Source organism: Leptopilina boulardi, unplaced genomic scaffold (assembly GCF_019393585.1).
Source record: "Leptopilina boulardi isolate dan_hultmark-lab unplaced genomic scaffold, ZJU_Lbou_2.1 LbouV2_52, whole genome shotgun sequence".
In the NCBI taxonomy this organism is placed as follows: domain Eukaryota; kingdom Metazoa; phylum Arthropoda; class Insecta; order Hymenoptera; family Figitidae; genus Leptopilina; species Leptopilina boulardi.
Genome location: NW_026137997.1, coordinates 1 through 120,962, shown reverse-complemented (window position 1 = coordinate 120,962; position 120,962 = coordinate 1). Strand labels below are relative to the sequence as shown.

Below are 120,962 nucleotides of genomic sequence, written 5' to 3'. Positions count from 1 at the left end.
TCTATCATAATAAATTGTCAAAGTACCTATATTATTCTGAAATATTCTCGAAAATATATATATATATATATATATATATACAAGGGATGTCTCTTGTATTAAATAGAATATAAGAATAATATAATAAATAAAAATAAATTTATAAAAAAAAATCAAATAAATTTCTAATATCAATAAAACAGATAAATATGCGTAAATAAATAAATATGAATAGATTTGGAATAATAATAAAAAGAAATATTTTTAATCATCATGCAAATACTACATTAATTTAAGTTAAAAATTAATTATTTACACACTATTTTATAAATTCATTTTTATAAATAAAACATCATGAACTTTTTAGCGGTGATCGGTTTATTGTTTACACTGATATATTCAGTAATATATAATATATATATATATAATTGTATAAGGTATTGTGCACAATATAGTTGTCGTTGAAAGGTAGATTCATTGTGTATGTTTCGAAATTATTTTTTTTTTCTCAAACGAAACATATATGAATTTGAATAATTTCAAATTCATTGACAGGAAACTTTGGCTGTTTGGAAATATTTTTAAAAAAAACTTTGATAATCTCAGTTCAATCATTATTGTTCATAAAATTAACTAATGGCAGTCGAATAATGTAACGTCTTAAAAAACATTTATCTAGATTCCAATTGTGAATGTTTCATTCAACTCGCGTGTAAGATAAGTACAATGCAATAATTTTTTTTTCTTTTTTTTGATTTATAGTAAATTTGCTCGAGTAATTTACTATCATATCGTTAACGAAACTGAAATTAATAATTTATACCTACATTATTTTTTAAGACTATCTATATAATATATATATATATATGTCGCAGAAAGAAAGTCGCGCAATATAAGAAAACGTATAAAAAGCATGCGCTGTCTGACTATTTTCAGACTCTTTTTTTTCAATCACATATTTTAAATTAGATTATTTTGACATTTTGAAACCTACATTTAATTCTATAAATTGACTCTAATGCCGCTTTTATCATAATAGAACTGCAACTAGTATATAAATCATTTAAAAGTCTGTCAATGAGTATAATCGTTTTTTTTTTTTTCAATTTCAATATTTTTTTCCAGAAACTTAATTTTCGAAGAGTTCCGGAAACTATAGAATCAACTAGAATCTATGTTAACAAAATAAACTAGAATTTCTGATGAAAAATCTCTTGAACCATTTTTTCTTCGTGAAAACTATTTTTACAGAAATCAAAGTGAAAAAATTATTTTCAAGAATGAGATGGTTGAAGTTCAAAATATTTATGATCAAAGATTAAAAAAAAAAAAAAAAAAAAATATTCTTTGATACGAAAAATTATAAAAAATTTTTATTAAGAAATTTTCTTTTACACTTTGTTGATCAATGAACAAAAGAAATATTTTTTTTTACCAAAAAATTCATTACAAAAAATTTTTTTTTAAAAATTCTTGATCATCAACATTGTGAACTTTATACCATCGTTTTCAAGAAACGAATGAAAAAAAAATTAAAAGTTTTCGCACAAAGAAAATTGATATCAAAAGTTTTTCATCAGTTTTACTATATATATACTGATATAGGAAAAGAAATATTTTTGCTTAATCAAGAGTTTGAACGGCCCTCGACTCAACAAAAAAGGTACATCTTTGGCATAAATATACACAATATATTAAGCGATTATTGATAAAAGCTGTGAATCAGCTTTCAAAGTTTGATTTCAAAAATGAAATCAAGTTTTTTTTTCCTTTTTTTTAAATCAACACATCACAATATATGAGATCGCCTCTATCCTTGATCATTCTAATTATAATATAATTTTTGTTCTTTGAAATGCTGCTTTTTTTAGTAAAGCAAATTTTTTTTTTTTTTAATCAATTAGTAAAGGCAAAAACATTTGATTTGCAGAAAAAAAAATTATCTTCAGTTATTATAATATAAAAAATCTCTTATAGGCCTCAGTTTTGAATAAATCACAAAACCTATACACGTGTGTGAAACCTTTGCTATCGGTTGCTGGTGACTCAGATTTTTCTAACTAACTTATCGACAATACACTCATTCACATATATACCAAAAATTTAGTCAGATCATTTTTTCTATAAAAAAAAAAGAAAAACAAAAATCTTTTTCACTAGTAAATTTTTCATCACAAAAAAAAAATTATATAAATTATTGTACAAATATTGCACTATTGTCAAAAATTAAATAGATGAAGAAAATTACACGAAAAAAAATACATTCCGTTTAAATGATCTCACTAGACTTTTAGCATTACAAACAACAATCACACTCTCTCTCTCAAAAAAAAAAACATTTTGCATGCATTTTTTTTTATATGCACTAATTTTCGACTATTGAAGTTATATTTGAAAAAAAATGCCTATAACTATACATATTCTATTTGATTTCCGCTGTCTAGATTTATTTATATAAATATTAACACATCTCAAGTTTGGACTTTTATGAAAAAATGAACTGGATTTGCAAAGTTGAGTTTGATTAAAAATATTGTTTTCTTAATCATTTGGCGAATCCTAGCTACATAACGCAACACATTAACGTGTATTAATGTTAATGTCATGGCAGGTGAAATTTCTTTTTTTTTTAACTTCTATATACTCAAATTATAAAAAAAATATTAGCAAGTACTAAGTGAGCAATGATTTTTTTTCTCGAAATAGTTATTTCTAACTCGATACATTCATCGAGAGTTTAAATTTAACTTTTTTACGGAGCATATCATTTTATCTCGGTCTCGATATTATAAATTATGCTCAAAATGTTCGTAGAAAAAGTTAAAATTTGTTTTTTTTTTTTTTTGGTAGTTTTTGGAGATGAACTAAACTAAGCGGGTATGTGATTGTTTAAATTTGCGGATGGTGAACTGTGAAGTGGTGATCGTGTCTGATGAAATCTCAATAGTTCCGCAACTGTTACCGCAACTCGCACGATTCCTCGTCCGCCTTCCAAAACATCGCTGGCACAACACACCAAATTCTAAAACAGAAAATTAAAGAGAAATATTCTTTAAAAATTCCAAATTTTTTTTTTTTAAACATAATATTGAAGAATATATATAGAAAATAATTAGAGAATTCCACTCAGAGAAATTGCAAAAATAATTTTAAATTCAAAAAAAATCTTAAAATGTGTTACACTATTCTTTTTTTTAAATTTAAATAAAACGAAAATAAAATTTAATGCAAACACGGAATTCTTCTAAATATATGAATTTATTTTTAAATTATATATATGCTTACTTAGGGATGCAGCATCACAAATTCTAAAATGAAAGCATCTTATTATATGATTCTTGATTTGCATTCATATTTCATTCATGAAACTCTCTTCGATTCTCTTAATCCTTTTAACGATTTCTTCCGCATTTAAATGTTCAATTCTCTTCAATCTTCTTCATTAAAATTTAGAAAAAAAAATTCAAGATTTTTTTTCTTTTTTTTGAAACAAATTTCGAGATCTTCTAAAAGTGAAGACTTTAATACAAAAGATAAATACAATTTTTTTAAAAAAAGTATTAAAAAAGAATCATTTTGTTATGTAAAACTTAAATAAATAAATAAAAACAAAATTTAGTCCGTAAAAATTGTTTTGAAAAAATCAAAATTTATCGCGAAAAATATTTTCAAAAAAAAAACAATTTTTGTTAAAAATCATTTTATTTAAATACAAAATTAAACAAAATTTTTTTTAAAAAATTCAGAAAATTTAAAAAAAAATTGTTTGAGAAATTCGTAGCATATCCAATATTCGACAAATTAAAAAAAAAATTGTTTTAACTATAATTCACTTATTTAAAATTTAATAGTTTTAAAAAATGCCATTAGTTTTCAATATATATATTTTATAAATTCAATTTATTTCATTTTAATTGTTGTATAAATTTAATTATAATATAAAAATTACTTATTTTGCAATTTAATTATTTATAAATTCAATCAGAAGAAAACTTCAATCATTTTGAATTAATTAAAATGTTTTTTTTTTCTAATTTATTGAACATGAAAAAAAAATTAATAAAACTTTTCAAAAAAAAAAAAAATTCGACTCGTTTTTCTGTTTTTTAAAGTTTCAAAATTTTATCTTTCAATGTTTTCTTTTACACAAAATGTTCACATAAAGCTCTTTTATATAAAAAAAAGCATCAAACATATTAAAAAAAATTCTTTATTAAAAATGGCAATGTTTTTACAGTCGTCATTATCAATATTGTATATAAAGCAGTAAACAATTTTTGGAGCAATTTTAACAAAAGAAAGAGAGAACCATTTCTCTTTTATATACAGTTTCACGCACAATTTTCGACAAATATGATTTTTTATCTTTACTATTTTTTTTTTTTTTTTTTGACACGTTTCGAAATTTTTCGGAAAATGAAAATAAAATTACACTCAATTTCTTTAAAAATTCAACAAATAAAAGTTCAGTAAAATTTAATACACTATGTACTTTTTACCAACTAACATAGAAGAATATGTCAATTTGTAAAAAAAATAAAAATTATTAAAGTTTCTTTTTATTTGCTAAATTTTTAATAAAATAAAAACAAATTTAAAAAAATTAAGGCACTGAAAATAATAATAAGTAAGACTGATTTTCAATCATGAGAATATTTATCAAATCATATTTGTGAAAATAAAAAATATATATTAAAGAAAATAAATTGTGAAATATATAAGTAGAAAAAAATATTTTTGAAAAATTAACAAAATTATAACCTATTAAGTACAAATATAGAAATACCGTATGTATTAATAAGTAAAATATTATAATAACATAAATGTAAGGAGAGTGTGTCTACATCATATAATGCCAAAGTGGGCAAAATTTCATTAAATGCTTAAAAAAAAAAAAAAATAATAAACATTTAAACTAAACAATTTAAAACCAAGCACCGAGAAAAATGATAATTTACACGCGATAAAAAAGTAACATCAACAAACTACATGTATTCTATATATATTATTATAAATCATAATCTTAATAATAATACCTTTCGATTTTGTATTTTGCACTAATATTATATATACTGTTCAAATATAATGCAACGGAATGGTATTTTTTATTTCTTAAAATCTATATCGACTTTATAGATTATTTTAAATATAAAAAGAAAAAACAACTCCATTTTTTTCCACTTGGTAACGAAATTTTTTCATTTTTCTTCACCAAAATTCAAGAAGCAACGAAAAAAAAAGTCAAGAGTTAAAAAAAACGACCATTCCGCATTTCTTTAATTTTAAATATACAGTCTTACATTGCGTTTGCTTATAATATTCGTTTTGGAGGAGATGGGGATTCCACTAGACTAATACTGATTGATGTAATCACTGTTTCAAAGGTAAATGTTAAAAACTTCATTTTTAGAAGTCATTGATTATTAATAATTTTGGAATAATATTTTATAGTTTATAAGTTGTAACAAAAGTAGAGTCTTCTATAATAATAGAATAGTAAATATTTTTTTTTTTTTTTTATCAAAAATCTAGTCAAAGTATGACTATATATTATGTTTCAATTGAAGGAGAAATAGATATACATTGTATAAGAAACTTGCAAATGGAAGGATTTCGTTTCGTTTTTAAATAGAAACGATTCTGACTAGAAAAGAATACGCAATAACAAAGACTAGCATCAGAAATATTTAGCTCCAGCTATTGCAATGTAATTCCATCGAATCGGTAATTATAATGCGATTACATACATCTTTTCTTAGTGTTTTTTTTTGTGTGTGTTTTCTTTAAAAAATAAGTTCTCGTCTTTTATATATTTATATATAGCTGTAGAGTAACTCGTGCGTACATTTATATAATATATATATATATATATACTTTTATGATATATAGTTCGCTATTGTGATAAGAGGCAACGTACACTGAATTTCATCAGTTTAATATTCACTTAAAATTTTTCATTTTTACTCAAGTATAAACTTTATTTCAAAGGAATTTAAAAAAAGAATCAGATAAACAATTGAAATTATAATTTAACAATATTTTAAATTATTATTTAATTATAAGAATTGAAACGAAATAATTTATTCTTCAATAATAATTTGAAAATTAATTATTTGATATGTAAATCAATATTTCAGAATAAATTTTTCATAAAAAAAAAAAAATTTTAATTTCAGGCTCGATATTATTTTGATATAAAATATTTTTGTAACAATTGTTATTTTGTACAACGATTAAAATTCAAAATGTTATTTTGTACAATTGAAAATAACAAAGTTATTTTTTTTTAAATAAAATTAAAAATATAAGTAGAAAATAACTTTTTGAATTTTAATGGTTGTACAAAAGAAAATTATCGCCAGGTTGTACAATATAACAATTGTTACGAAAAATTTTGTGTAAAAAATAATAATGACCCAAATTTCAAGAATATTAATTATTTTTATGTAAATTTGCTTTTTAAATTTAAATTTCAAATTTTCTTTTTTAAATTTAAATTTTCTGTTAAAAAAATAATAACAGTAGGAACTAAAAAGATTTTAAAGATTAATTTTTTTTTTTGTAATTACTTTTGTTTAAAATGCCGATAATAAAGTTATAAAATAAACTTTCTTTAAAATCTTTCTAATGTTCAGTGTTATTAATTACAATCAGAAATTTGGCAATTAATTATTTCGATTGAGATACAATTTTTCTAAAAAAAATATTTTCTAATTTTTTCGTTTTCGCTATTTTATTTTTATTTTCTACCAAAGTTTCATTTGTAAATTTTCATTTTTCTATATAAAAAACCAATTTCTGAATTTTTATTTTCTTATATTTTTGGTAAAAAATATTTTAGAAATAAAAAAATTTTTGTTTAGAAAACAAATTTCAATAAAAAAAATTTTTTTTAGAAAATAATTTTTTAATAAAGTGACTCCCTAACCGAAATATCAAAATAGTTTTATCAATTGCTTCTCTAAATCTTCTTCAATTTCCTCCGGTTCATACATGAAGTTTTTTTTTTTTTTTTTTATTAAATATAGTATATGCAAATAGTTGAATTGCATTATACGCACTTAAACCATATAATATACATGAAGTAATGTGCCTGAATTTCTAAACGTTCATATAAACTAAAAATTTGTTTACTACTTTTTAACTTCAAATTTTATTGTGAAATATTCATCCAAAAAATAAATTAATAATTTATTAAATGCTTAATGTATGTTTTTTTTTATTTTTTATTTCTATAATAATTTTTAATAAATTTATAGACTAAAAAAAATATTTCCTTCATTTAAACGTTCAGAATTTGAAGCACATCACGAATAAACATTTATTCTCTGCGCATGTTTGTATGAAAAATAAAATAGCAAACAACAGGCACCATTCCTCTATTATCTATACTACAATATATGGGGATAAATATACAAAATAAAAAAATGTCCCATTTCTGTTGTATACGTATAGAATAATGAATAAAGAAAATGCTACCAAATAATTTATATAAGTAAAAAAGAGACACCCTCGATGGGAAAATGAAAAATTTGAAAAGAAATTTCATTAATGAAATATTTCTAGCACCATATTCTACATACCCAATTATTACCATTCTAAATCACAGACCTAACATGTTTTTTTTTTTTTTTTTTTTTTTCTCGCAAATCGCAGACGCGTCTTGGTCAAATCCTATTCAAAGAGGTATGATTCTACCATTAAAGGCATATCGAATTCCTGCAGAGCCTTTATAATGACTCGTGAAATTAATTTTTTTTTTTTTATAATGACTCGCGCGCTTAAAATGAGTCAAGAAACTAAAAGAATTAACAATTCGATAATATTCTCGACCAGCGAATAATACCGAATAGTAAAAATATAATTTTCATTAATTCCATTATTTCGGTAAATGTGTAAAAAAAAAAAAGAAAAAAATTATTTTTGCAAAATTCCAGATTTTTTTGTTTAAAAACGATTGGATGAAAAATAATATTAGAGTAACCCCTTGTTATTTTGAGCAATTGATTTAATTGTAATTTTTCCCTTACTTCGAGAGAGTGCTCTTGTCTGGTAGTTTCTCTTATTTTTTTGTCAACTTTTCTCATTCATACCGTACTTTTATCTTCTCCAATGATCATCTCTATTAAAATAATCCTTTTTTTTATAGAACAAGTTTTTAGAAATCTCATTTTTATTGAGTATTTTATATTCGTTTTCAACTTTTTAGTATTAATTTACAGTTTTTTTTTGTTTTTTTTCTGTTTAAAACTTTATTTACTTTTCGCAATTTAAAAGGGAAATCTTTTTATGAAAAAAAGCTTTTTTTTCTAAAATCATTTATACCAAGATAACAAAAAACTTTAATTCTATAAAAAAAAAAAAATGTTCCTCCTTATTATCTATATATTATTAAATGCCCAACAGCTGCACGGAAACAGATATCAACATAGTATCAAGCTGCCGATAATAACCCTGATATTTAAAAAATTACACTGAACAATTTTTGACTAAAAGCACCTTGTATAAAAAAAAATTCTGACGGAATATATACGAAACTTTAAGTAAAATACTTAATAATTAAAATTAAAATATTAAAAAAAAGGACAAACTTTAAATAGGTAACTTCTTTATAAATACTCGTTTTTTAAATGCTTTAAGCATATCGCCGTATTATACTGAAAAAATATTGTATATATGTCGTTTTAAAAACACCATATATTTAATAAAGCTCCATTTAGTTTTGTTCAATAAACTCATAAAACAACAACTTTTTTTTTCAAGAAACGAAAAAAAAGTAAATACTTTTAAAAATTGCATAGAATAAAAATTATTTATAATAATAAAACAAAAAATACTATGCAATAATAAATTAATTAATTAAATTAATTAATTTCTATTCATTTTCATTTTAAAGCTAAAAAATGAATTATTTCATTTTTCTATAATTATAAATTCTTATTCAAATGAATGAATAATTAGAAAATATTTGAAAAAGTAAATAAGAAAAATAAAAAATAATAATACAATCCCCTCTCATAAAATATACAAAATTAAATGGAGCCAATTGTTTAAAACAAAAAAAAAAACGAAATAAATAATGTGTTTTGAGAACTATTCGATGTTCTCATAAGTACATACATTCTTGAAGCGTTTTGATAAAAAAAAGTCCCCGCTTACAGGCATAATGCTCGAGCTTTAAAATCAGTCATTATTTATGAAAATCATGAACACGATAGAACGAAAATAAATTTAACCCAAGGGTTCTTCTAAGATTTTGGTTATTTCTATAGAACCTCATAAATAATTTAAAAAGAAAATTATTTAACGATTTTGTAAATTTTTTCCTATTTTTATTTATACGAATATTTTAAGTCCAAAAAATAAAGAACTTAGATTTTCTCATCCAGCTGATATTTTGAAAAAAAAACAATTTTCTTTTAATTTTCTTTCAATTTTGTAAAAAAAATTTTTCTTTATGATGAATGCTTTAAATTTGGTAAAAATTTCAAAATCCCTTGTACTGTTAAATAATAAATTACATTGGATGGAAATTTTGAACTTTTCACAAAAATCCATGTGAAAATTAAAATTTCAATCCGAGTAATTCAATTTTTTAAGGAACTCTGAATTTTTTTGTTAATGAATAAAGAAAATTTTCCCCAAAAAATTAAATAAAACTAAAATTTACAGAAAATCGATTTTTTCAAAAAAAAAATAGCTGGAGAACATTTTTAAAATTATCGTAAGACAATAAAAGTAAAATTTAGAAAAAAAAGAGTTGAATTTATTTCCGTTCCTTTGCAAAAAAAAAATGTAGATTTCTAAAGTATCAAAAATGCACTAGTGCTTACTAAGTGAATTGAATTTACTAATTTTACAATCTATTAATGCACTTATCAAAAAAAAAAAAAAAAAAAAAAAGGATTAATGAAATGAAACACAGCCGGTAGTTTCAAACTAGCGCATGATACGTATAGAAAATAGAAAGCCGCTACATTCATTTTTCGTTCGTTTTTTTGATTTTACTTCCTTATTTCTTTCAATTATTATTTGTAATTTTTAGCTCTATTTTTATTTTCTGCAAGCCCTTAATTTTCGTTTTTTTTTTTTCATTTCTTTTCTTTTAGTTAGGAATTGGAAAAATATAGAGAAGTGCCAAGACAGATAAGAACGTAGCAAAAAGCGTCGCGGATAAAACACGGTCCTGAATCATAGGGGATGAACCTGTGGCTGGTTTCTTGATGCCCTCTTCTTCGTGAAGAAGAAGAAGAAGAGCTGAAACTAGTCGGCCCAGAGCCTCCAGACCGTACGCGTCCATGTACCCAACGTCCATGATTGCATCCGCGTCCATTAACATCTCCTGCAACCAACAACGTTACTACTCAGTCCCAATTCTACACCATCGCATTAATTTTTTATAAATTTTTTTTTTTTGGGGTCGGCCCTTTTTCTATCAAATTTTAATTGAATTTTATGAGAATTATTGCACTGTACATAAGTAAATTTTATTTTATTTTCAACGAAAATTTAATTTCGAGTTTAAAATCAATAATTTTATTTTTTTTTTTGCAAAAATTTCAAAAAGAAATTAATTTAAATATTTAATATCACTTTAAATGAAATATTACAAAAATAATTGCAAAATTATTATATTAATTAACTAATAAAATTTGATATTTTTAAATTTTGTTATAATTATTGACAGAATTTAATTTTTAAAAAAAAAGTAAATTTGACACAATGGCACAAAGTTTGATAAAAATTTTATTTTTCCATTCGATAGAATTTAATTATTTTTTAATTTTCCATTTAGAATTTCAAATTTGTTCAATTTTTTTTTTTTTATCGAAGTTAATTTAAATAAATGAAAATAATCACAAATATTGATTTTAAACTGTCATTTAAAATTTATTGTGATTTTATATTTATTTACAAAATGTCTAGCACTAACGTAACGAGGTATAAAAAAGACAATGTTCAGTAAGAATTAGAATATCCCAAAAGAAAGCAATGAAAACACAAAAGCAATTTCTTCTAGGCGCATGCAACTAAAGCTCACTGACCAATTTACGTGATTGACCCTTTAACCACAACTAATTCTTATTCAACGAAAAAAAAAAACATATTGTGATGAATTTTACTGTCTGACATATTTTTAACAGAGAAAAATTAGTTACATTTTCTTAATTCAATGAACGGTGAATAGGGACTGACTAGTAGTTGTTGGGCCGATGTGAATGGGATTAGAAAACAGTATACATAAAAATGTAACTGTTCGGTGAATATAAATTATTTACATTTATTTATTGAAATAAACAATTTAAATTGTTTATTTTAATAGAAAATTTTTTTTAATCACTTCCCTTACAGCTTTCGAAAAAAAATATTTGATATTTAACCAGAAAATATTCTACTAATCGAGAAAACATATTAATTCTCATATATAATAAATTGAGAGGACTTACCTCATTAGATTATTAAATTTAATTTCTACAAGTGCTCTTTGTTAAATGTCATTTGATAGATAAAAAAAATGTAGAAATAATTTAAAAATTAGGAAATTAAATATAATTAAAATTAGGTGAATATGGCGAATTTCTTGTGAATTTTTTTTTTTTTTATGAGATGGATAGGATTGAAAATTAAGAAACTGAAAGCAATCAACTTATATCATTAATAATCAAAATGTTTGGACTTTTACCAAATTATTATCAAGAATATTTGAAATTAAATTAACAATTCTTTTCGTTTCAATAAAGAAATCATTTTTTAATTTAATTCTCATATTCTTATTTTCAATCATAGTCAGATTATTCAACTTTTGAATGTACTAGTTAATGAAATTCTTCATTTAATAAATTTATGAGTTAATTATATAATTATATTTACTTTAAATGACATAGATTTTATTTTATAATTAAAATTACTGGAACATAAAGATAAAAAAAAACATTTTTATAACATTTGTTCGGTGAAGTTAAACGATTAAAAATAAAAAAAAATATTTTTTCAGCGAAAAATAATAAAAATTTGTTAATACAGAAATTTTGCATAAATATTTTTAAACAAAAAATCATAATAATTTGCATAGAACATTTTTTTTTTCTAAATCGTTGATGATAAACATTGTAAATTTCACCGACGTTGAATTTTTTGTCAAAAATAAATTTATATTTTAAAATTTTACTATTATTTAAATTATTTCACTATTCATTTATTCAACAGATTTAATAAATATTTAGACAAAGTGAAATAAATATTTATTTTCCGTTGATTCCATTAAATGAGTTCATTCAAGAGTAGAAAAAAAAAAATCTCTGACATTGCTGGTTCATGCATGGTAATTGCACTTGAGCCAAAGAAAAGAGCCACGACGAGAGAGGAACAATTTTTTTTATTATTATTATTATTATTATTATTTTTATTAACTTACCTCATCAACTCCAATTTTTCTGCATGCCTCTAGGAAATTGTCCACATTTCTTCTACATCTTGCCATGGTAAGTTTAGGCTAAAAATAGATCATTAGGAAGGGTTTATAATTATTTTTGTCTCTTCATCAAAGAAGAAGGGAGTGAATTAAGTGGAAAACGGAAGTACTTACAACTGCCGGTGAAGGAACGTGAATACTAGCAACTGAGCGAGGACGAACATGATTTGCCAAATGGCAAAGAACAACACCATCAGTTAAAGCGGATGCAAGATCCTCTGGCAATGCCATTTTTAATCTCGTTTCGATATGCTGAAATTTAATAAAAAAAATTTTTTTTTTAATTCAACAAATATTTGTTTTATATTCTAAATAAATTATTTTAACTTAGAGAAGTTTGCAATTTTTATATTTTGATAATAAAAACGAGGAAAGTTAAAAAAAAATAATATATATTTTTCAAAAAGAGATAAAAAAAAATTTGTTATATTAAATGGACAAAAAAATTATTGCTAAAAAATCAAATTCACTTACATTTCTAAGTTGTTCTATCAAATCAGCTTCTTCCTTGGCACGTTCAAATTCTCTTCGCATTGTAAATGAATATTTTTCAGGTATATCGCTGTTCCATGTGACGGACCTCGTGGATTTTGGACTTCCACCATTGGAATTTGGAGTGTTGTTACCTATGTGAATAAAATAAAAATATAACTCTTCTGCCTTTTTGTCATTAAAATTAATTTAAATAATTTTGAAAATCATTTATTACCATCAACGTATCCAACAGCATTTTTTGTATGTCTTGGCACATGTCCTGGACTATAACTATTAGAAAGTATACTTGAGGAAGTCTTAATCGGCGAACTTGGCTTTTTGTAAGCTGGCTCTGATAGTTTTCCATTTTTATTATATTCGTTGTTGCTGCCATTAATAATCGGTGTATTTTGATAATTAATACGCGATGGTGTTACTTTTTGTACTGGTCGTTTATTGGCATTTTCTTCGTTGAATATTTGTTTACCAGTTAATGTTATTTCACCAGTTGAATCGGTTTCGTTGTTGCTCGTGTCATTACCCGGTGGAGTAATTTGCTCTCTAGGCCTATAGACACTAGGTCCTTCGTTGGCTCTTTGTTGCCTTAAAGCCTCTTTGTATTCTCTAAAAGAAATAAATATTTGTTTAAAAAAATTTTTTACTATTTTTATTATTACAAATATTATACTACTTAATTAACCTTTTTGTAAAGAAAATTATTATTGACAATTTTAGAATTTTTAAAAATCCAAAAGATTAATTATTTAAAATCATAAAAATAGTATTTCAAAAAAATTGTCGATGAAAAATAATAAACACTGTAGAAGTTGAATTTTAGAAAGAACTTGGAAAAAAATTAAACAAAATTTACATTGTTTACGTGTGTGTCAATTCTTTTTTTTTATTCGATACTGAAATCTACAAAGTTTATGATAAACGATTAGAAATCAAATTTCTTTTAAGACAGAAAATTATAAAAAATATTATCTAAAAAAATGTTTTTTATAAATTGTTGATTGATAAACATTACAAGAAATATATTTGAGACAAAAAAAAAATATTTCTTCCAATATTTATTAATTGGACATTTTTAATTAATTAAACATTTTTTTAAATTAAAATTTTTATAATTTTTCTGTCTTAAAACAAATTTGTTTTCTAATAATTTATCATAAACGTTGTGGACTTCAGTATCGTAATAGAAAAAAAAAATTAGTTCAAAAATAAAATATTTCATTGGAATTATAAATCATAGTTCCTTGTTTTTTTTTTTCAAAATTTAATTATTTTATTCACAAAAACCAATTCAATTATATATGAAAAACTCACCTATACGTTTGTGTGTGATTTAGTGGCCTTTTTTCGTCTCCATTTATGTGCGATACTGAATGATTTGTTGTTTGAAGTGACTGTACGGGTTGCATCGTCGCAATTGACTGTGTTTGATTCAATATCGTGCTCTCCAAGTGACTGTAAAAGAAATACAATGACATTCATGTGCGCATGCAAACAATATTTCTTATTATTTTAATTAAAGTGACACAAAAATAGAAAAATATCATTCGGGTGCATTTTTTTTTTTTTTAATTTACTTACGCAGGTGGTGTAATAGAGTTTTGATGAACATTGGAAATCATTGGCCTTCTTCCATCGCCTCCATTTTCAGAGGTACTTCTTTCTAGTCTTCGTTTCTCTAATTCATTATGAAGAATCATTGCCTAAGAAAAATAAAAATCAAATTAGAAAAGTATTTTCCCGATAAATTTGTCCACGAGCTTAATAACAAAAATTTGCAATTATTTATTTACAACATTTACATAATCTGCTGTTTGAAAATTAAAGATCATGATGTCATTGTGATGATAAATTGAAATTCTAGGTCAAGGTCATTTTATAAAGTTTGAAAGCCGGCCAGTGACAGTTAAACGTGCACTTTCAATATAATTATTACTGATTGTGAGTTCGCTTACTCAGCATTTAAGTATAGTTTAAACGTTTCAAAATTGCTTTCCTTTATTTTAGAAAATTGTTAAACATTTTCTTTATTTTATTTAGCAAAATAAAAATTATATTTTAAATTATTAAATTATCCTTCAATATTATCGGCTTAGAAAAAGGAAAAAAAAAGAATAATACCTTGCCCAGTTCATCTTCTAAAGAAGCATTTTCACCAGGCGATATTGTACTGGGTGTTGAATTTCCACTGCATATACCATTGACAGTCGTCTCATGTGGAAGAGTTATAGAAAGCGGTGAACATTCTTGTCGCCACGTTCCTCGACTCTCGACATCAATCTGTTGATTATTATTTATTCCAAATGGAATACGTGTTAACACAAAATATGGATTTGGAAGAAAAAGCAAGGATAAATTAGGACTTTTTCTACAATTAAAAAAATTTATTTACATAATTTTTAAATTGAAAATCTAGAAATAATTTAAATAATCATCAACAATTGTACCTATGATGAGGTCGTGCATCACAAAACGAATGAGAAATAATAGAAATATTGTTAGAATGAAAAAACTAACCGCACTATGAATTTCTTGCGACCAGCGCTTATCAAGACCATCACTTGTACTGTAACCACTGTCAACATTGTGTCTTCTATGTGATCTTGTGTCTAATGTTGCATGTCCTCGAGAATCAAGTGGTCCTTTTCTTAATCTACCGCCTCTGGCTCTCTCGTGTTTTTCCGCCTGTCTCTCCAGGTACTTAAAGATATGTATTCGCCCGCGAATGCACAACTGAAATAATTAATTATTTTCAAATTTGTTCAATCGTTAAAAAAAATAGATTATTATTATTTAATTTGTATTTTAATAGAAAATTATTTCATTTCACTTACCGAGGCAGGTGGTGAAGTTAAAGGGTTGTCTGATAAATTCAGCTCCACGAGACATTTCATTTTCCGCACCTCATTCGGAAGCACAGATATCCGGTTGCAACTAATGTCTAACTTCACCAGTTTCAGGTACGTAAGTTCTAAACACAAAGTATTTACTCATTTTTATCAAATTTCTTTATTATTTCTCCCTTTATTTTATTTTTTTTTCTAATCATTAATTCGTTCGCCTTACTTATTTTCTTTAGTCTTTACTAATTTTCAAATATTTAAAAATCTAAAAATTAAATAAATTTGAAGCGTTTCAAGAATTCGTTAACAAAACAATATCCAAGATTGATTTGATTTATTTATTAAATTTTGGAAATAAAATTAAAAAATTAATAACTTCTTTTTAGATATTTAAAACAATATTTTTTTGTAATAAAATTTGTACATAAAGAGGTTGCAAAAAAATTTCGTTCATTTGAACATTCAAAAAATTTGGCCCATGGTTCCTTGATGGAATAAAACAAAATTTTAAGTTTCTCAAATTTAAAATTTTAGTACAAAAAATAAATAATAAAATCAAAATATTTTTAAAAGAACAATTTAAGAAATACCATTTTATTTAAATATAAAATGAATCAAACTGTTCTGTATTACATTTTTCAAAAGTTTATTATTTCTTTACAAATTCAATGAATTTAAAAAAAAAATCATTCATAACTATTAATTGAAAAATTCATTTTTTTAAAAAATTACATTTATTTCAAAAAATTTAATTTTTTGGTAGATAATTTATTTTTTTTCCAATTCAATTATTTTCAAAAATCAATTCAATCAATTAATTGTTATGATAAAAAAATTAAATTATTATAAAATACAATTTTTTAAATTGTATTTTAATTATTTTTAAAATTCAAATTTTTTTTTGTTCAATTATTTTGTAAATCTAATTATTTTCATATTAAATTGTTACATAAATGTAATATTTGTATTTATTATGTATTACATATAAAAATAATACAATAATACAAAATAAATAAAATATATTTATATTTATTTTGATCTTTGAAAAAAATTAGAGACTCAGTTACTGTTTTGCGACATTAATATTACTTAAAATCGCGAAATCGATTTAAAATTGCTTTTAACTTAAAAAGTGTAAAACATTATTTTTGAAACAAACATGTTTTTTTTTACTTCAACCCGACATAAAAGTAGAGAATTCAAATTATAATTTTCAAATTTTTTTTAAAATTAAATTGTGGATATGTACTATTTAGTTCAAAAAATTTATAAATTTTGAAAAATTGATTTTTTTGTTTTGAAAATTTTTAATAAAATAAATTTTTTAAAGTAATTTATTATATTTTATTGTTAATAAATTAATTAATAAAGTGTGGTAATTAAAAAATGTTTATTTTTATAAGTTTGTTGAATTATCATAAAATGTAAGTTATACTAAGTTTTTCAAAAAATGTTATTTCTTAATATTATTTAGCAAATTTTTTAGTACTTTTTCAAAATTCTAATTAAAAAAATTAAAGGATTTAAAATTTGTTTCTGATAAAAAAAAATTATCGATTATTTTGAAAAACATATTATTGTGTACATTATTTGTGCTTGTCAATTATTGTCCAATACAAAAAAATTTTTTCAAAAATTCACTTTTGTTTATAAAAAAATTAAATCTAAAATTTGTCTGTTTTTTTCTTAGTCAAATTTTTGTTTTTTTCAAAAAAATGTCAACTGTTTTTTAATAATTAAAAATTATAATATACCTATAGGCAATTGCACCAAAAGATTGCTCCTAAGGTCCAGATACCTAAGTCGAGAAAGATCACCCATTCGCGAAGGCAATGTCGTGATCTCATTACATCCAGCATCCAATTCAGCTAAGCCTTGCATCCTGCCCAATTCCTCGGGCAGGGAAATCAATCGGTTATGAGCTACCAATAAAATTTGCAATGGTAATCTACAAATTTCCCTTGGTAGTGTTGTCAGTTGATTACGGCTGAAAATCACAAATAAACAAATTTTATTTTTACATAAAAATTTTGAATATAAATTTGAAATGAAAAAAATTTAATTTATTAAATCCTTAATAATAATTAAATTATTTATTGCTGTTATTATATTCAATTTAACTATACATATATTGATGGATGTTTTCAATTAATTATATGATCAATTGTTCAATTTATAAATTGTATTTTGAATATATTGTACTTAATGAATCGTAATTCACCTGAGGTCGAGGTAGTTTAATGACTGAAGTTTCACAACAGTCTCTGGTATTATTCTTATGGCATTGTGATAAAGGTGTAGCTTCTCAAGAAATGGGAATTCCGTGACTTCCTCAGGTATATCCAAAAACCGATTTTTTGAGAGATCTGCAACAAGAACAAAATCATTGTTTTAGTAACAAGAAAACAAAATCATCATTGTTAGCAAAAAAAAAAAAAATCAAAACAAAAAAAATAAAAATTTCAAACCAAAAAGAAATCTTTAAAAAAAATAGAAATAAAAAATCACAACTAGAAAAATTAAATCAAAAGAAAATCATCATTAGAACAAAAATATCAAATAAGAAAATATTAATCATAGTATTTATTCATTATTTACTTATTCTTCCATACTTTTCGGTTTTAGACGAAATTTTTTTTTTTTTTTTTTGAACGAGTTTTTACATTCTTTTACATTCCGTATTTTATCTATATTCTTTTGTTTTAAAATTTTTTTTCTAAAAACTAAATAAATTAAAAAAAATAACAAAAATGCTTTAATTAAAAAAAAAAAACAAATCAGTTCAAAGAATGAAGTGATCTTAATATAATAAAAAAAATTCTAAATTATGAAATAAAATAAATTGAAAGTCAGAATTCCAACAATTCCAAGAGGGGAAAAAGTATATTTAGTTGAATTGTGAAATTCGTTAAAAGGGTGTAAAATAAGGAACCTGTCCCTCCATATAGCTGGATGGTAAGAATCCGATATTTCGTCCATAGCAACAGCAATAGGAACGATTAGGGTGTTTCGCAAAGTTGTTTGAAGGGGGAGGGGGGTCGTCGGTGGTAAAATGGGGTGAGTTGGCCACGTGTATGCAGTCCCAACATTCTGGAATATAAGGGTGGTTTCTCCGCTGTTCCCGGTTTCGAACTCCCTGATCAATATAACGAAGGCCCTATATACTGGGAAATCGAGGATCTTATAATATACATCCTACTCATCAAAACTCAAAAAAGAAAGAAAAAAAACCCTCCTCCCGATGAAAACGACCTAGCAAAAATTTTGTTTCGTATTTCCTGCAAAGTACATCCGATCCGCACCTTGCAGAATCCTGTCTTAAGAAAACGCCCTTATTGAGCGGAAATTACCAATTGCCTACAGTAAACAGAAGATCCTCTATCTCTTTCTCTCTCTTATTTTTTCTCCCTTTAAATTCAGTGAGAAGAGAGGAAAAGCGAGAGTGTATACTTTGCCCTCGAGCTTAAATTTCACCTTCTACACAATTTACGTGACATTCTTCTTGCATGTATATATATATATATATATATATAAATTATTTGTTAAAAGTCAAAAACAAATGAAAGTTTTACATTATTTTTCTAGTAAAAATAAAAATAAAATAAAAAAATGTAATTATTATAATAAGGTTTTGTTATTTTTTTTTCGCTTAATGGCTTAATATATATTTATAGTAAATAAGTCTTGTGATAATTTATACTAATTTTGTGTTACAAACATTTTTTAAAAAAAATAATCATTGGGTCAATCCATTATATTTCGAATGAAGTCGTCGCTGACTAATTTTTAAAAATTATAATACTTTGCAGGAATGATTTTGAAGTTATCAAGATCACGAAATGAAAAGAATTTTATTAAAATTTTAATTATTTATTGCAAAATATGAATTTAAAGTTTATGAGGTGCTGAAAACTGTCAATTTTTTAGCCATTAGAAAATATGCAAAAATACGTAGAATTTACCATAAAAATAAAAAAATTTTTTTGTAATTTACTAAGAATGAATAAATTTATTATTATCAATTGATGTAATTATTTAAATATGTGAAATAATATATAAAATATGATTTTCAAGTTCGCCTGTCAAATAACCTAAATTTGCAAATTTCATCTATTAAATGTGAGAAAGAGAAGTCATTAAATTGAAAAAAACCTTACCAAATATAAAGTACCTGTGACTAACTTTTAGTTTTTCTTAGCACTTTTTTCCTTTTTTCTTCATAAATGTGAAATAAAAAGCAATAAAAATTGGCACTTTGCTTATTTTCACTATTTTCAAATGTAAATAACTTTCTTGGAGAAAACTGAAAAATTACAAAACTTGGGCAATATCTAATTGATCACTAAATACACACACTGGAAAAAAATTCGCTTTGGTCCCGAAGATACTTTTTGAGATAATTAAGTTTAAACTTTTCACAATTTTTATCAGGTTAATACATGTAGTTTTTTAAGGACGAAGTTAGGTTTTATTGGTTAAACATTTTGAACTAACTTCAATTTTATAAAAATCACATGCATTAACCTGATAAAAATTGTGAAAAATTTAAACATAATTATCTCAAAAAGTATCTTCGGGACCAAAGCGAATTTTTTTCCAGTGTGTGTAGTTAGTGATCAATTAGATATTGCCCAAGTTTTGTAATTTTTAATTTTTTTCCAAGAAAGTTATTTACATTTGAAAATAGTGAAAATAAGCAAAGTACCAATTTTTATTGCTTTTTATTTCACATTTATGAAGAAAAAAGGAAAAAAGTGCTAAGAAAAACTAAAAGTTAGTCACAGGTACTTTATATTTGGTAAGGTTTTTTTCAATTTAATGACTTCTCTTTCTCACATTTAATAGATGAAATTTGCAAATTTAGGTTATTTGACAGGCGAACTTGAAAATCATATTTTATATATTATTTCACATATTTAAGTAATTACATCAATTGATAATGATAAATTTATTCATTCTTAGTAAATTACAAAAAAAAATTTTTATTTTTATGGGAAATTCTACGTATTTTTGCATATTTTCTAATGGCTAAAAAATTGACAGTTTTCAGCACCTCATAAACTTTAAATTCATATTTTGCAATAAATAATTAAAATTTTAATAAAATTCTTTTCATTTCGTGATCTTGATAACTTCAAAATCATTCCTGCAAAGTATTATAATTTTTAAACATTAGTCAGCGACGACTTCATTCGAAATATAATGGATTGACCCCATTAAGACTTGAATTTAAAAAAAAAACATTTTTAAACTAAATAAGGACTCTTATATAAAATTAAAAATAAATAATTGTGCAAGATGAGAACAAAAGAAAATTCTTACAACAATTTTCAAAATAATTCATGAGCCAAAAGTTTTAAACGTTCAAATGAACGAAATATTTTTTTCAATCTTTAAACTATTAAAAATTATAATGTAAAATAAATCAGTAAATTAAACAATTATTAAATTAATGACTTCCGTTTAAATATTTAAAATAATATTTTGTAATAAAATTCGTACTTAAAGAAGTTGCGAAAAAAATTTCGTTCATTTGAACTTTCAAAACTTTTGGCTCATAATAATTCAAATTTAAATTCGAAAAACAATTTTTTTACCCATCAGAAACATTCAAAAATTATTTTTCAAAAAAAAAAATGTTGTACTGAATTATTCTAGTCCAACACAAAGAGGAAAATTATAACATGTACGAAAAATTAAAAAATTTCAAAATAAAATTCAATTTGAAAATTTTAAAAAACAGGTATTTTATAGTAAATAATAATATTTATAAATATTTCTGGATATAAAATATTTTTTTTGAATTTTCAAATTGAATTTTAAAAATTTAATTTTTTGTTAACATTATAATTGTTTCTTTTTGTGTTGAACTAACACAATTCAGTTTTTTGAATAATAATATTAATTTTTGAATATTTCTGAATAAAAAAATGTTTTTTGAATTTTCAAATTGAGTTTAAAAAAATTTTTAATTTTTGTAAATGTTAAAATTTTCCTTCTTTGTACTAGACTAGCACAATTCAGCCCAAAATTTATTTTTGAAAAATAATAATTTTTTACTGTTTTTGGGTTAAAAAATCGTTTTTCGATTTTTTTTTTTTATTGGGATCGGCTAAACTGCAATACGCCATCTGGTGGGGACCCATTCTCTCCCTCCATTTTCTTTCTTTGTCTCTCTTCAATTAATAGGTTAGAAAGAGTAGAAAAAACAAAATGGAGGGAGAGAATGGGTCAAAGTTACTAGATTGTTACTAGACCACCGTTCCCAATTTGTACCAAAGAATTTAAATTTTCATTATTTTGAATAATAATTTATACTCCAAAATTTTTGGAAATTGTAAAAATTTCTTTCTGTTCTCGACTTGCACAATTGTTTATTTTTAATTGAAAATTAATTTTTTACATTCCATATTTAAATTATTGTATTGTTTTTCGACATAAAATTTTTTTAAAATTATGTTCAGCTTAAAATTTTATGGTTATCAGTTCTTAGCAATTTGGTTGGCAACACTGTAAAGTACACTCATGCTCGTCAAGCAATATCGTGAGAAAACGTGGTCATTTTTGTTTATGTTCTTATACATTTTATGTTATTATATCATTTCTATATAAATTATAAATTATTTTATTGTTAAAAAATGCCATGGATTTGCAGAAGTTATTAATCTCATGGGGATTCAAGGCCTTAGTTCAAACATAACCTCAAAATTCAAGGACATAGGTCATTTGAAGCTATGTCGGACAAACATAACTTCAAATTCCCCTAAGCAAGAAACGAACATAACCTCAAAATTTAGATAAAATTTTAATAATTTTAATACTTGCAAGCTTTTAAAAAATTAATCATTAAAGTGGAAAATGGGGATTGGACATTTTTGGCCAAACAAAATTACAAGATCTTATTAATTTATAAGGCTTATAAAAACATTTTTATTATTATTATTGATAAAATATAAAAATATATTATGTAAGTTTTTGTTGCGTATTTAATTAATATCCGATAAACGATACGGGTCAATGACCTTCAGGTAATGTGCGGGGAAAAAAGCTTGTTTAAAAAACGATATAATATAGGATGAAACACAGCGGACGGTATAATCTATTGTTTTTAACGTGAAATTTACGTTGAGCGATAAAAGGCTATTGCTACCAACCCTTTGGTTGCAAGTTATAAATATAAGTGCGATGCAGAACTTCCGCAACGGTAGGCTTGCGAGTCTTTGATATAGTAGTACATACAACAACCGATAATCATCAGTTCCGAGTGAGCCCCAGACTAGACTGGAGACCTTTTCAGAAAGCTATGCCTTCAGAATAAAGGGTCGATGGCCCAGGAATCGTGGGGGTCGACGTCAAGAACCAAGGTCGAGGTCCTATAAAGGATCGATACGACGTTTTGCCCCCGACGAGAACTCATATATAGGATTCGTTTTTGTTGTTACACAAGACATTTTCCTTTCTTTATACATCTCTCAAGGAGTATGTATATATTGAAACCATTATTTCCTATATAAAACTCATTAGATCGAATGTTATCATTCCAAATTTCAATCTAATAGAAGTCTATAAATTATTATAATTTTTTTAATACATTTTTTTTAAAAGGGTGATTGAACTATAGTGATTTTGCCAAGTTTTGGCTTTTCTTCATTTGTCGAAATTTTTATTTGCACGAATTACTATTTGATAACTCCCAAAAAAAAGCCGAATTTGACCGAAATTTCAAAATGACCGAAAAAACAATCGATAGAAAGATTTAGGTGCTATTTTCAAAATTATAATCAATTTTTAAAGGTTGCGTCAAAATCTTTCTATCTGTTGTTTTTTCGGACATTTTGCAATTTCGTTCAAATGAGAATTTGTCATTTTTGAAAATTCTATTAAATGAAAATTTGGACAATTAGAGATTCGATTAAATGACAATTACAACTAATTTAAAAAATAATCATTTTTATATAACAAAATTGATTAGTCAAGTACCAACAGTCAGGTGGAAAATTGCAGTTATAATCTTGATCTGTTATTGTGTCTGATATAATAGCCCAAACCAAAACGCTTTCATGTTTTTATTCACAAGTACATCCGTTTTTACGTTAAGGTTAAGATCTTTTTAGAGTTTCTTTCTTTTTTTTTTTTTTTTGTTGGCAACCGCGAAATCCTCAGTTACAAGGTGTGTCTTCACAGAAAGTCGTGACTTTCTCGTCCACTTTGCAAAATTATGGTTTTCATACTAGCGAATTACTCAGTTCAACGCAAAAGGTGCCCTTTTTAAATCTTTGTTATTCTGAGAACAAATTTTACAAATTCACCTTTGTCTTCAAAAATTGAATTTGCTGTGTCTCATTTATTTGTAATATATTTTATAAGTAATTTTTTAAACAATAAACAAAAGAAAAAAAAAAATGCTATTCCAGGTGTTGAAAAAATCCACTTTTTAAAGACTACACTAAAGAAATGACTTAAAGTTCAAAATTTTGAAAGAATCTTAAAATTTTGAATTTTCGAAAATAAATGTATTTAAGTGGTTTTCATTGTTTCATTGTGTTTTATCATTTAATTTATTTTTCTCTAATTACGTGACTTGGCAGTTTCTTTTAAAAGAGGATAACGATCCTATATACAATAAAAACGGGATTTCTTTAATTCCGGCAGCTTATGGTGCCTCTCAGGATCTCAAAGACTAATAATTATTTAATTAATATTTTTCGGTTTGTAACAAGCTGATGATTAATTTCTTTTAAGAATACTTTTAAAAAATTGTTTTTCGTTTATTGAATTATTTTAATAAGACGTTATGGCTGCGCGCGTCGTTTCTCATTTTTCTAATCAGTGATACCAACATAATTCTGAAAAGTAAAGTTATGTTTAAACTTTTTTTTGTCCTTCTCTAACACACGTGTAGCGATGACAACATATGAGTTAGAAAAGGACAAAAAGTGTAAATTTAAAAAATGAAAAACAATTTCTAAAATTTTGAGAAGGATTATTATCAAGCACACGGATTTTCTTTTTGAACATGAAACCTGGAAAAATAAAGAAAATTTTTAACTTCATATATGGTGAAGAAATTTTAGGTTATGTTTAGTGATCTCTCTAAATCTGATTTAGCGACTATTCGCTTTGAATTAGTGACTATTCCCTTATTCTCAGCCCAGAGTATGCAGCTGGGAATAAGTGAATAATCATTCCTTGAAAATTCGCTTATTACTATAGCGAATAGTAGCTGATTGCCAACGAATAGACGCTATTTTAATCAGCCCAGAGTATGCAGCTATGAAAAAGCGAATAGTCGCTGATTCAAATTTAGAGAGATAGTTTTACCTTTTACCATGATAAAAAGTTTATAATTAGGTAAAATCAACACAGTAAAAACAAAGTCTTAAACCGTTTACACCTTAAATTAAGCCCATATATTTCGCATAAGTCTATCCTTTTTTAATTGGTCTGACTCCGTTTACACCTTAAATTCAGCCTCAAAAATAGGCTGAAATCAAGATTTCTTTTTTAGTGTGAACAGTAGTTTTTATTAAATTTTCCAAATGTAATGAAGACTTAAACATAAATGTTTCGTATTAAAAATTCATTCTTTTTATATATTTTGAAATTAAAAAATCACAAACATAACCTAAAAATTTTTTTACCATAAGATCCCTGTTTTCGTGAAGCGTAACATATATCTCAATAAATATATCATACTAATTGAGGTTTCATTATAGTTAATTAAATGGATATAAATTACAATCTATTTTATAAAATAAAGAAAGTTATTGACAAAATGCATTTATTTTCAATGTTTTAGAAATTCGGAATTTTTTTTCGATTTTTATATATAATTTCTAGAAGTGTAAGTTTAAAGTTTTTTCTTTTAAAATACACCTACTGGCATAAAAACATGTAAATAGATGGAATATCATAGACAAGTGTAAACAGAGCGTGACACGGCAAATGAAAGGTTTTTTTTTTTTTACATTACATTATATCTTTTTTTCTATTGTTCACGGGGTTATGAGAGCCCATATGTAGACTCAAGAGGGACTCTGGTAGGATCGATAACTTCCCTATGGCAAATATTGTCATATGGGAGGTGGTCTTCAGCCTCTCATATAAGGTGCTCTATGTGCACTTTTCAGTCGACTTCAACTATATACATATAACTCTACACCATATATCCCTCATGTAATTTATACTCTTCACGGCCTTGAGTTTTTAATTTTAATATATTTTTCAGTAAACATTCAAATAATTTTATAATTTACAGTCTTAAAATATAATTTCTTTTCTAATATCTGATCATAAACAAATTAAATAATAAGCAGAATGAAAAATTATTTCAATATATCTCAAACGTTTATAATACATGACGCTTCACGAGAAAAGGGACTTTACGTCGAACAAAATTTTAAGTTATGTTTATAGTGATAGTTTTATCATGATTAAAAGTTTCTTTTCAATTATAGGTAAAATTAAAATTACTTTTTTATTAAATGTTTTGAAACTAATAAAGACAAACATAAATGTTTTGTATTAAGATTTGTTCAAACATAACATAACATATATATATATATATATATATATATATATATATATATATATATATAATAGTGACAATCACAAAACAGTCTAAAGTAATATCATCAGATTATATATACTGAAAGATTTAATAAGAAGGTACTTGTTCAACCAGTTTTCTGAATGCAATGACCAACACATGTATAATTTACTTTCACTATATACAACAAGTTGATAAAATAAAGATAAAGAAAAAAAAAAAGCTAGAAAAATAAATCGCGAAGATGACATGAAAACGTTCATGACGATTTGTCCTTGAACCGCGGGTGATTGTCACGATTGCTTCCAAAGAGGTGGGAAGATGATACAGAGGGTTTAATGCTTTTATAAAGCTGTCAAGAGAGACATTGCTGGCCACTTCCGGTCCGGACATGAACGCTGGACGAGTCTTGCATGCACAAGAGTCTTATATACTGACTAAACGAAGAAAATATGTATAAACTTAAAATACTAGTATACTATATACTAATATCAAAAATTAATTCTTGTTAAAATTGCGCATTCATCCTTTAACTCGAAAGAAACGGAAGAAAATTTGTTTAATTTAAAAAAACGATTTCTATGCCTTTTTTATTTGCGTTTCAAACAAAATATTCTTTATAGTTTAAAAAAAAAGTTCATTAAATTTAAAACATCTTTTAATTTATACCTAGAGAAATATTTTGTTTGCACTCTCTAAATCTGAATTAGTAGTTTTCTACTAATAAAAGAGTGCCTATTCGTTTACCAATTGAATTAGTAACAGTTTTGACTAATTTTTAGTAAAAAAACTACTAATTGCTAGTAGAAAACTACTAATTCATGGAGTAAATCAGCTTACTAATTTTAAATAGTAAACAATACGATGAATTAGAAGTTTTCTACTAGCAATTAGTAGTTTTTTTTTTAACTAAAAATTAGTCAAAACTGTTAACAATTCAATTGGTAAACGAATACGCACTCTTTCATTAGTAGAAAACTACTAATTCAAATTTAGAGAGCATTTCTTTAAGATAAATAAAATTTATTTGAATAAATATAAATGAATATTTATTTGGCTCGGCACTCGGAAAAAATTTGTTTGAAACAAACAAATTTTGGTTTAATCAACTAAAAGTTTATTTAGCTCAATTAAATTCTTTCTTCGTTAAAAATAATTCATTAAAATAAACCCAACGTTTATTTAGATCAAATAAATATTAGTTTGATATAATCAAAAAATAATAAAATATTGTGTTAATTCAAAAAGAAAATGGTGTATATATTTGGTTCAAAAAAAAAACTTTTCACTTACAATTAGTATGAGACAAATATATCTTTTCTCTGGGTGTGTGAGTGGATTGACATATATTGAAACCTTAATTAACAGAAGAGGTATTTTTCAAATCTGTGGGTGTCATCTAAAAAGATAAGATTTACATTTTAATAAATCAGCTTGATAAAAAGTTATTAATAACCATAGTGAGATATATCTGGTTGATATCTACGATTAATATAATTTTATTGATAATAATCTGAAATATATATATATATATATATATATCTAAAATAATAAAATTTTGATTCTCTCTTATATATCTAAAATAATTAAATTGCTCGAAATATTTTAATTATATTAATTGTCCTCATTACGATAATGAATTTAGTTATATTCATTTACCTAAAACATGAAAATAATGTATAATATACATATAGGTATATGTACATGCAAATTATGCATACACTGAAAATAAATATTAAAAATATTAAGTAATTTCCTAACTCATTGTTAAATAATATATTTAAATGATTAAAGGAAGAACATTTTTTTTATCATAACAGTTTACTTTAATTACTTTCATCGTAATTTGCAAAGTTAAACACTTTTGTTGTGAATCTGTAAGGAAAGAGTTCACATGTTTGCACCCGAGCATGTCGAGAATGTCAAGGTTGATGACGGGAGCGCCGCATATAATTAGAATTCAAATCATTACTTCCATTCATTGTCAAATTTACTTTTTTTTTTTTTTTGTCAATGTTAATAAGGATCCTTATAGTGGCAAATCAAAAATATTGAAAATTGTAAATTTTTTTTCATCACAATTTGATTTAACATTTAATTTCTGTTCTATTAAAGAAAATATTTTTTCATTTTAAGACGAAGCTGAAGTACGTAACGTTTATAATAAATGATTTTTAAAGAAATAATTTTTTAAAATGAAAAATTCTATAATACTTTGCCTAAAAAAATATTTCTTGTTTTTTTTTAGACAAAAAATTATAAAAAATTTTCATTTTAAAAATTATTTCTTTAAAAATCGTTTATCATAAACGTTGCGTATTTCAGCTTCGTCATTTTAAGGACGATTTCAAATAACTTAAATATATTTTTCATCCAAAAAATAAAAAAAAAATTGAGAATGAAGATTCTATCGCAAACATATTCCTTTCATAAATATAGTACCTTGTATTATTAGTTCTGAACATTTAATAGAATTAAAAATAATTTACCACTTTCATACTATTGTTCTATTAATTGTATATCTTAAGTAATAGTTTACAATCTGTGGATAAAAATACCTATTTTACTATACATCAGCCACGTATATAAAACGATAATTTACTATATGTAGTTATCGGTAAATTAATGAGGATATCTGATGTCATCCCCTCGTATCGTGCGCTTACCAATATAAATTTATAACATCCATTTGATCGCCGATATTTAATTGATCATTAGTCAAATAGATTTTGTATAATAGCATTATGTAATGATTTTATGTAAAATAGAATATATAAATGAATATAATGACTGAAGCATAAATTAATTACATAATAATTTATTAAAATAAAGCTAATATAGAAATCAATACAATTAAATTTTAGAGATTCATTCATTTATTTTTTCTCTTTTATATCTGATATTGAATTTTTCAATTATAATTATACATTATATTATTATTATTATTAATAATATTATTGCGTTAAATAATTATAATATATGTATAATTTTAATATTTTTTGTACAATTGTTTTTTTTAAATAGCAATATAAAAAATACATACACTTTTAATGAACAACACGAAAAAAATGGTTTTAAGTTCAAAATATTCATGTGCCTGAGGTTCAAATAAAAAAAAGTTTACTTTTTTAACCTTCAAATTTTATTATAAAATATTGCTTTCTGTATTCAAAATTACATTAATAATTTATTAAATATTTTGTAGTGCTTCATGTTAATTTGCAGAAAAATTCACAAATTGTTATTTGTTTTTTTTTATATTTTGTATTATTCTAATCAGCTGTTATTGCTGCGCGCGCAGTTTCTCATATATGGCAGTCAGTGATACCAACATAATTTCAAATAGTGAGGTTATGTTTACCATATTTAGTTCAGGCATCATGTTGGTATCACTAACTCTCCTATCAGAAACGTCGTGCTTAAATATAATAACTGATTAAAATAAAACAACAACAAAAAAACAAAAAACAATTTCTAAAATTTTGAACAAGTTAACACGAAGCAACCAAATTTCATAGATATATAAATATAAATAAATTTTTCTCCATTTGTCAGAGATGAGAAATTAATTTTTCATCATTGATCGGTGAAGTGTTAATGAAAAAACAGTAATCTTTTTTTCTCTCCTTTCCAAGGGAATAACTATTAATCATATTTAGCCACTTAGACATGGCTCTTCAAAGAAGAACAAGAAACAAGAGTCAAAGACTAATCTAATATTCAGTAACACTTATATTGCTCGATTTGAGATGAACATAAACATGATTTGATGATGGGAGATCGAACAAAGTGGGACATTGTTAATGTGACTCGATGATAGCATAATAACCGCTTTTGTTGTTTAAACGCGTATATTATACAAATGTGGGAAATTTTCTATCGTAAAAAATCAAAATTTTTATAACATATATTAAAAAAATGTATTTTCATAAAAATCTTCTAAAATGTAATTATGAAACATATTATAAAAAAATCTACATTTATTCTTTCTGAAAACAAATTAAGCCAACGACTCGTTAGAGACATTTTCAACTTTTTTCCTCTAAGTTTTCTTTTTGCCTTAAGTTGACTTTTGCTATATGCATTTTGCTCTCGGCATGCCTCTTGGTACCATCACTGTTAACCCATCTGGCAAGCAAAAGGAACTTGAAGCATATACCTCTTGACCTAAAAGCTTTCAAAAAATTTTCACGCTTTTCATCCGCTTTTTAACCTAACACTTTTATAGATAATCAATTTAATAATTATAACGAAATCATGAGCGGCTCATAATTAATAAAAAATCTACTGTAGTAGCTTAAAGTGTTTATAACAAATTGATATAATAAATGAGGTTTATAATAGTCGACATTCGCATATGAAGGTCGAATCTGACCTACAATTGTACCCGCCGCTTTGGATAGTTGTTAAGGGTGTTCTTTGTTCGAAACCACAAACCGTATAACCACTATACAACTGCACAAAGTTCGCGATGTCTGCCTTAGGTAACTTTGCACGACCAACGAATTATGTATATTGGATGAGTGAAGAAAAGGGCTCTGAAAAATTGCATAGCGCCTCTCTCTCTCTCCCTCTTTGTATATAGAGACGATTCGCATAAAAAGAAACCAGCATCAAAAACATAATATATGCCTCCATATATACCCTGTTATTCACGTACTCGAAATGGAAAAAAAAGAAAAAGAATCTATTTCAAAATTTCCCATCACCTTTGCCCCTTATTTAATACTATTGCTGAGGAAAAAAAATACAATTTCATCAATACTTCATCTTCTATAAAATATTAATTTAAACCTTTGAGAGTTTATTATTAAGAAAAATATTTGCACTCGGTTGAAATATTTCGCAGCGGTACTTTGAAAATCAAACTTCCGTGTTTTTAAGAAACACCACAGAATTATCTTGTAGCTAATTTTTGATTGGTTGATTTTCAACTCTAAATTAATCTACTAAACAGAGTGGTTAATTTTGGATTAACTAAACTGGCAGTTAAATGCGGACTATTCTGTTTAGTAAAATGTAAGGTAGTATTTATGTCTGTCAAAAAAAAATTTAACATCCGAAACGAAATGTACAAACCTAATTGGTTATTCACAATTTGCCTGATTGTGGAGAACCAATCAGGTTTGTACATTTCGTAACGGACAATCAGGCAAATTGTGGATAACCAATTAGGTTTTTACATTTTGTTTCAGACGGTAAATTTTTGTCTTGTGATAGTATGGTATAAAGTTTATCTGACTATGCTATTTAGTAGAATAATTGCAGAGAACGAAAGTTCCAATAATTCTTTATTCCAAAAACCAAAAGATCCAATAATTCTTTTCTTCAAATACCAAAAGTTCTAAAAAATTTTTAAAATTTAAAATCGATAGAATCGCATTAACTCTTCTCTCCGTGTTGTAGGTATATACTTTTTACTCTAGAAATAGTAAAATTTACTATGTCCGGAATAATTTTTACTATTTGAGGAGTAAATTTTACTATTTCTAGAGTAAAAATTGTCAGAAATGCGCAGAAACTGCGGACAGTTCTGGTTTTACTTTTAAAGTAGTAAAAGTTACTTTATTCGTTTTTTCCATTTTTTCTCCATGATTAAATAGAAATTTAAACACACAAATTGCATTTTAATCGAACACCAATAATTAAAAATTGTCACTTTTAAAACACATTTCAACAAGATGTAATTTTTTTTTCTTTCAAGACATATAAAGAAGTCCGTCTTGAAGTAGAGACTCAAGAAACATGAGTCTAAAGAAACCTTAGAGTCGTTTTCAATTGGATAAATCAAAATCTACTTATGTTAATATCTGCTTGAAAAGCGTGGTTGAATTTTATCACATAAAGAATAGTTTTTTTGCAACTGTAAAACCGCAAAGGAAACTAGTTCCGATGTTCGTGTTTCTTATAGAGATACATACAATTTTTTTTAGGCACTTGGAACAAGAATTACATGTTTCGCCTTTTTCGTTCACATGCATTTTGAACCGAGTTTATATATACAATAAACTCTAAAGCTTCCTAATTTACGAATCATAAAAGCCAAAATGGAACCTCCGCGGGTTATAATGAAAATTCTTGATATTGAGGATATGCTTGATAATTTCTCTCGTAAACTGGTGACAGCTTCACAATTGATTCAGTGAAGTTAAGCGCGGGAAATGGGTTTAGCAAGCCTTAATCAGACAGCGACCTACTAATTATCTTATATACCATGGGATGGGTTTATATCTCATCTCCGGAGAGAAGGAAAACGCTCTAAAATACATAAGTCCTATATCGTATTTTATTCGGTACTTTTATATATGCATACACAATATACATACAAACAGTGCGGTTTTGTGAAAGAATGATGAAACCTGATTCGAGATTGAAAGCGTAAAAACTTGCTTTGATCTTTTGTGAACGAACTCCTCGCATTATGTGTTTTTTTTTTTGATGCCAGACTCCCGTCTAGGCTTTGTTACAGGTGTAACTTTCCCAGAGCATTAGGAAAATCAAAGACAAAAAAAAAGGTCAAAGGCCTTTTCAGGATGAGTAAGTCTACACGTGATTGTATATTTTTAGATTGTTATATGCAAATGTTAATTATTTTGTTTTATAATCTTATTATCTTGCATTTAAACATTATTTTATTTTATCATAAACTTTTTAAAGAGGTTTGTAACCTCAAAACTTGCAGAATTTTTATTTGCACTTTTGATAAAATTCTTAAAATGTTGATTTTTCATTTGCGATCGAAATTATAAATGATTAAGAAAAAGATTTCGGCGCGAGTATTAAAATTAACCCGCATCATAGAATTTCACAAGAAAATTGTGATAGGTATAAATTTTTAAATTCACGCCAAAATCTTACTGTCGACTGTTTGTTCGGATAGTATTGCAATTTCGATCGAATGAAAATTCTATTACGTTTTTGAGAATTCTAATAATAATTCGTGCAAATAAAAATTCGAATACAAATGAAGTTTAGGTAAAATAAAAATTTTGTCATTTAAAAATTTGACTCACTTAAAATTCTGTTAAATGAGAATTGGGTTAAATTGTAATTTTTTTTTAAAAGAATAACTTAAAGAAAAACTCTATGAAATAAAATTTCTGTTAAATAAAAATTTAAGTTTATTTAATTTACATTGAGCACAAATTCGGCTAATTGTATAATTTAACAAATTTATAATGTAATTTGTTCCTAATTTTTTTTTATCAATTTATTTTTTAAGTAATAAAAAAAGTTCTAAACGCTTTATAGTTATAAAATTTTTCGCTATAAATAAAACACTTTATATTACGTGCCTGAATTAATATTAATGATTTAACAATTTTTTTTTTATAAACCCTAAAAGGTGTTTCAATGAGAGGAAGTCGTACAGTGAATGACGTCCTACCACCTGTTCAACGATTATATAGAGTCGCACACTTATCAATATCAGCCAATTCACATAGATTTATAAGTGAGTCATCCCCCTTAATGTATATACTATATATTCGTACTATTATATACTGTAGATTAAACGCACACATTCGCGGATCGAGTGGATCGTTTTAACATCTGAGCTGTTATAATAGTTATTTCTCAGCGTTATAAGTGACTCTCATATACCTAGTAATTATAATATGCTTCCGCGCACAGAGTGGATGGGAGAAAACTTTTTATACTAATTCAAACAAAAAAAATTATGCAATTTAATAAATTTTAATGTAATTTAATTTAAAGAAAAGAATATAAATTTGTTCAAGAGTCAATAAAACAAAAAACTCTTTCTTCCTTTTTATAACCATTAAAAAGCTATCAGACAACACGTTCGCTTTTCATTCGCTTGCGCGCATTGATATCGATCGTTTAGTAAGGTAAATGTACACAATTACGGCATGTTAAGGCCCTTCCTGAGAATTTTATTTTTCTTATTTTATCAAGTAACTTAAAGTTTAAGAAAACAATTGTATTGTAAAAATTAATCAATCATTTTCAATTTTTCATTTTATATATCTGTTCAAAAACTAAATTTATATTATTTTTTAACATATTTTAAATCCTTTCAATTGTATGTAATTCCGTTTTAAAAATATTGTCATGTAACTAATTCCGTTCCAACTTGTCCATAATTGCGGCATATTCCAGGTTTTCACACATACTTATATATAAAATATCAATTTGTTTGATAATAATTATTCTTATAAGAATATTAATAACATAATCTTAAAATTAGTTTAAGATTGTGTTTAAAAGGGAATTTTTTACACAGATGTCAAATAAAATAATGTTTATTCAAATGATAATTTTTGTAATATTCAGTCATTATTTTTCTTCTTTGGTTACTCGCTTTGGTCATTAACTTGTTTTGAAATAATATTATAAATCATTAAACATATATACTTTACGGTCATCAAATAATACTAGAGGATTCAGTTTTTTTAAAACATCTTGAGCATCGTAGATGAGGATATCGTCTCTATCAAGCCAGCGCCAGTTTGTCCCACTCATTTGATTAATTTTTAATTGATATTTTTTCACATTTTGCTTGAATTATTTTCGTGAAAATACCTAGTAATTCTTATAAAAAACGATACTTTTAAAAATTTGCCTCTTGAAATGATAATTAATAAGTTTAAAATTAAAGAATTGTGAACAAACTCTTTTTCCATTTTATTTAAACTTAAATACGGCGTATAGCACGGAATAATGAATGCATGTATAAAATGTTTTGAACCTAATTCCGTTCATATAATTTCTAATAAAATATTTCAAATATGGTTAATAAAATACTAGTACGCAATTACCTCATTTGTTTATTTATAATTTCATTTTTTGTTAAAAAATGTAAACACATTTAATATTCTTATTAGATTCATTAAAATAAGTATAATATAAAACAATGTAATTCCCTATTTACGTGTTTCAAACGGAATAATGTACTTCGTGTGAGAAGAGCGAACATAATTCCGTCTATTTAAAAAAGTATTTTTATATAAAGAAAACTTTTAAAAATAATTCAGCAATAGAAAATATAATTTAAATAGATCATAATTAATCAACAAATTAAAAAATAAATTAAAAAATAAACACACTTCACTTTTAATATCCTTACGAAGATCACCTTCAGTCCTAGCTGTCACTTAAAGTATTTTGTATTGCACAAAGCTCAGTCGTCGACTGACTGACAAAAACTTTTATTTTCAATACATAAACAAAATAGATGCAATTAAAACACAGAATATTGATCTAATAAATAGCAAAGTTTGTGTTGCAATTTTTCACTTGTTGAAACATTTTATCAATTTCTTATTTCAATTAGTATAAAGAAATAGCACGTAATAACGTACTAGGCCGTAATTGTGTACGTTTACCTTACTTAAGGAATTTTCCAGAGCACAAAACACGAGGACAACGATTAAAAATGCTTTGTCACAATGTCTTTTAAAAAAATTAAACGAAAATAAAAAACAGAAATTAAAAGTTAATTCTTTTTATAAATCACTACTCCTGTAAAATTACTTTAATGTATAATTATTAGGTATCTACTTGCAAAAAAAAATGTTTATAAATGTCAATGTAATTGTTTCGAATCAAAAAAATATTCACACATGAACGTTGAAAAGCTCAGAAAAATACATTTATGAACAAGTTTTTTTTCTAAAGCATCGTGCATAACTCTTTTTTAAAAATCACAAAAAATGAAAGAGAAGCGTGTCATCTTTATATTTCATGAAAAAAAAACTAAAAAAAAAATTGTACCACGTGGGCTTGTGTCACTCTTCACTTAATGTAAAAGTAGATTTCTTTTCCAGTGGAATTTTATTTCATCAAAAATATTTTCAGCACTTATGTTCCATTTTTTTATGCAATACGTAATAAAAAATAATTATACTTGTATACGTACTAATACTAAAATAATATACATATAAATGATAAAATAATATAAAAATAATAATAATAATAATAATTAATAAATATAATATCAAAATGTGTAAAAATATAACAAAAATATTAGTTTTCAGAATAAAAATATGTCAGAATAATGAACCTAGACACAAGTTTTAGTTTAAATATTTCTATAAAGAACAGGCCTTGAACGAAACGATTTCCATAAATACATACAATAAAAGAAGTCGATTTTACGAGGGGTTACTCATGAGCTTATACTTCAATGAATTACTGATTTTCAAACGATAAACTTCAACTTTTTTTTCTACAACACGAGAACCATGATCAAATTTTTTTTTTTTTTTTATTTAAAACGCCGGATATATCTTTGACATGAAAACACATGGACTTTTTATTTCATTTCCTATATTTAGATTAAATCGTCTAAATTTATTTAACATTTTTCTAAATAGTGGTACATTAAACTAGACTGGTTCTACTTTTTCATCAAGAATATATTTTTTTTTTTCTAAATTTAAGAAGAAGCTGTGAGCCTTGACTTATGATGCGAAACAGAGTTGTTTCGAGACTCTGCACGCTCAAGTTGTACAGAGTCTAGCAAACATATATACATACATACTCCACTCAACATGACTGGGGCTAATTATAACTTTACAACAACAAAAAAAAACTCACTGATACAGATGCTACTCGATATTAGTATATAAAATGATACTTTTAATATTTAAAAAAAAACGCGGTATTTCGTGTTTTCCTGTTCTAAACTCGAATAATTAATTTCCAATCCAATAAAAAGAAGTACACGTTAGAATTGAGAAAATAGAACCTCAAAAGTTCTAGGGCGACTAAAAAATTGTGTTTCTGACTTTAAAATGTGTAAATTTTCCTATCGAAGAATTTTTATTTAAATAAATTATGATTTAATAGAATTTCTATTTTAACTGAATATTTTTTTGTGTAGCAGATTTTCTAATAAATCGAATTTTCAAATAATACCATTTCCATTTAACAGAATAATTTATGTCGTTAAATCGAAATCCTATTAAGGAGGATGGAGACCTTAACATAACCTCAAAACTGAAAAATGGTTTTTAACCCTTTGAGGACCAAATTAATTCTTAAAAAAATCGCGACCCACTTGGAAAGATTCCCCGGAAAGTGCCCCCTGGAGGTTCTATCAGAATTCCGTCGGAACTTCCAACGTAATTCCGTCGGAATTCCATCGGAGTTCCGAAGAATTTGCGATGAGATTCCAATGGAATTAGGACTCTAAAAATTTTGAAAAAAATTAATCGGAATTCCGTCAGAATCCGATCGGAAATTCTTTGGAACTCCGATGGAATTACGTTGGAAGTTCCGGCGGAATTCTGATAGAACCTCCAGAGGGCACTTTCCGGGGAATCTTTCCAAGTGGGAATTTTTTGATTTTTCAATAAGTTAAGTAGTAATAAACTAATTAAGGTTTTTTGTTTCAAAACTAGAGTTTGGAATTGGAAATTTATTAGATTAAATGAAAAACATTGGTCTAATATTTAGTTTTAAAAATCAAAGAACTTATGCTTAAAATAACAAAAAAATGTTTATGTTGCCTGAAAGCAACAAATGTGCTTAAAGGATTAACTAAAACAAAAATTTTAATAAAAATTAATTTTAAAACACTGTTATTAATTTAATATTTGTTTAATTCACTGTTCTATATTTTACATTGACATTATAATTTTTAATAATGTATAGATTGAAACAAATAATTTTATTTGTTTATTTGAACGTTCAGAACTTTTGGCTCATAAAAATTCTTTGATATGAAAATTTGTCTGATTTTAAAATCTACTTTATAAAATTCTACTAAAATTCTTCTTTTCATGTTCCTCGAATTATACCTGCCAGTGACCAGATCATAAAAATTTGTCCTGACAGGGTAGCAAACAATACTTCCTATGTATCGTTTGCATAGTTAAATTAGTTTCCTATGTATTTCATCTTTTTCTAACATTAAGTATTTTTGCTAATTGCATCTTTTTTCTCTTTTCCCAAGCGACGCTTTCGACTGTGGTAACCATTTTTCAAATCAGTCTTTGGCCCTTTCTCGTCCTGAGCACAACCTCTCGCTCTGAGTACAAACTAATTTAATTTTAAGGTTTTTTTTTAAAAAATATTTTAATTAACATTCACTATAGACTTTTATTTATTATAAATTAATACCCGAACTAAAGTGGTGACGTCGATGTGATTTGTTTCTACTAAAAATAGTTTACGTATTTTCAAAAACAATAGTTACAAGCAGAGACTAAAACGTGACCTTAAAATTTTCTTTGTTTTTAAAATTACATAGTGCATTATTCTTACGTTTAATTTAATCGATTCTTTTTGCTTATAAAATGGTTAATGAGCAAAATAACCATGAAAATAATACGGATGCGATTTCGACATTTTTACACGGTACACTCGCGAGTAGACCTCAAGTCAGTCTACCATCTTTCATAATTGATGATCCAGAATTGTGGTTCGTACTAGCTGAAAGAGAATTTTTGGCAGCCAATATATTATCGGAACGCGATAAATATATACATGTGGTGAGCATACTTGATTGGCAAGTGGCAACTGAAGTGCGTGATATTATTATTAATAAGCCGCGTGAAAATCAATATACCATATTAAAAACAGAACTTATAGAAAAATTTTATAAAAAAAAGCGCATGCTATTAGAATCCCAAGATATTGGCGATAGGAAACCATCTCAATTTCTACGTCATCTTCGTGGACTTGCGGGAAGAGCTGTACCTGACACTATGCTTAAAAATGTATGGTTGAGTCGACTTCCTGACAGTATGCAGCCGATATTGGCAATTCCAGAGAGTACAGATTTAGATTCACTTGCAGATTTGGCAGATCATGTACATGATCTTATAAAATCACGGCAAGTAGTTGAGGAAAAATGCGTCGTGACTGAAAATTTGGTGCAACGGTTCACCCAGTTATTAACATCGTTGGAGAAGGAGGTGACAAAGTTGCGAGCAGAAGTGTCAAAAATCCGTGGAGGTAGTGGCTCTCAAACTCGCGGTAGATCAAAATCTCGTGGCCGCTATGCAGGCGATGGAGTATGCTGGTACCACAGGTGTTACGGATCGAACGCTACCAAATGTACGAAATCGTGCAGTTTTTAATAGCGTCAAACAGAGGTTCTCAGGTGCAAATTTTAGTTGATATACTAACGCGGATTTGCGTGTTTCTGCGATTCTTGATCCACGAACATTTTTCAAGATCGACGTATAAATTCTCCGCATCTAATGGGTCAAATATCGCAACATATTATGCTACAACTATCATGACTTAACTTCGGATTTTGGAAGAGACTTTTCGTTGCTGACGTTATATGTCAAATCATCTGCGTCAATTGGAATTTTACGAATAGCTCGTAGATGTAAAAGAAGAAAACAAATCTTAATTGTGAGTTGGGAGCGAGTTTTACTTAATAAGATAATCTAATCAGTATATGAGCCAAAAGTTTTGAACGTTCAAATAAACGAAATTTTTTTTTTGCAACTTCTTTAAGTACGAATTTTATTATAAAATTTTGTTTTAAATATCTGAAAAGAAATTATTATTTTAATAATTGTTTAATTTATTGTTTTATTTTACATTGACATCATAATTTTTAATAACTTATAGATTGAAAAAAATATTTCGTTCATATGAACGTTCAGAACTTTTTGCTCATATCAGTATTTCTTTCAAGTCACTGGATAGAAAATTTTGTTACAAATCTTATAATTAGAACTTCGAGTCAGAGACTAATCAGCCACTGATTAAAAAAACTCACTACAAATTAGTTAAAAATCACGTCGGTGAAATTCAAAAACTTTATAATATGATAAATCTGAATCTAACCTTAGAATTGACCTAGCACGACAGGTTTTTCGAGATATTCTAACCTAAAAGTGCAAAAAAAACGTTTTTTGACCATATTTGAGGTCATGTAACATCAAGAGATAATTTTTTTTCAAAATGGTTGTTATAAAGCATCTAAAAGTTTTTACCCTTTAAAATTTGAAACTAAAAAATCTTTATTTGGCTCTGAGTTGTCGTCATTTAAATTTTCTGAGTTTGGTGAATTTTTCAATAAATTCCTAAACTGAAAGTACCAGAAAATTCAAATGAATACAACTCAGAGCCAAATAAAGATTTTTTAGTTTCAAATTTTAAAGGGTAAAAACTTTTAGATGCTTTATAACAACCATTTTGAAAAAATAATTATCTCCTGATGTCACATGACCTCAAATATAGTCAAAAAACGTTTTTTTGCACTTTTAGGTTAGAATATCTCGAAAACCTGACGCGCTAGATATTTGTAATATATAATGATTACAAATGTTAATATAGCAAAATTATTTTTTATTAAAAATTATATTAATCAATATCGAACATATATGTATTTCAAAAATTTAAATTTATTATAATTCTTAATGTAATTAATTTTTTATATAAGAACTCTGCATCGAAGTCATTGAGTTAAAGTGCTTTTCAAATGCGGATAAGAATTTTTTTTTTACTTTTTTGTCGAGAGGCTTGGCAGTCGTCCCGAATCGAAGGCGAATTATTGGAAAATACTAAAAAGTGAAATTACTTTCATGTTTCGCGACTCTTTTCTCGTTTGTGATCCTCGTATAAAAATTCTATTGTCGACGAAACCTTTGTCCTTTTTATATAGATATCTAATATATAATGTCAGCCGACATAAAAAAAAAGAACATAATCTATTTAAATTATCCTTCACTCTTTTTTTTTTATTTAAGGTCATATGTATATGATTCATTATGAAAATATTCTCTTATGATTTTTCTCATAAAAAATATTTGATGGATTAGGCAAAAAAAAATTTTATGAACAAGTTTAAAACATTAAAAGAGAGGGAATTTTATAATATTTTGTAAACTTAAGTCAAATTAATACAGAAAAATCATTTTGTTAATTGTAGTACATACTTTACAATATACTGTAAATTGTAAATAATGATAATATAATGTAAAAATAAATAAATAATCATTAGCAAAACTATTTCGTAAAGATATATATGATAAATGTGCGAGAAGAAAAGTACCGCTATATACAAGTTTTGTTATGAATCCGTGATAATCGCTTAAATTATCACCTTTATATAATTTAAAGTATGTTCGTTTAGATTATATGCACAATGTAATAATTTACCGTTCAAAGAAAAATACATAATATACTATTTTTATTAAACGTCTTACATATCATAAATAATTTATTAATTTGTTTATGAATTATTATTAAATATTAATTAATAATATCACAAAGATGAATTATTAATTGTTATTATTTTATAATAAATATAATTATATTATATATTTTTAATTATTCAAATTAAAATGAAATTACGGTCTGAAATAAATTTTCCTCTGAGATGAAATATTCATTAAAATTTAAATTCAACATAGAAAATAAATACGATAATTTGCGTGTTTAAAAAAATTGGATGAACGTAATGGTGTGACTATCAGTGTTATTAATCACAGTTTTGCCTTGAGCGCATGTTACAAGCCTTCTGTTATATGTTGCGAATATTGAAATTGACAACATGAAGCATTTGGCACGACATCACCATTCTAACAATTTTCATTCACACAACTACGATCATTGCATCCTAATTAGTCGAAAGATGAAAAAAAGAGATAACGAGATTCGAGATCATCCACCTATCTATATTTTCAAAATAAATCGCGAAAACGAATTTTTTAAAATGCTTCTATAATTAAAATTGATTATTTTAAAAGTACATCTGTTCGATAGAAATTTGAAATGTTATTCGAGAGTTATTAAATTAATTAATTGTAGGTAATTTCTAGTAGTAATTATGACTATCAACTGCCTAATTAATGACATAATTTTAAAAATAATAATTGAATGTCAAAATTAGTGCCATGCTCCCTTTTCTAATTTTACTCAAGAATCATCAGATCACGTGAGAATTTTCTCGACGTTGCAAATTTAAAGCAAACTAAATTTTAAGCTTGGTGATAGAAAATTTGAAGTAGGTCAAAGCAGAGAACAAGCTGTTATATAGTAAAACATCTTGCAATCTTGAAGTTGAAGTCATTTCCGTTTGAGTGTGCTGGGTATTACCTAAATAGTATAATTTATGACAAACAACTATATATATATATATATATTCCTATAGCAGACAACACAATTCCAAGAAAAAGAAATACATTTTTTACGCATAATAGTTTATAAATATTATGCAGAAAATTCAGTATTTGAAATGATGTAAAGGTTGGAAAATAAGAATTATCATGTCGCATTTTTAATTGTTAAACCAAAAATAAAATAATATTCACAAAAAATTTGAATAACCGTAAATTAACGAAAGAGGTAGAAATGTAAGAGCAAAATCAGAAATCAAAATTACGAATAGATTAGGAAGCAAAACAATTAGAAAATTTAGTTAATTTTCATGCTTGCCGTTATATAGATCTCATAAAAGATGAATCTTGGGTATAGATATGGTGAAGGGTATATTTATTAGCGGATTTGAATGACGCCCCAGGCCTCGACACTAAAACGGATTCGAAACTCTAGAAGGTATACTTGAAACATCTTGTCAACCCCATTTCTAGATGGGGGCGAAATGTTTCGCGAAGTTGTCCTCACGTCTGACGAATCAAGTGATAAGAGTTCTTCGCGAACATTGACGCCATGGTAATAATCCATAGAATATAACGTGTGTTATGGGGTATCGACCTGTTGGCACCCCTGACTACATATATAATATATATATACAGCTGCAGTGTCTCTATCTTTAGCATTCAACACACACATCGACAATATTCTCTTTTGCAACATGGGAAATCCTTATCCATTTATACACTTATACAATCATACATTTTAACTTGTATATACATATAGTAAAAATACATTACATTCCCCTCGCAAAGAGAATATAACGTCAAACTTGACTCCTGCATCGACAACGGGATTTTGAGAGAAAGAGAGAGAGAGAGATGTCGAAAAATAAAGCAGACACAAGACTTTTTTGCATCAATATTGTTCACGTCAAATTACCAGTTGATGTTATGAGGCTGAAGTCGCAACGTTTTCAAAAACGAAAAATTAAAATAGAATTATTTTTTCATATCAATTTATCTCTAATTTTGATTTGCACAAACTTTCAAGAAATTAATACTTTTATAAAAAACCAGTTACCCCCGAATAACTTCAATTTTAACCCAAATTAATAGATATTGTCTAATTATTTTTTCGTTTTCATTTATAAAAACGTTGCGAACTTCAACATTATGTTGATGTTCAAATAACACGAGATATCAACAAATATCAATCTTTTGATATTATATTAGGGGAAGATAATACACAATTTATTTAAAAAATAAATGGAATTATTGAATAAACGCGCAGTTTAAATTCAAATTTTTCCCAAAAGTTCGACTGATAAAATTCTCGATCTTTATAGATTAAAAATATTCTCTTAGTTGCCTATGCATATATATATATATATATATATTAGCTTAAGTTAAATATAGATGAAATCTAATTTTAAAAAGACATAAAATCGAAATCATGATTCTAATGTATAAATTCATTCTGAAGTTTGTTGAAAAATGTTTTGACTCGGATAAATTTGCCTTGCCAAGAATGGTATGTCGAAACACATTGTTATATGGACACAACTGAACTGATTACATCTATCAAAACGAGTGAATGGGTGTGTAATATCTACGAACATGAATAAAATGGTTCACTAATCCGCAAAAATCACATATTCCAATTTGAATTGAGGGAAATTTACATGATAATGTAGAAGAATAGAATTTTTAAAATGATTTAATAATATATCTATTCAAGAAATCTTAACTTCATACATATATATTTCAATTTTATACAATAAACGCATGTATATATTTCACGATACTAAAGTCCATAAAACAAATTCCAAGGTAAAAATTCATTGGAATTTTTCATTCAAAAAAATATTTCTTTTAAAAATCGCGTTGATCATAAACGTTGTGAATTTCAGTATCATAACTTTGTTGTACCTATTTCTTGGTCAAAGAAATGTGTGAGGTAAACCTAAAATAAAAAGTTGATTCACCTTCAACCCCAGTTGATGTTTTAACATGACTGGATAATTGTCATGTCACTATAATCAATCCTTAACAAAGATGCAGTCACACCCAACTGATTCAGGAAGGAAATGCTGCCGATTCGCTTCGGCAAACCCGCCTACAATTGTCACAAAGTAGGAGAGAAATAAAAACCCAAAGAAAATTTGCGAAAAAATGTATTCATTTGGTTTTGAAAGAAAAGATTCCTAAAAGCGAAAATACACCAGAAATAAAGAGAACATTTGTTATTTTCATAAGAGCTATATATCTAACAGAGGTACGTCTGGTCATGTGTTTCATTATACTTTCAATTTCAATCTTTTCCAACTCTCAATTATTAAAATACAATTACCGTATATTTTTTAATACAGAAAAAAAATTCTGATTCGATTTGTAATTAATTATAATCAAATTGGACTATATTAAAAATTTGCGTTATATATTACATTGAATTGAATTGATTAAAATTTAATTAAATTGAAATGAGTTAAAATTCGAACAGATTCAAATTGGAATAAATTGAATTTTGGGTTGATTAAACTGATGGTTGATTAGAATATAAGAATTAATTTAAATTTAGATCGATTACAACTTTAATCAATAAATGCTTCAATTTAATAAACCAAAAGTTTTGAACGTTCAAATGAACAAAATATTTTTTTCAATCTATAAATTATTAGAAATTATAATGTCAATGTAAAAGAAAACAGTAAATTAAACAAATATTAAATTAATAACTTCTTTTTAGAATTTAAAACAATATTTTGAAATAAAATTCATACTTAAAGAAGATACAAAAAAAATTTTGTTCATTTGAACGTTCAAAACTTTTGGCTCATTCAATTTAAGAATACACGGAGAGAAAGAGATGGTACGGAGTACTATCTAGATAGTACCAGGTACCATGTTTGATCTTACATATACGGACAGTAACATCTTGATAGTAGTGGGTAACATAACTATACTTTTTGTAACGTCTTTGATAGTACCGAGTAACATAATAAATTAGGGTACCGGATAACATCTACTTTTAACCATCTTAAGATCATAAGTTCTTACCATCTATTTCTCTCCGTGATAGAATTTTAAAGGTACAAATGCTTTTTTTAAAAAAATTCTTTTCAAAAAAAATTTTTCTTTATTTTTGCAATGGCGAAATTGAAAGGTATAATAATATAAAAATGTGGTTGGATCGTAAACATGCGGGCATAACAAAAAGTCAACTTAACTACCATTCACTTCCTCTTACAGTAATATATAATAATTCTCGGTCAATATAACGCCAAAGAATTTCACCACCCAGTGATGAATTTTAAAATTAGTATTTTTACAACATGGCAGATTTTTACGGGAGAGATTTTCATATATATGAATGTCTGGGGGGATTTTCTGGCATCTCTAGCAAATTTCTTTGCCAACTGAATTTCTTATATAGTCTCTGTGCGTTTTCTCTCGTGTTGTGCCTATATGTATTTTCTGAATGTTATGTAAAGAGAACAAGAGAGCACTTAGCAAAAGTCTGTTTTCTGTGTGTGCGTGTGCCTCCACCCTCCTCGCCCACACCACTCCTGTTTCTGATTTCTTTCTTTCCTTTAACTATACACTTGGCCAAGAATCTTAAACTATGGTCTTTGCCTTATCCGTCAGAAGCACGTGTGTCATATATATATATACTGATAAAAAAAGAGAATGCTACGCTTTCTTACTCACTATCGTTTGTGATCACATGCACAAGTAGTTCATTGATTCGCAAGGCATTCTCTCTCGAAATTGTAATATATATAAATGGTCCAAAAAAAAAATGTTCTTAATTTTTCCAAGTCTTACCCGCTTAATTTCTTTTACATGGTAAAAAAAAGAAATTTCCTAATTTTTTCAGATTTTTTAAACAATTTCTAGAGGTCGCTATTGTCGCACAAAGTACAGAAATCCATTATTTTCTAAAGAACCTCCATGAAGTTAGCGTTGAAAATTGTTTTAAGCAGAACCAAAAATTTCAAATTATTTCTTTTTTAAGATTTTCAATCAAAATAATGCCTTGGGAAATATTTTTCTAGGTATTATGTGGACCCAAAACCTTTTTAAATCTGATTTGATATTATTAGTTCAGTGAAAAATAAATTTTAACTGATTAGCGTTGACGCCAACTTCATAGAGGTTCTAAAGAACATATATTTAATTCGATATTTGGTATTAAAAGCATTTCAGCATTGCGTAAAATAATGTTTCAAGAACTACTCTTTCAGATTCTGCAAAAAAAAATTGAAATACCTTTAAGGAAAAAAAAGATATTGTTACTTTCGGACAAAAAAAATGATATTTTTTAAACATTGTCCATCGTAAATGATTTTTTTAATGATTTTACAGTATCAGGATATGTATGAACACTTTCAATATCGCTTCCGCAAGTTCTGAGCTACATAGAGTGTATTTACCAATTTCAAAATTCATCATGGCGGTCAAGAGTCTAAAAATGTTGTTTAATGTCGAATATTATGGAATTTAATATTACATTCTATCACATATTGATGAACGAAGCTGAAGTACGCAACGTTTATGATAAACGATTTTTAAAGAAATAATTTTTAAAATAAAAATTTTTATAATTTTTTGCCTAAAAAATATTTTTTTATAATTTGTTGATTAATGAAAACTACAAGAAATATTTTTTATAGAATTTTTCATTTAAAAAATTATTGCTTTAAAAATCGTTTATCATAAACGTTGCGTATTTCAGCTTCGTTATTAATGAAAATGCTTAATGTTCGGGATTTGAGATTATTTACTGTAAACCTCACAACACAATAACTAAATTCAAAATGGCAGATCTAATATAACCAAAAGTATAAAAAAAGTACGTAGAAATTAAAATGGCGTTACTAACTTCTTGCAATTGGGAGTTCTTATTGATAGCTTCAGCAAAATGTGTCGAAGTTTCTCCCTTGATGATCATACATATATACTGACCTATGGGGTTCCTTAACTGAGTTAAGTCCCCTTCAAAAAGCCTTCATATAAGACAAAAAGGGCGAGTGTACTCGTTTGAACTTCAGATTATTGGAGAAAGGGGGGAGAAAAGACTTTGACATTTTCTGAAGAATATTTGTTGGCACGATACTTTCACTTCGAATCACTGACAGAATCTTAAATGCAAGCATTTCCTCTATACACAGAATGTATTTCCTATATAGTGTCTATTAGGTGAATTTTAACAAATATGCCCTATTCTTTTGTTCTCACACAGAAAATGTTTTCTAAAAAATAACCAACATTATTATAGATGCAAGAAACGTGAGATAAGTTGATCTTGTTTCAGCAAATGAAGATAATTGTACATATATATTCTAAGAAGAATCATCAAGTATGAGATTCTATAGTTACATCCGGAGTCTAGTTCTTAATTATATATCTCTCTTATAATATATTGCAAGTTGATCTGTAACAAGAAAATCATGAAACCGCGAAATTCCACTCTGTTACGTGTTCATAGACTCGATTACTTTACCATGCATGACAATATCATATCGTATTAAGTGGATTCGTTTGATAAACCGCTTGCAAGAGAACGTTAAGTTAATCAGTACTGACGACAGTGACCGAGTTTTCATTGACTCATATAAATTCTCTGCATATAAGCGGAGAAAAAAAGAGATTAGGGTTAAATGAAATTTACCGGGGTTAAACGCTTGTTTTTTTTTTCTTTCTTCACTTCCATGTAAGATTTTTTTTTCCATCCCATTTTCAATTATTTTGAACTTGAAGAAAATTAAAAAAAAAATAATGGCTTATATATCTTTTTGAATTAATTTTCTCAAATGGAGATTTATTTCAATATAAATGTTACTCTCACAACGTGAAAGTGTATATAATGAGAAATTCATTGCAATTCCTAAAGATTGATGCTAAATAAGAAATAATTTCAGAAGTGTGCTCAGAATGGAACATATTCTCTGTGCGCACCTGCGAATCATTAAGCGTGAGAAATATTCACAAGTGTATTAATTACATATAATTATAAGGAAGAAGATGCTTACTCTTATCATATCTACACCTCATTGCCCGACTTAATATAAAGATTTATATATATAGTTTTAACTGTAAAAATAAACATAACCTATTATTACAGATTCAAAATAGAAATTATATAACGATGCTGAAGTACGCAAAGTTTATGATAAACGATTTTTAAAGTCATTTTTTAAAATGGAAAATTCTATAATTTTTTGCCTAAAAAATATTTTTTTTATAATTTGTTAATTAATGAAAACTAAAAGAAATATTTTTTAGTCAAAAAATTATAGAATTTTCCATTTTAAAAAATTATTATTTTAAAAATCGTTTATCATAAACGTTGCGTACTTACTTCAGCATCCTAATTATATAATTGCCGCACTCTTTTTTTTTATAAAGGATGCTGAATTTTTGATTTTCGAACTATTTACATAAATAATTAGTAGGTTGTTAAGAAATCTTATATATTGTTGAAAAAAAGAATAAAATTTTTATCGAATAATCGAATGTCAAACAAAGCTATCGCAGAGCTGAATGAAATAAAAACACAGGATGTGTCGAAGATAACAAACTTTACTCTATGAATATATAGTTAATCATTTTTAGGGAAATTATTTTCTTAAACAATTTAAATGTAAATTAATTTACAAATGGTAATTATTGAATAATTTAATTTCTATTTTAATATGTAGCTTTCATAAAAATATTGATTTTTTTCAAGGTATTTCTAAAAGTAGAAATAAATGCAATATATAGCAAATAAAGACAAATTATTGACGTAACACATATATTCAACACACCATTATGCTTTTATCTTTCCAGAAACACCATATATGCACTTCTTGTCAATATTTACAAAACCCTGGATAAAAATTGTTTTTTTTTACCTACATCGTATGAATTCAATATTGTTACGAGCATAAAAAATATTTTTCAAATACTTGTAATTTTAAAATAAGTAATACAAATCATAAAAATTTTTAAATAGAAAAAAAATTTGCATGATTATCCCATAAAAATCATTAGTTAAAATTTTCATTTTTAACAATTTTCTTAGATATAATTATTTTTTTGACGAATTTTTATTTTTCAAATTAACATTTGACAGAATTTCTTTTTAAGGGCAGGTCAAAGTCAAACCAATTTTTACATAGAGCCTCAATGGGAAAATCGCATCGACTTTGACCTGCCCTTAAACAAATCTTTATTTAACATAATTCTTATGTATCGAATTTTTATTGTACGCAGAATTCTTAAAACACCGAATTTTTATTTGTCTGAAATTTCAAATGGCCGAACAAACAATCGACAGAAAAATTTTGGCGCGATGTTTAAAATTCACCAATCACGATTTTCTTGACAACTTTTGATTGGTGAATTTTAAAAATCGCGCTGAAATTTTTCTGTCGATTGTTTGTTCGGCCATTTGAAATTTTAGACAAATAAAAATTCGGCGTTTTAAGAATTCTGTATACAATAAAAATTCGATACATAAGAATTATGTTAAGTAAACATTTGTTTAATAAGAAATTTTGTCAATTATGTTAATTCGAAAAATAAAAATTCGTCTAAAAAATAATTATATCAAATAAAATTCTTTAAAATGAAAATTTTAACTAATGATTTTTATGGGATAATCATGAGCCTCTTTTCAATCTATAAATTATTAAAAATTATGATGTCAATGTAAAATAAAACAGTAAATTAAACAATTATTAAATTAAATGACTTCTTTTTAGATATTTAAAACATGATGCTGAAGTTACCAACGTTGATTTGACAAATCAACGAACGAATTTTTCGTTTTCAGATTAGTTTAAAAGCCAAGAACCAATTTTTTTAAATTGAAACTTCTAAAAACACTAAAAATCCTCAAACAAGGCGGGGAAATATTCGATCTTAGAAAAAAAAATTCTTATCTCGTCTATTCAACGTTGGTAACTTCAGTGTCATTTTAAAAAACAGAAAAATTGCTTCCAAGTCGGGGAAAGCAGTGATTTTTACTTTTTTCTCACAGATTTTTCTTGTTTTGATTATTTTTTTTTAATTTATTTACATGTATTTACGGGCAGTGCCCGTAATAATTATTTATTTCAATGCTAGAAGCCTTTTTAAAAAAAAAAAAATTTGCTTCCAAGTTGGGGAAATATAGAAATTATTTTGAAATTTCAGGATTTTCGGAAAACTAGGAATTTTCCTGTTTTTTAAAATGCTTCTAGCATTGAAACAAATAATTATCAAACGAGAAAAATTGCTTCCGGGTAGAGGAAATATCAAAATTATTTGAAATTTCAAAATTTTTTTTTTTTTTTTGTAAATAACTAACAAAAATGTCTAAATAAAAGAAAATACTTCCTACAAAATATTTTCCCTTCACTCTCAAAAAAAAAAAAAAAAAAAAATGTTATAAAATTGCAACGTTATTTTTAATGTAACTTTCACATGAGTTTGTGGTCACGCATTTTACGACTTTTTTTGCAAGGTGCGTTTTGAGCACTCAGTTAAATGTATATCGAAACTCCACCAGAATAAAGAGCCTTTATTTTCGGTTGGGTTGGGAGTTATGATTTTAAGACTTAAAAAAAATGTATATACTTTTTTCTTAAATGCTCCCTCCCTGAAAAGTTCACAACGTTCATGTACGAGTAAAATATTCATCTTTAAATCAAATATTTCCACATACATTATTTTTTACAACTAAAAATTTTAAAAAAATAGCTATTATTTAAATTACACTCAACTAAATAATATAATTTATTTATTGTTAATAACATATGTTTAAGCATTTATAAACTCTTATTTTGATTTTCTCTTTTTATTAAATGTTCCAACAATAACTTCTAATCAGCATAGTTTTAAATGAAAGACATATATAAAATGATTTGTTTGAAAAAAGAAAGAATGAAAAATTCTTATCAAGTAAAATGATTAAAACACGCAACATTGTTTTCATTTATTATTATTATTATTATTTCGACATACTGTAATTTTAAGTGCTATGGATATATATGCAATTAATGTGACAAATAAAAAAATCAGATTTTATAGGGAGGATTAAATAACATTGTTTACAAACTTAAAAATTTTTCCCGCGGTGTTTCTATAAGAATACGCGAATTATAATTTTCTATGAAAAAAATACTTGTTATTTAATTTTAAAAGTTCAAACAATAAAGTAACAAAAAAAAAAAAGACAAAAGAAATTATGTATTTTTCATTTCCTTTTTGTTAAAATTGTTAAAATGATAATGAGTTCCATCATTTTGACTCTATATGGGCGTGTTTAATGCTCTCTAACGTCTTTGTATATTAAACAGTCTGGAAATACTCACGGTTTATAGTAACAGGTAAAAAAAAGTCAAATCTCAGATTCAACCGATAAGAATGGGTATAAAAAAGACCTTGAATCTCCCGTAAAAAAATATACTACCTAAAAAAAAAACAGAACAAAAACTCACCTGCGATGACGGTGTCTTGAAGATCATATTTGGAAGCGCCGGTTTTGCCAATTTTCGGAAAATCCTTTAGTTTGCGACCGCTCAATTTCAATTCACCACTGAGATGAGCTTCCTCCAGGATTCTCTCTAAACTCCTGGTTAGTTGTTTTTGAATGTGGCAACTCATATTTGTCGTGACCATCGCCATATTACATTTTTCAACAAGCACCAAAAAAATGAGACACGCGAGACCACCGCGAAAACTTTTGCCACCCCAACACAGAGCTCTTTTACGGACGAAGAACCCTCATTTTGCGATAAAAGCGCCAGCGCACTATACTGTCTTTTGCATCATGACTGATGCTACTTGCACGACTCTCACAGAATTATTGTACACATATACACACACAATACAAAAAAAAAACTATACTTACACAGTACCTGACAGTACTGTAGACAAATGTGCACTGCTGTTGTGTTGTGCTTCGACGCCTCACGCTCGCCATCTGTAAGCATAAACTAAAACCTCTCTAGTTCAAATTTCAGCCGTACGTTGTGGCGCGAAAATTCAAAATGAATAATTTAAAAAAAATAATATTTCTCATTTATTTACGTAGCATTTTAATTTAAATGATTTATTAATAAGTAAACAATAAAAATCATTAATAAATAAATAAAATCAACTAAATAAATAATTAAAAACTAATACATAAGAACAATTATTATTGTTAAATAATAATAATTATATAAAATTAATATTTGGTGAGGTAATGAGAAATATATTTAAGAATTATTTTTCTTTAATTAAAATCTATAACAAAGTATACAATTATTTACAAATTCGCTTTAAATTATTATTCGAATACCATTAATTGAATGAAACTACAATAGAAGTATCATTTGTATCAGCAGTTTTCATTATTTCTATCACATTCATTCAAAATTTAATTTATTATAGTATTAATTTTGAATTAAATATTTATAATTTAAATTTCTTATAAATAAGAATTTGATGAAAACTCAGTCATATTTATTACTATTATTATAAAAAATATTATAATTCGTTAATATCTTACATTAATTTTTTTTCTTTTGCTGTTGGGGATTTATTAATTCTTGATATTCTCTAATGAGTCGTTCTTGTACTTCAGGCAAACATGGTGTATATCGCGAATATTCCATAGAGAATTCTCCTTTACCTTGTGTCATTGATCGCAATTCACCAGCGAATCCAAACATTTCATTTAGTGGAACTTCTGTCGTCATTGTGAACCAATCTTCGCTTCCATCACTTCCCAATATAATACCCTTCTTTTTATTAATCATACCCATAATGGTTCCCTATAAATGAATAAAATAATGTTTTTAAATAAAAAATGAAATGAAAAAGAAAACTTTTATTTAATTTTATATTTGAATTTAATAAAAGTTTCTTTAAAAATTAAATAAATAAAAAAAAGTAATTCAGGATCGAATAATTAACTCAGATCGATTGTAAAAAAAAAAGTCGCATTTATATTATAATCAAAAGTCGATTAATTCTTAATTAATTATTAAATCACATAATTGAATTTAATTTTCAAATATTGAATTTAATAATAGAAAATATTTTCAATTATTCATTCAAATAACTGAAATTATCTCCAAATAGTCAATAAAATAATTCAAATTATCTTAAAATAATATTATTATCTGAAATCAATTTTTAAAATTTTCAGTTTTAAATAAGTTTATATAGAAAAAGTTCTCTAAAGTTTTAGAATATTATTTAGTCTAATATTTAAATGAATTTTTAAGTTAGAATAATTCTCAATATCTTAACTTAAAAAAATTTTTTTTAAAGACAAACTCAAATTTTTGTTCTTAATTATATTGATTGTGATTTTCACTGTTAATTATAAGGAATTAATAATTAATTAATTTCCTGATTTTCAGTCAGAATAAACAAAATGATAATGTAAAAAAATATTTTTCTATCATAAAAGTAAATTCAAAAAGAAATAATTTATCTAACCTGAAATTCATCTGGACATGTAATTTCCACTAACATAATTGGTTCTAAAATCGTCCAAACTCCGTTTTGAAATACGTCTTTCACAGCACCTTGACCAGCATGAAAGAAGGCTATTTCAGATGAATCAACACAATGACTTGCACCGTCCTGAAGTCGAAATTTCACACCAGCTACTTTATTACCACTGAGAACACCTTTCTCGCAGACATGTAAAAATCCTCTCTTTACACCAGGTACAAAAGGTTTTGGTACATTCGTACCAACGGTCTCATCACGAAACTCGAGAACTGTATTTTTATTTGGTGGAAGAGGCTAAAATAAAAATCAAAACGAAATTTATAAAGAATTAAAATCCTATACACTGTTAATAAAAGAAATCGAATAATAATAAAGAAAAATATTACCTCCATAACACCAATAACTCGACCAAATTGTCCAGCTCCTCCTGATTGTTTTTTATGTAAATAATCAAATTCACAAGGTGACACTAATGTCTCACGGAATGCAACTTTTGGTTTACCCAAATTTACCGGACAATTATATTCACGTTCCATTCGCTGTGCGTATATCTCTAAATGCAATTCACCCATTCCGGATATTAAACTTTCCTGAAAAAAAATATCTATATTATTTTCCACATTCATTTCTTCCTATAATTAATTTCATTTCAATTAACTTAAATATTTAACAAAATTAATTTTAACAAATTTAAACCGAATGTCCATTAAAAATTGTGATCAAAATCATTAATTAAAATTAAAGCAACTTAATTTACTTACTTTATTGTCATCATCGTAATTAAAACGTAATGTTGGATCTTCTTTGGTGAATCTAGCAACAGCTTTAGCGAAATTGTCGCGATCTTTCGAATGTTTCGGTTGAATAGACATTGAAATTACAGCCTCGGGTACATAAATTGATTCCATGGAAAGTTGCAATTTAGAATTATTAACAAATGTGTCTCCTGAAGCACAATCAACTCCAAACAGAGCAAAAATATCGCCAGCGTAAACTTCACTTACATCCTCCATTTGATTTGAATGAAGACGAACCAATCGCACTATACGAACCTATATAAATAATTATTAAAAGATTTTTAAAACATTTAATATTTACAAAATAGATTATATTAAACATTAATTTCATTTAAGGCTGTAAATTGGTAAAAATTTCTTTCTAAACTATTTATCTCCATCTATTAAATTAGTTACCTTTTTATTTGTTCTTGTATTAATAATACTGTCTCCTTTCCGTAACATTCCTTGATAACATCGAAAGTATGTCAATTGACCAAACTTGCCAAGTTCTAATTTAAAAGCCAATGCAACAAAAGGTTGTGCATTACTTCGAGTTGGATCCATTAAAACCTTTTTAAGCTCTTGTCTAATATACAATTAAAATTATTAATATATATTGTGTTGAATTTCAATAATCAGGCCTCGAAACGTTTTCGACATTAAATATTACGTACATTATACGTACCAAAAAAAAAATAAAAAATTAATGACCAATTTACATACCAAAATTTTTAGATTTTATTAATATAAATTTTTGATTTTAAATCTATAAATGAAATAATATACTTAAAAGTCCTAAAAGAGTGAAAATTATAAATCATTAATTAATTAATATTTATTTTATATATTTAATTATATTATTTAAAATATAAAAGAAAAAATTAAGTTTTCAATAATTTTTAAAAACTTATTTTTGAGTTAGATGTTTTTTTCAAAAATTTGTATGAGTTTAAATCTTGAGAATTTTTCTGAATAAACTTTTTTTTTAAATTATTTTATTCAACAATTTTCTATAAATTTTCCTTTTAGGTAACTTTTTTTAAAAAATTACTTTATAAATTTTTTTATTATTACTTTCTATACTATTATTATATTTAGAATATTTCAGAATTTAAAAACAATTTTCAGATTTAAAAAAAAAATATCAAGTTTATTATCAACTTTTTTCTTAAAAGATTTTCGAATTTGATTTATAGAAATTATTGCATTTAGAATTTTAGTAAATTTTTAAAGATTTGAATTCATAAATATTTTAAAAATTATATTCAACATATTTGGTCTTTTAATTAAAATTACATACTTTTCATAATTTTTGTCAAAATTATGGACTTTTACGTACTAATTAAAAAATTATGTACTTTTTCTTAATTTATTTACTTGGTTCGAGGCCTGAATAATTATTTAATTTACTTACCCTTCAATTTCTTTATTTGCAAAATTTTCAACTTCACCAGGATTTGGTAAATAATCAAGTGCAGCATCCAAAAGTGGCTGTACTCCTTTATTCTTTAACGCTGTACCAACTAAAACGGGTACAAATGTTCTTTTCATACAAGTCCGTCGAATTGCATCCATTATATCCTTTTCTGTTATTGCCATTTCATTAATAAACATATCGCCTAATGTTTCGTCAACATTAGTTAAGTGTTCAATTAATTCCTGTCTTCTATCGACGACTTCTATTTAAGTGAAACAATATTTTTAACATTAATTCATTAAATCATATAGCTGCTGAAAATTCAATATACAAAAATAAAATTGTATAATAAAAATCAGTGTGGCCACTAAAATTCATATTTTTTTAATCAATCATAAATCAGATAAAAAAAATTAAGACAATTCAACAAAAATTTCAATGTAAAAGAATAACAAAATGCGAATTTTTAAGAAAATTCAAGACGAATTCACATTTTTTTTCAAGGTGTAACTAAATTCACGTCGTTTTTCCAGTTTTCAAAATTTCAAGATTCGATAGTCATCGTGAAAATTTTTTTCCAAAAAATAAAAATTCTACACTTGCCTGCTCTCATATTTTGTGGAATCTCATCTTGTCTAACTGTTTCGCCATAAGATCCATCGAAGTAAAGTGCTTTTTGATGAACCAAATCAATAATACCTTGAGTTTCACTTTCCTTTCCTATCGGTAATTGTATAAAAGCTGCATTATGTTTCATTTTTGTTCTCATTTGTTCGAGAACTCTATACGCATTTCCACCCATTCGATCTAATTTATTGATAAATGCTAAAAATGGAACGTCATATCGTTTTAATTGACGATTGACGGTTAATGTTTGTGATTGTACACCACCAACGGCGCAAAGAACAAGAATTGCACCATCTAAAACACGTAAAGCTCTTTCCACTTCAACAGTGAAATCAACATGTCCTGGAGTGTCGATTATATTAATATTATGATTTTTCCAAATTGTATAAGTTGCCGCCGATTGAATGGTTATTCCTCGTTGTCTTTCCAACTCCATACTGTCCATTACAGCTCCAACATTATCTTTACCACGTACCTAAAAGATATATAATTAAATTAAAATAGAACCAAATTCAAAAAAAAAATCGTCTTTTTATTCTATTATGGAAATTTTCTAGATTTAAAATATTCACCTCGTGCATTTGAGAAATTCTTCCCGTGTAAAATAAGATTCTTTCTGTTAGTGTTGTTTTGCCGGAATCAATGTGCGCTGATATACCAATATTTCGTATTTTATCTATTGGTTTGTGCTCGGCGAATTTTTCATGTGATGCCATGTAACGGATATTATTCTAAAAATAAAGTAAAAATGAAATTCTCTTGTATCATTAATTATATTTAATAAATTACGTCAGTAAAGTTTACAATGTTTATGATTAACAATTTAGAAGAAAAACATTTCTTTTTTTTTTGAATTTTTGAAATTCTTCTTGATTAACATTTTCCGGGTTGACACAATAATTTTATTTTATTTTTCCCTGATTTTCAGTTACAATTAAAAATTTTTTTTCTGGCTCTAATGAAAATAATAAAATAATAATTGAATTTAAATTCAAATTATTCAAAATTCAATTAATTTTGAATTCAAATTTTTTAGAATAATTAAATTTTCTTTAATTTTGATTTGAAATTTTGGAAAATAATTAAATTTCAATTAAAATTTTGGATAATAATTCATTTTTAGTTGATTTTTTATTGAAAATTTTAATAATTAATTTTGAATTGAAATTTTAGAAAATAATTAAATTTTATTTGATTTTAAATTTAGAAAATAATTGAATTTTCTTTGATTTTGAATTGAAATTTTGGGAAATAATTGAATTTTAATTGAAATTTTGAATAATAATTTAATTTAAGTACATTTTTTATTGAAAATTTGGATAATTAATTTTGAATAGAAATTTTAGAAAATAATTGAAGAATTTTAAAAGATTTTGAATTAAAAATTTGGAAAGTAATTGAATTTTCTTTGATTTTGAATTAAAATTTTGGGAAATAATTGAATTTTAGTTGATTTTGGAATTGAAATTTTGGAATATAATTGAATTTTTGTTAATTTTCAATAGATAAATATGGAAAATATTTGAATTTTAGTTGATTTTAAATTAAAATTTCGGATAATAATTGAATTTTATGTGATTTTAAATTGAAAATTTGGAAAATAATTGGATTTTAAAAGATTTTGAATTAAAAATTTGGAAAATAATTGAATTGTCTTGGATTTTGAATTGAAATTTTGGAAAATAATTAAATTTCAATTACAATTTTAAATAATAATTCAATTTTAGTTGATTTTTGATAATTAATTTTGAAATGAAATTTTAGAAAATAATTTTATTTTATTTGAATTTAAATTGAAAATTTGGAAAATAAGTGAATTTTAGTTGATTTTGAATGGAAATTTTGGGTAATAATTGAATTTCATTTGATTTTAAATTGAAAATTTGGAAAATAATTGAATTTTAAAAGACTTTGAATTTAAAATTTAATAATTTAATAATTAATAATCTGAGGCCTATAAACATATAATTTTTATTTTTATCATTTAATATGGAATAATATTCTAATAAATTTAAATAATTATTGATAATATTAATTTTTAATTTTTCTATAACAAATAATGAAATACTCAATTTGGCGCGCTTGCGCGCGTTTAATATTGCTAGTTTTTTATAATTTGTTCATTAATGAAAACTACAAGAAATATTTTTCGGCAAAAAATTATAAAATTTTTCTATTTAAAATATTATTTCTTTAAAAATCGTTTATAATAAACGTTGCGTACTTCATCTTCGTATTATTTTCCGCGTGAAAAATATTTTTTTTTCATTTTAATCGTTGATCATAAACGTTGTCAACTTCACCAACTTTTTATTTCACATCGGTGGAAAATTAAATTTTTCTTTCAGAGAGAAAAATGTTTTAAAATATCAAAAAAAGAAAAAAAAAAAAAAAAACCACTAATATTTTAGCAAAAGAAACGGTTTGTGTAAATGAGAACAAAAAATTGGTATTTATAAACAATAATAACAGTTATTTTATGGATATAATGTAACAATATTATAAATTACTAACAATTAAAATAATAATAGTAATAATTAATCAGAAAAATTAATAATTAGTAAAATTTATTTTAAAAAAATAGAAAAATAAAAAAAAATATAAAGAAAAGTATATAAAATAATGGAGCTGAGAAAGTAAATTTTGAAGTATGTTTAAAAACATGAGATAAATATGAAATATTTTATAAATGAGAAAAAATAATTAAAATTCAAAATTATAAATAATCATATTAAAACAGAGATAAATTATTTTATTATTCATTATTTGATAAATGAATTAAAATAGAACTAAAGCACATAACCTATAAAATTTTCATACCTGCAAAACACGTGGATGCAATTTTGACAATCTTCTAGGATTTACATAATGTCGAATAGCAGTTATAAATGTCATGATGGTGATTTTGAATTAATTAATAAACTATTTATTTCAGATTTAAATAAATAAATTAATTCTCTCGCTGACATACGCCATGCAACAAAAGCAGAATACAAAATTTAAGCCCTCTAGTGGTTCACTATTGAAATAGAAAATTCAACCAATTTCAAAACATTTTTAAATTCTAAATAATTTTCGAAGTAACTCTAAAAATTAAATAAATCTCGATTAAAAAATTTTAAATAAAAGTAAAATTAATAAATTTAAAAATTACAATACATAATTCTATTTTTTTTTTTTTATTATACAAGACATTTTCATTACTTTCAATTGATTTATTATTATTATTCTTGCTACAAAACAACTTTTATCAAAATTAAAAAATCAAAGTTAAATATTTAATTATGTCCCATACGAGAAAAATTACATGCACTTTACATTAATATATATATATAAATATTTATATTTGCAAAGAAATCAATTCATTATTCGAAACAAGAACGAGAAAAAAGAAATTATTGTGCAAAAGTCACAAATAAAATTATTATGCTTTGAGAAACAAATTTGAATTAATATTTGCCCATTGCAATTTAAATACAATCAAAATTCACGAGTTATTTAATCATGGATACTCATAAATAATAATTGATTATTTGTTATTGTTGTTGTTGTTATAGCGTATACAATTTTTATGCGACTCGCTGAATTAAATGAATTCCACTATCTGTATGAACGGCTTGAGAAAGTTCACCAACTTTAAGAGCAAATGCAGCTTGTTCAAATGGTTTTTGCATTGCACCTCGTCCAAAAGGTCCAAGGTCACCTCCTCGTTTCGCTGAACTACAATCACTGTATTGTGATGCAAGTTCAGAAAATTTTACTTTTCCAGATACAAGTTGCTCTCTATAAGCTGAAAGATAAATATATATATATATATATATGGGCGATTCCACGTGAGATTTACATATGACATTTTAAATTCGGTAAATATATTTTTTGTCGATCTTTATAGAAAAAAAAGGTTTATGTATTTTTTTATAAGTGCTCAAATTTTCGAATTATGAATTTTTTAAAAATTATAAAAAATACGTAAACCTTTTTTTTCTATAAAGATCGAAAAAAAATATATTTACAGAATTTAAAATGTCACGTGGAATCGCTCATATATATATAAATTTTTTTTCAATACATGAGTGAAAATAAGTGTATTTATAGTAAATCGATCATGCATCGTAAATAAAGTTTAATATAAAAAACCAAACAAACAAAAAAAACAATAAGATATAAAAACGAGAATAAAAAGTATAATTATAGAAAAAATAAATTTAGAAATAATTACAGTTGATTAGTTCCAAAGCTTCTGCTTTAGACCTGGTGATTTTTTCTTCTCTCCATGACGATGGTCTTCGAGAACCTGAGTGTTTTACAAGAAGGTGAAAACATTGAACTTCATCAGGGCCACTGTCGGTACCATTTCCAGATTGTTCTGTCGGTTTATCAGGTCTATCCCATTGACTTTCTTTTGTATGTGTATTTAAATAATAATGTTGTCCTGATACACAAAATAATTACATTATTAAGAAACGCATTTTACAGAATTAAACGATAAAATTAAAAATGATTAACAACATAAAAAATTTATTTTCATTATCACCAAATGATTGTTCATATATTATTATTTACATTAATAGATATGAAAGCGTCAAAAATAAACAGCTTCAAAATGAATTTTATTATTTGACATATCAATGTGACAGAAAATTTTATTTTAAAGGTTAAATTAAATGTGCAAAATAAACAAAATGATATTTGAAACTAATGGATTATCTACTATCACTATCAATAGTAGTTTAAAAGAAAAATTCTAATTATTATATATGGAAAATATAACACACCGGTAGATCTACTGAGTCGTTTCTCCCATCCGGCAGGTAGCTCTTCGTCAGACATTGTTAATAAAATTGGATTTTAAATAAAAAGAGAAAGTTAAAATTAATCACTTAAGTTATAAAAAATATGTAACAAACAATTTCACGTCTTTTGAATATTATCAAAATTGTACACCCATATACAAGGCAGCTGTAAGTAACCTACTATTTGACCATAGACTACATACTTGTAATATAGATAACCAATACTATAGGCAATTGGTTCATACTCACATTGGTGGCGCAACATTTATAGTCGCCATCTTGGTTAAAATGGAAATACAAAAATTGATTCAAACACGTTCAAACGTGCAAAGTGTCCAGGAAATATCAACTCCAAGTGTTTCTGATCAAGTGTTTAATAATTCTTTCCAATTTTCTCATACTGTTTTCATCTACGAGTTTATTTATTTAGAAATAAATAAAATCATGACTTCAGAAGAATTAGGACCTAAAAAATGGCTTCGTTGTAACAATTGTTATATTCTGATGCAAGATTGCAAAGCTCCATTCTTGCTTTCGTATTGCAGTCACATTTTTTGCCCTAAATGCGTTAAAAAAGGTATTTATTTATTTATTTACAATTTAAAGATATAAGAAATTCTTTTTTTTTTAAATTTTATCTGCCTAAATTTCAGTAACGTTCAAATAAACAAAAAATTTTTTACTACTTTTTTATTTTTTTTTTTTACTTTTTTAATTATATTTTGATAATAAATTTTTATTTATTGTTATTTAGTTACCAAAAAATGTCCACAATGTAATGCACAAAATCTTCGTACAATGCCATTAGTGGAACCTTTGAGACCTGAAGTAAAGCATTGCTTTGAATCAGTTGAAAATCTTCATGACAAATTTTCACAAGCTATTACTTTTCAAACTCAACAATTATCGATAAATAATAAACGTTTTTCTGCTGTTGTAAGTATATTTATTCTATATTTATACTCTAAAAAATGATTTATTTTATAGAATTTACGTTATTTTTCTAATTTTTTTTGGTTTCTATTTATATTTGTAATAGGATAAAAAATATTTTCGCGCAAAAGTGGAATATCAACAAAGTTGTAATGATTTTAAAAATTCGCAAAAAAGAATTCAAGAACTCGAAAGTGAATTAAAATTAATGCAGAAAAAATTATATGAATTTGAAGAGGCTCATATAAAAATGCACCATATGCTGAATCCCTCTGAGATATTTACACCACAATCTTTAAATTCAAGTGTAGATAGTAATTTAAGGTAAATAATTTTTTTTCAAAAAAAAAAAAAAAAAAACAAAAAAAAAAACAAAACAAATGCACTATAGAAAAATTTTAGGCCTCGGATTATACGACTTTTTTATTTTATTAATTTTAATAATTTTAATGAAATTCTTCACAAATTCAATTATCATAAACTATTTTTCAATTAAAATTTTTATAAAATTTAATAATTGTTTATAATTTTAAAAAAATTAGCAAGTAAAATCACTAAAAATTTTAAATTAAAAATCACTTGAAATTTAATTATTTGCAAAAATTTCAATTATTTTTAATGATTAATATTCATCGAAAATTCAATTATCTGAAAGCATTTTTCAATTAAAAAAACTTTTGGAATTTAATTTTTGTATGTGATTTCTAATAAATTCTTCATCAACAGAAATCACTAAAAATTTCTCTTATTATAATTATTGTCTGAAATTTAACATATAATCTTTTGAAATTCAATTATTTTCAAAAATTTTCATTTAAAAGTTTCTAAAATTTTCAATTTAAAATTTTTTTGAAATTTAATAATACTTAAAAAGTTTTCAAATTATTGTATTTTTGTCTGAAATTTCTAATAAATTTTTTTTTAGTGAAATCATAAAAAAAAAATTTTAATTAAAAATCACTTAAAGTTCAATTAATTTCAGAAATCGAAATTGTAAATTTTTAAAAATTCAATTACTTTTAAATAATGTTATCTAAAATTATTTGATAAATTATTTTTAGTTCTGTAAAATTTAATTATTGTCTGAAAATTAACAAAATCTTTTGAAATTCAATTATTTCTAAAAAATTACAACTTTAACTCTTTCAAAATTATTATTATTATTTAAAAAAAAATTTTATTTAAAAATCTGTAAAACTTGATTAAGTATTGCGTGAAATTTTTTTGACCATCAAAACTATGACAAAATTTTTAATTTAAATAAATTGCTTAAATCAGACTTGAAAATTATAAAAATGGAACTTTAAGAATGTTTTTTAGAAATTTGTCCTACTTAAATAAAATTTTAAAAATTTGCCTCACAATTAGTGCGATTCTGAAATATTCGAAATAAATTTTCTTGATAATATTTTTATAGAATTATTCTCATTACAGAATAAATAAAATGAATTTAATATATCTAATAACATTATTTATTTAAAATAAAATATTAATTAAGCAATTAAATTTTGTTAAAATTAAAAAAAAATCGACTTCTTCGACTTTTTTTGGAATATAAATTGACTAAAACGACATTTTTTGTGTCTTAAAGTCGATCCGAGGCCTGAAATTTTTAACAATAATTTATCAGTTTAAAATAAATTCAATAAAAATAATAAATATCCTTTTTTCAGTTTTCCGAATCATAGTGGCAGTGATGTTCAGTCTTTTGCTAAAAACAAATCTTTTCAAAATACAATATTAACGCCTTTAACGCCAGCGAAACTTAAACAAATGGATTTGATGAACTCGAAATTTCGCATTCCATCAAGGACAAAAGTTCCTCGTTCTGTCGTTAGTTCTTCGAAAAATTCTTGTGACTCTTCACTAAAAACACCTTTCACAGATTTTTCTCCATTTATTAATCGCCGAATATAAAACCACAATTTGGTGAATATTTGAAGAAGCTAAGAGTTAAGATTGTTTTGTTTTTTTTTTTTTTTGTTAAAGTTTCAGTTAATTTAATTATTAATTATTTAAATTGATTTTAAGTTTATTTAATTAATAATATTCATTAAACATTGAATTAATTGTTTAAATATAATTAATAGTTAATCTCATTCTGTAGTTCAAGTTTCATTTTTTAAGAACAAAACTTTTATGGGAAATTTTTCTTGACAAATGTTTAATTAACATTTATATTTTATTTCAATGTAAAAAATTAATTTTTATTAATTCTATTTTCATTTTGTTTTAATTTAAACGGAGAAAATATCGAGGGATATATATTTTGTATTTTATGTTCATTTTTCACAAAATAAATACCAAAAATGTGACTATACCGTGTATTATAATCAAATTAAGTGAAGACACTAAATCTCTCGACTAAAGACTGACTATATTGTATAAAAATTTAATGAAATAAATGTAAAAAAAATATGTCAATATTTTTTACATGAGAAAAAAGTTACAGATGTACATCTTGTACGTATATAGAATTTGAAGAATTGTTTTTTTTATTATCGAATAATAAAAAGAAATTAATTAATTATAAAAGTAGTTTGGAATTATTTGGAATTTGGAGTTTTTGAAATTATTAAGTTTACCTTTCATTTTGTCAAAGTTGAAAATTGGATATTTAATTGTTAAAGAACTATAAATGATTAAAGAAATATAAAGTGTATAATAAATTAATATTATATGAAAATATAGAAAAATTACAAAAAAATATCCTAGCTTTTTTTACAATTTTCTAAAAGAAAAAATAATTGACATTACTCGGAATCTCAAAATTAATCTGAGTGTAATTACAATGTCTGAGTTCTTAAATTAAAATTTTTCTGATCCCTTAGAACAATATTTTTATGTATATATATATAAATATCTTCAAATTACGAATGACAATTGCAGTTTAGTGATGACATCATCATTTACTTAATTTCCCCTTGCGCATTTTAATTTATCTTTTGTAACATCTACGTACATCCCTTTAAATGAATAAAGTTTTGTGCTTTGTTTTCTCAGTTTTTATACATGCCTTACAGCATCGCCATTGAACTGATCTCGAAAAGTTATATGTTTGTTGCAATATTTAATAAATAAAAATAAAAATGATTTCTTATAAAAATTCATGGTGCTCTACAATTTTTTTCTTAATCACCTTCAATCATTTTAAATATAGGGGTGAGTTAAATGAAAACAGTGATTTTATATACAAATTTTTTTTCATCAATTCCTTTAGTTTCTAATAGATTTTTTTTTTATAAGGAAATTGTATTTTATTAAAAAATTTTCTTTTTCGCGTTTCCTCAACACAACAAAATTAATGAATTGAAATTTATTTTTCATATAAATAAAATTCCTTTATAGAAATAGAATTTGAAAATTGATTTAATTTACCCAAGTTTATTTAAAGTGAAATGAAAAAAGAATCTCAAATCCTATATGATTCTCTGCGCGAGTGCGTGGAAGGCGCAAACTCATCTTCAAACATTAAACTTGAAGCATCCCCGTCAGTTGTAGCTCAGAAATTGTAACGTTCACTTTATATTTGTGAAAAAGTATACATTTAGATTTAAAATAACAGCTTCTTTCAATTTTTTTTTTTTTTTTTTTTTAAGTAAAATTTCAAATATTATAAATATTTTAAAATAAGAGATTTTAATATTGAAGAATAATTTTTCTTTCTCCATTAATTGTGATGCTAGTGGGAATTTTAATAAAAAAAAAATCTTTATATTGTGCAAAAAAAATGTAAAATTGTGATATTTTCTAAGAATACAATGATCTATATTTATTTGTTACTTCTTGTTCGTGGTAAGTTCAATAATAATGAAATTAAAAAAATTAAATATCAAATTTTTGGAAATTTTTATTTTAAGATTTTTTAAATTATTATTTTACTTAAATAGAATGAGATTATTCTTCAAGAATATATTAGTCATAATAATCTTACCCTCGTCTTTCCCTTTTTGGCAAAATTACAATTTTACCATTGCCAAACATTCATATATGAGATTATCAGCCTTCTGATATTGTGTCGTATACTTTTTATTTTATTCAAGTATATAGAATTCCGGATATAACATTAGGGGAAAAAAAGAAATTTTTTTTCGATGTTTCCCAAAAGTCAAGAAATAAAATTAAATATAATTAAATAAAATACACAACTATGTATTAAAAAATTATATTTTTTGTTTTGAGAAGATTCATTTTTTGTGTGAAAACAATTTTTTGATGTAATGAAAAATTTTTTTTTTTAATAAAAAAAAATTTAATTAAATCAAAAAAATTTTTATTTGAAATAAAATTATATAAAATAAAAAAAATGTTATTTAACAATTAATAAATTTTTTTTTAATATTTGACTCTTTATAAGAAGGGATTTTATTTTCTAATAGGTGCAATAGGTTTAAAAGATTTAAAACTCACGGTACCAGCGACAGTTCGATCGGGAGATGCCGTTTGGTTAACTTGTGATTATGATCTTCAGGGAAAATTACTTTATACAGTAAAATGGTACTTGAACGATGCTGAATTTTATCGATATTCACCAAAACGAAATCCTCCTGGACTTGCATTAGCTGTGAAGGATATAAAAGTCAACGTAAGTGAAAATAAGGAAATATTTTTAATTTTGCATCTATAATATTTTAAAGAAAATTTATTTTTAATAAAATAAGAAAATACTTCATATTTAAATATAAATTATATATAAACTTTACTAAAGTAAAGTAAAAATAAAAGTTATTATACATACTATTTTGTTGATGAATTATGTAAAATTTGCAGCTTAACAGATCCAACATGAATGATGTTATGTTACTTGACGTTTCAAGAAATCAAACTGGAATGTATAAATGTGAAGCAACCGAAGAACTTCCGACGCTTGAAACTCGAACGCAACAATCCTTCATGATGGTAATTGGTGTGTAAATTTTTCCACTATTTTCGTTTGATAATTTAGAGTGTCTTAAAAAATAAATTTTTTCGACTAAAAATTGAAAAAACAAAAAATGATGTAATATAATTCACTGTTTGTTATCTTCAAATTATTGACATTATAAGTTTTCATTTAAATTATTTTCCACTATTATTTTGTACAGTGTATTTTGTAATTAACAGAAGTTCCAGAACATGACCCGTCAATATTGGTTCAGAGAGATCGTTTGTCAGTCGGAGGGACACTTCGAGCTAATTGCTCATCGGGTTCTTCTCTTCCAGCTCCCATAATTACATGGACCATCAATGGAGAATCCGTAAGTATCAACTTATCAAAATTAATTATCAATTTTATTATTTATTAATTTATCAATTTTTCAATTAATTAAAAATGTTCTTTCAGCTTGATAATAATAAAATGGAGTTTCGAATAAATTTTCGTAATATTCCAATGTATGGTGAAAAATTTATGACTCGATCGAGTCTTGAGATGAAGATCATTCCCAGATTATTTCAAGACAATAAAATTCGTTTACGTTGTTTTGCCAATATTCATCCTGTTTATCAAGCAACGGCCGAATTTGAAATCATTGAAGATATTCCATTCATTGCGTCCATAATTGAAAATACTTCACCTCATAGTTATCGTAAGTAAAAATAAATTACAAAAGCAATCACAATTTTTTCACTGTTAAGAAGGCTTGAATTAAAAAGAGAATTAAAATTATTCCATATTACATTTTTCCCGAAGGAAATTAAAAAAAAAAGAAATTTTTTTTGTTTTATTTCTATTCTATATAAGTGAAATTAAAAAAATCGGTATTTATAGTTTTTCTTCAATTTCACTTGAAAAAAAAAGATTTTTTTTTCTTCTACTGTTTAAGATTTATAAATGAAATATTTTCAGCATATTAATCATGTACACATAAATTCTTTCTTTTCATTCTCCTCTTTGATATAGAAACAAATGAGTGCACCCGAAACAATTTATCTGACTGTCTGAATTTGGCGACGACAGTTTTTTTAATACTCGTTGTAGCATCAGTTACAAATATGAGATAGTTTTTAATGGATTTCTGGAACATTACTCTAATTACTCTATTTGTTAAACTGCGTACGAGGTAAACAGATTTTTTTCTTATAAACAGTAAATAGCATGAACAAAATATTATACAAATTACTTTTATGTTAATATTTTTTTGATGTAAATTATTTTTTTTAAATGTCCATTTTTCATAAATATCGCTATAAAAAAATGTTCTGTAAGAATAAGTCCAATTTTTTTTCACATATTTGTATTATGGAATTTTGTTAATTATAATATTGTAAATAAATGAATATTTTGCAAAAAAAAACGATATAATTTAATGAAAACTCTTTTTGAGAATTTTTTCCTTTAATTCTGAGTAAAACGAAATCCTAAATAAAAGAAAAAAAAGATCTTAAATTTGTAAGTGTAATTGTAATTTGTAATTTTTTTTGTTTTACAATTAATTTCTATTGACCCATATAATAAAATAACAATAAATTAATAAATTCGTTTAAACTTTTTTCTATAATAGAATCCATTTTAAGATTTTTTGTACAATATAAAGTTGAGAACGATATAAAACTCCAAAGCGGGTCAGCATTTAAAATTAATGCGATTTATTCAGGTTACGCTTCAAAAAGTTTCTTGAGATTAACTAGACTTACAAATTTTGTCTACGATATTACTAATTATGAAAGTAAAATTGAATTTCTTTTTGTAGAAAAAAAAGTGTACTCGACTTTAAATAATTATTTCAATTAAAATCCAAGAAAATACCTAAGCAAAATTGTATTCGTGTATTAAAAAATTTATTTTTCTCTTTATTTTAAGTTGAAAAACAAAATGTAATAAAAAAAATTCATCGAAATGTTTTTTTGTTTTAAATTATAATCCTAAAACAAATTATTTTTTACAATTAATATAAGAATTAAAAGAATTAAATATATTGTTGCATCATGATAATTTGTTAAAGTTGAAATTTATACTTCTCATTCCATTAGGAAAGAAATAACATCGTTTGAATTTATGGAATAAAAAGCACTTATGTCCTGAACAAAATTGCGTTTTCAATTTCACAAAGTGCTTTAGTAGAAAGACTATCAATTATCCAAGAAAAAATAAATACAGATCAATAAAAAAAAGAATCGTAAAAATATGTCAAATTTTACAACATTAAACGATTAAAATTATTAAAATTTTTTTTTTTTAAATATTCTTCTCATATTTTTTCTGAAAATAACAGAATGAGTTCAACTCAAATGAAAGAATCTTTTGTTAATGAAACATTTGATCTTCTACCACTTCCATTTATTGAAAAACTAAAGGCAGAGGAAATTGATAAAATTTCTTTAACAAACAATGAAAATCAAAAGAAATGGGAAAATTTTATAAATAGACTTCCAGACTCTCAAAATGAAATTATTCCTAGGGCACTTGACAAGTAAATCTAAACGTAACAAATAAATAATACAAAACACAAACAAAATATACAAAAATTTATCAAAAAAAAAAAAATTTTAAATAACCAATAGATACTGGCGATGGAAAACGTATAAAAAATATATACCAGAGGAACGAACTAATTTTCGAAAAACAATGTCAATTGGTCCAAAAATAGATCAATTTGGTCGCTTACCTATACCTGAAGATTTAAATAAATTTCGAATTTCTCGAGTAACTAATCAGAAATCAAAAAAAAATTGGAGCATATCTTAAAAAAGGAGATGGTCTTCAAAAGTTTAAAAAAGTAAATAAAAGAAAATATTAATAGTTTCAGAAATAAAATTTCTTCAAATCATGAATATAATAAATGATTATTTTTTTGGACAAAAAAAGCAAACATAATAAATTTTCTTTCGTTACTGTTTATATATATATACATTGTCAGTACAAAAAAAAATTATCCAAAACACTCCATCGAGTTATAAAATTCTACAAAATAGTAAATCAAAATATTGTCGACAATTTTCGTTTGTCAACTAATAACAAAGTCATCAACACTGACCATCAACATTCTTCTTAAAAAAAAAAACACTTTCTCCTTAGAGTATTTTTACAATATTTTCCAAAATAATAAAAATCTTTCTTCTAAGTATCACTGATTAAAAGTTAATTAGTAACAAAATAATTTTACTTACACTTTGTTTTTAATATAGGAGATCAAAGGCACCGTTTGATGTACTCAATTCTCTAAATACCGTGTTCATTATCCAAATTTATAATTTGAATAAATTCTGCGGAACATATCGCGACAATTAATCTTGACATTTAATTTCGCACAAAGTAAAAAGACGCCAGATAATTTTCTATGAAGGCTGTAAATTTCTTCTGGCGGTGGACAAAGACGGTGATTAACTATTGTGGGAACAAGCTTTTGTATTCTGTAAAATTCAATGTAAATTCATTCATTTTTGTAATATTTCAAAACTTTAATCTATAAATGTTTTAATTTTCATATTATTAAAAAAAAAAAAAATTATTACTATTCCAAAGATTTCCCCTTTTAGGAGCCAACAGATTTTTATATATATATATATTTTACTCACCTTTTAGTTACTTCTTGACCTCCAAAATCAAAATATTCATGCTCTTTGTCAAAAACTTGGCCAAGAATCATCACAGCATCTACGTGAGCTTCTTCCATAATCTATTTGAAATATAAGAATATAGTTTTCTTTCCTCTATTTTTGTAATTATTTTAAAAATATTTTAATCTTTATTTAAAAAAAAAAAAGATTTATTATTAAAAATAAATTATAAAAAGATTTATTTTTTAATAAATCAAATGGAAATATTTTAACGAACGTGTATATTGAACGATAAAAAATAATTATAATTAATTTTGTCAAATAAAAACAATACCTTCGATTCATATCCCGTCAAAAATCCCATTTCACGAGAAAGATTTAAAACTTTTTGTCTATCTCCTTCACTTGCTCCATTAATTACTTCTATGTATTTATCCATAAATGGTTTCTCATAACTTCTACATGCTCCAAAATCAAGAAGAATCAACTGGAAAAATATTGAAGTTTTTTTTTTTTTTTTAAATTTTAGGAAAGACTCGATAATTTAAAATTATAATTATTGTTAAATTAAAACAATTGAAATATTTTATTAAACTCTCTTGAAAATGAAAATTAATTAACGTACTTGTTTTGTTTCTGTATTGTAAAAGAAATTTGACCAATTTGGATCAGTTTGCATATATCGAAATACAAAAAGTTCTTTTAAACAAAGTTCCATAATTAATCTACAAATATGTTTTCGTGTTTCTTCATCCATTTCTGCGCATTTATCAACTGGAATTCCGTCTATTAATTCACTTGTAAAAATTTGCTTTGTACTAAGTTCATCTAAAAATAATTTTAAAAAAACTATGAAAATAATAATAATAAATAATAATAGAAAAAAGTCTTTAAAATCTTTCAATATATATAATAATTGTAAAAAATTAACATTTGAAATTCATTTTAAATATGAAAAAAAAATTATTTAATTATATAGAATTATAAAAATTAGTGAAAAAAAAATTATTATTATTATTAATTAATAATTAATTTTGTTTTATTTATAAAACATTTTTTTTTGTTTTGTTTGGAAGTGTGAATTACTTAAAATTTACAATTCCAAACACCAGTTTTCAGTTAAAAAATTTTAATTATTTTTTTTTCTAAAAAACTTGTTTGATAGTTAAAAATTGTGCTATTTGAGAAAATATTTGGTTTCGAGAGGGTTAAGTAGGGCAATAAAAAAAATAATTACCTATAACAGCAGGAACATAATATTCAGAATAAGGTTCTACAAATTTTTTATATTTCCTTGCACATTCAGCTTCTCGAATATAATCAACTTCCCAGGCAAGTTCTCGTTTTGCTACTTCCACTATATTGTCTATGAACATACCTTGAGGAAACATATTCCATACCTGAAATGGAAATAACAATATAAATATCAAAAAATATGTGATAATTTTTTTAAAATCATTATTAAAAAAATAAAATTTATTTTCTGAATATTTACCTTCATTACACCAACTAAATTTTCAATGTCACTTGAAATTCCCAGTGCGACTCCAGGATATTGAATTTTTATAGCCACTGGTTGATTATTCAACAGAGTTGCATGATGAACTTGACCTTAAAATTATTTTTAAAAAATAAATTTCTTTTTATAATTTTTTTGGTTTTCTTCATATATAAATATCTAAATTTCAATTCATTTAGTAATTAAATGATTAATTATATCTCATTAAAAATTATTAATTAAAATAGTTAATTAAATAAATAGTAAATAAATACATAATTTTAAAGTTGAGAAACAAAAAATTAACAAACCAATTGAGGCAGCGGCAAAAGGTTTATCCTCAAATGTGGACAATTTACTTCTCCAGTCAGGGCCCAATTCACTGGACAATACTTTCTGAAAATTTAAATTCAATTTTTAAAAATAAAATTTTAATTGATACCTAACATTATTTTTATAAAATTTTAAAAATATTTTGATAAATAAAATCTTTTTTTTCTCACTTTCTGTTTCAAGTTCCTAGAGTTATTTTTTATAATTCTCAAAACGGACACGTTCAAATTTTTTGGACTTTATTAATTTTTTTTTTACTTTTTGTTTTCTAACAGCTAATACTTTCAATAAAAATGTAATTTAGTATTTTTTTTCCGATTTTTAACTCTATATTTCTGACAAAAATTCATAAAACTTTAAATTCAATAAATAAATAAAAATAATATAACAAATAAATTTGTTTCGTGTACAAAATCCTAAGTTTCTGTTCAGATTAAGACATAAAATTGTATTTTACCTCCACTTGCCATTTAGGCATAAAATCAGCACTTTGCCTTACGCGTTCAAAAGCCTTTTGCAATTCTGGACTAATGATAGTATTATCCTGGATACTAAGAATTTGTCCAATTTTCAAGGCGGCACCTAAAATAATAATAAAAAAAAATAAATAAATAAATAAAACTAAACAGATATGAAGAAAATTAAAAATAACAAATATATAAAGATTAAATTAAGAAATAAATAGATAGATTGAAAACTTAATAATTAATTTAAACAAGTTAGTCAATGTAATTTTACCTCTAACTTTGCATAATGTTGATACAATTCTTTCAGCATTTGCTTTAGTTAGAAACATAGTATCGAGAGTATCTCCAATACTTTGGTCCTTAATTTTTAATGTTCTCCGTGTATATTCGGCTAAAGTTCCAACTCCAAGACCCACACCAAGAGTGCCAAAACTCACCATTCTTTGTAATCGTGTTGATGGAACTTTTCGTTCTTTGGAAGTTGCCGAAAGCTTATAAATTAAGGTAAATTATTTATTTCATAAAACTTTTTTTTTTTTTTAAGAAACAAAAAACAAATTATTTTACTCACAGTTTGCTTAGGTTTTATTGATGGTTTAATTTTTGGCTTTATTGTATTATTTTCATTAGTATCAAAAATTTTCTGTGGATTTGTTGTTTTTTGTTCATCTTTCATCATTTGATTATCATTACTAATTTTCTTTTTTTGTTCATTTGTTACATTATCATTAGGATTTAGCTGTTGAATTTTCTTCTCATGTTCAAGTTCTAGTTTTCTTAAAATTTTTTTCTCTTTATCCGAGAGTTCAATATTTGGTATTTCATTATTTAAATTTGATATTTTCTCTATTTTCTCCTTGACACTTGAATATTTTTTCGGCTCTTTTAAAGCATCACTCTCTTTTTCATTTGATTTAGTAAAATTTTTAACATTTTCTTCGACTTTATTTTTATCAAGAGGTACTTCCCTTGGATCTTTGGCAGGATCAAAGAATTCTAATTTCTTGCCTGTGAAATTTGATTCATATTTCATTGTTCCACCTAGAGCCTCTGTACTTTTTATTTTTGAATATTGAACAAAACCTTTTTCAACCACGAGAATACGTTCTAGAAGTTCTTTAGTTTCCTTGGCGATTGATTCCTTAAAATAAAATTTTATTTAAAAAAAAAATTAACGTATTTTAAAAGAGATAAACAAAATTTTGTTTTTAAAAAAATAAAAGATATAAAAAACAATTAAGAATAATTAAAGAAAGATTTATAATTTAATATTAAAAAAAAAAACATTTTTTTTTATGATGATTCTAAACATTTTTACTAAAATTTATTGAAACTTACTGGAACCTTACTTGGATCAATTTTACTTAATTTCTGTTTTAAATTCTTGACATTTTCTTCAGCTGCTGATACGACACTGGAATTTTTGAGCGAATGTTTTACACATTTTTCTTGTTGTTTTAAAATTGCATCAACCACCAATTTGGCACCACGAATTGTACCAATTATATCGGAAGTCAAACGACTAGACATGACTAAAATTAAAAATAATATATTATTAAATAAATAAAAAAAAAAAACTTGAAAAATTATTTTTTATATATAGTAATCTTTGATATATATTTTTTTAATGAGCTAATTTTAATGTAATAATTATTAATGAAGTTTGATTATTGTAAATGTTGACCAATAATTAAAGTTACTATGCATTTGAATAACAATTGACACTCAACTAAAACAAAAATCAAAAATTTTAAACTATTATTGTGGAAAGTACAATGAGAGACAAATGTATTTGATGATGATGATTTTAATTTTACTTACCTGTTGTTTTTTTATAAAGTAAACTTTTTACAAATATAATTAAATTACAAAAACGCAAATCATTCAAATAAAATGAATAATTTTGCGTCTTAAAATTTTGAAATACTTGACAAAATTTGAATATAACACACACTAAATGCCCTTGAAATTACGTAAATGAGGTTATGTATAGATTTATAGAACACCGGGTTCGAAAAAATAATAATACGAAGAGAGATGGACACTTTTTCCCCAAAACCATGGTCGTGTATAAACAGGTTCGAAATCTCTGCAATGCCGTCAATACGGAGAATCGTGGTGAAGCCCGTCGATAGGTGGCTACGTGTCGAAAAGTCTATTCTATATTTCTATCTTCTTCTTCTCGTGTCAAGGGTGTTACATTTACTTACCAATCCCTGCTGTACATTTCCAGGTTGCCGGTTTCACCACTAATTATGTCTTTGACGCAAACAAAAATTGATATATTGAACATTATTAGTATTACACATTTATATTATATTTATATGATTGACGTTTTTCTCACATTTTGATGGTACGTAAAAATTGAACATTTTTATCTATTTTACAATTGAATTTTGTGTTGTAATACTTTTTCGGAAATTTATTTTGGCGAATGCGTCCAGCATGTGTCTCGGCCAATAGAAAATATTAAAACAACAATATTTTTTCTTTTTTCTTGATTTGTACAATTTATTTATTGAAACAATTTAGTTATCTGTTATAATTTCGCATATAGCGAAATTTGTTGGTTATGGCAGTCCTGTGTCAACAATTATCAGACGGTATTTTGCCACATTATTTATGGAATTATACCTATTTGTTTTTTGTATTTTTCACTTAATTTGTTCAATTAATGAAAAATTTAATCGTGTGTTGTACTCTTCGGATTTTTTTTTGATTTGTTTGTTTATACGTAAATGTAATTTATTTGTTCATTTTTATAAATTTTATTTTCTCAGGTATATTTGTTTTCATTTTATATATTTTCTAACGATCTGTTTATTTTCATTCTTCTTATTTGTCATATTTTTTATAATATATTATTAATTATATTATATATATATTATATTATAAATTTGAAACCTGAAAGACTTATAAAAATCGGACAAGTGCAAATTATACTTGCACTGAAATCGAGGGTTCTGTACACGAAGCGAACTTATTTGGTATTAAAAAAAATGTTTAAAAAATATAAGTTTGGGATGTCAAATAATGTAAATGATACGAAGAGAAACAATTTTCTTAAATTTTTTTACAAAATTGTTCCTTTTTGTATCACTTATATTATCTGACATACCAAACTTATATTTTTTAAACATTCTTTTTTATACCAAATAAGTTCGCTTCGTGTACGTAATCCTCAATTTAATTTTATGAAATTTTATTTTCAATTTAAATAAACATTTTCTTTTTAAAAAATGTGTAAAGAATATCGAATAAAAAAAAGAAGAATAGGAGGAAGAAAAAAAATTACAAAAAAATTAAATAGATCAGAGAAACGAATAAAAAAAATTATGGAAGAAGTCTACTTTTTTTCAAAAAATTTTCTTTTTCGAAAAAAAAATTAATTAAAACAACTTTTTATTATTATTTTTAAATTATTTCTATAATCTGGTCATAAAAATACGTAAAAATGAATAAATTTGAAGACCTTTAGATAAAATTTTCTTCGTTATTGGAAGAAAATTCATGATTTTTTCTAAAATTATCAATTTTTTCTTTGACAGAACCAGATCCATTAACTTTAATCGTCCTCGCTCGAGAACACGTGATATAACCAAACTTTTGATACTGAAAAAGATTTTTCCATGAAAATTAGTGAAAATAATTCCTATTTTATTTCTTGACTAGAATTATCTAAAAGACAATTTTTGTCTCTCTTTCTGAGACGAAAACACAGTAGAAAAACCACCAAAGAACCCGTGACACGACCACTTTTTTTTTTGACAATGATTTTTCTTTGAAATTTACAGAAAACAAATTTTGGTCGTGTCACAGGCTATCTGGTGGTTTTTCTACTGTGTTTTTCACCTGAGAATGGGAGACAAAAATTGTCATTTAGTTAATTCTAGTCAAGGAAGAAGGTTGGAATTTTTTTCTGTAGTTTTCAAGGAAAAATCTTTGTTAAAATAAAAAGTTAAGTACATTAAAAAAATTGTATTAATTTTTTTTTTTTAACAATTTCAGATTTTGGATTATACGACCTTTTTGACTTGTGAAATTCAATTATTTTTATTAATTTTAATATTTCTTTCAAAAATTTAATTATTTAAAAAAGTTTCAAATAAAAACTCCAAAATTGAATTGTTGGCAGAAAATAAATATAAAAAAAAACTACAACAGATAAAATTTACAGAAAATTTATTTTCAATTTCAAATCTTCTGAAAATTTTTTTGACCATTAAAACTAAAATTTTAAATTCAAATAAATTGCTTATATCAGACTTCAAAAAAAAATTTTAAATGTAGAAAATTTGTCTTAGTTTGATTTTAAAATGTTCGAAATAAATTTTCTTGATAATATTCTTAGAGAATTATTATTATTAAAATTTAAGTAAAATGAAGAAATCGATTTTTTCACCTTTTTAGGGTTCCGTACTCGGTTCGGAACCCTATTAATATCGGTTTTTTTGAAATCGTGTACCCCCCCCCCTAGCGGCCACATAAATTTATCTGGAGGGCTGAAAATTAGTACACATATGTATTTTCGCGTGTAGATTACAGGAAAATTATAGCGAACTTGATTGGAATTGATTAACATAGCGTTGTCAAGGAAAAACCATGAATTTTTACGAAAAATGCCTAAAAATGACTATGTACCCCCCCCCTAGCGGCCACATCTTTTGACATAAAGAGCTCAAATTTGACACACTTACGTATTTTTACGTGAAAATTACAGGAAAATTATAGCGAACTTGATTCGGATCAATTTACATAGCGTTGTCAAGGAAAAATCAAAAATTTCGAAAAAAATAATTTATTCTCCCTAGCGCACACAATATTCAACCCAGACAGATCATATTTAGTATACAAATGTATTTTTACGGGAAAAATACAGGGGAAAAAAAGCGGTCACGATTAGAGTTGATGATTAACTTTTTATCAAGTTTTTCAAGAAAAAATGACAATTTTAGGAAAAAAATGTATTTTTCCACCAAAAACGAACAAAATTTTATTTAAAGGAAATTAAATTTATATATTTTAACGTATTTTTACGTGTAGATTACAAAAAAAATATAGCGAGCATGATTGGAGTTGATTATCATAGCGTTGTCAAGGAAAAACCATGAATTTTTACGAAAAATACCTAAAAATGAGTATGTACCCCCCCCTAGCGGCCACATCTTTTGACATAAAGAGCTCAAATTTGACACACTTACGTATTTTTACGTGAAAATTACAGGAAAATTATAGCGAACTTGATTCGGATTAATTTACATAGCGTTGTCAAGGAAAAATAAAAAATTTCGAAAAAAATGATTTATTCTCCCTAGCGCACACAATATTCAATCCAGACTGTTCATACTTGCTGTAAAACTCAATTTTTGCGTGAAAAATACAGGGAAAAAATGTAAGCGCGATTGGAGTTGATGATCAATTTTTATCAAATTTTTGAAGAAAAATGATAAATTTCAGAAAAAAATGTATTTTTCCGCAAAAAACGAAAAAAGTTTTTCTACAGTGATTCAAATTTATATATTTTGACGTATTTTTACGTGTAGATTACAAAAAAAATATAGCGAGGATGATTGGAGTTGATTTTTCTGGAATTAATAAACAAATTTTATTTTTTAGATGACTTTCGATTTTTCCTTGACAAGCAGCTACTAGCCTTATATCAATATCTTAAGTTTTATCTCTTTTTGACTTAGAAAGATAAAATTTAATATTCAATATATTTTTAAAATGTAAATACAATAAAAATATTGCGAGTTGAAATAAAATTATGTTTCTTATATTTTTTTAGTAAAATATTTTTTAAAAAATAAAATCGGACAAGTGCGAGTTACACTCGCACTGAAATCGAGGGTTCCGTACTCGAAGCGAACTTATTTGGTATAAAAACAAATGTTTAAAAAATATGTGTTGTATGACAACTAATATAAGTGATACGAAGAGGAACAATTTTCTTGAATTTTACAAAATTGTTCCTTTTTGTATCACTTATATTAGTTGTCATACAACACATATTTTTTAAACATTTGTTTTTATACCAAATAAGTTCGCTTCGAGTACGGAACCCTCGATTTCAGTGCGAGTGTAACTCGCACTTGTCCGATTTTATTTGAAATGTAAATCGACTAAAATGATTATTTTTTTTTGCATCCTAAAGTCGATCCGAGGCCTGCAATTTTACAATAAATTTGAAGGGTAGAATGACAAAAGGGGTCAAGCGCCAATTTATCGAAAATGAGGTTTTTGCATAAAAAAATCAAGAAAATTCATTTACACATTTCTGTAAAAGGATTTTCTTTTTTATTGCGTATTTAAATCAGTTTTTAATAAAAATTAAATTAATAAAATAGCTTCAAATTTACTTTATTGGAACCTGATTGAAAAACAAAAGAAAGTGGTGTTCAATTTTGATCAAAAATATTATTTTTTGAGGTTTTATTTTAATATTTTATTTTAATTTAATTTTAATTTTATTTTAATTAATAAAATTAATAATAATAATAATATAAGTATTTTCAATTTTAAACAATTTTAAAATCATTTTGTTATTAATTTTTAAATATTTTTATGATTATACTAAGTGAACAATTGAATTTAAAGATAAAAGTATTGCTTAATTCCAAAGCAAGCAATTAATTCGTAATTTTCTTGAAAACAAACAATTTTTTAAAGGAATTTTTTTTTCTATTCATTTCGTCGATTCCATAGAAAGAAACTAATTTTCCAGTTTTTCTTTAAACTGTATATTTTTTTTATAATTAATGCTTAAAGAAAATGTGCGCAGTTGATATAACCTCAAGGAACCACAGTTTTTTTTAATTTTATCGTTAATATGTAGGTTTATTTCAACAAATTGTTGTTCATTTATTAAAACATACTAATATATCGAAACTGTTTTCTCAGTTTTTTTTAAATGACCTGCAAAATTTTTAAAAATGTTTTTTTTACTTCCTGTAAAAACAGTGAATTGGCGCTTGACCCCTTTTGTCATTCTACCCTTCATTTATCAAAAATACAAAATTGTTGATTGACAAATTTACAAATAAAAAAAATCGGACAAGTGCGAGTTACACTCGCACTGAAATCGAGGGTTCCGTACTCGAAGCGAACTTATTTGGTATAAAAACAAATGTTTAAAAAATATGTGTTGTATGACAACTAATATAAGTGATACAAAAAGGAACAATTTTGTAAAATTCAAGAAAATTGTTCCTCTTCGTATCACTTATATTAGTTGTCATACAACACATATTTTTTAAACATTTGTTTTTATACCAAATAAGTTCGCTTCGAGTACGGAACCCTCGAATTCAGTGCGAGTGTAACTCGCACTTGTCCGATTTTATTTTTTAAAAAATATTTTACTAAAAAAATATAAGAAACATAATTTTATTTCAACTCGCAATATTTTTATTGTATTTACATTTTAAAAATATATTGAATATTAAATTTTATCTTTCTAAGTCAAAAAGAGATAAAACTTAAGATATTGATATAAGGCTAGTAGCTGCTTGTCAAGGAAAAATCGAAAGTTATCTAAAAAATAAAATTTGTTTATTAATTCCAGAAAAATCAACTCCAATCATCCTGGCTATATTTTTTTTGTAATCTACAAGTAAAAATACGTCAAAATATATAAATTTGAATCACTGTAGAAAAACTTTTTTCGTTTTTTGCAGAATAATACATTTTTTTCTGAAATTTATCATTTTTCTTCAAAAATTTGATAAAAATTTATCATCAACTCCAATCGCGCTTACATTTTTTCCCTGTATTTTTCACGCAAAAATTGAGTTTTACAGCAAGTATGAACAGTCTGGATTGAATATTGTGTGCGCTAGGGAGAATAAATCATTTTTTTCGAAATTTTTGATTTTTCCTTGACAACGCTATGTAAATTAATCCGAATCAAGTTCGCTATAATTTTCCTGTAATTTTCACGTAAAAATACGTAAGTGTGTCAAATTTGAGCTCTTTATGTCAAAAGATTGAACAATTCGGATTATCCGAGTTTTCGTCTTATCCGAGGTAGGTCCGGTCCACATTAGTTCGGATAACCGGAGTCCTACTGTATTTAGTTCAAAAATTATTTCTTAAAATATCAACTCTGTAGAGCAATTTTGAAACACGGAAAGAAAATAATAATTTCAAATTTTGTGAAAGTATTTAAAATTTTATAAAATTATTTTCAAATCCTGGAAAATATGCTAAAAAGCATAATTTTCATATAAAAAATTCTAAAGTTTAGAAAAATTTTTATAAACCCAATAATACAGAATTTAATGAAATATAGTATTATTTACTAATGAATAAAATATATTTTACACATTTTTAAAAATAATTTATTTATTGCATTTCTATTATTAAAAGGTCATACATAACGCATAACGCGTAACGCTTTTCCGTGATAATGAAATAATTAATAATAATAATAATAATAATTATTATTATTATTATTATTCTGAAATTTGTGATTGTGATAGTTGGTGACAATATTAAATTATTACTAATAATTGCAATTAATTACAATAATTAACTAATGATAGATTTTTTTATAAATTTTGAGCCCTTTTAATTTGCATTTTAATAGAAAATTGGAATTTTTATTAAAATAGAAAGTAGAAAAATAGAAAATAAATTAGGTAACGTTACTTAAAATTTGAAAAAATTGGGGCATTAATTAGGACAAATGGAAATTTCTGATTACAAATAATTTGTAAGAAGGTTTTCATTGACCTGATAATTTCCTTTAAACTTAGTCATTTATAAACCAATTATTTTTTTAAATATTTATTTTAAAAATTATATCTTTAAATCTCAACTCTGTTGAGCAATTTTGAAACACGGAAAGAAAATAATTATTTCAAATGTATAAGTGTTTAAAATTTTATAAAATTATTTTCAAGTCCTGGAAAATTTGCTAAAAAGCATTATTTTCATGTAAAAAATTCCAAAGATATAAAAATATAAGTACTTTAGAAATTTTGTTTCTAAAAAAACTCATTTTCATTAAGTAGTAGAATTTTTTCCTTTTTATAATAGTATATTTATGTAAAATTATTTTTTCCATTTTGGAAGATAAGTAAAAATAAAATTTTTTTAAAATACTAATTTTTGTCCAATATGCACGATAAACGCTACATTCCATGCTTTGAATAGCGGACAGAAAGTAAAATTGTTCTGCCCGCTGTTATTTAGAACATATTCGCAATAAATTATTAATATTATTTTTAAATTTATTTAAGGTTATGTATTATTATTATTATTTGTTATTATTGACAAAATTCTCTCATTTTAAAGTTTAAAGTATTTTTTGCAAATTAATTTCTTTCGTATTAGTGTATAGAACGAATGACTAGCTCCATCTTACATCTTCAACAACAACTGTCGGATAAGAATGATTCGATTTCGATTCACATGCAACTTCTCATTTATCAGTGAATGCAGTGTTCAGTATACTTGTACATTCGCTTCTTTTATTTTCTAATTAATATTTCATTATCTTCAAATATTCATTACTTCTTAATCTTTAGAGATATGTTTTGTTTTAGCATCTTGTTTATCGTGCAATTAGATAAAAATACATCGCGTGTGTAATACGAGTGAAATTGACACCATCGGTTCCATCGTGCGGCAAACTGCACGCGTTCAGAAATTGCCAACTTTTCATGTTTGTCACACAGTAGTATATTATTTTAATTTATTTATTTCATTTATTTAATAAATTGTTTTAAATTCGATTATAATCATCATATTAATATCATAATTTATTTTGCATCTTTGTTTGTGCCACATTATCTACTTTTTTAACAGACACCGTGATTGTTAGGTCACGTGACAGCCGCAATATTATTTTTTCCAATCATTTTCCTCGTAAAATACCTAATGGATTGAACTGGAATTTTGTGAAAAAGTTAAAATTATTATAAGAAATGGCAGTGATATGCGAAAGTGTTGATAATTTTTAGAAAATTTGAGTTTAGGTTAAATGTCATTGATCGGATTTTCCAATAATTTAATGAGCCAAAAGTTTTGAACGTTCAAATGAACAAAATTTTTTTTGTATCTTCTTTAAGTACGAATTTTATTACAAAATATTGTTTTAAATATCTAAAAAGAAGTTATTAATTTAATATTTGTTTAATTTACTGTTTTCTTTTACATTGACATTATAATTTCTAATAATTTATAGATTGAAAAAAATATTTTGTTCATTTGAACGTTCAAAACTTTTGATTTATATAATTTACAATTATTTTCACAAATATCAACTTTTTTGCATCTCACTGAAGTTTCTTATTATATTTTAGACGTCTCCACAAAAATTTCCACTCAATTTATTCAGTATTTTACGAGAAAAAGTGCGGTCGAAAAAATTAACATCACAGTGCGATCACTCGACCTAACAATCACATCATTTTGTTAATAAATATCAAATAACATTAATTTTGTAGACTTTTATATTTTCTGGCTTTTCGCAATGGTGCTGCTTATATGAGTGATGTGATTTTGTGAATAATTTCCGTTTCTACATTGGAAATAAGTTACATAAATTTTTATAAAATAAGACACATATTTTTTTTTCTTACATGATAAATATGCATGTGTTTAAAAAAATAGTAATAATAAAAATTTATGTATTCGGTGATAAATAATTGAAATTTTTTTTAATTTCTCACAAAATATTTGATTTTACATAATCAATAACACAGGCACACAAAAAAAAAAAAAGTCAGGTCCCAAAAAGCACAACCCCATATTCCTATGTTTTTGGGGTCGCTGAAACCGAATATGACCATGAAAAATTTTTTTGCCGACCCATTTTCCCGCAACCACCCCCTTGCACCTACTCACGGGGGTTGGAGTTTCAAATTAAAAAAAAAGTCAAGTTCGGTGTCTAATCCTACGTTTTTTGGGGCGCTGAAACCGAAAAACGCCACCAAAAACAAATTCTTTACCCCCTTAACCCCCTACAACCCTCTGGGAGGGGGTTAAAATTTTAAATTTCACAAAAAGTCAAGTTCGGTGTCTAATCCTACGTTTCTTGGGGCGCTGAAATCAAAAAACACCACCAAAAACAAATTCTTTACCCCCTTAACCCGCTAGAACCCCTGGGAGGGGGTTGGAATATTATTTTTCACGGCGCTAAGTGTAGAAAAATAAATTTCCTTAAGACTTTGTAGGTGCGTATTTGTGTAATCATAGGTAACTTTCTAGAAAACTTTATTTTTGGTGATGTTTTTCGGTTTCAGCGACCCAAAAAACATAGGATTAGACACCGTACTCGACTTTTCGTGAAAAATGAAATTCCAACCCCCTCCCAGGGGTTCTAGCGCGTTAAGGGGGTAAAGAATTTGTTTTTGGTGGTGTTTTTTGATTTCAGCGCCCCAAGAAACGTAGGATTAGACACCGAACTTGACTTTTTGTGAAATTTAAAATTTTAACCCCCTCCCAGAGGGTTGTAGGGGGTTAAGGGGTAAAGAATTTGTTTTTGGTGGCGTTTTTTGATTTCAGCGCCCCAAAAAACGTAGGATTAGACACCGAACTTGACTTTTTGTGAAATTTAAAATTTTAACCCCCTCCCAGAGGGTTGTAGGGGGTTAAGGGGGTAAAGAATTTGTTTTTGGTGGCGTTTTTCGGTTTCAGCGCCCCAAAAAACGTAGGATTAGACACCGAACTTGACTTTTTTTTTAATTTGAAACTCCAACCCCCGTGAGTAGGTGCAAGGGGGTGGTTGCGGGAAAATGGGTCGGCAAAAAAATTTTTCATGGTCATATTCGGTTTCAGCGACCCCAAAAACATAGGAATATGGGGTTGTGCTTTTTGGGACCTGACTTTTTTTTTTTTTTGTGTGCCTGTGTAATCAATAGGGAATTACGGTATTTTCTGCAATTGATTATACAACATTTTTATAAAAAAGTTGAATCTTATATTTATAACGTTTCAGAAATTCGGCTTCAAATCTTGTCATGTCTGCAACAAAATAATTATAATAATTATATAATAATAATAATAAAATAATAAAAAAATAAATATTTCAATTATAGGTGAAAAGTAATTACGCTTTTATGAACATTTTATTTGTTTATTTATTAATAATAATAATTAAAATAAATGCTTTAATATCAGGGTAGCCACAAATCAAGGAAAAGTAAGAGTAAAAATCATTTTTGTCAGGGGAATTTGGGAAATTGAAAAAATTTACAAAAAAGTCAATTATGTACTTCCTGTAAAAAGTTTCAACAATTTTTTCCTTTATAAGGGATTATAGTTTATTACCGATTCCCTTTTTTCACATATTTAAAATTTTGTTATCTGTTTTACCTATTTTCATAATTTATTACCAGTGTCGCGTGACGCCTTTGACCAAAAGCTGATTACGAATTCGGTGTTAGTTTTTTAAAATTCAAAATGGCGGATCCAGTATGTTTCAAGCAAATCTGTATGATTTTTGAAATCTTCATTTTTCTTGACACTCAAAGTGTCAAAGGGTTAACTCAAAGGGTTAATTTAGAGAACACAATTATAGAAATTTCTTTTTTATAAATTATTCAATTGACCTAATCTTGAATTTATCAAAAATTTTCTTTTTCCTTTGATTCAAAAATTATTAAGGTCAAATTTCAAAAAATTAAAATTGATCGAAGTATTTATTGACTAAAAATATACAACTTTTAATCAATTTAAGTTTAAATTCTTTCTAATTTTTATCAACTATTGATTTAATCAATCCATCGGGATCTCTGGTGATTTTTCTACATTAAATTCATTAAAGATAATGAAATTCTTCACAAATTCAATTATCTTAAACTATTTTTCAATAAAAATTTTTATGAAATTCAACAATTTAAAAAAAAACTTTTTAAAATCAATTAAAATTACCAAAAATTTTCAATTCAAAATCACTTGAAATTCAATTATTTTCAAAACATTTAAATGTAAAACCTTCTAAAATTTTCCATCTAAAACTTTTTGAAATTTAATAAATTCAATTATGACTCTTGCGAAATTTAATTATTTTTAATGATTTTTATAATATTTTACGAAAATTCAGTTATAGTCAACCATCCCAGTAATGCCGGTCAACGCGGAAAGGGGCAATGTTTTTCCAAGCTAGCTGGACAAACTAGAGAAGCGACTTTACTGAGAGAGGCTTCACTCGGATGGTTGACTGTATCTTAAGGGTATGCGCCGCTATGTTTGTTTTCAGTTTCGTTTAAAAATTTCACTTTTTAACAGGGACTGACACGGAAACGAAACAAACGCCAAATCAATTTTGTGTAGTGTCGTGTTCAATCACAAACACATTTAATAATTTATAATGTTTTCGTGTCGTGACCGGACACTTTTAATTTAATGAAATGTTTTCGTGTCCGGACACGATACTTTTTAAATGTTTTTGTGTCCGGACACGACACTTTTAAAATAATTAAATGTTTTCGTGTTCTAACTAGGCACTTTTGAAAAAATTAAATGTTTTCGTGTCTGGACACGATACTTTTAAAATAATTAAATGTTTTCGTGTCCGGACACGACACTTATAAAATAATTAAATGTCGTGTTCTGACACGAAACGTTACTCGACAAGAAAATGTGCCGTGTTCGGACACGAAAACATTTCATTATTTCAAAATTGTCGGGTCCGGACACGAAGCATTATTCGATGAGAAAACGTGTCGTGTCCTATAACACGAAACGATAATCAATGTAGAAATGTGTCGTATCAGAACACAACACACTAGTCAATGGGGAAATATTTCGTAAATGTGTTGTGTACAGAACAGAAACGGAAACGACACGAATGATTCGGGCAAGTCCCTGCTTTTTAACAATTGAACTCAAAATTGTATATTTTTCAGAGAACAGCGAAATTCCTTGAACCCTAATCTATCATCCTTTAAAATGTTAAAAAAAAATATTTTCTCATTTTAGCGTAAGGTGTATACTAAAAAAACACATCTTCCCATAATAATTCACGTGGGAGGTTCCCACATACTCTTAAACTACTTTTCAATTTAAAATTTTATGCAATTCAATAATTGTTCAAAATTAAAAAAAATCACCAAATAAAATTTTGGCTGTAATTTTTACTAACTTCATCAGTAACAGAAATCACAAAAAAATTGCAATTAACAATCTCTTGAAGTTCAAATATTTACAAAAATCTGAATTGTATAAATTTTTGAAAATTAAATTTCTTTTAAAAAATGTTGTCTAAAATTATTTAATAAACTATTTTCAATTCTGTAAAATTTAATTATTGTCTTTAACAAATTCTTTTAAAATTCAATTATTTCTAAAAATTTCAACTGTAATCAAAATTCAATTATTTGTAATAATTTTAATATTTCTTTAAAAATTCAATTATCTAAATAAGTTTCAAATAAAAATTACAAATAAAAACATGTAGTAACAACGTTACGTCAACCAATAAATAAACATCTTAACTGTAAAAGGCTTCTAAACATTATTAACAAATTAACAAAAACTACAGCAGTTTAAATTTGCAGAAAATTTATTTTAAATTTCAAATCTTCTGCAAAATTCTTGTGGCCATTAAAACTAAAAATTATGCCAAAATTTTAAATTCAAATAAATTGCTTAAATCAGACATCAAAAACAAGTTGTAAATTCAGATGTTCATTACATGAACATTTTGCTTCCTCTTTACGATCAGAAAAAAAATTTGCTTCCTCGTGGAGAAAGCATTTTATTGCCAAAATGTGAATTTTTGATTTTTTAACTTTCATTAATTCTTTAAATTTACCTTAAATGTATACTTTATATATATATTATATATATATATATATATATATATCGATCGATTCGTCTTGACGTAAGGAAAACGATTTTATTATATATAACCTTAAATTTTTCTATTTAAAAATTTTTTCGATTAAAAAAAAAAATTTGGAAAAAAGACGATAAAATTTTGTTTTTAGGTATTTTTCAAAATCCTTCGGTCAGATTTAAGATATTAATATGATAAATGAGCCTACCAAATTTTATCTAAATCCATTAAAACCTGTTAAAGTTATCTTCTAAATAAAAAAGGGATCCACACACACACATACATACATCCGGACAATTGATCAGGATCTCATATAACATGTTTCTATACAGAAAAAAATTTGTTTCCGCCACTTTGAAAAGTTTTATAAATGAAAGGACTACAAAGCTTCCTCCACGAGGAAGCAAAATTGTAAGGATTATTTACGATAACTGGAAAACAAAATTAATTTGTTAGGATTTTCAAATCACTGAATTTCATTATATATAATGTACTTTAAGTGAAATTTTTATTTAATAGAAAAAAGTAATTATTATTTTTATATTAATTTATATTAATTATTTGATATATTTATTTTCAGTTGGCGCAACGTGATTTTGGTATAGCTCAAAACATCCTTCTATATTTTATGTGTATAATAAACGTGAAATTTTTGATGCAACGAGAGCGGAAATTATTAAAAGTATCGAAGGTCTGGTAATTGCTAAGAATTTGTTAATGTGGATGGAAAATTTCAATAGTCTTTGATTGAGTCAAATTTTAGATATGTATTATTCTAATCGAGGAATTTTATTCAATAGAAATATAAAAGCCTGCGAGAGAGGACGAAATTTTATTCATATTGCAACTGAAACTATCATAGAAGAGGAGGTAATTTAACTAATTAATTTAATTATTACTATTCTCAGAGAAGCTGTGAAAAATGTACTTTTAGTTTGTACAAATAGATTTCCATGATAACTAGAAGAAAATATTCCTGCTTTCTTGTTTTCTTAGATATAACTTGTACTCCATTTTTGTCTGCCTTTCTTAGGTGAAAAATCGGTAGAAATACCCTTAGAGAAGCAGTGAAAAATGTACTTTTAGTTTGTACAAATAGATTTCCATGATAACTAGAAGAAAATATTTTTGCTTTCTTGTTTTTTTTATATTTAACTTGTACACCATTTTTGTCTGCCTTTCTGAGCTGAAAACCCGTTAGAAATACCCTCAGAGAAGCGGTGAAAAATGTACTTTTAGTTTGTACAAACATATTTCCATGATAACTAGAACAAAAATTTTCCTGCTTTCTTGTTTTTATGGATATAACTTGTACTCCATTTTTGTCTGCTTTGCTGAGGTGAAATATCGGTAGAAATACCCACAGAGAAGAAGAGAAAAATGTACTTTTAGATTGAACAAACATATTTCCGTGATAACTAGAAAAAAATATTCTTGCTTTCTTGTTCTCTTAGATATAACTTTCACACCAATTTTGTCTCTCTTTCTGAGGTGAAAACCCGGTAGAAACACCCTTAGAGAAGCAGCGGAAAATGTACTTTTAGTTTGTACAAACATATTTCCTTCATAACTAAAAAAAAATAAACCTGCTTTCTTGTTTTCTTAGATATAACTTGTACACCATTTTTGTCTGCCTTTCTGAGGTGAAAACCCGGTAGAAATACCCTCAGAGAAGCAGTGAAAAATGTACTTTTAGTTTGTACAAAAATATTTCCATGATAACTAGAAGAAAATATACCTGCTTTCTTGTTTTCTTACATATAACTTGTACACCATTTTTGTCTGCCTTTCTGAGGTGAAAACCCGGTTGAAATACCCTCAGAGAAGCAGTGAAAAATGTACTTTTAGTTTGTACAAATAGATTTCCATGATAACTAGAAGAAAATATTCCTGCTTTCTTGTTTTCTTAGATATAACTTGTACACCATTTTTGTCTGCCATTCTGAGGTGAAAACCTGATAGAAATACCCTCAGAGAAGCAGTGAAAAATGTACTTTTAGTTTGTACAAATAGATTTCCATGATAACTAGAAGAAATTATTCCTGCTTTCTTGTTTTTTTAGATATAACTTTTATACCACTTTTGTCTGCCTTTCTGTTGAGAAAACCCGGTAGAAATACCCTCAGAGAAGCAGTGAAAAATGTACTTTTAGTTTGTACAAATAGATTTCCATGATAACTAGAACAAAAATTTTCCTGCTTTCTTGTTTTCATGGATATAACTTGTACTCCATTTTTGTCTGCCTTTCTGAGGTGATATATCGGTAGAAATACCCTCAGAGAAGCATTTAAAAATAGACTTTTAGTTTGTACAAACATATTTCCGTGATAACTAGAAAAAAATATTCCTGCTTTTTTGTTCTCTTAGTTATAACTTGAACACAATTTTTGTCTGCCTTTCTGAGGTGAAAACCCGGTAGAAATACTCTCAGAGAACCAGTGAAAAATATGCATTTAGTTTGTACAAACATATTTTCTTGATAACTAGAAAAAAATATTTCTTCTTTCTTGTTCTCTTAGATATAACTTTCACACCATTTTTGTCTGCGTTTCTGAGGTGAAAACCCGGTAGAAATACCCTCAGAGAAGCAGTGAAAAATGTACTTTTAGTTTGTACAAACATATTTCCATGATAACTAGAAGAAAATATTCTTGCTTTCTTATTCTCTTAGATATAACTTTCACACCAATTTTGTCTCTCTTTCTGAGGTGAAAACCCGGTAGAAACACCCTTAGAGAAGCAGCGGAAAATGTACTTTTAGTTTGTACAAACATATTTCCTTCATAACTAAAAAAAAATAAACCTGCTTTCTTGTTTGCTTAGATATAACTTGTACACCATTTTTGTCTGCCTTTCTGAGGTGAAAACCCGGTAGAAATACCCTCAGAGAAGCAGTGAAAAATGTACTTTTAGTTTGTACAAACATTTCAATGATAACTAGAAGAAAATATACCTGCTTTCTTGTTTTCTTACATATAACTTGTACACCATTTTTGTCTGCCTTTCTGAGGTGAAAACCCGGTTGAAATACCCTCAGAGAAGCAGTGAAAAATGTACTTTTAGTTTGTACAAATAGATTTCCATGATAACTAGAAGAAAATATTCCTGCTTTCTTGTTTTCTTAGATATAACTTGTACACCATTTTTGTCTGCCATTCTGAGGTGAAAACCTGGTAGAAATACTCTCAGAGAAGCAGTGAAAAATGTACTTTTAGTTTGTACAAATAGATTTCCATGATAACTAGAAGAAATTATTCCTGCTTTCTTGTTTTTTTAGATATAACTTTTATACCACTTTTGTCTGCCTTTCTGTTGAGAAAACCCGGTAGAAATACCCTCAGAGAAGCAGTGAAAAATGTACTTTTAGTTTGTACAAATAGATTTCCATGATAACTAGAACAAAAATTTTCCTTCTTTCTTGTTTTCATGGATATAACTTGTACTCCATTTTTGTCTGCCTTTCTGAGGTGATATATCGGTAGAAATACCCTCAGAGAAGCAGTGAAAAATAGACTTTTAGTTTGTACAAACATATTTCCGTGATAACTAGAAAAAAATATTCCTGCTTTTTTGTTCTCTTAGATATAACTTGAACACAATTTTTGTCTGCCTTTCTGAGGTGAAAACCCGGTAGAAATACTCTCAGAGAACCAGTGAAAAATATGCATTTAGTTTGTACAAACATATTTTCTTGATAACTAGAAGAAAATATTCTTGCTTTCTTGTTCTCTTAGATATAACTTTCACACCAATTTTGTCTCTCTTTCTGAGGTGAAAACCCGGTAGAAACACCCTTAGAGAAGCAGCGGAAAATGTACTTTTAGTTTGTACAAACATATTTCCTTCATAACTAAAAAAAATAAACCTGCTTTCTTGTTTTCTTAGATATAACTTGTACACCATTTTTGTCTGCCTTTCTGAGGTGAAAACCCGGTAGAAATACCCTCAGAGAAGCAGTGAAAAATTTACTTTTAGTTTGTACAAACATATTTCCATGATAACTAGAAGAAAATATACCTGCTTTCTTGTTTTCTTACATATAACTTGTACACCATTTTTGTCTGCCTTTCTGAGGTGAAAACCCGGTAGAAATACCCTCAGAGAAGCAGTGAAAAATGTACTTTTAGTTTGTACAAATAGATTTCCATGATAACTAGAAGAAAATATTCCTGCTTTCTTGTTTTCTTAGATATAACTTGTACACCATTTTTGTCTGCCATTTTGAGGTGAAAACCTGGTAGAAATACCCTCAGAGAAGCAGTGAAAAATGTACTTTTAGTTTGTACAAATAGATTTCCATGATAACTAGAAGAAATTATTCCTGCTTTCTTGTTTTTTTAGATATAACTTTTATACCACTTTTGTCTGCCTTTCTGTTGTGAAAACCTGGTAGAAATACCCTCAGAGAAGCAGTGAAAAATGTACTTTTAGTTTGTACAAATAGATTTCCATGATAACTAGAACAAAAATTTTCCTGCTTTCTTGTTTTCATGGATATAACTTGTACTCCATTTTTGTCTGCCTTTCTGAGGTGATATATCGGTAGAAATACCCTCAGAGAAGCAGTGAAAAATAGACTTTTAGTTTGTACAAATAGATTTCCATGATAACTAGAAGAAAATATGCCTACTTTCTTGTTTTTTTAGATATAACTTGTACACCATTTTTGTCTGCCTTTCTGAGGTGAAAACCCGTTAGAAATACCCTCAGAGAAGCAGTGAAAAATGTACTTGTAGTTTGTACAAATAGATTTCCATGATAACTAGAAGAAAATATTCCTGCTTTCTTAGATATAACTTGTACACCATTTTTGTCTGCCATTCTGAGGTGAAAACCTGGTAGAAATACCCTCAGAGAAGCAGTGAAAAATGTACTTTTAGTTTGTACAAATAGATTTCCATGAAAACTAGAAGAAATTATTCCTGCTTTCTTGTTTTTTTAGATATAACTTTTATACCACTTTTGTCTGCCTTTCTGTTGTGAAAACCCGGTAGAAATATTCTCAGAGAAGCTGTGAAAAATGTACTTTTAGTTTGTACAAACATATTTCAATGATAACTAGAAGAAAATATACCTGCTTTCTTGTTTTCTTACATATAACTTGTACACCATTTTTGTCTGCCTTTCTGAGGTGAAAACCCGGTAGAAATACCCTCAGAGAAGCAGTGAAAAATGTACTTTTAGTTTGTACAAATAGATTTCCATGATAACTAGAAGAAAATATTCCTGCTTTCTTGTTTTCTTAGATATAACTTGTACACCATTTTTGTCTGCCATTCTGAGGTGAAAACCTGGTAGAAATACCCTCAGAGAAGCAGTGAAAAATGTACTTTTAGTTTGTACAAATAGATTTCCATGATAACTAGAAGAAATTATTCCTGCTTTCTTGTTTTTTTAGATATAACTTTTATACCACTTTTGTCTGCCTTTCTGTTGTGAAAACCCGGTAGAAATACCCTCAGAGAAGCAGTGAAAAATGTACTGTTAGTTTGTACAAATAGATTTCCATGATAACTAGAACAAAAATTTTCCTGCTTTCTTGTTTTCATGGATATAACTTGTACACCATTTTTGTCTGCCTTTCTGAGGTGAAAACCCGGTAGAAATACCCTCAGAGAAGCAGTGAAAAATGTACTTTTAGTTTGTACAAAAATATTTCCATGATAACTAGAAGAAAATATTCCTGCTTTCTTGTTTTCTTAGATATAACTTGTACACCATTTTTGTCTGCCTTTCTGAGGTGAAAACCCGTTAGAAATACCCTCAAAGAAGCAGTGAAAAATGTACTTTTAGTTTGTACAAACATATTTCCATGATAACTGGAAGAAAATATTCCTGCTTTCTTGTTTTCTTAGATATAACTTGTACACCATTTTTGTCTGCCATTCTGAGGTGAAATCCTGGTAGAAATACCCTCAGAGAAGCAGTGAAAAATGTACTTTTAGTTTGTACAAACATATTTCCATGATAACTAGAAGAAAATATTCCTGCTTTCTTGTTTTCTTAGATATAACTTGTACACCATTTTTGTCTGCCTATCTGAGGTGAAAGCCCGTTAGAAATAACCTCAGAGAAGCAAAGAAAAATGTACTTTTATTTTGTACAAACATATTTTCATGATAACTAGAAGAAAATATTCTTGCTTTCTTGTTCTCTTAGATATAACTTTCACACCATTTTTGTCTGCGTTTCTGAGGTGAAAACCTGGTAGAAATACCCTCAGAGAAGCAGTGAAAAATGTTCTTTTAGTTTGTACAAATATATTTCCATGATAACTAGAACAAAAATTTTCCTGCTTTCTTGTTTTCATTGATATAACTTGTACTCCATTTTAGTCTGCCTTTCTGAGGTGAAAACCCGTTAGAAATACCCTCAGAGAACCAGTGAAAAATGTACTTTTAGTTTGTACAAACATATTTCTATGATAACTAGAAGAAAATATTCCTGCTTTCTTGTTTTCTTAGATATAACTTGTACACCATTTTTGTCTGCCTTTCTGTTGTGAAAACCCGGTAGAAATATTCTCAGAGAAGCTGTGAAAAATGTACTTTTAGTTTGTACAAATAGATTTCCATGATAACTAGAACAAAAATTTTCCTGCTTTCTTGTTTTCATAGATATAACTTGTACTCCATTTTAGTCTGCCTTTCTGAGGTGAAAACCTGTTAGAAATACCCTCAGAGAACCAGTGAAAAATATGCATTTAGTTTGTACAAACATATTTTCTTGATAACTAGAAAAAAATATTTCTTCTTTCTTGTTCTCTTAGATATAACTTTCACACCATTTTTGTCTGCGTTTCTGAGGTGAAAACCCGGTAGAAATACCCTCAGAGAAGCAGTGAAAAATGTACTTTTAGTTTGTACAAACATATTTCCATGATAACTAGAAGAAAATATTCTTGCTTTCTTGTTCTTTTAGATATAACTTTCACACCAATTTTGTCTCTCTTTCTGAGGTGAAAACCCGGTAGAAACACCCTTAGAGAAGCAGCGGAAAATGTACTTTTAGTTTGTACAAACATATTTCCTTCATAACTAAAAAAAAATAAACCTGCTTTCTTGTTTTCTTAGATATAACTTGTACACCATTTTTGTCTGCCTTTCTGAGGTGAAAACCCGGTAGAAATACCCTCAGAGAAGCAGTGAAAAATTTACTTTTAGTTTGTACAAACATATTTCCATGATAACTAGAAGAAAATATACCTGCTTTCTTGTTTTCTTACATATAACTTGTACACCATTTTTGTCTGCCTTTCTGAGGTGAAAACCCGGTAGAAATACCCTCAGAGAAGCAGTGAAAAATGTACTTTTAGTTTGTACAAATAGATTTCCATGATAACTAGAAGAAAATATTCCTGCTTTCTTGTTTTCTTAGATATAACTTGTACACCATTTTTGTCTGCCATTCTGAGGTGAAAACCTGGTAGAAATACCCTCAGAGAAGCAGTGAAAAATATACTTTTAGTTTGTACAAATAGATTTCCATGATAACTAGAAGAAATTATTCCTGCTTTCTTGTTTTTTTAGATATTACTTTTATACCACTTTTGTCTGCCTTTCTGTTGTGAAAACCCGGTAGAAATACCCTCAGAGAAGCAGTGAAAAATGTACTTTTAGTTTGTACAAATAGATTTCCATGATAACTAGAACAAAAATTTTCCTGCTTTCTTGTTTTCATGGATATAACTTGTACTCCATTTTTGTCTGCCTTTCTGAGGTGATATATCGGTAGAAATACCCTCAGAGAAGCAGTGAAAAATAGACTTTTAGTTTGTACAAATAGATTTCCATGATAACTAGAAGAAAATATGCCTACTTTCTTGTTTTTTTAGATATAACTTGTACACCATTTTTGTCTGCCTTTCTGAGGTGAAAACCCGTTAGAAATACCCTCAGAGAAGCAGTGAAAAATGTACTTTTAGTTTGTACAAATAGATTTCCATGATAACTAGAAGAAAATATTCCTGCTTTCTTGTTTTCTTAGATATAACTTGTACACCATTTTTGTCTGCCATTCTGAGGTGAAAACCTGGTAGAAATACCCTCAGAGAAGCAGTGAAAAATGTACTTTTAGTTTGTACAAATAGATTTCCATGATAACTAGAAGAAATTATTCCTGCTTTCTTGTTTTTTTAGATATAACTTTTATACCAGTTTTGTCTGCCTTTCTGTTGTGAAAACCCGGTAGAAATACCCTCAGAGAAGCAGTGAAAAATGTACTTTTAGTTTGTACAAACATATTTCCATGATAACTAGAAGAAAATATTCCTGCTTTCTTGTTTTCTTAGATATAACTTGTACACCATTTTTGTCTGCCATTCTGAGGTGAAAACCTGGTAGAAATACCCTCAGAGAAGCAGTGAAAAATGTACTTTTAGTTTGTACAAATAGATTTCCATGATAACTAGAAGAAATTATTCCTGCTTTCTTGTTCTCTTAGATATAACTTTCACACCATTTTTGTCTGCGTTTCTGAGGTGAAAACCTGGTAGAAATACCCTCAGAGAAGCAGTGAAAAATGTTCTTTTAGTTTGTACAAATATATTTCCATGATAACTAGAAGAAAATATTCCTGCTTTCTTGTTTTCTTAGATATAACTTGTACACCATTTTTGTCTGCCTTTCTGAGGTGAAAACCCGTTAGAAATACCCTCAAAGAAGCAGTGAAAAATGTACTTTTAGTTTGTACAAACATATTTCCATGATAACTGGAAGAAAATATTCCTGCTTTCTTGTTTTCTTAGATATAACTTGTACACCATTTTTGTCTGCCATTCTGAGGTGAAATCCTGGTAGAAATACCCTCAGAGAAGCAGTGAAAAATGTACTTTTAGTTTGTACAAACATATTTCCATGATAACTAGAAGAAAATATTCCTGCTTTCTTGTTTTCTTAGATATAACTTGTACACCATTTTTGTCTGCCTATCTGAGGTGATAGCCCGTTAGAAATAACCTCAGAGAAGCAAAGAAAAATGTACTTTTATTTTGTACAAACATATTTCCATGATAACTAGAAGAAAATATTCTTGCTTTCTTGTTCTCTTAGATATAACTTTCACACCATTTTTGTCTGCGTTTCTGAGGTGAAAACCTGGTAGAAATACCCTCAGAGAAGCAGTGAAAAATGTTCTTTTAGTTTGTACAAATATATTTCCATGATAACTAGAACAAAAATTTTCCTGCTTTCTTGTTTTCATTGATATAACTTGTACTCCATTTTAGTCTGCCTTTCTGAGGTGAAAACCCGTTAGAAATACCCTCAGAGAAGCAGTGAAAAATGTACTTTTAGTTTGTAAAAATAGATTTCCATAATAACTAGAAGAAAATATTCCTGCTTTCTTGTTTTCTTAGATATAACTTGTACACCATTTTTGTCTGCCTTTCAGAGGTGAAAACCCGTTAGAAATACCCTCAGAGAAGCAGTGAAAAATGTACTTTTAGTTTGTACAAACATATTTCCATGATAACTAGAAGAAAATATTCTTGCTTTCTTGTTCTCTTAAATATAACTTTCACACCATTTTTGTCTGCGTTTCTGAGGTGATAACCCGGTAGAAATACCCTCAGAGAACCAGTGAAAAATGTACTTTTAGTTTGTACAAACATATTTCTATGATAACTAGAAGAAAATATTCCTGCTTTCTTGTTTTCTTAGATATAACTTGTACACCATTTTTGTCTGCCTTTCTGTTGTGAAAACCCGGTAGAAATATTCTCAGAGAAGCTGTGAAAAATGTACTTTTAGTTTGTACAAATAGATTTCCATGATAACTAGAAGAAAATATTCCTGCTTTTTTGTTTTTTTTATATTTAACTTGTAAACCATTTTTGTCTGCCTTTCTGAGGTGAAAACCCGTTAGAAATACCCTCAGAGAAGCGGTGAAAAATGTACTTTTAGTTTGTACAAACATATTTCCATGATAACTAGAAGAAAATATTCTTGCTTTCTTGTTCTCTTAGATATAACTTTCACACCATTTTAGTCTGCCTTTCTGAGGTGAAAATCCGTTAGAAATACCCTCAGAGAAGCAGTGAAAAATGTACTTTTAGTTTGTACAAACATATTTCCATGATAACTAGAAGAAAATATTCCTGCTTTCTTGTTTTCTTAGATATAACTTGTACACCATTTTTGTCTGCCTTTCTGAGGTGAAAACCCGGTAGAAATACACTCAGAGAAGCAGTGAAAAATGTACTTTTAGTTTGTACAAACATATTTCCATGATAACTAGAAGAAAATATTCTTGCTTTCTTGTTCTCTTAGATATAACCCACACAGCACTGAAAGTTTCCTAAACCTGTATTAAAGCTGTGCGTGCCAAGTTGGAAAAATTTACCGTAAAGCTTAGCACAGGTTGTGTAAATATGTAAATGTCCGCAATTGAGTAAATGTTTAGCGTAAAACTGTACTGAATCTTTAAATTACGTATTTAGTACAGGTTTAGCGTAAAACTGTACTGAATCTTTAAATTACATATTTAGTACAGGTTTAGCGCAAAACTGTACTGAATCTTTAAATTACATATTTGGTACCCCTATCGAAAATTCCGATACCGAAACCTATATAGGAAACTATATGGGCAACTATATTGTTTCCCATATAGTTTCCTATATAGGAAGCTATATATAGCTATATATAGCGTCAATAATATAAAAAAAAAAATTCTTCCGACGTGTTGACTCTGAGACGCGAACCCTTGACTATCATAGCTCTCAACCGCACTGGGAGCGCCTTAACGGGCTCGACCAGGGGAGGCTATGAAATATCTTGAGAAAATGTCTCTTATAACGAAAATACTTTAAACAGATACTTATATTATTTTGTAAAGTCATCAAACAGTTTTTCAGATGTTTATTATTACAAAGAGTATATTATTGTATACATATATTTTTTTCCAATGGTATATGCGTTTTAATACCCAATTTTATATTCGGAGTTTATTAACTTCAACATTTTAATTTAGAATGACATGAATTTAAATTTTAATCAAGTGAACTCTGCATAAATTTCAATTTTTTTGGAAATAAATTAAGTAACAATGTTCGTATAGCAAATTTTTTTTAATAAACTAATGTAATTTGTATAATGCTAATACTTAATTACAACTCACTTTAAACCAGAATTTTCTTATATGAAATTAATGTGATCAAACATAAATTATTACATAACTACAATTCAATAATTATTTTTTTTTAAACAAGGAAAATAAGTTACATTGACAGAATTTTCAAGTTTTTAAAAGTTCCAAAAAAAAGTTATCAAGCAACAAAAATTTACGCACAATTTTATTATTTTTAAACACTATAATATTAGGGATTTCTCCAATTTTAATAAAACTTGGTATACTAACGTATTTTGGTGCGTTAATTATGAAAATGTTAATGAAAATTGAAGCAAATTTGATTATTATGGTAAAAACCGACGAAATGTTTAATAAAATTGTGCGTAAATTTTTGTTGCTTGATAACTTTTTTTTGGAACTTTTAAAAACTTGAGAATTCTGTCAATGTAACTTATTTTCCTTGTTTAAAAAAAAATAATTATTGAATTGTAGTTATGTAATAATTTATGTTTGATCACATTAATTTCATATAAGAAAATTCTGGTTTAAAGTGAGTTGTAATTAAGTATTAGCATTATACAAATTACATTAGTTTATTAAAAAAAATTTGCTATACGAACATTGTTACTTAATTTATTTCCAAAAAAATTGAAATTTATGCAGAGTTCACTTGATTAAAATTTAAATTCATGTCATTCTAAATTAAAATGTTGAAGTTAATAAACTCCAAATATAAAATTGGGTATTAAAACGCATATACCATTGGAAAAAAATATATGTATACAATAATATACTCTTTGTAATAATAAACATCTGAAAAACTGTTTGATGACTTTACAAAATAATATAAGTATCTGTTTAAAGTATTTTCGTTATAAGAGACATTTTCTCAAGATATTTCATAGCCTCCCCTGGTCGAGCCCGTTAAGGCGCTCCCAGTGCGGTTGAGAGCTATGATGGTCAAGGGTTCGCGTCTCAGAGTCAACACGTCGGAAGAATTTTTTTTTTTATATTATTGACGCTATATATAGCTATATATAGCTTCCTATATAGGAATTTTCGATAGGGGTACCAAATATGTAATTTAAAGATTCCGTACAGTTTTGCGCTAAACCTGTACTAAATATGTAATTTAAAGATTCAGTACAGTTTTACGCTAAACCTGTACTAAATACGTAATTTAAAGATTCAGTACAGTTTTACGCTAAACATTTACTCAATTGCGGACATTTACATATTTACACAACCTGTGCTAAGCTTTACGGTAAATTTTTCCAACTTGGCACGCACAGCTTTAATACTGGTTTAGGAAACTTTCGGTGCTGTGTGGGAACTTTCACACCATTTTTGTCTGCCTTTCTGTTGTGAACACCCGGTAGAAATATTCTCAGAGAAGCTGTGAAAAATGTACTTTTAGTTTGTACAAATAGATTTCCATGATAACTAGAAGAAAATATTCCTGCTTTCTTGTTTTCTTAGATATAACTTGTACACCATTTTTGTCTGCCTTTCTGTTGTGAAAACCCGGTAGAAATATTCTCAGAGAAGCTGTGAAAAATGTACTTTTAGTTTGTACAAATAGATTTCCATGATAACTAGAAGAAAATATTCCTGCTTTCTTGTTTTCTTAGATATAACTTGTACTCCATTTTTGTCTGCCTTTCTTAGGTGAAAAATCGGTAGAAATACCCTTAGATAAGCAGTGAAAAATGTACTTTTAGTTTGTACAAATAGATTTCCATGATAACTAGAAGAAAATATTCCTGCTTTCTTGTTTTCTTAGATATAACTTGTACTCCATTTTTGTCTGCCTTTCTTAGGTGAAAAATCGGTAGAAATACCCTTAGAGAAGCAGTGAAAAATGTAATTTTAGTTTGTACAAATAGATTTCCATGATAACTAGAAGAAAATATTCCTGCTTTCTTGTTTTTTTTATATTTAACTTGTACACCATTTTTGTCTGCCTTTCTGAGGTGAAATATCGGTAGAAATACCCACAGAGAAGAAGAGAAAAATGTACTTTTAGATTGAACAAACATATTTCCATGATAACTAGAAAAAAATATTCCTGCTTTTTTGTTCTCTTAGAAATAACTTGAACACAATTTTTGTCTGCCTTTCTGAGGTGAAAACCCGGTAGAAATACCCTCAGAGAAACAGTGAAAAATATGCTTTTAGTTTGTACAAACATATTTTCTTGATAACTAGAAGAAAATATTCCTGCTTTCTTGTTTTCTTAGATATAACTTGTACACCATTTTTGTCTGCCTTTCTGTTGTGAAAACCCGGTAGAAATATTCTCAGAGAAGCTGTGAAAAATGTACTTTTAGTTTGTACAAATAGATTTCCATGATAACTAGAAGAAAATATTCCTGCTTTCTTGTTTTCTTAGATATAACTTGTACTCCATTTTTGTCTGCCTTTCTTAGGTGAAAAATCGGTAGAAATACCCTTAGAGAAGCAGTGAAAAATGTACTTTTAGTTTGTACAAATAGATTTCCATGATAACTAGAAGAAAATATTCCTGCTTTCTTGTTTATTTTATATTTAACTAGTTCACCATTTTTGTCTGCCTTTCTGAGGTGAAAACCCGTTAGAAATACCCTCAGAGAAGCGGTGAAAAATGTACTTTTAGTTTGTACAAACATATTTCCATGATAACTAGAACAAAAATTTTCCTGCTTTCTTGTTTTTATGGATATAACTTGTACTCCATTTTTGTCTGCCTTTCTGAGGTGAAATATCGGTAGAAATACCCACAGAGAAGAAGAGAAAAATGTACTTTTAGATTGAACAAACATATTTCCATGATAACTAGAAAAAAATATTCCTGCTTTTTTGTTCTCTTAGAAATAACTTGAACACAATTTTTGTCTGCCTTTCTGAGGTGAAAACCCGGTAGAAATACCCTCAGAGAACCAGTGAAAAATATGCTTTTAGTTTGTACAAACATATTTTCTTGATAACTAGAAAAAAATATTACTTCTTTCTTGTTCCCTTAAATGTAACTTGAACACAATTTTTGTCTGCTTTTCTGAGGTGAAAACCCGGTAGAAATACCCTCAGAGAACCAGTGAAAAATGTACTTTTAGTTTGTACAAACATATTTCCTTGCTAACTAGAAAAAAATATTCCTTCTTTATTGTTCTCTTAAAGATAACTTGAACACAATTTTTGTCTGCCTTTCTGAGGTGAAAACCCGGTAGAAATACCCTCAGAGAGCCAGTGAAAAATGTACATTTGCTTTGACAACGCTTTTTCTTTTAAAACGACAAAAAAGTAGTTGATTGGTAATTCTGTTTGTAATATTTCCAAAATTTTTTTAGGTTCTTAAAGAAGAAGAACCAACAATGTAAATTGAAGTTATTTCTACACTAATGCAGCACAAATAATAAAAAAATGGAAAACAGGTGTCTAATACTGAATTTTATCAGCGAGTAATTTAAGTATCGAGCATTGACATGTTAAAAATTATGTCAACATCCAAATAAGAGATAAAGGAACCAAATATATTAAACAGAGCTAGTTTAAAGGAGTTATTACTACTGAAAATTATTTTTTATTTGGACATCAAAATTTTAATGAGAGGGAATTAAAATTCCGCCTAAGGTAAAAGGTCATTATTTCAATTTTTGTATCCTTTTTTTCATTAGTTATTTTTTTTCAATTAAAATTTTATAAAATTTTCTCTCTTTCTGAGGTGAAAACCTGGTAGAAATACCCTCAGAGAAGCAGTGAAAAATGTACTTTTAGTTTGTACAAACATATTTCCATGATAACTGGAAGAAAATATTCTTGCTTTCTTGTTCTCTTAGATATAACTTTCACACCATTTTTGTCTGCCTTTCTGAGGTGAAAACCCGGTAGAAATACCCTCAGAGAAGCAGTGAAAAATGTACTTTTAGTTTGTACAAACATATTTCCATGATAACTAGAAGAAAATATTCTTGCTTTCTTGTTCTCTTAGATATAACTTTCACACCATTTTTGTCTGCCTTTCTGAGGTGAAAACCCGGTAGAAATACCCTCAGAGAAGCAGTGAAAAATGTACTTTTAGTTTGTACAAATAGATTTCCATGATAACTAGTAGAAAATATTCCTGCTTTCTTGTTCTCTTAGATATAAGTTTCACACCATTTTTGTCTGCCTTTCTGAGGTGAAAACCCGGTAGAAATACCCTCAGAGAAGCAGTGAAAAATGTACTTTTTGTTTGTACAAACATATTTCCATGATAACTAGAAGAAAATATTCTTGCTTTCTTGTTCTCTTAGAAATAATTTTCACACCATTTTTGTCTGCCTTTCTGAGGTGAAAACCTGGCAGAAATACCCTCAGAGAAGCAGTGAAAAATGTACTTTTAGTTAGTACAAACATTTTTCCATGATAACTAGAAGAAAATATTCCTGCTTTCTTGTTTTCTTAGATATAACTTGTACACCATTTTTGTCTGCCTTTCTGAGGTGAAAACCCGGTAGAAATACCCTCAGAGAAGCAGTGAAAAATGTACTTTTAGTTTGTACAAACATATTTCCATGATAACTGGAAGAAAATATTCTTGCTTTCTTGTTCTCTTAGATATAAGTTTCACACCATTTTTGTCTGCCTTTCTGAGGTGAAAACCTGGCAGAAATACCCTCAGAGAAGCAGTGAAAAATGTACTTTTAGTTAGTACAAACATATTTCCATGATAACTAGAAGAAAATATTCTTGCTTTCTTGTTCTCTTAGATATAACTTTCACACCATTTTTGTCTGCCTTTCTGAGGTGAAAACCCGGTAGAAATACCCTCAGAGAAGCAGTGAAAAATGTACTTTTAGTTTGTACAAACATATTTCCATGATAACTAGAAGAAAATATTCTTGCTTTCTTGTTCTCTTAGATATAACTTTCACACCATTTTTGTCTGCCTTTCTGAGGTGAAAACCCGGTAGAAATACCCTCAGAGAAGCAGTGAAAAATGTACATTTAGTTTGTACAAACATATTTCCTTGATAACTAGAAAAAAATATTTCTTCTTTCTTGTTCTCTTAAATATAACTTGAACACAATTTTTGTCTGCCTTTCTGAGGTGAAAACCCGGTAGAAATACCCTCAGAGAAGCAGTGAAAAATGTACTTTTAGTTTGTACAAACATATTTCCATGATAACTAGAAGAAAATATTCCTGCTTTCTTGTTCTCTTAGATATAATTTTCACACCATTTTTGTCTGCCTTTCTGGGGTGAAAACCTGGTAGAAATACCCTCAGAGAAGCAGTGAAAAATGTACTTTTAGTTTGTACAAACATATTTCCATGATAACTAGAAGAAAATATTCCTGCTTTCTTGTTTTTTTAGATATAACTTGTACACCATTTTTGTCTGCCTTTCTGAAGTGAAAACTCGGTAGAAATACCATCAGAGAAGCAGTGAAAAATGTACTTTTAGTTTGTACAAACATATTTCCATGATAACTAGAAGAAAATATTCTTGCTTTCTTGTTTTCTTAGATATAACTTTTACACCATTTTTGTCTGCGTTTCTGAGGTGAAAACCCGGTAGAAATACCCTCAGAGAAGCAGTGAAAAATGTACTTTTAGTTTGTACAAACATATTTCCATGATAACTAGAAGAAAATATTCTTGCTTTCTTGTTTTTTTAGATATAACTTTTACACCATTTTTGTCTGCCTTTCTGAGGTGAAAACCTGGTAGAAATACCCTCAGAGAAGCAGTGAAAAATGTACTTTTAGTTTGTACAAACATATTTCCATGATAACTAGAAGAAAATATTCCTGCTTTCTTGTTTTCTTAGATATAACTTTTACACCATTTTTGTCTGCCTTTCTGAGGTGAAAACCCGGTAGAAATACCCTCAGAGAAGCAGTGAAAAATGTACTTTTAGTTTGTACAAACATATTTCCATGATAACTAGAAGAAAATATTCCTGCTTTCTTGTTTTCTTAGATATAACTTGTACACCATTTTTGTCTGCCTTTCTGAGGTGAAAACTCGGTAGAAATACCCTCAGAGAAGCAGTGAAAAATGTACTTTTAGTTTGTACAAACATATTTCCATGATAACTAGAAGAAAATATTCTTGCTTTCTTGTTTTCTTAGATATAACTTTTACACCATTTTTGTCTGCCTTTCTGAGGTGAAAACCCGGTAGAAATACCCTCAGAGAAGCAGTGAAAAATGTACTTTTAGTTTGTACAAACATATTTCCATGATAACTAGAAGAAAATATTCCTGCTTTCTTGTTTTCTTAGATATAACTTGTACACCATTTTTGTCTGCCTTTCTGAGGTGAAAACCCGGTAGAAATACCCTCAGAGAAGCAGTGAAAAATGTACTTTTAGTTTGTACAAACATATTTCCATGATAACTAGAAGAAAATATTCCTGCTTTCTTGTTTTCTTAGATATAACTTTTACACCATTTTTGTCTGCCTTTCTGAGGTGAAAACCCGGTAGAAATACCCTCAGAGAAGCAGTGAAAAATGTACTTTTAGTTTGTACAAACATATTTCCATGATAACTAGAAGAAAATATTCCTGCTTTCTTGTTTTCTTAGATATAACTTTTACACCATTTTTGTCTGCCTTTCTGAGGTGAAAACCTGGTAGAAATACCCTCAGAGAAGCAGTGAAAAATGTACTTTTAGTTTGTACAAACATATTTCCATGATAACTAGAAGAAAATATTCCTGCTTTCTTGTTTTCTTAGATATAACTTTTACACCATTTTTGTCTGCCTTTCTGTTGTGAAAACCCGGTAGAAATACCCTCAGAGAAGCAGTGAAAAATGTACTTTTAGTTTGTACAAACATATTTCCATGATAACTAGAAGAAAATATTCCTGCTTTCTTGTTTTCTTAGATATAACTTTTACACCATTTTTGTCTGCCTTTCTGAGGTGAAAACTCGGTAGAAATACCCTCAGAGAAGCAGTGAAAAATGTACTTTTAGTTTGTACAAACATATTTCCATGATAACTAGAAGAAAATATTCCTGCTTTCTTGTTTTCTTAGATATAACTTTTACACCATTTTTGTCTGCCTTTCTGAGGTGAAAACCCGGTAGAAATACCCTCAGAGAAGCAGTGAAAAATGTACTTTTAGTTTGTACAAACATATTTCCATGATAACTAGAAGAAAATATTCTTGCTTTCTTGTTTTCTTAGATATAACTTTTACACCATTTTTGTCTGCCTTTCTGAGGTGAAAACCCGGTAGAAATACCCTCAGAGAAGCAGTGAAAAATGTACTTTTAGTTTGTACAAACATATTTCCATGATAACTAGAAGAAAATATTCTTGCTTTCTTGTTTTCTTAGATATAACTTGTACACCATTTTTGTCTGCCTTTCTGAGGTGAAAACTCGGTAGAAATACCCTCAGAGAAGCAGTGAAAAATGTACTTTTAGTTTGTACAAACATATTTCCATGATAACTAGAAGAAAATATTCCTGCTTTCTTGTTTTCTTAGATATAACTTTTACACCATTTTTGTCTGCCTTTCTGAGGTGAAAACCCGGTAGAAATACCCTCAGAGAAGCAGTGAAAAATGTACTTTTAGTTTGTACAAACATATTTCCATGATAACTAGAAGAAAATATTCCTGCTTTCTTGTTTTCTTAGATATAACTTTTACACCATTTTTGTCTGCCTTTCTGAGGTGAAAACCGGTAGAAATACCCTCAGAGAAGCAGTGAAAAATGTACTTTTAGTTTGTACAAACATATTTCCATGATAACTAGAAGAAAATATTCCTGCTTTCTTGTTTTCTTAGATATAACTTTTACACCATTTTTGTCTGCCTTTCTGAGGTGAAAACCTGGTAGAAATACCCTCAGAGAAGCAGTGAAAAATGTACTTTTAGTTTGTACAAACATATTTCCATGATAACTAGAAGAAAATATTCCTGCTTTCTTGTTTTTTTAGATATAACTTTTACACCATTTTTGTCTGCCTTTCTGTTGTGAAAACTCGGTAGAAATACCCTCAGAGAAGCAGTGAAAAATGTACTTTTAGTTTGTACAAACATATTTCCATGATAACTAGAAGAAAATATTCCTGCTTTCTTGTTTTCTTAGATATAACTTGTACACCATTTTTGTCTGCCTTTCTGAGGTGAAAACCTGGTAGAAATACCCTCAGAGAAGCAGTGAAAAATGTACTTTTAGTTTGTACAAACATATTTCCATGATAACTAGAAGAAAATATTCCTGCTTTCTTGTTTTTTTAGATATAACTTTTACACCATTTTTGTCTGCCTTTCTGAGGTGAAAACCCGGTAGAAATACCCTCAGAGAAGCAGTGAAAAATGTACTTTTAGTTTGTACAAACATATTTCCATGATAACTAGAAGAAAATATTCCTGCTTTCTTGTTTTCTTAGATATAACTTTTACACCATTTTTGTCTGCCTTTCTGAGGTGAAAACCTGGTAGAAATACCCTCAGAGAAGCAGTGAAAAATGTACTTTTAGTTTGTACAAACATATTTCCATGATAACTAGAAGAAAATATTCCTGCTTTCTTGTTTTCTTAGATATAACTTTTACACCATTTTTGTCTGCCTTTCTGTTGTGAAAACCCGGTAGAAATACCCTCAGAGAAGCAGTGAAAAATGTACTTTTAGTTTGTACAAACATATTTCCATGATAACTAGAAGAAAATATTCCTGCTTTCTTGTTTTCTTAGATATAACTTTTACACCATTTTTGTCTGCCTTTCTGAGGTGAAAACCCGGTAGAAATACCCTCAGAGAAGCAGTGAAAAATGTACTTTTAGTTTGTACAAACATATTTCCATGATAACTAGAAGAAAATATTCCTGCTTTCTTGTTTTCTTAGATATAACTTTTACACCATTTTTGTCTGCCTTTCTGAGGTGAAAACCTGGTAGAAATACCCTCAGAGAAGCAGTGAAAAATGTACTTTTAGTTTGTACAAACATATTTCCATGATAACTAGAAGAAAATATTCTTGCTTTCTTGTTTTCTTAGATATAACTTTTACACCATTTTTGTCTGCCTTTCTGTTGTGAAAACCCGGTAGAAATACCCTCAGAGAAGCAGTGAAAAATGTACTTTTAGTTTGTACAAACATATTTCCATGATAACTAGAAGAAAATATTCCTGCTTTCTTGTTTTCTTAGATATAACTTTTACACCATTTTTGTCTGCCTTTCTGAGGTGAAAACCCGGTAGAAATACCCTCAGAGAAGCAGTGAAAAATGTACTTTTAGTTTGTACAAACATATTTCCATGATAACTAGAAGAAAATATTCCTGCTTTCTTGTTTTCTTAGATATAACTTTTACACCATTTTTGTCTGCCTTTCTGAGGTGAAAACCTGGTAGAAATACCCTCAGAGAAGCAGTGAAAAATGTACTTTTAGTTTGTACAAACATATTTCCATGATAACTAGAAGAAAATATTCTTGCTTTCTTGTTTTCTTAGATATAACTTTTACACCATTTTTGTCTGCCTTTCTGAGGTGAAAATCGGTAGAAATACCCTCAGAGAAGCAGTGAAAAATGTACTTTTAGTTTGTACAAACATATTTCCATGATAACTAGAAGAAAATATTCTTGCTTTCTTGTTTTCTTAGATATAACTTTTACACCATTTTTGTCTGCCTTTCTGAGGTGAAAACCTGGTAGAAATACCCTCAGAGAAGCAGTGAAAAATGTACTTTTAGTTTGTACAAACATATTTCCATGATAACTAGAAGAAAATATTCCTGCTTTCTTGTTTTCTTAGATATAACTTTTACACCATTTTTGTCTGCCTTTCTGAGGTGAAAACCCGGTAGAAATACCCTCAGAGAAGCAGTGAAAAATGTACTTTTAGTTTGTACAAACATATTTCCATGATAACTAGAAGAAAATATTCCTGCTTTCTTGTTTTCTTAGATATAACTTTTACACCATTTTTGTCTGCCTTTCTGTTGTGAAAACCCGGTAGAAATACCCTCAGAGAAGCAGTGAAAAATGTACTTTTAGTTTGTACAAACATATTTCCATGATAACTAGAAGAAAATATTCCTGCTTTCTTGTTTTCTTAGATATAACTTTTACACCATTTTTGTCTGCCTTTCTGAGGTGAAAACCTGGTAGAAATACCCTCAGAGAAGCAGTGAAAAATGTACTTTTAGTTTGTACAAACATATTTCCATGATAACTAGAAGAAAATATTCTTGCTTTCTTGTTTTCTTAGATATAACTTTTACACCATTTTTGTCTGCCTTTCTGATGTGAAAACCCGGTAGAAATACCCTCAGAGAAGCAGTGAAAAATGTACTTTTAGTTTGTACAAACATATTTCCATGATAACTAGAAGAAAATATTCCTGCTTTCTTGTTTTCTTAGATATAACTTTTACACCATTTTTGTCTGCGTTTCTGAGGTGAAAACCCGGTAGAAATACCCTCAGAGAAGCAGTGAAAAATGTACTTTTAGTTTGTACAAACATATTTCCATGATAACTAGAAGAAAATATTCCTGCTTTCTTGTTTTCTTAGATATAACTTTTACACCATTTTTGTCTGCCTTTCTGAGGTGAAAACCCGGTAGAAATACCCTCAGAGAAGCAGTGAAAAATGTACTTTTAGTTTGTACAAACATATTTCCATGATAACTAGAAGAAAATATTCCTGCTTTCTTGTTTTCTTAGATATAACTTTTACACCATTTTTGTCTGCCTTTCTGATGTGAAAACCCGGTAGAAATACCCTCAGAGAAGCAGTGAAAAATGTACTTTTAGTTTGTACAAACATATTTCCATGATAACTAGAAGAAAATATTCCTGCTTTCTTGTTTTCTTAGATATAACTTTTACACCATTTTTGTCTGCCTTTCTGAGGTGAAAACCTGGTAGAAATACCCTCAGAGAAGCAGTGAAAAATGTACTTTTAGTTTGTACAAACATATTTCCATGATAACTAGAAGAAAATATTCTTGCTTTCTTGTTTTCTTAGATATAACTTTTACACCATTTTTGTCTGCCTTTCTGTTGTGAAAACCCAGTAGAAATACCCTCAGAGAAGCAGTGAAAAATGTACTTTTAGTTTGTACAAACATATTTCCATGATAACTAGAAGAAAATATTCCTGCTTTCTTGTTTTCTTAGATATAACTTTTACACCATTTTTGTCTGCCTTTCTGATGTGAAAACCCGGTAGAAATACCCTCAGAGAAGCAGTGAAAAATGTACTTTTAGTTTGTACAAACATATTTCCATGATAACTAGAAGAAAATATTCCTGCTTTCTTGTTTTTTTAGATATAACTTTTACACCATTTTTGTCTGCCTTTCTGAGGTGAAAACCTGGTAGAAATACCCTCAGAGAAGCAGTGAAAAATGTACTTTTAGTTTGTACAAACATATTTCCATGATAACTAGAAGAAAATATTCTTGCTTTCTTGTTTTCTTAGATATAACTTTTACACCATTTTTGTCTGCCTTTCTGAGGTGAAAACCTGGTAGAAATACCCTCAGAGAAGCAGTGAAAAATGTACTTTTAGTTTGTACAAACATATTTCCATGATAACTAGAAGAAAATATTCCTGCTTTCTTGTTTTCTTAGATATAACTTTTACACCATTTTTGTCTGCCTTTCTGTTGTGAAAACCCGGTAGAAATACCCTCAGAGAAGCAGTGAAAAATGTACTTTTAGTTTGTACAAACATATTTCCATGATAACTAGAAGAAAATATTCCTGCTTTCTTGTTTTCTTAGATATAACTTTTACACCATTTTTGTCTGCCTTTCTGAGGTGAAAACCCGGTAGAAATACCCTCAGAGAAGCAGTGAAAAATGTACTTTTAGTTTGTACAAACATATTTCCATGATAACTAGAAGAAAATATTCCTGCTTTCTTGTTTTCTTAGATATAACTTTTACACCATTTTTGTCTGCCTTTCTGAGGTGAAAACCTGGTAGAAATACCCTCAGAGAAGCAGTGAAAAATGTACTTTTAGTTTGTACAAACATATTTCCATGATAACTAGAAGAAAATATTCTTGCTTTCTTGTTTTCTTAGATATAACTTTTACACCATTTTTGTCTGCCTTTCTGATGTGAAAACCCGGTAGAAATACCCTCAGAGAAGCAGTGAAAAATGTACTTTTAGTTTGTACAAACATATTTCCATGATAACTAGAAGAAAATATTCTTGCTTTCTTGTTTTCTTAGATATAACTTTTACACCATTTTTGTCTGCCTTTCTGAGGTGAAAACCTGGTAGAAATACCCTCAGAGAAGCAGTGAAAAATGTACTTTTAGTTTGTACAAACATATTTCCATGATAACTAGAAGAAAATATTCTTGCTTTCTTGTTTTCTTAGATATAACTTTTACACCATTTTTGTCTGCCTTTCTGAGGTGAAAACCCGGTAGAAATACCCTCAGAGAAGCAGTGAAAAATGTACTTTTAGTTTGTACAAACATATTTCCATGATAACTAGAAGAAAATATTCTTGCTTTCTTGTTTTCTTAGATATAACTTTTACACCATTTTTGTCTGCCTTTCTGAGGTGAAAACCCGGTAGAAATACCCTCAGAGAAGCAGTGAAAAATGTACTTTTAGTTTGTACAAACATATTTCCATGATAACTAGAAGAAAATATTCTTGCTTTCTTGTTTTCTTAGATATAACTTTTACACCATTTTTGTCTGCCTTTCTGTTGTGAAAACCCGGTAGAAATACCCTCAGAGAAGCAGTGAAAAATGTACTTTTAGTTTGTACAAACATATTTCCATGATAACTAGAAGAAAATATTCCTGCTTTCTTGTTTTCTTAGATATAACTTTTACACCATTTTTGTCTGCCTTTCTGTTGTGAAAACCCGGTAGAAATACCCTCAGAGAAGCAGTGAAAAATGTACTTTTAGTTTGTACAAACATATTTCCATGATAACTAGAAGAAAATATTCCTGCTTTCTTGTTTTCTTAGATATAACTTTTACACCATTTTTGTCTGCCTTTCTGAGGTGAAAACCCGGTAGAAATACCCTCAGAGAAGCAGTGAAAAATGTACTTTTAGTTTGTACAAACATATTTCCATGATAACTAGAAGAAAATATTCTTGCTTTCTTGTTTTCTTAGATATAACTTTTACACCATTTTTGTCTGCCTTTCTGATGTGAAAACCCGGTAGAAATACCCTCAGAGAAGCAGTGAAAAATGTACTTTTAGTTTGTACAAACATATTTCCATGATAACTAGAAGAAAATATTCCTGCTTTCTTGTTTTCTTAGATATAACTTTTACACCATTTTTGTCTGCCTTTCTGAGGTGAAAACCTGGTAGAAATACCCTCAGAGAAGCAGTGAAAAATGTACTTTTAGTTTGTACAAACATATTTCCATGATAACTAGAAGAAAATATTCTTGCTTTCTTGTTTTCTTAGATATAACTTTTACACCATTTTTGTCTGCCTTTCTGAGGTGAAAACCGGTAGAAATACCCTCAGAGAAGCAGTGAAAAATGTACTTTTAGTTTGTACAAACATATTTCCATGATAACCAGACGAAAATATTCCTGCTTTCTTGTTTTCTTTAGATATAACTTTTACACCATTTTTGTCTGCCTTTCTGATGTGAAAACCCGGTAGAAATACCCTCAGAGAAGCAGTGAAAAATGTACTTTTAGTTTGTACAAACATATTTCCATGATAACTAGAAGAAAATATTCCTGCTTTCTTGTTTTCTTAGATATAACTTTTACACCATTTTTGTCTGCCTTTCTGAGGTGAAAACCGGTAGAAATACCCTCAGAGAAGCAGTGAAAAATGTACTTTTAGTTTGTACAAACATATTTCCATGATAACTAGAAGAAAATATTCTTGCTTTCTTGTTTTCTTAGATATAACTTTTACACCATTTTTGTCTGCCTTTCTGAGGTGAAAACCTGGTAGAAATACCCTCAGAGAAGCAGTGAAAAATGTACTTTTAGTTTGTACAAACATATTTCCATGATAACTAGAAGAAAATATTCCTGCTTTCTTGTTTTCTTTAGATATAACTTTTACACCATTTTTGTCTGCCTTTCTGATGTGAAAACCCGGTAGAAATACCCTCAGAGAAGCAGTGAAAAATGTACTTTTAGTTTGTACAAACATATTTCCATGATAACTAGAAGAAAATATTCCTGCTTTCTTGTTTTCTTAGATATAACTTTTACACCATTTTTGTCTGCCTTTCTGAGGTGAAAACCCGGTAGAAATACCCTCAGAGAAGCAGTGAAAAATGTACTTTTAGTTTGTACAAACATATTTCCATGATAACTAGAAGAAAATATTCCTGCTTTCTTGTTTTCTTAGATATAACTTTTACACCATTTTTGTCTGCCTTTCTGAGGTGAAAACCTGGTAGAAATACCCTCAGAGAAGCAGTGAAAAATGTACTTTTAGTTTGTACAAACATATTTCCATGATAACTAGAAGAAAATATTCCTGCTTTCTTGTTTTCTTAGATATAACTTTTACACCATTTTTGTCTGCCTTTCTGAGGTGAAAACCTGGTAGAAATACCCTCAGAGAAGCAGTGAAAAATGTACTTTTAGTTTGTACAAACATATTTCCATGATAACTAGAAGAAAATATTCTTGCTTTCTTGTTTTCTTAGATATAACTTTTACACCATTTTTGTCTGCCTTTCTGTTGTGAAAACCCGGTAGAAATACCCTCAGAGAAGCAGTGAAAAATGTACTTTTAGTTTGTACAAACATATTTCCATGATAACTAGAAGAAAATATTCCTGCTTTCTTGTTTTTCTTAGATATAACTTTTACACCATTTTTGTCTGCCTTTCTGAGGTGAAAACCTGGTAGAAATACCCTCAGAGAAGCAGTGAAAAATGTACTTTTAGTTTGTACAAACATATTTCCATGATAACTAGAAGAAAATATTCTTGCTTTCTTGTTTTCTTAGATATAACTTTTACACCATTTTTGTCTGCCTTTCTGAGGTGAAAACCCGGTAGAAATACCCTCAGAGAAGCAGTGAAAAATGTACTTTTAGTTTGTACAAACATATTTCCATGATAACTAGAAGAAAATATTCTTGCTTTCTTGTTTTCTTAGATATAACTTTTACACCATTTTTGTCTGCCTTTCTGTTGTGAAAACCCGGTAGAAATACCCTCAGAGAAGCAGTGAAAAATGTACTTTTAGTTTGTACAAACATATTTCCATGATAACTAGAAGAAAATATTCCTGCTTTCTTGTTTTCTTAGATATAACTTTTACACCATTTTTGTCTGCCTTTCTGAGGTGAAAACCGGTAGAAATACCCTCAGAGAAGCAGTGAAAAATGTACTTTTAGTTTGTACAAACATATTTCCATGATAACTAGAAGAAAATATTCTTGCTTTCTTGTTTTCTTAGATATAACTTTTACACCATTTTTGTCTGCCTTTCTGAGGTGAAAACCCGGTAGAAATACCCTCAGAGAAGCAGTGAAAAATGTACTTTTAGTTTGTACAAACATATTTCCATGATAACTAGAAGAAAATATTCCTGCTTTCTTGTTTTCTTAGATATAACTTTTACACCATTTTTGTCTGCCTTTCTGAGGTGAAAACCCGGTAGAAATACCCTCAGAGAAGCAGTGAAAAATGTACTTTTAGTTTGTACAAACATATTTCCATGATAACTAGAAGAAAATATTCCTGCTTTCTTGTTTTCTTAGATATAACTTTTACACCATTTTTGTCTGCCTTTCTGTTGTGAAAACCCGGTAGAAATACCCTCAGAGAAGCAGTGAAAAATGTACTTTTAGTTTGTACAAACATATTTCCATGATAACTAGAAGAAAATATTCCTGCTTTCTTGTTTTCTTAGATATAACTTTTACACCATTTTTGTCTGCCTTTCTGTTGTGAAAACCGGTAGAAATACCCTCAGAGAAGCAGTGAAAAATGTACTTTTAGTTTGTACAAACATATTTCCATGATAACTAGAAGAAAATATTCCTGCTTTCTTGTTTTCTTAGATATAACTTTTACACCATTTTTGTCTGCCTTTCTGAGGTGAAAACCTGGTAGAAATACCCTCAGAGAAGCAGTGAAAAATGTACTTTTAGTTTGTACAAACATATTTCCATGATAACTAGAAGAAAATATTCCTGCTTTCTTGTTTTCTTAGATATAACTTGTACACCATTTTTGTCTGCCTTTCTGAGGTGAAAACCCGGTAGAAATACCCTCAGAGAAGCAGTGAAAAATGTACTTTTAGTTTGTACAAACATATTTCCATGATAACTAGAAGAAAATATTCCTGCTTTCTTGTTTTCTTAGATATAACTTTTACACCATTTTTGTCTGCCTTTCTGAGGTGAAAACCTGGTAGAAATACCCTCAGAGAAGCAGTGAAAAATGTACTTTTAGTTTGTACAAACATATTTCCATGATAACTAGAAGAAAATATTCTTGCTTTCTTGTTTTCTTAGATATAACTTTTACACCATTTTTGTCTGCCTTTCTGATGTGAAAACCCGGTAGAAATACCCTCAGAGAAGCAGTGAAAAATGTACTTTTAGTTTGTACAAACATATTTCCATGATAACTAGAAGAAAATATTCCTGCTTTCTTGTTTTCTTAGATATAACTTTTACACCATTTTTGTCTGCCTTTCTGAGGTGAAAACCCGGTAGAAATACCCTCAGAGAAGCAGTGAAAAATGTACTTTTAGTTTGTACAAACATATTTCCATGATAACTAGAAGAAAATATTCCTGCTTTCTTGTTTTCTTAGATATAACTTTTACACCATTTTTGTCTGCCTTTCTGAGGTGAAAACCTGGTAGAAATACCCTCAGAGAAGCAGTGAAAAATGTACTTTTAGTTTGTACAAACATATTTCCATGATAACTAGAAGAAAATATTCTTGCTTTCTTGTTTTCTTAGATATAACTTTTACACCATTTTTGTCTGCCTTTCTGAGGTGAAAACCTGGTAGAAATACCCTCAGAGAAGCAGTGAAAAATGTACTTTTAGTTTGTACAAACATATTTCCATGATAACTAGAAGAAAATATTCCTGCTTTCTTGTTTTCTTAGATATAACTTTTACACCATTTTTGTCTGCCTTTCTGAGGTGAAAACCCGGTAGAAATACCCTCAGAGAAGCAGTGAAAAATGTACTTTTAGTTTGTACAAACATATTTCCATGATAACTAGAAGAAAATATTCCTGCTTTCTTGTTTTTCTTAGATATAACTTTTACACCATTTTTGTCTGCCTTTCTGAGGTGAAAACCTGGTAGAAATACCCTCAGAGAAGCAGTGAAAAATGTACTTTTAGTTTGTACAAACATATTTCCATGATAACTAGAAGAAAATATTCTTGCTTTCTTGTTTTCTTAGATATAACTTTTACACCATTTTTGTCTGCCTTTCTGAGGTGAAAACCGGTAGAAATACCCTCAGAGAAGCAGTGAAAAATGTACTTTTAGTTTGTACAAACATATTTCCATGATAACTAGAAGAAAATATTCCTGCTTTCTTGTTTTCTTAGATATAACTTTTACACCATTTTTGTCTGCCTTTCTGAGGTGAAAACCCGGTAGAAATACCCTCAGAGAAGCAGTGAAAAATGTACTTTTAGTTTGTACAAACATATTTCCATGATAACTAGAAGAAAATATTCCTGCTTTCTTGTTTTCTTAGATATAACTTTTACACCATTTTTGTCTGCCTTTCTGAGGTGAAAACCTGGTAGAAATACCCTCAGAGAAGCAGTGAAAAATGTACTTTTAGTTTGTACAAACATATTTCCATGATAACTAGAAGAAAATATTCTTGCTTTCTTGTTTTCTTAGATATAACTTTTACACCATTTTTGTCTGCCTTTCTGAGGTGAAAACCTGGTAGAAATACCCTCAGAGAAGCAGTGAAAAATGTACTTTTAGTTTGTACAAACATATTTCCATGATAACTAGAAGAAAATATTCCTGCTTTCTTGTTTTCTTAGATATAACTTTTACACCATTTTTGTCTGCCTTTCTGAGGTGAAAACCTGGTAGAAATACCCTCAGAGAAGCAGTGAAAAATGTACTTTTAGTTTGTACAAACATATTTCCATGATAACTAGAAGAAAATATTCCTGCTTTCTTGTTTTCTTAGATATAACTTTTACACCATTTTTGTCTGCCTTTCTGAGGTGAAAACCGGTAGAAATACCCTCAGAGAAGCAGTGAAAAATGTACTTTTAGTTTGTACAAACATATTTCCATGATAACTAGAAGAAAATATTCTTGCTTTCTTGTTTTCTTAGATATAACTTTTACACCATTTTTGTCTGCCTTTCTGAGGTGAAAACCTGGTAGAAATACCCTCAGAGAAGCAGTGAAAAATGTACTTTTAGTTTGTACAAACATATTTCCATGATAACTAGAAGAAAATATTCCTGCTTTCTTGTTTTCTTAGATATAACTTTTACACCATTTTTGTCTGCCTTTCTGAGGTGAAAACCTGGTAGAAATACCCTCAGAGAAGCAGTGAAAAATGTACTTTTAGTTTGTACAAACATATTTCCATGATAACTAGAAGAAAATATTCCTGCTTTCTTGTTTTCTTAGATATAACTTTTACACCATTTTTGTCTGCCTTTCTGAGGTGAAAACCTGGTAGAAATACCCTCAGAGAAGCAGTGAAAAATGTACTTTTAGTTTGTACAAACATATTTCCATGATAACTAGAAGAAAATATTCTTGCTTTCTTGTTTTCTTAGATATAACTTTTACACCATTTTTGTCTGCCTTTCTGAGGTGAAAACCTGGTAGAAATACCCTCAGAGAAGCAGTGAAAAATGTACTTTTAGTTTGTACAAACATATTTCCATGATAACTAGAAGAAAATATTCCTGCTTTCTTGTTTTCTTAGATATAACTTTTACACCATTTTTGTCTGCCTTTCTGAGGTGAAAACCTGGTAGAAATACCCTCAGAGAAGCAGTGAAAAATGTACTTTTAGTTTGTACAAACATATTTCCATGATAACTAGAAGAAAATATTCCTGCTTTCTTGTTTTCTTAGATATAACTTTTACACCATTTTTGTCTGCCTTTCTGAGGTGAAAACCTGGTAGAAATACCCTCAGAGAAGCAGTGAAAAATGTACTTTTAGTTTGTACAAACATATTTCCATGATAACTAGAAGAAAATATTCCTGCTTTCTTGTTTTCTTAGATATAACTTTTACACCATTTTTGTCTGCCTTTCTGAGGTGAAAACCTGGTAGAAATACCCTCAGAGAAGCAGTGAAAAATGTACTTTTAGTTTGTACAAACATATTTCCATGATAACTAGAAGAAAATATTCCTGCTTTCTTGTTTTCTTAGATATAACTTTTACACCATTTTTGTCTGCCTTTCTGAGGTGAAAACCTGGTAGAAATACCCTCAGAGAAGCAGTGAAAAATGTACTTTTAGTTTGTACAAACATATTTCCATGATAACTAGAAGAAAATATTCCTGCTTTCTTGTTTTCTTAGATATAACTTTTACACCATTTTTGTCTGCCTTTCTGAGGTGAAAACCGGTAGAAATACCCTCAGAGAAGCAGTGAAAAATGTACTTTTAGTTTGTACAAACATATTTCCATGATAACTAGAAGAAAATATTCCTGCTTTCTTGTTTTTTTAGATATAACTTTTACACCATTTTTGTCTGCCTTTCTGAGGTGAAAACCTGGTAGAAATACCCTCAGAGAAGCAGTGAAAAATGTACTTTTAGTTTGTACAAACATATTTCCATGATAACTAGAAGAAAATATTCCTGCTTTCTTGTTTTCTTAGATATAACTTTTACACCATTTTTGTCTGCCTTTCTGAGGTGAAAACCTGGTAGAAATACCCTCAGAGAAGCAGTGAAAAATGTACTTTTAGTTTGTACAAACATATTTCCATGATAACTAGAAGAAAATATTCCTGCTTTCTTGTTTTCTTAGATATAACTTTTACACCATTTTTGTCTGCCTTTCTGAGGTGAAAACCTGGTAGAAATACCCTCAGAGAAGCAGTGAAAAATGTACTTTTAGTTTGTACAAACATATTTCCATGATAACTAGAAGAAAATATTCCTGCTTTCTTGTTTTCTTAGATATAACTTTTACACCATTTTTGTCTGCCTTTCTGAGGTGAAAACCTGGTAGAAATACCCTCAGAGAAGCAGTGAAAAATGTACTTTTAGTTTGTACAAACATATTTCCATGATAACTAGAAGAAAATATTCTTGCTTTCTTGTTTTCTTAGATATAACTTTTACACCATTTTTGTCTGCCTTTCTGAGGTGAAAACCTGGTAGAAATACCCTCAGAGAAGCAGTGAAAAATGTACTTTTAGTTTGTACAAACATATTTCCATGATAACTAGAAGAAAATATTCCTGCTTTCTTGTTTTTTTTAGATATAACTTTTACACCATTTTTGTCTGCCTTTCTGAGGTGAAAACCTGGTAGAAATACCCTCAGAGAAGCAGTGAAAAATGTACTTTTAGTTTGTACAAACATATTTCCATGATAACTAGAAGAAAATATTCTTGCTTTCTTGTTTTCTTAGATATAACTTTTACACCATTTTTGTCTGCCTTTCTGAGGTGAAAACCTGGTAGAAATACCCTCAGAGAAGCAGTGAAAAATGTACTTTTAGTTTGTACAAACATATTTCCATGATAACTAGAAGAAAATATTCTTGCTTTCTTGTTTTCTTAGATATAACTTTTACACCATTTTTGTCTGCCTTTCTGTTGTGAAAACCCGGTAGAAATACCCTCAGAGAAGCAGTGAAAAATGTACTTTTAGTTTGTACAAACATATTTCCATGATAACTAGAAGAAAATATTCTTGCTTTCTTGTTTTCTTAGATATAACTTTTACACCATTTTTGTCTGCCTTTCTGAGGTGAAAACCCGGTAGAAATACCCTCAGAGAAGCAGTGAAAAATGTACTTTTAGTTTGTACAAACATATTTCCATGATAACTAGAAGAAAATATTCCTGCTTTCTTGTTTTCTTAGATATAACTTTTACACCATTTTTGTCTGCCTTTCTGAGGTGAAAACCTGGTAGAAATACCCTCAGAGAAGCAGTGAAAAATGTACTTTTAGTTTGTACAAACATATTTCCATGATAACTAGAAGAAAATATTCTTGCTTTCTTGTTTTCTTAGATATAACTTTTACACCATTTTTGTCTGCCTTTCTGTTGTGAAAACCCGGTAGAAATACCCTCAGAGAAGCAGTGAAAAATGTACTTTTAGTTTGTACAAACATATTTCCATGATAACTAGAAGAAAATATTCTTGCTTTCTTGTTTTCTTAGATATAACTTTTACACCATTTTTGTCTGCCTTTCTGAGGTGAAAACCCGGTAGAAATACCCTCAGAGAAGCAGTGAAAAATGTACTTTTAGTTTGTACAAACATATTTCCATGATAACTAGAAGAAAATATTCTTGCTTTCTTGTTTTCTTAGATATAACTTTTACACCATTTTTGTCTGCCTTTCTGTTGTGAAAACCGGTAGAAATACCCTCAGAGAAGCAGTGAAAAATGTACTTTTAGTTTGTACAAACATATTTCCATGATAACTAGAAGAAAATATTCTTGCTTTCTTGTTTTCTTAGATATAACTTTTACACCATTTTTGTCTGCCTTTCTGAGGTGAAAACCTGGTAGAAATACCCTCAGAGAAGCAGTGAAAAATGTACTTTTAGTTTGTACAAACATATTTCCATGATAACTAGAAGAAAATATTCTTGCTTTCTTGTTTTCTTAGATATAACTTTTACACCATTTTTGTCTGCCTTTCTGATGTGAAAACCCGGTAGAAATACCCTCAGAGAAGCAGTGAAAAATGTACTTTTAGTTTGTACAAACATATTTCCATGATAACTAGAAGAAAATATTCCTGCTTTCTTGTTTTCTTAGATATAACTTTTACACCATTTTTGTCTGCCTTTCTGTTGTGAAAACC

At 27.0% G+C, this 120,962-nt stretch overlaps 6 protein-coding genes and 1 long non-coding RNA gene across 12 annotated transcripts; 3 read left to right on the top strand and 4 right to left on the bottom strand.

Annotated features, from left to right (window-relative positions):
• Positions 1–336: 336 nt before the first annotated feature.
• Positions 337–52,265, bottom strand: LOC127289978 (leucine-rich repeat and calponin homology domain-containing protein). Of its 3 annotated transcripts, XM_051318310.1 has the most exons (14): positions 51,828–52,265; positions 18,005–18,149; positions 17,538–17,770; positions 15,775–15,911; positions 15,458–15,673; positions 15,062–15,220; positions 14,522–14,643; positions 14,255–14,395; positions 13,161–13,549; positions 12,926–13,077; positions 12,566–12,703; positions 12,395–12,472; positions 10,186–10,321; positions 337–3,001 (listed from the first exon to the last, which is right to left on the bottom strand). In XM_051318310.1, exons 1-14 carry the CDS (start codon positions 52,012–52,014, stop codon positions 2,844–2,846), a joined length of 2,391 nt encoding a protein of 796 aa, XP_051174267.1. In that variant the 5' UTR covers positions 52,015–52,265; the 3' UTR covers positions 337–2,843. The 3 variants fall into 3 exon arrangements, with proteins under 3 accessions (XP_051174267.1, XP_051174269.1, XP_051174268.1); XM_051318312.1 differs by lacking the exon at positions 10,186–10,321 and having other exon boundaries at positions 51,828–52,264; XM_051318311.1 differs by lacking the exon at positions 337–3,001 and having other exon boundaries at positions 9,643–10,321.
• Positions 52,266–52,588: 323 nt separating this feature from the next.
• On the bottom strand, positions 52,589–59,669 carry LOC127289980 (elongation factor G, mitochondrial). Its single transcript, XM_051318313.1, has 9 exons — positions 59,482–59,669; positions 57,234–57,392; positions 56,638–57,136; positions 56,032–56,296; positions 55,032–55,203; positions 54,600–54,890; positions 54,225–54,428; positions 53,821–54,132; positions 52,589–53,147 (listed from the first exon to the last, which is right to left on the bottom strand). Exons 1-9 carry the CDS (start codon positions 59,554–59,556, stop codon positions 52,884–52,886), a joined length of 2,241 nt encoding a protein of 746 aa, XP_051174270.1. The 5' UTR covers positions 59,557–59,669; the 3' UTR covers positions 52,589–52,883.
• Positions 59,670–60,085: 416 nt separating this feature from the next.
• LOC127289985 (putative peptidyl-prolyl cis-trans isomerase dodo) lies at positions 60,086–61,637 on the bottom strand. The gene is made up of 3 exons (XM_051318322.1): positions 61,437–61,637; positions 60,881–61,093; positions 60,086–60,451 (listed from the first exon to the last, which is right to left on the bottom strand). Exons 1-3 carry the CDS (start codon positions 61,489–61,491, stop codon positions 60,231–60,233), a joined length of 489 nt encoding a protein of 162 aa, XP_051174279.1. The 5' UTR covers positions 61,492–61,637; the 3' UTR covers positions 60,086–60,230.
• A 105-nt stretch (positions 61,638–61,742) lies between these two features.
• On the top strand, positions 61,743–64,595 carry LOC127289983 (RING finger protein vilya-like). Its single transcript, XM_051318318.1, has 4 exons — positions 61,743–62,031; positions 62,209–62,390; positions 62,494–62,711; positions 64,061–64,595. Exons 1-4 carry the CDS (start codon positions 61,743–61,745, stop codon positions 64,302–64,304), a joined length of 933 nt encoding a protein of 310 aa, XP_051174275.1. The 3' UTR covers positions 64,305–64,595.
• Positions 64,596–64,644: 49 nt separating this feature from the next.
• LOC127289984 (uncharacterized) lies at positions 64,645–70,055 on the top strand. 3 transcript variants are annotated; one of them, XM_051318319.1, is made up of 9 exons: positions 64,645–65,549; positions 66,767–66,972; positions 67,158–67,293; positions 67,491–67,624; positions 67,711–67,954; positions 68,269–68,428; positions 69,339–69,484; positions 69,581–69,778; positions 69,870–70,055. In XM_051318319.1, the coding sequence occupies exons 1-6, from the start codon at positions 65,477–65,479 to the stop codon at positions 68,367–68,369; spliced, it is 894 nt and encodes a 297-aa protein (XP_051174276.1). In that variant the 5' UTR covers positions 64,645–65,476; the 3' UTR covers positions 68,370–68,428; positions 69,339–69,484; positions 69,581–69,778; positions 69,870–70,055. The 3 variants fall into 3 exon arrangements, with proteins under 3 accessions (XP_051174276.1, XP_051174277.1, XP_051174278.1); XM_051318321.1 differs by lacking the exon at positions 64,645–65,549 and adding an exon at positions 65,913–66,182; XM_051318320.1 differs by lacking the exons at positions 69,339–69,484; positions 69,581–69,778; positions 69,870–70,055 and having other exon boundaries at positions 68,269–68,604.
• Positions 70,056–70,182: 127 nt separating this feature from the next.
• On the bottom strand, positions 70,183–75,194 carry LOC127289981 (atypical kinase COQ8B, mitochondrial). 2 transcript variants are annotated; one of them, XM_051318314.1, is made up of 12 exons: positions 74,985–75,194; positions 74,502–74,695; positions 73,735–74,304; positions 73,435–73,654; positions 73,154–73,278; positions 72,675–72,759; positions 72,361–72,476; positions 72,103–72,265; positions 71,491–71,693; positions 71,200–71,352; positions 70,884–70,984; positions 70,183–70,718 (listed from the first exon to the last, which is right to left on the bottom strand). In XM_051318314.1, exons 2-12 carry the CDS (start codon positions 74,691–74,693, stop codon positions 70,544–70,546), a joined length of 2,103 nt encoding a protein of 700 aa, XP_051174271.1. In that variant the 5' UTR covers positions 74,694–74,695; positions 74,985–75,194; the 3' UTR covers positions 70,183–70,543. The 2 variants fall into 2 exon arrangements, with proteins under 2 accessions (XP_051174271.1, XP_051174272.1); XM_051318315.1 differs by lacking the exon at positions 74,985–75,194 and having other exon boundaries at positions 74,513–74,659.
• A 205-nt stretch (positions 75,195–75,399) lies between these two features.
• Positions 75,400–102,588, top strand: LOC127289986 (uncharacterized). The gene is made up of 3 exons (XR_007844243.1): positions 75,400–75,516; positions 88,532–88,821; positions 102,345–102,588. It is a non-coding gene; the product is annotated as an uncharacterized LOC127289986 (long non-coding RNA).
• Positions 102,589–120,962: the final 18,374 nt, after the last annotated feature.

Bases quoted from the DNA above. Each gene is read 5' to 3' on its own strand.
- LOC127289978 (XM_051318310.1), bottom strand. From the start codon at position 52,014: ATGGCGATGGTCACGACAAATATGAGTTGCCACATTCAAAAACAACTA. The intron at 17,771-18,004 runs GTGAATTACGAT...TGTGATTTTCAG, and splicing joins TTAAACTACCTCGACCTCAG to CCGTAATCAACTGACAACAC. The intron at 14,396-14,521 runs GTAAGTAAATTA...TTTCTTTTACAG, and splicing joins AACTCTATTACACCACCTGC to TCACTTGGAGAGCACGATAT.
- LOC127289980 (XM_051318313.1), bottom strand. From the start codon at position 59,556: ATGACATTTATAACTGCTATTCGACATTATGTAAATCCTAGAAGATTG. The intron at 57,137-57,233 runs GTGAATATTTTA...TATATCTTTTAG, and splicing joins GAATTTCTCAAATGCACGAG to GTACGTGGTAAAGATAATGT. The intron at 53,148-53,820 runs GTTAGATAAATT...ATTCATTTATAG, and splicing joins CATGTCCAGATGAATTTCAG to GGAACCATTATGGGTATGAT.
- LOC127289985 (XM_051318322.1), bottom strand. From the start codon at position 61,491: ATGTCTGACGAAGAGCTACCTGCCGGATGGGAGAAACGACTCAGTAGA. The intron at 61,094-61,436 runs GTGTGTTATATT...TTTGTGTATCAG, and splicing joins ACGACTCAGTAGATCTACCG to GACAACATTATTATTTAAAT. The intron at 60,452-60,880 runs GTAATTATTTCT...TTTATCTTTCAG, and splicing joins AGCTTTGGAACTAATCAACT to CTTATAGAGAGCAACTTGTA.
- LOC127289983 (XM_051318318.1), top strand. From the start codon at position 61,743: ATGGAAATACAAAAATTGATTCAAACACGTTCAAACGTGCAAAGTGTC. The intron at 62,391-62,493 runs GTAAGTATATTT...TATTTGTAATAG, and splicing joins ATAAACGTTTTTCTGCTGTT to GATAAAAAATATTTTCGCGC. The intron at 62,712-64,060 runs GTAAATAATTTT...TCCTTTTTTCAG, and splicing joins AGTGTAGATAGTAATTTAAG to TTTTCCGAATCATAGTGGCA.
- LOC127289984 (XM_051318319.1), top strand. From the start codon at position 65,477: ATGATTTCTTATAAAAATTCATGGTGCTCTACAATTTTTTTCTTAATC. The intron at 67,625-67,710 runs GTAAGTATCAAC...ATGTTCTTTCAG, and splicing joins GGACCATCAATGGAGAATCC to CTTGATAATAATAAAATGGA. The intron at 67,955-68,268 runs GTAAGTAAAAAT...TCTTTGATATAG, and splicing joins TACTTCACCTCATAGTTATC to AAACAAATGAGTGCACCCGA.
- LOC127289981 (XM_051318314.1), bottom strand. From the start codon at position 74,693: ATGTCTAGTCGTTTGACTTCCGATATAATTGGTACAATTCGTGGTGCC. The intron at 72,477-72,674 runs GTTTGTTAATTT...AATAATTTTAAG, and splicing joins TTTTGCCGCTGCCTCAATTG to GTCAAGTTCATCATGCAACT. The intron at 70,985-71,199 runs GTATTGTTTTTA...TATTTCAAATAG, and splicing joins TGACGGGATATGAATCGAAG to ATTATGGAAGAAGCTCACGT.